Consider the following 144179-nt stretch of genomic DNA (forward strand, 5'->3'; position numbering starts at 1 on the left):
TTGTAATTGGCTAGCGAGGATTGAATACCTCTCTCTGATTGGCTGGTGCTGATCTCGTGACACGCTCAATTTGATCCGATTGGTGGGTGACAGAAGGAGGACTATTGACATCCTCAATATTGTGGTAACGAGCTGTATTATTGTGCCCTCTGTCTAGTCGCTGCAATTGTTAGATCATCACAAAAACTATCCCTGTGTGGCTGGATACATTAATAAGTAATACTGTCAAGTTATTCTTCAGACTCAGCAAGTTGGTGGTCAGTTCAATAATCTAAAAAAGTGAGTTTTTTCATGGGCTCGATTTAATTCCCGTCTAGATCAAACAGCAAAATAAACTAATAAGATTCAGATCTCCTTACGGGTAGAGTAATTAAGAGCAGTAACCAATTAAAGGGAGCAGCAGGAAGTAATGATTATTTGCATTACTACCCATGTTCTTACTGGGCACCAAACCCTATCGAGGCTGTTCTGTTGAGAGTACATGTCGACGGGCGTTACACGTAGCACGAGCCACCCGTTTACCTTAATTACTAATGGTTATTGCTTAGTTCAACCACAAGCTGACAAACCTTCCTACGGTAACGCGTCGGCAGGCGGTACCTCTAATGTCATTCTTTTAGTCCTCGTAACATAAGGATCAGACAGCAATTATATTTAAACAAAATTCCTATTAAAACCTTACTTGACAAGTTAAGGTTGATGTTGCCAGGACAACAAGGTTGATGTTTCCAGGACAACAATGTTGATGTTGCCAGGACAACAAGGATGTTGTTACCAGGACAACAAGGTTGATATTACCAGGGCAACAAGATTGATCTTGCCAGGACAACAAGGTTGATGTTGCCAGGACAACAAGGTTGTTGTTACCATGACAACAAGGTTGATATTGCTAGGGCAACAAAGTTGATGTTGCCAGGAAAACAAGGTTGAAGTTGCCAGGACAACAAGGTTGATGTTACCAGGACAACAAGGTTGTTGTTACGGCCAGCAAACAAAGCTGACAGCGTAAAACACAAGGGACTGATACCACTGTGCGATACATGAGTGACTTCAAATATATGCCGTCGACCTTACAAGCTTGTTGTACTTCAAATCAAGATGATTAATCCAGCACATCAGTCCTTGCATTGGGTATCGCATTATCAATATGCGATGTGAACGCTTGTTCAATTGTCCGGTCTATGACAAGCAATATCGTGATTAAATGTCCTCTCTGGAGTTTAACGACCATTTCATTTTGTCACGTGACTAGTTGTCAATCTGCAGAGTTCTAGAAACTTCCTACGGTCGAAGCTTACTTATACCTTTATCCGGTGTTATCTGCTACAAAATGTTATTCTCGCGAGTTATTTATCAATCGTTATTGTAGCGTAACTTAAAAAGACAGAAACCATCAGAAACGACCCAATCACGCAATTAATCACGAGCATCTCACACTATTCCCAATCTCCGAAAGTTACTACGTTATCAATGTCACGACTCACAAACTCTCGTGAAGCTTACAACTTTACTAATTACTACAGTGACTGTTTTATGTATATTGTATAAGTGTATGACGGTGCATATTGTGGGGGTGGTATAATTACAAGGGATATTATCACAGATTGTGGGGGTGGTATAATTAGAAGGGATATTATCACAGATTGTGGGGGTGGTATAATTACAAGGGATATTATCACAGATTGTGGAGGTGGTATAATTACAAGGGATATTATCACAGATTATGGGGTGGTATAATTACAAGGGATATTATCACAGATTGTGGGGGTGGTATAATTACAAGGGATATTATCACAGATTGTGGAGGTGGTATAAATATAATTACAAGGGATGTTATCACAGATTGTGGAGGTGGTATAATTACAAGGGATATTATCACAGATTGTGGGGGTGGTATAATTACAAGGGATATTATCACAGATTGTGGAGGTGGTATAATTACAAGGGATATTATCACAGATTATGGGGTGGTATAATTACAAGGGATATTATCACAGATTGTGGGGGTGGTATAATTACAAGGGATGTTATCACAGAATGTGGAGGTGGTATAATTACAAGGGATGTTATCACAGATTGTGGAGGTGGTATAATTACAAGGGATATTATCACAGATTGTGGGGGTGGTATAATTACAAGGGATATTATCACAGATTGTGGGGGTGGTATAAATTATAATTACAAGGGATATTATCACAGATTGTGGAACCTGATTATGACAAAACCTTAAACGTTACAAAGTTACAAGACGTTAAACCAGCAAAACCATTCTCAAAAGAATGATATCGAATGTAAGAGATAGCGAGTCCTGCAGTGGAACAAATCAGTTTATAACGATATCAAGGAGGACCCTGACCAAACCAAGATGTTGGAACTAGAAACCCTTACTATTGTTCACTCTCTTACCCCTTCTTAACATTATAGTGACTGAACCACGTGCAGGACCACGTGTGTTAATGCCACGTGTTAATGCCACGTGTTAATGCCACGTGCTTAGCCTAATAATCCACATGCTCTCCAAACCGTGTCTTCAGGGTATCTGTGTACCTTTTTGAAAAGAAATTGAGGAGTAATCCCGGCACTTTAGCTGCGGTTCTGGAGCGCTGGTGCTCTGTCATTGGTGGATTGGTTGGTGAGGAAGTCCGTTGATTGGCTACTGTGGTTAAAACGTTCAGCTAGTCTGCTGTTTCAGAATGAGCCCATCGCAATGTAATATCATTAGAGCCAGTCCACCTTATACGCTAGCTTTTTTAGTATTATTACATTGCTAAAACCATGATGCTATGAAAACGATAGTTACAACATACGAGTAAAACATGAACATTTTACAATTGGTGTAGAACGTTTTACAACAATTCTAATAAAATATTAATCACTTTATTAACATGAAAACCGCTATAAGCTTGAAGCTTCTTGATCAGCAAACTAACTGACAACTACAGAGTACAGGGAGGGGGGCCTGTATAATGTCGCAATAACATTAATTGTAAACATATTATGGCGGAGTTAAGTTTGTTCAAATGGCACACAGTAAACGTTAACTGAGCACACAAACCGTTACCATAAATGTCAAAATGTCGCGGGTTAGCTATCAAATCAGGTCTTTGTTTATTTTGAAACATCCGTCCTTGTACAATGTGCAATGTGCATGAAGTATGAACAGTATACAAAATAATGTTATTGCAAACAAGAAGTGTACCCGACGTAATGGTTTTAGTAAATCATGGTGGTTCTATTACCAGAAGCTCCCTCCGTGATCCCTCTGTGAACCCTCCCTGATCCCTCATCCCTCCGTGATCCCTCCCTGCTAGCTACACTCCAGGACTCCCTAAGTATTTAGTATATACATAATCATATATATTATATATACATAATCATAAAATAATAAATATCACCACAACAGACCTCGGTAGTCTTGAAGCTGTCACTGCGTGACTCAGAGCAAACCCACTTCGGTTGTAGTACTTCCGCGGGCAAACAAGGGACTTCCGAACCAGGTCCAAGCCTGGCCGGATAGTTGTCTCTGTACACTTGCACAGAGACGGGCCTAGGTTGAGTTCCTAGTGTGGGGTAATCCTAGGAGGTTACCCAAAAAGGGTTTCCCTATCCGGTCTTGTCGACTGTTCCACAAATTTGAAGATCCTCCAGAGGGGTTTACCAAATATCTTTATTCTAAGCTTCATGAGCTGGATGCACTTGAAAAGGATGGGATGTCACTGCTTCTCTTAAACAGTCTTCATAATCTTGCGTCTCGATGTTGACGTTGTTCGCCACGTCCATAGCTGGGCAGAGGCCATGATAGCCATCTGAAGGGCCAATGGGTATTTTTTGTGAAACTTGAATTCGAGATAGTAGTTGACCAACAAACTAGGACCAGTGACCAAACTTTTGAGGGGGTCCCGGACCCCGACCGCCAAACGGTGCGCGCAGGGCAGCACCGCCCATATTTGGTCCAAATTAGGCCCAATTTAGCCAAATACCCTGAACATACCCAAAACCCAGGTTTATGGTGCTCTTCTTGTAGCTAGTGGTCTTTTGAACTCGTATATCAAATTTTATCAAGATTGGACAAAAAATGACTGAGTTATGAGCCAAAAACCATATGCCAATTGTTGGGCATACGCACCAAATTTGGTAAATTTCGTCCCAAAAATTGGCCAAATATCAATATTTTTGGATGAGACTAACTTTATATGAAAGGTAGGCTTAAACTACATATTCTCTGTAAGTTATAGCTTTATATCTGTTTAAATGTGGATACTAAGGCGAAAATACCCCAAAAAATGAACAAAATTGGCCGTATCTTCGTTCGCGATATTCGCGGAATTGATTTCATCAATTTGGAAATAACTCAATCAGTTTTCAAAATTTTTACGTGAAATTTTCGGAATCGACTCTAAATCGCATTTCAACCTTATTCTAGGAAGCCGATTTTTAATTTAGGCCTCCAAAATAATATGGCGGCCAATTTCTGAATTTTGCCATGCAAATTGTTGTCATACCACCACTGGCAGGCCAGTACCACTACACCGTGTCATACCACCTGCAGCTAATAATTTTTCAAATCTCTGGATTTCGTTTTTTCTTTTGAACTAATTTGTGACTCAATAGTCAATATGCATGTGGTTACTTTTTGATTGTATAAAATCAGGTCCGTGATTTATATTTTATATGAACTATTATTACACATTACTGCCCTTTATTATACTTAAAACGTTATTGGAATGATTTAGGAAGGTGCTCCTGGTTACGGTTTAAAGTATCAAAATGAAGAAACGAAATTTAGGAGAAATATTTCCAACTGATATTAATCGATTCATTCATATTCTAAAACAAAAATTATTTAATTTAACGTCGTAACTCAAGTGAATCAAAAAGATAACCCCAAATTAATTGTAATTTATAAATTAGTTCATTACAAAAATCATAAACCGTTAATACTAAAATATTGTTTAGAGAAAGTTCACATTATGTCACAAGTGAAGTTTCACTAGCTAAATAAGTTTTATCTTATTTTTTAAATTGTTAACTCTTATAACACTATACGAAGCATGTGTATTATTATAGTCGACCGCATCAATAAGAGTTCATCGAACCGTAATGATTAAGTTAAAGTAATTAAAACCAGAAATTAATCTAATAGATTTTTGACGCTGTTTCGTTGAGTTCATTATAAAAATGTATATCGTTCATAGAATGTTCGCATGATGTCAGCAGTGAAGTCAGAAATGTCACTATCTTAATAAATTCTCATCCTGAGCTCCGTATCATTGTGTCTTTTCCTGGTTTCGTAAATCTGCAGGGACAGAATAATATGTTAAGGTGACCAACATATCACTTTCAGAAGTGGTGAATATTTGGGTTTTATCAGGTGGCAAATAAAAAGATAGCGTTTTTTATTTTTCTAGTATTAGGGTTTACCATGCCATTAAAAACTTGATCGTTTTATTTTAATGCCCAAAACCTAAAAATGACAAGGTACCGCGAGAGTTATTGTTGTTCGTTGGTACAGTGATGTTCCTTCAGGTGGGATATTAAGCTATTATCTATGACATGCCCTTCAAACTCAGCTAGAAGTTCCCATCTTTCCCTCAAATCTTGCATCATGGTGGCTGTCACTTCCTGAAAAAAATCATTAAAGATAATATGTAATTTCCTACAATCTTCAGCACAAACCATACCTCATATACTCATTTTGTTGGTATAACAAGATGAAATAAATAAACCCGCGATTAATTATTTAATAATTTACTACAGCTCATAATATTATCTTCACCTTATTATAGAACTCAGACAGTCGGAGGATTGCCCAGCGGTTGTCGCAGCCCCCCTCAGATTCTTCAGTTGGTACAGCATTGGTTGGTACAGCAGTGGTTGGTACAGCAGTGGTTGGTACAGCAGTGGTTGGTGCAGCCGTGGTAAGAATCCCAGTGGTTGGCTCGTGTGTGTGATCAGGACAGGTCAAGTTTAACTTCACAATGTTTCCATGTTTTTCGGTATCATCGGAAAGTAGCGTCTCCCACGAAAGATGGGTGTCAGTTTTAAGTGTTTCTTCAAAGCTGGAACAGATCCCTGACTTGTACATTTTGGCTACCTCTTGTTCGGTCAGTTCTCTTTTCAGGATGTTCAACTTTGTTATTTCACCTCCGAATGAGCGGCTACTAACAAACGAAGCCTCCATCTTGTAGGTGTAATGATATTGTCCGATAACGAGAGAGCCGGTTGTGACAGAGAACTTCCGTCCAGAGCACGACGAGGCAGTCCCACTCTGCACGCCATTGTAGAAGAGGGTCTTCTTCCCGCTGCTGTAAGACTGTAAGACCATGTAATGCAAATATGGTACCACTCTGAATGTACCGGAGTCTGACTCTTTGGAGTGTTGCCTAACAAGAGATAAGCCCAGCCAAGGTTATCAGAGAAAAGTATCTCATTGGCACTATCCATAGTCCAGTAATGAAGCCACGTTCCATATTGAGAAGTAGGACTCAATTGCTTTATCCATGTACAGATGGACAATTGTTCCTCCAGTGGGGACATGTCCGGGGCAATCATTATATAACTTGAGGTATCATAAAAAGAAAGATCATCACCAAACTTAAGAGCAACGTGGGGTTTGTCCGAGATCACAGCTGTCAGAAAGAGGAGTATTAGAAGCGAGGTTCTGTACGCAGTCATGTTTTAGGTGCAGGTTGTTCGTACTAGTGGTCAGGATTCAGGAAGATGTATGACTTGTTTCCTTAAAACTTTATTATCGTTAATTATTTAAAAATATATCATTATGTCTGGTAATGATGTCTAAGTTACTTATTGATCAGTGATTTGAGATCGTTGTTAAACTGCAGGTCCTTATCAAAAATCAAATCGTCAATTAGCATGCTGTTCAACAAACGTGATGAAATAATCACTGATCCTTAGTCAATGGCAGATCTTCTACAAGAGCAATTTAGCTCTGTTTTCAGTGATCCAGATGTTCAAATTCCCCAGTTCATGGCAGCAGATATAACGCAGCCACTAACTGACGAAGATTTTGTTATTTCTGATGAAGACATCATATCGGCTATTTCTGCAATCTCGCCCGAGTCGGGTTGTGGACCAGATGGAGTGCCAGTAGTTTGTCTCTCAAGACATGAGCTCAAGAACTGTGGCAACCCATTAAACTTATCTGGACGGAATCATACACTCTGGGACTTGTACCCAAATTCTATAAGGAGACACACATTTATCCTCTCTACCAAAAGGGAAACCGGGCACATGCAGTGAACTACCGTCCCGTTGCCCTCACCTCACACATCATCAAGATCTATGAGCGCATTCTACGGAGCACCATGGTCAAGTACTTAGATGAAAATGAAATCTTGTGTGATAATCAACATGGATTTCGTTCGAGAAGGAGCTGTTTGACTCAGCTTCTTAGCCACTTCGACCACATCGAATGAGAGGCCTTTTGAGTGGGTCAGATACTGATGCAACATATTTAGACTTTGCGAAGGCCTTCGACAAGGTGGATCTCATTGATAAATTGCAAAAGTATGGATTTAACGGAAGGATTCTTTGTATAACGTTGCGACCCCCACGGTCGTTTCACTATGGTGATGATACCCTGACGATACAGGGGGAGCCGCGCACTTCTTGCGCGGCGGGTCATACAACGTATGACAAAGGATTCTTAAGTGGCTGGAGTCATTTCTGTCGGACCGTCATCAACATGTTGTTCCGAACGGGGTGTCTTCCTTCGCGGCCTTGGTTATCAGTGGAGTCCCCCAAGGAACCGTTCTTGGACCCCTCCTTTTTATACTCTTCATAAATGACATGAAGCTTTGTGTGACTGGTTCAATTATAAGATTCTTTGCTGATGACACCCGTATACTGAAGCACATATATACAGAACAGGATGTTATCGTTCTTCAGCAAGATCTTGACCATGTCAATGTCATTGCATGGGCCAAACGTAATAATATGGTTTTACATGAGGATAAGTTTGAGCTCCTAGTTCACCGGGGGAATCCTAACAAGAGTCTGTATGAGCTGCCTTTTGTATGTCAAACACAAACATACTTAATGTGTCAGGCGGTAATATGCTCTATCCTACAGACCAAGTTAAGGATATTGGAGTTATAGTGTCTTCTGATAGTGATATGTTGTAGGTTTACAACCTACCAGGACGCGCGCCGAGTTCAATATATGGAACAGATATTTTACGAGTATCACCCGTTAACTGATATGTCGTGGTCACATCATGTCAGTTCTATGGCATCTCGAGCTAGAAAAGTTGCAGCCTGGGTGCTCAGTGCGTTATCAAGTGCAGAAATAGAATAACAATGTTGACACTTTACAAATCACTTATCCGAAGTCATTTAGAGTACTGCTGCCCTCTGTGGAATACCAGTAAAATCTCAGACATCCAACAGATTGATTAAGGAGTACAGCGTACTTTCACCTCAAGAATTTGGGGTGTTCAACAATATTTTGACTATTGGCAGCGGCTCAAAGCACTAAATCTAATGTCGATGCAAAGGAGGTGAGAGCGTTATATTATCATCCACATGTGTAAAATCTTACATCAACGCTGCCCAAATGACCTTGGGATTCTTTTTTCTACTCCATCAAGACACGGAATCAAGGCCACCATTCCAAGTCTCAGCAAGAGCAGTACTCAACGTCAACAGTCATTGTATGATGGTTCATTTGCAGTAATGGGGCCACGTTTATGGAACACCATTCCATCAGATCTTCACCTCATTGAAGACCCACTGCTGTTCAAAGCAAAACTATCAGCATTTCTTAAACCGTTTCCAGATAACCCACCTGTGAGCAATTACAGCTGTCCTAATGGAAATTCTTTGCTGGACTGGAGTATGAATAAGGCAGCAGCGATGCTGCAAGGGCGGTCGATTTATTTGATGACCCAGTAGAGGAATCTACGAATCTCTCCAAAGTCCAAAGTCCAGGGCATCTGTTCAATTTTTATAGCGGCCTGTCTTGACTGCTTTCCAATGGTCTTGTATCACGTTGCAACCCCGACGGTCGTTTCACTATGTGAAACTGTATCGTCCTGACGATACAGGGGGAGCCGCGCACTCGTGCGCGGCGGGTCATACAACGTATGACAACAATGGTCATCAGTCATACTTCTTATAATTATATCGATTCTTTAAAGCAACGTAATATGTCATTCGTCACCTTATAATTATATCAACGTGAACATTGCGCACATCCTATTTAAACAAATTGTGTCTTTGGCTCCATTAATAAAGTCTGCCATAAAACTACCATTATACTCAAATTATGATGTCATAAAATGGCAATTAAGTTATTCAGTTTAACTTTAACTGAGATTAAGAAATGTTGATGTACAAGCTAGCAGCGCGTCATGAATTGGTCAAAAAATTAAACTTTAAAAATAATGATTCTGAGGATGAAATAAACAACAGTATTCAGTCCATATCATATATTAATAATAATATATTATATTGGAGAACTGAGAAATAAAATTAACGTAGAGCTTTTAAAAGAACTGCATAAGCAGTGGGTACTCCTGCTTAATTGATACGAACATTGGCGATTATTGGACACTGACGTTGAGGGCCTAACAATGAACACACGTATTATGAGACGATATAGAAATATCTATACACCTGGCAACGGGAAAAAACATTGAAAACCGACCAAAAACCAACCCTCACAAATGGAATTGAAACCTCGCCAATTTCAGCAGGGTTTTAAAAACAAGGATAGGAATAGAATATAGCATCCTTAAAATTGTGATTAATGCATTATATTTTCAATAATTAACGTCGGAAGTGAGCTAAAATAAACGTTAGAATAACTAGCAGGAAGTGGGGATGGCGCAAGAATGGCTAGCAGGGCTGTTACTGTTAGCAGTTGCAAAAACATTATCATGGTTTAAGGTTACTGAATAGTGAATACTGATAATTTTTAAGTATGATTTTTATTTTAACTTAAACCCTAATTGTTTAATTATTACTTGTCAGTTTAAATTAACAAGAAGAGGACCCAATCATTGGTAGTCAAACGGTAGCTATTAGCTAATTTTCTTGACCGAATACAGTTAAACCCTAATTAAAATTGAACAAAATGCCGAACGTTACAGAAAAATCTATAATACATTAAATTGGGGTTATAACAACTGTAAGGTAACAAACCAAGCAATTATAAAATGACCCTGCCCTTCAATCACGATGCTGATTGTTGTTGCAAGGGAACTTGCCGGTAGACAGTGGACACGTCATAACGATACAGTCCAATAAAACTAAGGGTGCCTTCTGATATCTGGACCTCAGACCGCTGCTTATATAATATTCGTAACTCTCCTCAATCCCGCCTCCACAGGGCTCTCTGACTACAGCAGTCTTACCGGCGCAGCTTGTTTCACAAGGCCTCCCCACACCATGTCAACTTATTAGCCTATTTCAAACCACCGCGGTGCGTTTATTAGTAGAGGCTCTTACGGGCATTGTCTGCTCGATACGTTAGGGACCCCAGATACACCTTACTAGACGTATTTTTGACCGTAGAATCGATTGAAAGTGGTTTCAAGATGATTGGACTGATTGTTCTGGGGTAAAATCGCAAAAAACCGATTTTTGGGCCAAAAATAGGCCAAAAAACCATGTTTTTTGATATTTTGAGCAAGTTAATTTTGTTGGCATGTCGGCAAAACTTGCATAAAGATAGCTAAAAGACAGCCGCACAAGATTGTATAAAAATAAAACAAATCCCTCTATTTGTTCTGAGGTAAAAATCCAAAAAAGTGGTAAAAATTTTGACTTTTTTGCTTGAAGTTTGAATAATTTTTTGCAGTTGTATTAAATCAACCCAAAAATAGTCACATCGTGTTTGCCTAAATTTTTCATTTCCGAGAAGTACCCACTTCATATACTTTATCGAAGTTTGAATATTTTCACTCCGCAAGCGTTTTTGCCAAATTTTCGACGCGCACTACGCGCAAAATCATTTAGTTGTTATCAATTGGCACCCGCGCGTTCATCATAAATTTCAAACAGCTATAACTCAGCGAGATTATGTCCGTTCTAGCTCATATTTTCACACTAAATAGAAAATAATGTGATCTTATTGCTGACAAAATATGAATATAATTAATCTATTTGCCTTAGAGTAATAGACTGTCAAAGTTTAAAACGCGCATTGGTAAAGGACGTGACTAATAAGGCCAAATTTATACTTCTTAACATATTATCGATCCTTAGACATCATACTATTGTGTCCAATTAGCGGTTAGGTCTCTAAACTCGTAGCAGAAAACACGTCTTTTTGCCCGTAAGAGCCTCTACTATATTGATAAAAGCTCTTTGTTTCTTGAATAATGCTTCAACACGTGCAAATTCTTAGAGCGCATGTTCACTAATGAAAACGCTAACAATTTTTGTTCGGATTCTAGGGCCGAAGGGCAGAATTCGGTTCCGAGAAAGTTAGTTTAACAAAAGGTACAGTGGAGCTGCACGTGCCTGCTTCACTTCTTTACCTTAGATGGCAAGTACGTACGGTACAGGGCTTTAAGTACGTACGGTACAGCTACTTTTAAAGGTACGTACCGTACAGGCACTGTAAGGTACAATTTTTTTTCAAATTTTTAGAATCAACTTCAGTGAATTACTTGCAATTTCTGATTAGTATTATCATCATAATTTTTGAGATAGAAGTCGAAAATTAACACAGTGGTTAAAACAATAAAAGATTTTTTTCACAGGGTGAGAATCCTTGTCAGGTTTTACTGGTTCTTCCAGGGCTCATGTCTGTCCGCATTGCACTTTGTGGCGAGGCAGCATTAGTGTCTATAAAAGAATCTTGTGCCTAGCGAGGGGACTCGCAATGCCATGGTGGGCTATGAATACACCAGTTTAACTCACGAGGCAACTCGCAAAAGCCATGGTGGGCCTTGAATACGCCAGCTTCTCTGGTTACTATAGAGCCGACAGCGCTAGTGGGCCCCCTTATGTACCAGGACTCTACCGGCAACGATCGACTAACGCTCTAGATATAAGCAAAGATTGGCGCGCAGTCATAAACAAATAAACAGCGGGTGCGCGCACAGAACTGCTTCCCGCTAGCACCAATAACACTCACCTGACTCCCATGTGACACTAACCTCACGCCGCGGTGCGGTAATTCGATCATGACAAGCCAAACCGGATTAAGTTAGTTAGTTAATATAGCCGTTCTGCTTGCCAGTCTCTACATTAATTAGCCCGCTGGGTTTTGCTGCCCCCCTGTTTGCAAATTTGCCGCCCCCTCGGAGAGTGTAATGGGAGTATCGCTACAATGTGGGAGTGTAATGGGAGTATCGCTACAATGTGGGAGTGTAATGGGAGTATCGCTACAATGTGGGAGTGTAATGGGAGTATCGCTACAATATGGGAGTGTAATGGGAGTATCGCTACAATGTGGGAGTGTAATGGGAGTATCGCTACAATATGGGAGTGTAATGGGAGTATCGCTACATTGTGGGAGTGTAATGGGAGTATCGCTACATTGTGGGAGTGTTATGGGAGTAATGTATAGTATAAGTTACCACACCAAACGTGTGTAATGTGTGTAATGGCATAAATGGACCCTGGATCAGAACCTGTATTTCCTTTGTCGTACATTATGATCCCTGCTCCTGTTATTTCTGGACTGAGTGAGAGTCCACCTCACGTGACGTCACAAACCCTCACGTTTTAGCTCAGCCACCAAAAGGCAGATAGTATCAATACAGTTCCACCTAACACACTATCCAAACGTTAGCACACCCGCAACCGCCATTAGCAACCTACGTCTCACCAAGTCTCAAGAGCCAGCATTACTCAGCACGGGCGTCATCCTTTCATGGTATGGTGTTGAGCGGCCAGGGTAACCACCCAGAACTTCCCTAGGGACCAAGTTAGTAAATCTTCGGAGGTGCAACCCCGATTCGGCTGATACCTTAGCAGGTATTATCATCCAGTGGCCCTCAGGGAAGGGGCTTAATGCAGATGGATGGACTCCAGTAGGACGCTCCCCAAGTGGAGGGTCGCCACCTCTATATGACGGTGGTCAGTGGGTGTCGCGACAAAAAAAAAAAAAAAAAAAAAAAAAAAAAAAAAAAAATAAAAGATTTAAGAGGAAAATTTGTGTACTGGATCGCTCTTAACCGGTACTACACTAAGTCTACTACTTGTAATTATCGTTAAACTCAAAGCTTCATCCTTTTGTTGCAGTATACGAACACCAGCTTTTCAGCTAGCTCAGGTCGCAACCTTAATCTACGCTTGTCCATAATATACTCGTAATCTCTAAAATTGGTCTCACAAATTGACGAAAACACTGAATACTATTTGGGCCAACTGTTTAAGCAGAAAAAGTTCTCCTCAAAAATATTTCCAGTATATTGACGGATTAATAAGCTTCATAGGTTCTGATTCCGCATCAGTGTAGGGTTTTACCCTTTCTCTGTCGCACGTACCGTCTAGTTTTGTTTCCATTGCTATCAACTGGATTCAACCTTTCAGCCTACTTTATTAAGTACGTACCGTACAGCTTATTTAAAGGTACGTACCGTACGAACTTACCATCTTAGTTCTTTACTCACCAGTTGGTGTTATGAGGTCTAGGAACAAACACAGGCTCATGAACTAATAAATCCGTAAATGTTTTCACCATTTATTTAGTCTGACTACCTCTTCAAGGGAAATTTAAGATTTATTCCAAACAATAACAGTGCAGGTGGTAAAGTTAACGTGTTTCTTTATCAGCCATCTGACCGCGGTTTACTCTCCAGTTCAATGGAGTTAATTTCATCCTGCTGGATGAAATTTCTATTCAAGTAATGCTTTTCAACTCCAGGACTGTTAATGTGTTGTTCCACTAAATTAACACGACCATCTTGAGAATGACCTGATCAATCTTCGCCGTCTGGATATGAAGAAAATCATTGTGTTAAAAATCTTACTACTATCCGATAGATCCTTGCTAGGATTGGCTCTAACTTATCTGCAAGACATGTTCAGATACTTACAAAATAGTCACTCATTGAAACTTATTATCCTATCTTTCAAATTCTAAGTTTAGTGGCCTGAGTGTTGTCTGTGAGAGCGAGGTAGCACTAGCAGTGGCAGGGAAATTTAAGAGATTTGCTCTTCCGGAAACGCCAAGCAGAGGAGAGGACGGTGTCGTCAGATTTTTTCTGCTGTAGATATATCCGTCAGAATCAAGCACCTGTTGACATCATCTGAAACCATTGAGGAACTTGGAGAAGGAATGCATGACTGTTGATAGAATGTGATACTACTACCTTCTATCTTCTAGTATATACAGCAGGGTGTCATAATTATTGGCGGGTAGAAGATTTTGCGGAAAATTTTAGCTTACCCAAGCTTTCAGAAATGATCAATCTGAGGGTCAGTTTCTGACACCCTGCTGTATACCTAAGACCACTTGATCGGCTCATTCCCCTTGCATGCCTTTGGCACTTACATCCCCTTTAGCAAGAGCTACTGTCTCTTATGTGATCTACGAGTCGAGCTGTCAGATCATGTTTACTTCTTAATCATAATGTACAGTTTCCTAATCCAAAGTCTCCTGCAGTGATCAACCGAGGGGGAGGGGCTTTTCCAAATGGGGAAATTTTGCTAAATTGTAGCTTTTGTACCTTATATAAGCTTATATGGTTCGGTTTTAAAGGTACGTACCGTACAGTCATTTTTAAAGGTACGTACCGTAAGTACTTCTTTTCTTAGTTTTTACTTTATGCTAACAACAGTGAAAAAGAGGAATGAAATTTTACAAAACTTTCAGGAAATTTAAATTTGACCCATATCTATAATTAGTATATTCTCTAAAATTCTGACACGAATTACGTAAGTTATTAACTAGGGTTGCTTGTGGGCAGTTACTTGTGGGCAACCCTGTATAACAATTTATGATAGTATACTGAGTTACACGATAACAGTAAAAGAGAATGTTAATTCATTGATTCTTGGTTCTAATTGTCCGCATGTATTATCTTATTATAAATATTCTTCACTTAAAATTACAAATAATAAAAGTGCTAAAAGTCACTCCAGCAATTATCAACACGACGTGCTGACACGAAACTAAACACGTGGTAAACACGTGGTAAATACTCCTCGCATTAGAACATTGTCCAGTAAAACATGATGTTCAACTCTTTTTAATTAACTGATTAACTAATTAACTAATTAACCACAACATCTATGCTATGATTAAACACCCGCCCACATAACTGTCGATTATTCCGAATTAAACTAGTTCGGTTATGGAATAATTGTGTGTAGCTGGATCAACTCAGTTCTTCTCACTTAACTGTAGGGATATATATTACATGTTTTAAACAATCCATCTCCAGGTCTAGGGATAGTGGACCTTTACTGATCGTTGAAATTCGACATCTAGCGTCATCCAGCGTCATCTAGCGTCATCTAGCGTCATCTAGCGTCATCCAGCGTGTCATCCAGCGTCATCTAGCGTCATCCAGCGTCATCTAGCGTCACCATAACCCTCTAACTCTCTAATGTGCTGAAACCCTAACCCTAACGAGAAATTAGACCAACTTCCTAAGTCCTGACGCGGCGACATCTATCGCTTAATAGGATTGGGCGACATCTGTCCGACAGCGACATTTGTCCGACTCAGAAAATAGGTTATTTGGACAATAGTTTATGTCGGATCCTACCGTACGATTTTCTCAAAACTTTCCACAAAGTATGGTGGTTATAGGACGAATAATTTGTGTAAGTTTGAGCGAGTTTCTATGTGCCAAGTTTAAGATATTACCTTAAACACAAAACATATAACCAATTCGGTGGTTTTCAGTGGTTCCAAAGCATATATCTGGAGATCTAACGATACGATTTTCTTGAAACTTTCTAGTTAGTAAGATAGCTTTAAGACAAATAATTTGTGCAAGTTTGGATAAATTTTCTATGTGCCAAATTTGAGATATCACTTCAAAAACACGAAAATAGTGCTGTCGGACAGATGTCGCTGTCGGACAGATGTCGTGTTACCCTTAATAGCGCTAGACAGCACTAGACAGCGCTAGATGTCGCCCACAAAAAGGCCAGTAATTCTGTGCAAATAGCGCTAGCTGTCGCCTGGCGACAGTGTCGTGTAACTAGCGTCATCTAGCGTCACCTAGCGTCATCTAACGTTAGATGACGCTAGATGACGCTAAATGACGCTAGATGACGCTAAATGAAACTAGATGACGCTAAATGAAACTAGATGACGCTAAATGACGCTAAATGAAACTAGATGACGCTAGATGACGCTAAATGAAACTAGATGACGCTAGATTACGCTAGATTACGCTAGATTACGCTAAATGTCGAATTTCAACAATAAGTTAAGGTCCGGGATAGTAAGTGTATCAGTGTGTTTAATTGCTTTGATTGTCAGCTGATTTTATAATTTTCCTTTATAGGAAATCTTTCTCGTGTTTCATGATGGTTTCGCGATACAGGTGCTAAAATCTGATTCTTTAAACTCGTTCCTTTTCTTTCGTTAGATTGGGTTCACCTTTCCAGAACCTTTTCCTGAAATTATAAGTTGATAATTAAGTTAATATACTTACATTGATATCATAACTCAACTGAAACTTATTTCAAATATATAACTACTAACTAACATAATTTAATATACATTTAATAAAAAATGTTGGAAAAGCAATTTAAAGCTAATTAGTTAGAACAAGAGTGATTGGTTTGATTTTTGAAGCTCATTAATTAAATTACAGTCAATTACAGTTAATTTAGTTATTGATTATCAAGTGATGTAATAATGTTCAGGATAGTAATTTGATCTGTTTTTGATGGTTATAGTAATTATAGTTGGCATTGTTCCCGTGTCGCTAGAAATACTTCTAACTTTGAGTATTGAACCATCTCAGTGAGTAGATGCATATTTGTATGTCAATGTATTGTTTTTGTATATTAGAGCTTTAGCAGACCGTTGGTCTGCACGGAGCCCCACAGTTTCAATTCCTTGTTTAACTAGCCGTACAGCAAGGATATCCACTGTGTTCATCAGGTTAGGCACATAACCAACACTACCCTGCCAAAGTCAGCTATATACTATGGTTTTCTCGAAAGTATTTCCTTGTATTTGACTTACGTCAAGAAAGTACTGTTACTTTCGGTTCAGATGTTATACAAGTGTTATTGCACTGCTTTTGTTTTCAGTCAATCAATGACAATACTTTTAAACCCCCCCCCCCCCCCCCCCCCGATTGCAATTTTAATTAATTTTAATTGCTCACTTGATCGCATGGATCCCTTCTTTTTCTTGCCGCTAGTCTCGGCAACTATTGGTATTTCTTCTGTCTTACTCTCCTCTCCGAACCCAAATAATCCTCCGATCGCCGAGAAAATACCTGCAAAATTCATTGTGATGGTCCTCAGTAAGTCAGTATACTTATATACGCTTATTAATTATCAGAACAAGCTGAAAGGTGTGAAGGCACCTAGTGAGCCAATTTTATTTGAATGTTCACGTCGAATACATAAAAAGTGTAACTAAAAGGTGAAGTAGTAGCCGGCAGTATAGTGTTGAAACTCATTTATATATGTACTTATGTAGTACTAAAGTATTATTAGTATATTAAAACTCATTAGTTGTGGTATACTCACCCCCAGTAGTTTCAGTAACTGTGTCCCCCGCTTTCTCCATCAAAGTCTTTTCTCTTCTCATTTGCTTTCTCTGGAAGGTGACTTGTTGAACACGGTGGTGTTTACAAAATGTTAAATAGTTAAATGTACAGTTGTGTATGATTCATTAGATCTAACGGGCACAATTCTGTCCGAATCTTGAGATCAAGAATCAATCTAAAATTTGGTCAGGATCATGATCAATTCTTCAATAGCTGTTTTTGTTTATTTGCATGTTTTTGGGACACCCACTCTACCTCAATACCTAAGTAAAAAAGCTGCTGACGTTTAATGGGCTGACGTTCAAGGTCCCTTTGGTGCAGGGATAGAGCGTGTACCTCAACTGTGTTCTGGGCCAAGTTCAGGTACACACTCCAAAAGGATTTAGTCTGACCGTTATCAGGAGAATAGACAAGGTCAAAACATTCTCCCGGAACGTTGGTTAACAAGACCATCACCCCCCCCCCTCCAATGTCCAATCTGTTGAATATATCATGGCTGGAATGGGAACTTATAGTGCGAGTGGTGGTATCCTATTTGCGAATAATGCCTTTATTGGTCGTTTGTATAACATAGGTAGGTAAAAATAATAATTGTATGATTACCTGTTATTTTGCGATTGATATTTTGTCCACTATGATTGTTACAATTGAACTTAAGAAGCATAAGATAATGTGATTGTGATGTGATAGAAATTCACAGCAGATATCTGGCGTATGATATATTCTTTTCTATTTCACAGTACGTGCTTTGCGCTTGGGATAATAGATTTAAGGCGGGATATTATGTTATTGGTATTGAATTAATCCTATTGATTGATTGCACGCACCGTATAACACGTGTCATTGAATTTGACATTGCACTAACTGATTTAGTAATTAGTGATCTCGTTCTGACGCTATGTATGTCAGAAAACTCTTTTTAGCTAAATGTCATTCAGAGTTTGTTAAATGAACTTATAAGAGTTTATCACGACTTTGTTTTTGTCGGCAGGATATGCTTTATAGTTCCGATATGGTGAGTTTTATTGGTAATGGTGGTTAGTGCCGATTTTAGCTTCTCCTCGGCTGGAGTTATAATTATAAAGTCCGGATAGCAACCGGAAGCAAAGGTAGTTGACCGTGCTACAAGATCAACAGAAAGGCTACGAGATCCCCCCTAGGGAGAAAGTGACTACCATGATCAGGCGTAAAGTTTCTGCTCGATACGTTAGGCCAGGGACCCCAGATACTACGTATTTTTTCCCGTATGATTTATTGAAAGTGGTTATGATTAGACTGAGTTTACCCGGTTAAAACCCAATTTTCGGTCGAAAAATAGGCCACAAACCCATGTTTTTTTTTATTTTGAGCAAGTTAATTTCGTTGGCATTTCAGCAAAATTTACATAAAAGTGTATTAGAACTAGCTTCACAAAATAGTATCAATATTGTGCTAATATTTCAGGATTTTCCCGGTCAAAAATCCAATCAAATGGTCGATATACAGTGTGGTTATAACCGGAGTGAAATATAAGCTCATACTCCCTCCGTAATTAATAGCTGTTTGCTAGTGGAACACAAGGAAACGTTTGCGGAGGTTACAATTTTCAGAAAGACCTTTGTACTGCTCCTACTGTTCAAGTTTGTAATCTTAACGAGCCCTTTGTTACATATGAAAGATGCAGAGCGTTTCGTATTACGAACGTGTGATAATGTGAAGTGTACACCGGGTCATGCGGTTATATTATAGTAACTTAGTTATAAGTTTAGTCGTCCTCACCCACCTATGTTATTATCAGTTTGTTATGATTGAACAATATTACTTTGGTAAGAATTACAGTTGTATTTTGTTTGCCGTATTTAAGCTTTAATTTTTTCCGTTCACCCTTTTGTAAAAAGGCAATAGTGAAAGGTTACGAATGGACGTTTTTGCAGAAAAACGTGGATTTTAGAGAACGAGATAGGTGGGTTTAAATATGTCGTGTGTCCTTCCGTTAGTTACCATGTCAATTAACTAGTGCGCAGTGCAGCGCGCGAGTATTGCTTGCGGAGATGTGATGTAGGTATATAGATAGCCTAGCTGTCAATGAATGCGAGGCGCGAGTGTATTTTAATGTATACTATTTAATGTATAGTATTAGGTAATAAGCCCAATTTGTACGTGGCATGCGTAGTATAGTGTATAACTGATGTGCATCAATATTATTTTTATGAAGTGAGCTGATTGGAGCCTATATTTATAGTTATAGTGAATGGAAATCTAGCGTCCGCCAAAACAAAACAACGGGCGCAATTCTTGTTGACTGATCAGATTCAAGGAATTGGGTTCATCAAGTTAAAATAAACTGTGAATCGCTGACACGCGAATAGAGATATTCAAAAACCATTACTTTGTTATATCTTTAGTTACCATGGAAACTACTATGCAGTTACCTTGTTCATAGCAGCTATGACTTGTTTCAGTCTCCTTCTCTTTGTTGTCTCCAGGACACAATATACCACCAGCAAAATTATCAGTATAATTAGAAATGTACCGCCTCCAGCGCCGGCGTATATAAATATCATTGGTAACTGCTCTGACGTCACTGTAACATAAAATAGGTGTGACGTCACTGTAACATAAACACATGTTGTAGCGGAGCAAGGCGACCCTATGACTCGTGTTTAGCTACTGTTGTTAGACAAAGAAAAATAAGTCTTGATAGATTTAATTGATTAAATAAAATTGATTAAGTAAATATGGCAGAAATTTGTAAAAAATATGCCAGAAATATGTTGGAAATATGTCAGAAATGTGTTAGAAATACCGTTGAAAGTGACATTTGTTTTGTTCACCTCCTCTTCTGTGGATACTGAGATCGACTGCGGCCACTCTGAGATATGTGGGATCATTAAAATATCTACGGTGTTTTAATGGTCGAATTTCCAGTTATTCAGGTATTGCTTCATCTTTTCTATATCATATAAGTATTATCATCAAACTAAAATAACCGAAAGTTGGAACGGAGATTTGTTTTCATTTTTGTATAAATATAAATACCTTTTCTATTATTTTTTAATCAACACTTGTTCATCATTTATAATTATATAAATTTATATAAATTAACACAAAATAGTTTCTAAAACTCTCATTTTCTAAAACACTAACTAATGTCTCTAAATCACTAACTGACTTGTGACTCTCTCCGAGTTGCAATTATCAATCTGACAGCAATATAAACACTGAGTTTCGTTACTTCCAGCAGGGGTTTCACATCTTTTCCACGTTTCGTTTATCAGGCCAAAACAAAACTCCCTCCCTAGACATCCTCTGGGGGGTTAATTACTAGGCAACCGTTACTAGCATTACATACTTAGCCTTGCATAGCCTCGAATTAAGATAGACTGTTGGTTGCTAAGCAATCTTACCTAGCGTCAAATTTAGATAGACTGTTGGTTGCTAGGTAACCTTACCTTGCCTCGAATTTAGATAGACTGTTGGTTGCTAGGTAACCTTACCTTGCCTCAAATTTAGATAGACTGTTGGTTTCTAGGTAACCTTACCTTGCCTCGAATTTAGATAGACTGTTGGTTGCTAGGTAACCTTACCTTGCCTCAAATTTAGATAGACTGTTAGTTGCTAGGTAACCTTACCTTGCCTCGAATTTAGATAGACTGTTGGTTGCTAGGTAACCTTACCTTGCCTCAAATTTAGATAGACTGTTGGTTGCTAGGTAACCTTACCTTGCCTCAAATTTAGATAGACTGTTGGTTGCTAGGTAACCTTACCTTGCCTCAAATTTAGATAGACTGTTGGTTGCTAGGTAACCTTACCTTGCCTCAAATTTAGACAGACTGTTGGTTTCTAGGTAACCTTACCTTGCCTCGAATTTAGATAGACTGTTGGTTTCTAGGTAACCTTACCTTGCCTCGAATTTAGATAGACTGTTGGTTGCTAGGTAACCTTACCTTGCCTCAAATTTAGATAGACTGTTGGTTGCTAGGTAACCTTACCTTGCCTCAAATTTAGATAGACTGTTGGTTGCTAGGTAACCTTACCTTGCCTCAAATTTAGATAGACTGTTGGTTGCTAGGTAACCTTACCTTGCCTCAAATTTAGACAGACTGTTGGTTTCTAGGTAACCTTACCTTGCCTCAAATTTAGATAGACTGTTGGTTGCTAGGTAACAGACATCATCCAGCCCTGTGCATGTCTGAACTTGGCACTCTGCCAATGAACTTGTACAGTTAATTTTGTCGGGAGAAGGAGCTTGTTTCCAGCACGTGCTCACTGTTTCAATCACTGTGTAAGAGAGGTGTTACTCAGGTTTAATAGAAATCATGATTATGAAATTTAATTGTAATGTGATGATGTAAAACTAAACGTGTCTATTATTTATTTGATTTTCTGATTTTCTGGATTGTTGTACTTGTCTAATGTCTTGTGATTGTGAGAGCTGGTTAGTTTTTAGGGTTGTGAATCATCTTCACTGTGCCGATACGGTATTATCGTTATTATTGTGGTATGATTACCGTACTTATAATGGTGAATCACTTGTGCAGCCGTTAACAGTAACTGTGTAATGGCTAAAAAGTAGGCGTGGCAGGTACAACTGTCTAGTAATCTGTGAGCTTGTGCTGTTTATACTTAGTTACAATAGTATAGCGCGTAGTGGGGTTTTACGAATTTGCATTTGTTTATATCATAGTTGACGCGCTTAAAAATATTGTTTAAGTACTATAACCAATTGAGGGTTGTATAACGCACACATGGGCGAGAAAGCGGTAAGAACAAGGAAAGAAACCAAGTAGTCAAATATCCCCTCCCTCATGACAGACAACTGTTGCTATAGTGGTATAGCAACGATTTTTATAGCAACAAGGCCGACTGATAACTAAAGCAATTAATGAAAACCATGTATACAGCAATATGTAGAATGTATTACCAGGGTAAGGTGGTGTAGGACTAGACACATGTACCGGGACAGACTTTGTGTCAGTACATCACGGTAATATTATCACGGTAATATTATCTCGGTAATACCGCTTATCAGCATTTATCAGCACTTCAGTAACTACAATGAGTAATGTGCAGACTGCAGAGAAAGGTATACTTCATTTATGTTAAAACAATTTGTACAAACAATTTTGATGTGTAACAGCACTCAGCAGCTATAATAGTATAATGGTGTGCACAGTGGACAATTACAGGGTTCATAAACATACCTTAATTCCCAAAAATTTAGGCGACAAAAAATTTGAGCGGGCCTCTCGCCCAAATTTTTTGCAGACCAAATTAATTGCATAAATCTTTTCCGTCTGCTAAATTTTTTGCTTACCAAACTTTTGGCATTTGGCCTGTGGCCCTGAAATCTATAGAAAGATGGCTTTTTCTTCATATCCAATTGAAATAATATTTGAAATTTTAGTTTTCTAAGCAACAAGCATTCCACGTAACTGTAGTTCAAAGAATGTGATGGTGCATATGTCTGGTTAATTAAAATTAGACTTGACCTTTGGTCCGGGTTTACAGTAGTTCGCTACACAATTATGTACACCTTTGTTTCCCCCAAAGCTAAGCGTATGTGCCGCTTAGTTTGATAGATCATCATCTATCAAAATGATAGATATACAATAGTGATATTTAGTCTCTCAATCAGACACTTTAGTCTACTTACACTCAGCCTATCTTATCATACCCCTTTCACATACAATTATCATTATGACGCCTCACCAGATGGTCGAAAGGTTTGGAAGAAAATTAGAAAAATAGAACCTTCTAATATCACTATTGTATATTTATCATTTTGTACTGTGCCATCATCACTGTATTTTTTAGTAGTTAATGGGCAGATCGTAAATTTCATAATGAGAAACAACTCAGACTACCACCTACATGCTTAAAATTGAAAGCAAAATGACTGGAATAATAAGGAATAATAATGAACTAAGGCAAATATCTAACTGAAATTTTAGTGGAAAATCGTTCATTTTTCGAAGAATTTGTGCCCAAATTTTCGGTCGCCCAAATGAGTTCAAATTTTCTGCCCAAATTTTTTGGGCTCAAATAAATTGTGCTCAATATAATGGCACACAAATTTTTGGGAACTAAGGTAAATAAATAGTGATAAATAGTGATAAATAGTGATAAATAGTGATAAATAGTGATAAATAGTGATAAATAGTGATAAATAGTGATAAATAGTGATAAATAGTGATAAATAGTAATATATAGTAATATATAGTGATACATAATGATAAATAGTGATAAATAGTGATAAATAGTGATAAATAGTGATAAATAGTGATAGATAGTAATAAATAGTGATAAATAATGATAAATAGTGATAAATAGTGATAAATAGTGATAAATAGTGATAAATAGTGTCCTGTTTTTGATTTATTTTTATTGTTTTTTAAAATCAGGACATTATTTTTGAAACACCCTGTATAGTGTATACCTACTTCGAACCTTAACTTAAAGTCTTATATTAATCTTTACCGACTGTTTGTGATTTACACAGAAATACAGTTTCCTTGTGCTTTAAGGATGTCAAAAGGTAATTTTTTACTGTTTGAAACTTTCATATAGCTTAGATTATGATAACAGAGCAACAAGGGGTGCACATCCAAGCCGTGAGCAATCATTTAATTTGTATCTGGTAGAGGTGTAGCAAGATAGTAATAATATGGTTTACCGATTTATAATTGGCGGATTATACTATTAGGTATAGCAATTCTCAGAAAGGTCAGTGCAATCGTTACAGGAAGCAGAATCAAACAAGCAAATACCTACCATACAATTAACATTCCACGAATCCTGCAAATCTACTTTAAACCTCTTGTTTGCTGCTTTGTAGCTTTATTATACACTGGTGTTACCTTACTATTATTATACATAATATAGTTATGATTATACACACAGTGTTATAGTTATAGTTACTTAGTTATACACATAGCGTTATAGTTCTTGCGTTAATGCTTTATACACAGCGATAGGTTTGATGTTTGTTATTAGAATCACCTCATAATGCTCACTTCTCGTGTGATCACTGATCAAGTCCTTAGTATAATCTTTAGATTAAGGACCAGTTTTAACTTCAATTTAAGCTACTGTTTTTCTGCTCGTTTTGTGTTCAAATATTTGAGTTACGGAAACAACATAATTTAGGTGCATGTCGCTTTCTACCAGTCCACAACACAAAATTAATTTTAGAGTTTGGAAATCCACTGAAATCGTTAAAGTTCAACCTCGATTTTATCAATGTTCTTATTTCTTGCTTTTACTTGAGTGACCGTAACTATATCTGTTTAGAAGTTATTATAATAAATTAATATCGTAGACCAGTTATACCACCTGCAAGTAAAATGAACTAATGAAGAAATACATGTATACCATTCTAACTCAACTTGCTTGACCATGGTATATCGAGCTTTACAGAGGTAGTATTAGCTTATTAGTACAGGCGAATCAACAAAAGATCACACTAATGTCGCTAATTAAGCGTGAAATTACCGCAGCTTGCTATCGGACCTAATGAAAATTGAAAAGGTTGTAAGTCTTTGGAAAATAGGGTTCGAGCAATCTAATCTCCAGATGTTCGCCTGAACGCTAGGACGGCTAGGTGGATTTAACATGGAGTTTAATTAACTCATTATGTATTATACTGCAGAGGCTGTTGGCGTTGCAACACATTGGATGATTAATTTTATAATATTAAAGGTTCCCCACAATGATCAGTTTTAGATTAAAATATATATTTGTCCTGGAAGTCTTAATCATTAATGCTCATGTTCATGATAATTCATTTTATTTGCCCTCTCAAAAGCTGCACAACCTCGTCTATACCACGTCTACATTAATGTCATAAACTGATCTGAATGCCATAATTACAACACTAATTCAAACACCTGCACACCTGTCATGCCTATAAATTAGCCATAAGTTTTACACAAAACATCGCCTCATCTTTTGCTGCCAAGGTACACTCCACTCCCCCATGTGACCCGCTCAATACGTAGCACGTGCCTCTTTGAACCTCTATAAGTACAATAATGTTACCATGGTCACGTGTCATGTTGCCATGGTCACGTGGCGTGTCACGTGTCTCATACTACACAACAGGTGCATTATAGCTCTAGAGTGGGGCGTAGTCCCGGTTGGCCTGTGTTATTATACTATTCATCAGCCGCCATGAACCACAACGTTTTACTTTTTATTTAGCTCCTCTTCTTATTTTGTTAATGTTCTCCTTTAGCTCCTTTTTTCCTTTTCACCCTTTTGAAAAAAGGCAATAGTGAAAGGTTACGAATGGAGGTTTTTGCAGAAAAACGTGGATTTTGGAGAACGAGATAGGTGGGTTTAAATATGTCGTGTGTTCGTTCGTTACCATGCAACGAAAAAGTTGGGCGCGCGCGAGGATTGCTTGCGGAGATGTGATGTATAGATAGCCTGTGATCTATGAATGCGCGGCGCGACTGTGTATATGATGCATGTAATGTATAATATTACTATTAGGTAATACACCCAATTTGTACGGGGCACGCGTAGTGTATTGATGTGTACACAAGTATATACAATAGTTTACCTTTGCTGATAATTTCTTGAATTACAGATACAAGTTAAGTTGTACGGCAATTGAACTGAATTTCAAGTGTTTCCCGTATTTGATGCATAATTGATCAATATTATTATCAATTATCATGAAGATTGAAGTGAGCTGATTGGAGCTTATAGTTATACTTAAATTTATAGTAAATGTGAAATGGAAATCTAGCGTCCGCCAAAACGAAACAACGGGCGCAATTCTTGTTTATTCAGTTACTGTTTTTGTTTACAATCACTATTGTTTCACGTTTCTATCCTTAACGCCTTTTATTGTTCAGGCTTTCGCATGATTAAATAGTAAAATTTTCAAGCTGTGGAGCCTACCGCCAGAGCCATGAATAACATATTGATTAATGGGCTTGAACCCTACGAAAGTGTGTTCATGATCGCAGTGCTGGCAAGCACGACTAAGGCTTTTACTGGTTTTTATTAGATATTACTCTTACACACGATGCTTCAGCTAATTATGGACGATAATCAATCAATTAATGTGATTAAACCATTGATTAACAGCTTGTTAAGCTGAGTTAATTATGCAGCGCTGCAATTAATTCTTTGTGATTTGGCAAGCTGTACAAAGAGAAAACATTCCCTGTCAGCACTAGTAATAGCACTTAGCATGCATAGAAAGGGACTATAACTGATTGTCAAAGATTACCTTATCATCCTGCTTATCATTCCTTATCCAACGTGCTTGATTTTATCGTAGCCTTATACGTGTAACTTAGTGATTACTTTCCTTAGCTTAGTACTTTTGTAGGCACACTGCGTGACAGCCGACAGGGCTTTGACAGTCACAGAGTCAAATACTTGAGTCAAGTAATTGAGTGGGGTTCTACGTGTAAAGAGACTTCTATACTCACTTCTAGAAGTATTCCGTCCTGTACGTGTAGTACAGATCAGACTTCTAGAAGTATTTCGTCCTGTACGTGCAGTACAGATCAGACTTCTAGAAGTATTCCGTCCTGTACGTGCAGTACAGATCAGACTTCTAGAAGTATTCCGTCCTGTACGTGCAGTACAGATCAGACTTCTAGAAGTATTTCGTCCTGTACGTGTAGTACAGAGACTTCTAGAAGTATTCCGTCCTGTACGTGCAGTACAGATCAGACTTCTAGAAGTATTTCGTCCTGTACGTGTAGTACAGAGACTTCTAGAAGTATTCCGTCCTGTACGTGCAGTACAGATCAGACTTCTAGAAGTATTTCGTCCTGTACGTGTAGTACAGAGACTTCTAGAAGTATTCCGTCCTGTACGTGCAGTACAGAGACTTCTAAAGGTATTCCGTCCTGTACGTGCAGTACAGAGACTTCTAGAAGTATTTCGTCCTGTACGTGTAGTACAGAGACTTCTAGAAGTATTCTGTCCTGTACGTGCAGTACAGAGACTTCTAGAAGTATTCCGTCCTGTACGTGCAGTACAGAGACTTCTAGAAGTATTCCGTCCTGTACGTGCAGTACAGAGACTTCTAGAAGTATTCCGTCCTGTACGTGCAGTACAGAGACTTCTAGAAGTATTTCGTCCTGTACGTGTAGTACAGAGACTTCTAGAAGTATTCCGTCCTGTACGTGCAGTACAGATCAGACTTCTAGAAGTATTTCGTCCTGTACGTGTAGTACAGAGACTTCTAGAAGTATTCCGTCCTGTACGTGCAGTACAGAGACTTCTAAAGGTATTCCGTCCTGTACGTGCAGTACAGAGACTTCTAGAAGTATTTCGTCCTGTACGTGTAGTACAGAGACTTCTAGAAGTATTCTGTCCTGTACGTGCAGTACAGAGACTTCTAGAAGTATTCCGTCCTGTACGTGCAGTACAGAGACTTCTAGAAGTATTCCGTCCTGTACGTGCAGTACAGAGACTTCTAGAAGTATTCCGTCCTGTACGTGCAGTACAGAGACTTCTAGAAGTATTCCGTCCTGTACGTGCAGTACGTGCAGACTTCCAATGTCACGTGATGAACAATGTCGTTTGTTTTGTGACAAGCAGATATTTTAACTCGTTCATTCAATGCTGCTGCCAATGCAGTTGTGACGATGTATATAAGCTGCTCTTTTACTCTTATAAATAAAGTTTCGTACAAATTGAAAGAATATCCAAAGTTTAAGGTGTTAAGGTTATAAATTTCAATTCACGGCATGTTATACGTATTAATCCTCGGTTGCAATTATTCAGAACGTTTGGTATCATACTAATCATTGATTCATTCATTGATTCATTGATTCTTTTAGAACTTCCCAAAGGACTGATCATTCATTGTTTAGAACTTCCCAAAGGTTATAACATCCTTAATCATTTTAACATCCTTGATCATTTTACAGTTAAACTATCAGCTTCTATGAGAGGTAAGTGTACTACATAGTTTCATCCATACTTCATTGTGAATGATAATATTTTGTACAATTTTGAAGTATCGTTAAAATTTCGAACTTTTGGGTCGTGACACCAAACCAAATCTGGAAACTCGACTTTCTGTGTCGCAAATACAAGGCCAATATTGCGCTTTCTGAGTGAAGTTTATTGAGACTAATTATACTAATAGAGTGAGCCAAATTTCGAGGAGCAGCGAAAATCAAAACACACGAAAAAAATTTGCAAATTGGAACCAGAGCACGTTATTAGTTAACTAGTTATACTTCTTTACTTCGAGATAAAACACGTGCTAATTGATTATCAGGTAGTCACGCTGAGCAGTTCACATTTAAACACAGACATGATCAAAATAATTATAATTAACCAGCACCCAGACAACGCACTAGTACGTCACTGTAACGGAGTAAGTATAAATCAGAGAAAGGTAGGAATGTTGTCAACACGTCTGCACTCTACAGATGATCATTTATTTCAGTAAAATACTTGATATATTTGTTGTTATTAAGTATTGATACTGATAATCCGCACCAAATATACGTTTCTTCTTTGCACGGTCAACATCTAGGTCTCTGTTATAGTACGATACGTCTGTTTTATGTGCAGATAATCATTGTGGGCCGTTATTACAGTGTGAGAATTGCAGTACCTGTCACAGAGCTGAGTAGCTTGACACGTGTACTGTGTACCGATATTGAATACTAGTGACATCTAAGATTGAAGTACGGACTAGTCGTACTTTTCAATTCGAAGGTGTCATAATACGTACTTATTACTTTTAAATTTAAATGATTGTTGAAAAGCACTGTCCCAAAAAAACCACGTGCAGGAGAAAAATTTTCGATGCACAGATTCGTTCCAGAAGGCGATAGGAAGTATTCTAGAAGGCCATAAAAGAGTTTTAAGCTCTTATTTCTATTTTTAAACAGTCGGCTTACTTAGCCGACTGTTGAAAATAGAAATACGACTGTTTGAAAATAGAAATACGACTGTTTGAAAATAGAAATACGACTGTTTGAAAATAGAAATACGAGCTAAGTTGACTTTGCTTTTATCCTGATTGTTAAGCACCTGAATATTTAAACAAAACAGACCTCTTTTTCGTCAAAAGACGGGTGGAAATTATTATGAGAATTCCTAATTCTATCCAAATGTATCTACACCCAGCTAGAAATCTAAAACGTTCTAAAAACATCATATAGCTGCTTATAGTTGCAGGTAGCGGAGATCAGGCACAATTCCATGCATTCTTGTATAGTAACGCAGTAACGGCAAACATTCCTAGTGTCTCGTCTAGCTCGAACATTGTTGGCAGGTTAATATACGCAATGGCTTTGACTGCAGTACACGTGGATTGTCTTACTTTGTACTTTTGTAGAGATTCATCTCACTGCACTGTATTTTTCACTTGTATATCTCATACGCAGCTAGGTACTGTTTGTATCTCATACGCAGGTACTGTTTACTTATTCCAAGTTGTAGTGATCTCACTTTACCTGACATAAAACCTATCGTTAAATCGTATGTTTTTACCGTTTCCAACAAGTACAACCAAACATCATGAGTGCTTTATTTTCCTTTAAGTATCGATTGTTATAGATTTAGGAATTTAAAGTTCGTAGAGTTGATTATCCGTTGTAACCCGATGCTTCTTATATTGTTAAATACATACATGTTACATGTTACATGGCGAGATCTCCATCCAAAAGGATTAGTCTGCGTCATCTGCGTCATTACTTTGTATTATACAACTTCGGCGGGTAACATTTCTCCATCCCTTTCGGTCTGCAGCTAATCTTCTCATACAATCAATCGTGAGTCCATTACGATCCAATCTCTGCTCAGCATCCTCAATGAATACATCATTTAAGCTCTTCCTAGGCCTGCCTCTTGATCTCTTCCCATGCTTGGGTTTCCATTCAAGTAAATAGTTGGGCAACCGATCTTCAGGCATTCTACTGACATGTCCAAACCAACGCAGCCGTTTTGTTGTTATTATGTCAGCAAGGGCAGTTATTGATGCCCTTCTTAAAACATCCTCATTACTTACTCGATGGAACCACCTCACTCTCAGGATTCTTCTTAAGCAGTACTGATGGAAAGACTCCAATCTTCTTGTCTGCACTTGAGTCGTGTTCCATATCTCACATCCATAGGTCAGAATGGTAAGAACAGCTGCGATGTAGATTCGCACTTTGTTGTTAATGCTTATGTTCTTATTCTTCCAAATGTTGTTGAGTTGGTTAAAAGCTCCGGTTGCTTTTCCAATCCTGACACTTATTTCTTTATCAATCTTGCCATCTGATGTAATTTTGGCACCCAAATAAGTGAATTGAGTGACCTGCTTTGCAGAGTTTCCATCGACAGTTATATCTATGGTCCTATTCTCTGGGAGTGGGTGCTGCGATGTATCTTTCCCAATGACCATGATCTCTGTTTTCTTTGCGTTCATCTTTAAACCCCCAAGTCCACAGTATTTCGCAATATTGTCCGTAGTTTCTTGCAGTCCTTCAACAGTGTCATCCATTCCTGCGATGTCATCAGCATAGTCAAGATCAATGACACATTTTTCCGGTTGTCTGGAACTTTGTCTGTACTGAAGTGTAAAACCACGGGATATATTCTTAAACTTCTCTGCAAGTTCTAATCCCCAGTTAAGTACAAGATTAAAAATAGGGGGCCCTTGCACATCACCTTGTCCAGTCCCCGAATCGACATCACACCATCTTGTCAATTTTCCATTGACACGAACTGCACTTTCAGTTGCTCTAAAGAACGCTTTGAAAACAATGATATATTTTGTCGGAAGACCATAATGTTCTAAAGCTTTCCAAATAAAGTCACGATTGATTGAATCAAAAGCAGCTTTAAAATCAATAAAGTTTATGTACAAAGGGACGTTGAATTCTATACAATTGTGTATTATACAATGAAGTGAGTACAGCTGATCTATACAAGAACGGTTTCTCCTGAAACCACACTGATTCTCTCTGAGTAATTTTTCAAGCCCATTACTCAGTCTTTTTAACAACACAATTTGGAATAACTTTGATATAGTTGAGCGTAAAGTTATACCTCTGTTATTGTTGCAATATGTGAGGTCCCCTTTCTTTGGGATGATGGTGATTATTCCTTTTCTCCAATCATTAGGAATATCCTCACTTTTCCACACAGTTTCAAAAAGATCCTTTAACCAAGGCAGAAGTCCAGGAGAACCGTACTTTAACTGCTCATTTGAAATTTCATCAATTCCAGCACTCTTGTAGTTCTTCAACTTCTTGATAGCTTCCTCAATTTCAAACAAGGACGGTGGTTCATCATCATTACTAAGGTATTCAAAAGAAAGTAACTTTTCATCCTGATCCAATATAGAGAAATCCACCGCATTTGCTGCTGGCGTCAAGAGTTCTTCAAAATATTCGGCCCAGCGATGTGATTGAGCTTCGGGATCTGATATAAGCGTCCCATTCTTATCCCGCTCTGCCGCAGATCTGTTTACTCTCTTGTTTGTTAGGGATTTTATTTTCTGCCAAACATCTCTTTGTTGACCCTGCTTGGCAGCATCTTCTAATTCCTCAGCTATTCTAACAGCCCAAGCATTATCATCTCTTTTACAGTTCTGCCTAACAAGACCGTTAATCCGCGAGTACTTAGCACGGTTCTCAGCAGTACTGGGTTTCTTTTTAATCTCCCCTCGTTCTTTTAGGAGATTCTTAGTATCCCTTGAGAGATGTTCTGTTCTCTTTTTCCGGCCCCTTTCACCCAGAACTTCAAATGAAACATCAGTTATTATATCTCTTAAATTTTGCCACTGTTCTTCTAAAGGAGAGTTTTCATGCTCCTGATCGTTGTTATAGTACTCTTCAGCTATTCTGTTAATATATTCCTGGCTCTTAGATCTATCACGCAGGTGCTCTAAAGCAGGCTGTCTTACACGCTTCTTTCTTTTCTGAGGACACTTAAGTTTAATAGATACATATCCTCTAACCAGATAGTGAGTAGTATTTATATCTGCTCCTCTCATGCTCCTGACATCAAGCAAAGAATGGCTCCATCTCGTCGAAATACACATATGGTCAATTTGAGTGACGGTGTTACCATTTGGGGATATCCATGTTGTCTTGTGGATATCCTTGTGTTCAAAGAGTGTGCCTCCAATCGTCAGCTGGTGCATAGTACAGAAATCTAGCATCCGTTTTCCGTTATCATTTGATTCTGTGTGATATGAGTGTTTTCCTATAACACCAGGGTGAGCATCAGTATCCCTTCCAACACGAGCATTAAAATCTCCTAAAACTATTTTTATATCATGAGCAGGTAGTCCCGATTGAACATCATTCAATTCCTTGTAGAATGAGTCTTTTAAACTGATTTCTGCATCCTCAGTTGGAGCATACACAACTGTAACACTAATGTTGATGTGTTTGCTATGTAAACGGGCAGTCATAACCCGTCCTGATACAGGGGTGTATGATATGAGAGTATTCTTCATCTTTTTGGAAAGAACAACACCAACTCCTTCTCTCCGTACTCCATCGCTCCTGCCAGAATAAACCAAAACAGCCCCATTGCTCAAAGTCTGAGTTCCTGATCCAGCCATATGTGTTTCAGTTACCCCAAGGAGCTCTAGTCCATAATCATCAACACCTTTTCCTAATTGATACATCTTACTGGAATTACTGACAAGAGAAGTAACATTCCATGTACTGATACAGAGAGGATTCTTTACAATATTTACAGGATTAGACATACTTGACTGTCTGTTTACAAATGACAAATCTGATGAAGGAATTCTGTATTTACAGTGTTTACGTCGGCTCTTACGGGAGTTGCAAACAGACATCAAGCTACTAGGGTCCTTTCGGCTTTGACTAGTCGCCGTCATCACTCCACCTGCGCCTCCACGTATAATACTATTGAATGACACTGTAGACGTTTCTGTAGCGGTTTGATTTAAGGTTGATGGTTTGCCGGACCTTCGCACCCGATCCAGAGGCAGCACCGACATCAAGAAGTTAGCGCTCCGTCCAGACACCAGCAAGCTGGTGGTTAGGTTCGATACGTTAAATTAAAGCATGAAGAGCTTCTGAAGCCCATAGGGAATCAAAATTAAACCGTAAGTGATCATGTCAGAGACAAGATCACCAAGCAAATGCTCGATTACACAGGGCAACCAAGACTTGGACAAAATGGTGAACCGTGAGTGACACACAGATGACCCTGCCACAAGACAGCATCACCGAGCACCACCCAGCAATTGCATCCTCTCGCCACCACAGCAACCGACCCCCCAGTGATATAGCACTGACAGGCAATTAACGGTTTTATGGTGTTACCACTCCCAGGTGATCTGTGCTAACAGACTCGGACCAGATGCAAGGGGAGCTAAATACTGTTAAATACTGAAAGCAATATTGTAAGGTATAAAAGGTAAGTACCAAATTAAGAAATTTGTAAAGCCCTTCAATAGCCCGGCTACCCTTCAACGAGGCCTAGTGCCTACAGATTCCCAAACGGGTAATACTGCACAACTGTGTACAATATTTCAGATTGCTTTATCACAAGATGTTTACTTGTGTTTCACAATACAGCACCACAATGCGTTCAATCAGTGATGTTCCAAATTCCAACTCAATAGAGCATACTGCAATGGGAAAATAGTTTTTATAATTAATCTATTAGCAGATAACGCCTTCATATCATGCCACCTTCTATCTTCACGTCACTGGTATAGTATAATTAATAGCATTCAATACACACATATACTCCTATATTCACTCTTTTGTTGGCTGTATTCGATATATTACTTTACAAAGCCACTATATAGTAACACTATATAATAACACCAAACATCTGTATATTGTTTTGTACACGTTTATTTGTCGATTAAGACTCATCTCTCTATTATTTATTTTGCCTCTTTTATTGTAACCATGTGATGCCCATGTACTCATGTAATACCGCTCAAATAACATTATCAGCTAATGTTTTAGAGTTGTTAGAGAAGCCAGGTTCTTTACTCAACTTTAAGTTTTATAAATTAATTCTTCTGACATAAGGTTTCGCTTTATAGCTTTATTACTTTTTGTTTGTTTGGGGAGTTCACCAGAAGTAAACTTGGCACTAACTGAATTTTGTTTAGATCAATCATAGAAAAATATAGAAACGTACAAAACTACAAAAGAAACAAATATGACGTACGAAAATGGTGAGTCAGCCCTGGCATCCTTTTGTTCGGTAGGAACTAGGAAGTAGGAAGGCTTTTATTGGAGTATGATGATAGTAAGTATTTTATTAATTTTACTTACTTACTTACTTACATACTTACGGTCTCTCGCACATATTCTAAATGTTTTATCTTCCAACTTACAGTTAAGTTATAAATCTAAAAGATAATATTGATTTTTTCTAGAAAATAGATATGAAGATTCGTTACATACCGTATCACAATCAATGTTTCTTAACCCTTTCAGTAGCTGATTGAGATTCAGTGATAGTTTTGCAATTTCACAGTTTAGCTGCAATCCCACGAATATTATAGGAGTTGTTTGAGATGATAATTATAAACCTTCAGTAGCAATATGGTGGTGCGAATATCTGGAGTAAAGTTTCACAGGAGAACACACTCTATTACATTGTTGCAAAAGCCTATTTGTAACCCAACAGATTACAGCAAAAGTTACGGTACTTTCATGTCACTGGCTGTCATAGACGAAACAGGTAGATTAATTAAATAATCAATGAATAAATAAAGTTATATTAATGATACGAGTTCATGGTTGGGCATGATGAATACAAGCACTCAAACAGAAGCTTTTATAATACATACGTTAATACTCACCACACATGAATTAACACAGTTACAGTACTATAGTTACCATAGTGCCACTACTAGTTACCCCTATTAAGCTTTAATAACCCATATTCAGGCCAAGTACGGGCGATGACGGAGAACGAGGTGAAAGCACAAGCAGAGAAACTGAAAGAGTTAACACACAAAATACAAACATATTTGGAGTCAGCCAGGAGGGCGGTGATGTCTCAATGGCCCAGGATAGATAGGAATGTCACGGAGATAAAGTGAACACGGGTACTAGAAGTTAACTCCATCGGATTGCAAACTCAGAGCTGTTTCTACACTTTCAGTACTATAAGTTATGGGACCTGAAACTGAACTGATTGTGATGGTAAAGAAGAACTGAGAAGTATTTTAGTACCTACAGTACGGCGTACGCGTTGTGCAATACAAATATAAATGCTCCTTCACTTTCTAACGTACAACGGGTTACCAGTAACCACTGAAAAGATCTTTCGTCGTTTAGAGGAACTAACCAGAGAAAAGAAATATAATCAAAAATAAAATCAGTTTAACATCTTGGATTAATAACATTCCTCACCTCATGGTTGATAAAATTTCGTGTTTTTACAAAGGTTCTGGTTTTCAGAGTAAATGCTATTTCCATATTGCGATTTTTATAGAAATCTGATACAAATTACGGAACAGAACCACAAAATGCTACTTCTGTGCATCCCTAGATTATTTATGAATCTAGATTTCAGATTTGAAGGAGGACTAAAGATTTTCTCGGGACGTTTTAGAGATCTAAACGTTTACAGTAAGTGTATCAAAATTCATACATTTTGACATTCGTAGTTGAGTTTGACACGCTGAACGTTATGACAATATTGATCTCTCAATAACATCAACTTTTTTTACGATAACGGTAATCAGTAATATTATTAAGTTTTGCCGCACTCAAGGGAAAGGCACTTTTGCTGCACTTTTGTTTATCAAAGGGACCAGAAAAGTTTGCGGATTAAGAATTTGTTTAAGCAAATTTAAAAGTTTTTTTATTGATTTTCAATTTTGATACGAGTAATGAAATGGTATCAATTTAAACAATTTAGAAATAAAACATTTATTTTGTCTCAATTTGTTAACATTTAGTTTCCACAAAACCTTATGTAGTTGAATTTACCCAACATAAAAAATCAAAAAGACAGCGACTCTAACTGACCCTCAATATTATCCACATAATGTATTAGCCCAATGTTGGATTAAGTTATTGATGAAGAATTGAAGAATTCAGTTATGTGACCATGCAACAAATTTTGGCTCAGTCTCGTAAAATACAAAAAGTGGCTTAGTGGCTTAGTTGGTTAATCTGCTTGTCTAGTGTCTACTGGCCCTGACGATGCGAGTTCGAATCCCAGTTGGGCCAAGATTTCAAAATAGATGGGCAGCCGTCGCTCACCAAACCATGGTGTAGCTACCATAGTAGCTCTCATTAGAGCTGCGAAAATAACACGAGTGCATATGCCTGGGGTTGCGTCTCGACTATGCTGCAGGGAAATCTGTACCGAAATAACACGAGTGCATATGCCTGGGGTTGCGTCTCGACTATGCTGCAGGGAAATCTGTACCGAAATGACCGTGGCCGCACCGCAAAAGAAAAGGAGATCGGCCCCTCGATCCTAGCTTGCTAGGTTCGCCATTGTTGTTGTTGTTGTTGTGTATAGTCTCTCTGAAAATGTGTCCTAATCGGTGTTTACCTCGCACCTAGCAGCAGCTATGGGGAACTTTGCAAGGTAGCCCCATCCAATCCCATTCTCCCAACGGCAATAGCAAGGACCGCCTTGTCTAATTTGGTGATTTAGTTGGCACCCATGGGCATATGTCGTGTCGTCGAGTAGGATTTTGATATTCTGATAGTCTTATGAGTATGACACTCCTGCTGCTAACTGCTGCTCACTGCCGTCATGGTTTAGGAGATCGAGGGTGGCGTTGATTAAAATAACACCGACAGCGGCGGCGTGGAATCAATGTCAACTAAATTTTGGTTTATCGTGCAGCTTTATAAATATAATTTTATCGACAGTGCTAGTGTAATAATAATTAATATGAAACACTTTAAATTTGCTATTCAGTAATGAGTAAGCTGTGTTAAAAAACAAAATTGATTTAGTACAATTATTTTCAAAGTTTAAAATTTTGCCAGACCCTGAGACCCATTTATATTTTTGTCGGACATTATGTGGACAAAATTGATTTTGAACGGACAATATTTGAATGAACGCTTTAATTTCGAAGTCATTGAAAACCATCATAATCCAAATTTTTTCATTTATTTGGCGTTTTTAAATTTAAGCAGATAATTTTAAAATCAATTTTCATACAGTTAGCAAGAAAAGCAATAAACATTGTAATAGATTAAAAAGAACTACCCGGAGACAGCTGTTATACTCGTTGACGGATGTTACTCGTCTAAATTTCTTTGAAGTATATAGTATAGCGCGCGCCGCTTTCTTCTCGAAATGGCCCGATGGCACGAGCTACGAAGTAGCGCGCGCCGGGCAAAATCATTAACAATGGTCAATTGACAGTTATATATACTTGGTCAATTGACAGTTATATATACTCGGCAATAACGATTCAATAAACATCGTCAATCGTCATCAGCTAATTCATGGACACTAACTACCGCCCTTATCCCGATTCCCGAAATACTAAGTATACTTATAGTCATAGAAACGTCTTCTGCCCCAAGGTTTGGTAGGCTTGCTGACTATAAATTGGGCAGTTTTGCGAAATTGTAGTGCAGACCACGTCATTTCTTGGCGCTTTCACGATATCTAAACCCACATATCTCCACAGTCTTGACCATTGTTAATGGTCTGACCCGGCGCGCGCTACTTCGTAGCACTTGCCATCGGGCATTTCGAGAAGAAATAAGCGGGCATTTCGAGAAGAAAGCGGCGCGTGCTACTTCGAAGAAATTTAGACGAGTAACATCCGTCAATCCACAGTCCACCTTTGATTGGAGAAAGGAGATCAACTTGGGTATCAAAATGGTTAGAATCATCACATTTAGGGGAGTAGAACATGGTTTCAAAGTCCTCACACTTAAGGTTGATAAGTTATGTGACCACGCGCCGCCCTCTTTCGCGAATTCGGTCTCGCGCGCGAGTACAATAACAATTATAATCACACTTATTTCAGTATATCTCAGCTTCTGATTGGAGCTAAGCGCTCATCTTGGGCATTAAAATGAGTTATTATATTATGCCAGCTGACCCCAATTTTACGCTGTCGCGAGTTGCAATTATTGACACTAGCTTAATACTTTAATTAAGCGCTCATGATCCTGGGAATTAAAATGGTCAGAATCATCATATTGAGTGGGGTAAAACATGGTTTTAAAGTCTACAGACTTGGTGTATCAACATTTTTCCCAAACTGGCTGAACTAATTGCCGAGCTGAACATTCTTGATAAAAGGTATGTTACTCTCATTATTGTGATTGACGCTTACGTTCGGCAACTTAAGTTGAACCATAATTAGAGAGTTATACTTATAGCATTTATATTGATTGATCACGTTAAATTTAATGTTTTTTATGGCATATTTAATCTTTCTTAAATCAAGCCCTAATCTTTCCCTTTCAGTATGATCCTATTAAAATTAAACTGGAGTATATAGATTCTCCACAATCAAAAATGTCAACGAGTTTTGTGTTTGTTAAGGCGTGACGTGTTTGTTGTTAGATGTGACGTGTTAGTTTCTCTATAACAATCTTTGATTTTCTGCATGTGCAGCTCAGCAGTGCAGTGCAATTATATTTGCACGCATGATTAAAAGATTGAACAGTGTTTAACTTTAATAACTGTAATTAATTCAACAACAGGACTTCTTATAGGCGTGTTGCCATGGCAACAGGAAAACAGTAGTTTGCGCTGTGCACTAATTCTGAACATAATAAGACGTTTAATAAAATTCTAACTGGCTGTCTTGTTTTAATTTTAATTTAGCCCGGTTTAAATTTTTTAAATGACATGGTTTTATGATACCATCTGATGGGGCAATGCCAATTAATTCTTGTTGCTGAATTTGGTTTTTTTTTAATGTCTGTTCTTCTACAATTTGTTTTAAATAGTTATAACTGCCATCAATTATCATTAAATCATCCTGAAAAATAATCAAATCCATTCCAAAATTAAAGTATTGCAGAGAAAGTTTGTACATTATTGATTTGTGTCATGCTGAATATCAGCACGTTATGCAATTGTCTTATTGTCTAGAATAAGTGCAGTAAATCCTTTGTTTCCATATAAACCAGTAAAGGCATATTAAAACGCATTATTCGTGTAATATAGTGACAAATCCTGAGCTTCTGTTAGATTTCACAGAACAATGACTCACTCCGTACAACAGTTTATTTTTTCTGTAAAGCAATTGATTGAGAAGAGTGAGTTGCTCAAGTTGCATGCAGCGCGCGGCTCACGTGGTAAGCACGTGGGCTCACCTGACGTGCATGTGCACTATAAGAACTAGTTGCTAACGAACTATGTACACTTTGACTTACTATTTAAAATCCCGCAGACTTGCAAAGACGTGATTTTGTGGACATTCCTGGTTCTTGCAGCGTTGGACATTTTAATTTTAGATTTTTATAATTAACTAGACTTTAGTTATATATCTTGATTTAATGATTTAATGATTTACATGACTTCGTGTCATTGAAAAACTCTAATTTTAGATTTTACTCAAAATGATCTTATTTCTCGCAGTTCATTAAGAATTATTTGACGCATTTATTATTATCAATTAATTAATGAACTTAAAAATACAAACATGATGCCGAGGATACATAAAGACAACACTTTCCGTTAAAACTTGATCAGTTTTTTGTCACTTCGACGTCTGCAGACAAAGTGAGAACGTAAGAACTGAAACATTAATAGAAATCGTTACTTCTATAATAATAACCTGAGTCAAACGCCGTACATATAGAGTTAAAAGTGAAGGATAAATTAGAATAATCATACTATTACTAAATTGACACGTACGACACATCAAAAATTTAATTGGGATTATATTTTAGTTAACGTTTAAGAACTTTATTCAATTGTTTTAGGTGAATTATGTTTCATAAATAATATTTCCTCCTTAAAATTTAAGGACCATGACGTGAATTGATAGAATTGCCCATTTACCTCCTTAAATTATCCGATTCCTTTAAACATGACCTTCACACAGTTTTACTGGACAGACAGTCCTATAAACCGAATACACTCGGACAATATAAATTATACCGGTTTAAATCCTAATGATCACGATGCTTTATACACTCCGCAAAGTTATGCTGTCCCAGATTTCAAGCTATTCGTGGCCTTATTATATTATCCATTTAAATCCAGTAAAGTCAAAACTGTTGCTGCCTCACCGAACCTAATCAACAACCATTTGTCCTAGGGTTTGGAACATATATTATCGGCGATAATTTGTGTAAAAATTCAACCGATAAACCGATAAACCAATCCTATTGAGGCACCCCATCGCGGGTTTACTAGTACTACTACTAATAATATCAAACATTTTTCTTCAAAAATTATTTCCAAAAGGTTTGAAATTCCGTAAAATCATCGGTCAAATTTAGACTTTAGCGTTATTGGGCCTCTACAGCTAACTAGCTAATTCTCACCACCCACTTTCACTCTTGATATAGTAAACTGTTAGCATGGATATTTATCAACCGAATTTGCTACCTAAATCAATGTCATCCTCTCATTGTAAAATTAAAATATGTAAAGTTATTCACATTTCATTGATGATCAATCTTTTAACAGCATATGTTTCCCAATGACCCATTCCAATAGAGTAAAATTGTATTTCGCCAATAAGACATCTATAAAGTAAAGTTACTTGTTTTACTTGAACATCTGTAAATTGTAATTTTCACGCAATTGAAGTGATATTATCTGATTGCTTTCTAAATAAATATACAATGCCGTTGTGGAATTGCAAATTAATACATGTTTAGAATTCTTGTAACAGTAACTCAGGACTTCGGTAATCCTCATTCACAAAGGTGACAAATGTGTAATTGATTATGTCAGTCATAAAAATCAACAGAAACTTAGCTCATTGTTATGACAAAATTTTATCGCCGAAAATTATCGGTATCGCCGATAAAAATTATTGGACCGATAATGCAAACCCTAATTTTTCCTAAGTTAGCCAAATTCGGTGTGGCCATTACATGCCAAAAAAATTAGGACCGATTTGGTATGTTTATAACTTGCTTATTTGACGCTGACCAAAATGAATGGTGTATACCAGAACCAATGATATTTACACTTTGCACTTTTATACTTGAGGTTCACATGTATTCTCTTGACAGTACGTAAGTACGTTTTGCGTAGGATTAGGAAGTTGAAGTGCTAACCGCATCCATGAAATATTGCGAATGAGTAGACCGGTATAAACCTCGTGAGTTTGGAGTTATAGTTCTCATGTTTCAGTAAAGGTGTGTAACACGTCAGTGTTCCGCATCTTGATCAATCTATGAGAGTTATATGAGCACGTGTATGCTATGCAACTCTAAACTTATCATTATTTAGTATCACTATTTCTAAACATATCATAATGTCTAAACATATCATTACTGCTCACTAGTACGGTGAAATGAAAGGTCAACTTCTCGTTAACTCGTTAAGAACTAATCAGGTACTTTCATGTAAAAGCGTGATACATTCGTTTCGCTGGCCGATATCCCAACTGATCTTCGCTGTTCCCATATAACTCTAATTAATATATGATTGGTACACTTTGTTCGTTAGACCCGCGATATGTTCATTTGTACAGCGGGATCAACCACAGTGCTCCTTTATTTATAAATACCCCAGCCAAACTAGTTGGTATAGTGTGACCGTTAGCTGTGTGACCTATCAGCTATCTGCTTATAGTTGTGGTATCTTTTTAGTTTTGTATTTTTTTAGTTGATCCTTTAGTTATATCGAAGATGTGATTTGAAATAATGACGGAAGTATCTCGTGACAAATTCTCCACTTCGTCAATCAATTGTAACAGTGGTTACTCTGTTCTTCTGTTGTTACGACTTATTATAACATCAACAAAGGTCAATGGCACCCTCTTTCTTGAATGGTGATTTTATCGAACCTGTTCTTTTTAAAAACCTGATGAATGTCCATATCGAATGAATTGTGAATTTTTCTAATGAAGCAGATTTTGTTTTTTTAATTATGTCTTCAGAGGTAACACAACATCTGTCCGACAGCACTATTTAATTGTGTTTGAAGTGATATCTCAAATTTGGCACATAGAAACTCGCTCAAACTTACACAGATATCCGTCCTATACAAACGAACCACCATACTTTATGGAAAGTTTCAAGAAAATTTTACGGTAGGATCCTACATAAACTATTGTCCGAATAACCTTTTTGTCTGAGTCGGACAGATGTCGCTGTCGGACAAATGTCGCCCAATCGTCTTCAGATCCTGAAGGAACTGAAATATTTGAGAGACTTGCGTTTAAGGTTTCGGAGAAAAAAGTAAATACTCACGCATGTAGGCATTGTGTCCTATTAGTATTACCTTATTACATTATATGGCCTGACTCAGCCTGACATTTCCGATTTTACCAGTACCACATAAGATTGTGGTTGTTCCGTCCTTCAGTAATTGATCCTAATGTGATTTTTCAGGCCTCCAAAAACCCTATGCATTTCACTTGAACGTGGTTTCATTTTGGGAGAAGAATTATAAAAGTATGGGGGGAGGGGGTTTGTAATTTGGAAATGGTAACACTAGTGTCATTTGCACACCATATATATGTGTACACTGTACTGTGTAGAAGTCATTACGGACGAAGTCTAAAAACCAAATTTCAGTTTCTAGATTACGTAATATTTAAACAATCCCATATAATCATTTGCTTGCTCAGATTTCAGATATTTAAGCAAGTTAGCAAGCTTGTTCACATGGTTGCTAACTTGTTTAATATAGTTAGCAAACAAGCTAACAATTGTCCGCATAACAACGCGGGGACTGTTCAAATTTGCGTGATTACAGTTTGATGGTGCATTGAACATGCAAAGCCGCGCACCACGGTTTAGCTCACACAGTTTGGGGTTTTTGAGCAGTAATATCTGAAAATGATGTAGTTCTAGTTCTAGAGCATACGTAATTGCACAAAATAAATTATGAGTAATGTGATTGCACTCCGCAAAGTTATATTGATCCGGGATAACAAGAATGGGTATTTATTTGTGAAACTTGATTTCGAGATAGCAGTTGACCAACAAACTATAAAACCAGTGACCGAACTTTCGGGGGGGTCCCGGACCCCAACCGCCAAACGGTGTCTGCGGGGCAGCCACGCCCATATTTGGTCCAAATTAGGCCGAGTTTAGCCAAATACCCTGAACATGCCCCATACCCATATTTTATGTGCTCTTCTTGAAGCTAGTGGTCACTTAACGGGTGATACTCGTAAAATATCTGTTCCATATATTGGACCGTCGACGAGTCCAACTCGGCGCGCGTCCTGGTAGGTTGTAAACCTACAAGTGGTCACCTGAACTCGTATATGAAATTTCATCTAGATTGGACAAAAATTACAGAGTTGAAAAATACGTGAGATAATTTTTTAAATACGCCGTATTTTGCGTATTTTTGCTTAGAAATAAAATACGTCAAAAATACGTTAAAATACGTTTTTCTTGAAATTTCATTCAAAGACTAAAGTTATGTCATTCGTTTGCATTTTTTTCAGACACATTTCTATTTAACTTCAACGCTTTAATGCTTTGGTAGGTATAGCACGTGCCCAGTACTCTGAAGTCATATGCGAGGTGAAAAACGACAGAGCTACGCGAGTTTTGATAAAATCGTAAATTTATATAAAGCAATAGTACTTATTACTTTATTGGAGCTATCAATGGTACAATAACACTTATTACGTATTTTATTCAACGAAAATAAAATACGCCGTATTTAACGTATTTTTGATATTTTATAAAATTCGTAAAATACGTATTTTTCAACTCTGACAAAAATGACTGGCCGCCAAAAAAATTTGGCGGCCAAATTCCAAAATTTTCTCACAAAAATTCAAAATTTTGCCGCCAATTTTTTTGAGGCCTAAATCAAAAATCCGTATTTAAAATAAGGTGAAAATGCGATTTCGAGTCGATTCAACTGATTGAGTTGTTACAATTTTAATGAGATCAATTCCGCGAATATCGCGAACCAAGATACGGGCAATTTAGTTCATTTTTTATGGTTTTTTCGCCTTATAGTATCCACATTTAAACAGATATAAAGCTATAACTTACAGAGAATACGTAGTTTAGTAAGTTTCATTCAAAAATATTGATATTTGCCTAATTCATGGGACGAAATCTACCAAATTTGGTGCGTATGACCAAATATGGGCATATGGTTTTTTGCTCATAACTCAATCATTTTTTGTCCAATCTTGATGAAATTTCATATACGAGTTCAGGTGACCACTAGCTACAAGAAGAGCACATAAAATATGGGTATGGGGCATGTTCAGGGTATTTGGCTAAATTCGGCCTAATTTGGACCAAATATGGGTGTGGCTGCCCCGCGGGCACCGTTTGGCGGTTGGGGTCCGGGACCTCAAAAGGTTGGTCACTGGTCTTAGTTTGTTGGTCAACTGCTATCCCCCCCCCTTAAATGGCATAACGCTCAATTGCACTCACGTCTAAAGCCGACCAATTTTACTCACAATATTAATTTTAGCCAATAAATATGACACGTACAATAAAGCAGCCCTGAAAACACGTACTACGTTTTATTTTTGTTGTGAGAATATATTTTCCCAATTCGTGTGAGAACACAGCTTATTTCTAAAATGTCATTTCGGTGCCAGCTTATATATCTGCCTGAGAATCGGTTCTGAATTTTTAATCGTTTCTCAATTTTGCTACGCAACTGCAATGACATGTGCCTTATGTTTTAATGTATGGAGAAATTAAATATCCCTGTGATATTTATCCGTGCATGTTTATTATTTTTGTTTTATGTTCACAATATATAACAGTAGTGACTTTGTTTGGTTCAATTTCCCTCGTGAGTTTATTATTATACGTATTAATACGCATAAACGTCTTTGGTTCTCAATGAAAACACCATGTACTGCTATTACATTGTAAATGGTACTATCATCAATACTTCTATCATGTATACTTTAAAATTCAAGAAAATACCATATTTATGATAATTCCGGATCGAGATGCAAAATGTAATTTATGGCTAACAGTAACATTAACAACCGAAATGTTAAATGAATTATTAAATGGGCTTCTACAAGAACTAAGCTGAAAATTCCAAATATTAATACAGTTGTTTTACATAGTGTGCATCACAAATATATATTCCTGCGTCTTCGTTTACATACGCTGCAGATTTTATTTAAAAAGTTAGTTGCACTTTCACAAGATGAATATATTCGGCTGCAATTGGAGCTCAACAATTGTGTTCCTCTGTTTGGAGCAACTCGTTCTATGGTAACAAGTTACTCTGCATGACTATCTACTTGTCTCTCTTCTTGACAATGCGCACGTGACGAGTCACGTGGTTGCTTGGCGACACATTTTGACTCTATTCAGTTAGCACGTGGTTACTGAGCAGCTCGTTAATAAAGGTCACGTGCGAGTCACGTGCACGAGTTACTTGGTTTTAGCTCGACAAGTTGCAATCATTTCTTGATAAATCGCTCGTTGACGTTGCGTTTAGATCATCTGTTTACACCCCGATATCATCTGTTATCAGTATTTTACTTTCAAGTGTCAGTTCTTTCTAACCTGAACAACTTTGTTAAGTTCACTCCACGCCTACTTAATCTATTATTGCTCAATTGAGGTCCGTTTACATCACATTTATGTCACATGGGTCATTTCAGTTTCTCTTTCTAAACCATTACTCGAAACTGATTCTAGCAGCAGATAAATACCAATTAAACTTCTTTAATGATTAATCTTCAACCAGCTTTGTGTTTATCGTCCAGTTCTTCTTTCATTTCCAAATTATGTTTTTCTTGAATTATCTGATTCAATTTTCAACTTATTTTTAGTTTGATTTAAGTATTGGCTTTGCAGTCATTTGAATATTGCCACATATTGTACAATTTTCATTTCTCTCTTTCAATGATTCAATTCAAACACGAGAAAGTATTTTAGCTCTTCGTAACAATTCAACTCAAACACAAGGAAATATTTCAGCTCGTCTTAATAATTCAACTGAAACTCAAGGAAATATTCCAGCTCCTCTAATAATCAACCCAAACACAAGGAAATATTTTAGCTCCTCGTAACTCGATGTCGGGGCCAGTGGTGATAGTCGCTCTTCTGAGCTGTATGCAGATAGCAAGTGCATTGACGCGGTGTAACTACCAAGTAGACCTGATTGAGCCCTACCTGGGTGCACAAGAGAACCTTTACTGTTTTGACGATGACGGAATCGATCATGTTGTGTGAGTATTTTTTATTTTCTTTATGACTTCCTGTTACATTGGATTTGAATTCAAATTTAAAGTGGTAGAAGCCTTTACACCGTACACAAAAACGTGTTGAAGTTATATTTGCTCATATGATATGGACTAGCAGGAACCCGTGTTTCTCTAAAGTGGTATCAAGAGACATTAAGACATTAGACAATGTTGTTTATTTAATTTGTGATTTTGACACCACCTGGGCCCTGGAGGTCCATTTTTCGAAACCTAAATTGTTTATTCCTTGGCCAATTTTTATTTATACTGACCAAAAGGCTATAAAAGCATTCGACCCAGCCAACAAAATTTCAAAAGTATATTTTTCACGGTTTTCGCGGAAAGTCTTGAAGTCGTGCTGTTAGTAAAATGGTAACAGATATATATATATATAATATATATCGTCTAGCTTTATATATAGTAAAATAAAGAAAATCGTTAAATAATTTGTAAAAATCAATCCTCATCTTCTCTTCAGTGACGAAAGTTCTCGACTGTGCTCAGAGGACTTCTCTTCAAGAACCGACGGAATGGGTAAGAACTTATTTAGAAATATCCCGGTGGCATCAAGAGTTCAACTTGGAACAATGAAATAGGATAGTCAACAGAAGTCATGAAAATATACGGATTAACCGAGTGATTCCTAACATTTTATATACACTCCGCTGATGTATCACTCTTCAAAATTTAAGATGTGATGTTGGTAACTAACAGTTACCTTGGTAACTGACAGTTAACTATTTCAGATGTACGATGTGGAGCTGAATTCACTTTGGTAGGATACTCATTCTATCCCTGTGACACAGAAACAGGTGTCCTAGCAACCATTCTGGTAGAGGACGCTACCCTGACCCAACACTCTGCATGTGTTGCCAATGTTAACATTACCCGCGATGTCTGCACTGGAGTTGATGTGAGCAGCTGTTCTTCTTTTCTTTTCGACAATAAAACAATAATTTTGAGACATTCTCTTTTCATAACTTTGCAGAATTTCTTTACAATGAGTGAATATGTTGATATTTGTAGGTTGCGTCAGAAGTGAGCAAGCTGAAGGTAAACCAGGAGTTCGGAGATGTCGCAAATATTGACTTGGTCCTTGAGGACGATACTGAATTTGGTAAGATTTTATTTTCTCTAATCTTAATGCTATTTCTTAATAATAATATAATCATCGTGGCGCCAGTTTCATGGTTATTGGGTATTTCATAACTTATTGGTAACTAAATAAATGGTTATTCATGTGCTCACTATTTGCTCACTATTTGCTCACTATTTGCTCACTATTTGCTCAATATTTGCTCACTATTTGCTCACTATTTGCTCACTATTTGCTCGCTATTTGCTCACTATTTGCTCACTATTTGCTCGCTATTTGCTCACTCTTTGCTATTTGCTCAATATTAATCACTCACTGTTTCAGTGCAATACGCTTTTGCCTGCGACGAAGGATTTGGCTTCCAGGCTGATGTTGATACCCCAGTTTACGGTTACTGCAGTGGAAACGTCGACGGAAATTCTTACAACCTTACTTCTTCAGATGGATGTTACGGTAATTAACTGTTTATCTAACTTGAAAGGATGGGAAACATGTTAACTACCCTTTAAGCCTTTAGTTGCATGTCCAGTACGTAACGGTATAAAGAACGAATATCATCACAGCTTAAATGAAACCATTCTACTAAAAGTAGATATTCATATACAACAAATATAAAAGTACATGTGGTGCTCGAGCGTTTCTCACGTAGAATTAATTCAGACGTGTTAATCTGAGAAATTGTGCAGGAATTATAATCTTGTTTTCCCAAAATTAATGACTGGCAGGGAAAAAATAAGTACCTCCTATAAATCTAATATAATCCGACCAAAATTATCGAAAATTCAAATTTTTCCTATACGCGAGACCCTCAAAATGGGCGTGGCAAAAACGAGTATGGCAATTGGCAGTTAGATAAAAATGTGCAACAAGTCTAATTATGTTTGTAGGGATATTAACTACCAGTACTATATTCCGTTGAGAAATCCTTGTGAACATTCCGATCCAACGGAACCCTCAAATCGACCACTTTTCACCTGACTATACGGCCAGTTCCCAAAGATTTAGAGACGAATATTTAAAACAAACATTGCATTATTGGTCGGATGATTTCTTTATCTTTCAGAGTTGTGCTCACCCGACAACACAAACCAAGAAGGAGTCACTCTGAATTTGGATGAGGGATCCCGACATGGAGCTAGCGTTTCCGCTGAGGTATATTACATAACCGGATACAATTATATATAGCAAAGCATGAAAACTGGTTTAGATTATTATGACATCTCGGTGTATCCAAGCGTTAAGCGTATCAAAGCAATATGATGAAATCCTCAACAAACGTCGAAACTATTGGGAGAGATTATTAGATTTTACCATGAAATTAACCTAGGTTGTCTGCCCAAGTGGATTTGAAATCGCTTTCGACGCTGAGGCAGAGTACTCGTATACTTGTGCCGGAGTCAAAGAGGGAACAGCCAACGCTGGAGTGTACGATTGTGGAGAAGGATGCCCTGAGTGCCTTGGTACTAGATTGTATATATTGTATTTAATAATAGATGTATGGTGAATGCTTATATATATTACTAATATTTATATTCAAATCAGTGCTAAAAATACCTAGAAAATGCCTTCAATATGAATAAACCACCTCAGCCCAATGCCCGGCCAACCCCACCGCGGAGCAGATCAGCAACTTCGCAGATGTAGAAAACCTTGCAAGTGTTTCCATTGCCGTCCCTGCTTCTTCAGGACAGACTGTCTTGGCTGAGGTCACTTGTGCTGAAGGGTAAGCAACAAAATTGTAGCGATGCCAACAAATAATTAGGCAATTATTTATCTACTGATTCAAACTGTTGAAATAAAAGTGTTCAGAAACGAATCAGTGACTCAGTGAATTAAATTAGAAAAGATCACATACTACTTCGAATATACTGATCTGAATCTCAATTCACTTTTACTCTTAGAACTTCTCTGGCCTTTGACGCCGAAACCCAGTACGATCTCCAGTGCAACAGCAATGAAAATAGCACCGAAAACAACGGAGTTTGGACCATAGTTAACGATCTTCCTGTCTGTCACCGTAAGAAATATTTGATATTCCTTGTCATCGATATTTGTGGACATTATCTCCCGATTTAACGTCCATGTTTAACTTTATACATGCTCAATTATATATATTTTCTGTCATTAGAAATACGCGATATATTTTCAAGCATAAGTCATAAGTTATTTTTAAGTGCTTGTCTGGGATGTTTAGATTAAATACTGCTGAGTATAAATTTTATCTTGAAAGTAGTGTCATTAAACTTAAATTCATTATTGTTATTACAAATCGACGTTATTCAAGTTCAACTCACCAAATTTTTAACTCGCGACTTCAAGTGCTTCAATTATTCACTGTCGACAAATTATTTTAGTGAGAGTATTATACTTATTACAGGAAATATCAAAGATCAGGATAAAATAAACTAACAATTATTCGATTTCAGCTGGATGTGGAAGTGACAATGTTGAAGAAATTGAAAATGTTGATACCGTTATCATCGGCGCAAATGGAATTCAGGGCGAGGCAAAAACTGGTAAGCTAAATTTTGGTTTTTTTAAAGAAAGAAAATGTTATACAAGTACAGTAAATTTTAGATACGTTGTTACAAGAAGATAGTTATGAAAAGTATCACGAAATTTCAAAACATAATAAAAACTACGTAATTAGTTGATAATTTTATGTTATTCCTAATTTAGTTTGATTTAATTCAATCTAATTACAAACTAACTTCAGGTGTTGTAAGTTGTGCTGCTGGTTATGCTTTAGCTGAAAATGTTAATATGGTATTCGAGTTTACTTGCAGCGAAGGAACTTTCTACGCTTCTGCTGGAGTGCCCGAGTGCCTGAGTAAGTTACATTTACAATCTATTTAACCTCTATTTTTATATAGCTTCCAGAATCTAAATCTTTTACTTCCTCCGATTACCAACTTTTCTAAATTCAAACTCCTCCCTTTTCAGAGGAATGCTCTGTCCCCGAGAGTGAGGAGTTTACTTTCTACAATGGAGATATGGAGGTTATGGAGGCTGGAAATGCTGTGTCACCTGGAAGGAATCACGTCGAGGTAAGCATGGAATAAACTACACCCTGACCCTGCTATGGTCACCATGGTGGTAGTTGGTACTGTATAAAAATCGAAAACAATCGTTTTCGAATAAAAAATGTTCTTAGCTAGATTACTTTTATCCAGTTCACTAAATCCATATTCAGGTAAGATGTGCTAATGACACACTCAACCTGGTCGGACCCCCCACTATGAGTTGCACCCCTGAGGGTGATCTGGTTCATGATGATGCCAATCCCCCATTCTGCGCCGGTAAGTTTTTGCTTAATTTTCCTACGCTCGATTAGCAGTCATCGGTGCTCGGATGATCCTCGAAAATTCTTCGGCAGTTCAATCTTCTTATGTTTAATCTGTATTGAACTTGTACCCTTTACGTTAATAATGGGGCAGCTACTAGCTTTAATAGCCACGCAATATTAAAAAGATTTCTTACTTCTTAATGTAGCACGATACTTGGTTCAAGTTTGTGGTTTAACTCGAGTTTAACCATTTCAATCTCAGATACTATCATCTGCAACGCACCCAACGTACAGAAGGGATCAACACACACTGGAAACAACCTCGAGATTGGAGGAGTCTACACAATTAGCTGTGACCCCAGCCATTGGTTTGACACTCAAACAGTGAAAGATTTTAACCCCGGAGATTTGACCGCAAATGGATATTCTGAAACATCCGTCGAATGCGCAGGAGAGGATCTCCCAGAGTTCATTTGCTACTGTAAGTATTTTGAACTAGCTAAGCCAGATAAACTCCCTATAACCCCGCATAAACCCGTTATAAACCACCTTATATTTATAAACCACCTTATGAACCCAACCATTGTTTCTCTGCATAATTCCTCAGCTGCTCTTACTAAACCAATAATCCACAGTCGGATGTCTTGCTCCCGATTTCGCTGGAGGTGCTACATATCCAGACATGGCCGAGTCGGGTTCAGCACCATATGAGATGGGAGCTGTTGTTAACTTTGAGTGTCTCGCGGGAGCCGGAATAGTTCGTTACTTTAGAATTATTTTACTTTTACTTTATATTTACTTTTCAGTGATTCTTTAGTTCATTATCTTCGAATTAATGTTTTAATATGTCATAATATTTCTGTGTTGTGATAATATTTCTGCTGGATATAACGATCTAACGTTTCAGGAGGAGGGAAGTGCTGAAGCAACTTGTGAAGTAGGGGGAATTGGTGCCCCAGTTTGTGGCGCTTGCTCTTTCGCTCTCTCCTTAATCCTCTCCTTCGCTCTGCTCCTGACTCTTTTGTAAAGAGTAAGTGATCCCCAACATCATATTACCGCCCTAACGTCACTAGGCAACGCTTCCCGCGTGCTCACACGTGCAACTAGGGATTCTGTTCTGAGATATTTGAACTGATGTAAATTGAGAAGTACTGATACCATGGTAACGGTGAACTCTCACTATCTCAGAGGAACAAGAATATAGAATCTGAGATTAAAGATTTTGCAAATGACACCATTACCTTGTCACGTGATTACCATGGTGATCAGAGGATTGGAGACTTTTAGGGGGAATTATTGGATCACCCGCGATCCTGGGATTTTTATCACAAAATCAAAATTATTTTGTTATTCATTTTTCAGTGTTGAGACTCAAGGTATTAAAACATTTAAAAAACATGCCACCATTAAAAGTTATTATTTTACGATTTGTGGGTTAAATTGGGACACTTAAAGTTTAAGTTTGCGATCGTTATTTATTTAAAATTTGGATGAATTTTTAATCATGTTTTTATAGTGTACCAGTTCAGTGGTGCACACCCTGCTGGCGTGTTTCCAGTTACAGATGGAGTTTCGTATATTTTGCTAAACCTGTGCCTCGTTATTGTGTTTTGTAATCATAGTCATGATAAGGCTGCCCGACTTTGGATAACCAAGTGATCCGACCACGATATATACGTCATCAGGATTAAACAGGACAAAATTAATTAAGCTTAAAGCACCGTGGGGACTTAGAGAAGCTGACATCACAGTGCTGGCAAGCACGACCGTCGCCATTACACTCACCATACTATTTACCACCATATACTATTATATCCTCTTTATTGTTTTTAAGGCATTAAAACTCATCGAAAATGTTCAAGGCCGGGGTGTTCAAGGCCGGGGCCTAAAAACAAAATTAGTCAAGTTTTTGTTTAACTTTATGGAGTGAATATCGTACAACGCTCTGGCCATACATAGCAAAGTTAAATGAATTAGAAAGCTTATCCTGAATACTGTAACTTAAGTATGAAGGGAAGGTTTTTTGTTTATTCTGTTACATTACAATCGTGGTCCTATTATCGGTTATTTTTAATCTGTTAAACTTATTAATTCAAAATAGGGGGGGGGGGGGGGGGGGGATGTTGATCGAAGGTGCTACGCCCATGTAAAGTGTAAACATTGTGCATCAAATTTATGGGCTATATCACTGTATTTGGAAGGTTGCCTACGTAAAAAATGAACAATATCGGACCAACAATAGTCAATTTCGCTCACTTTTGATAGGAACATATTGAAGACTTTCAGATATTATGTACAAAATGATCGCAACTGGCACATTTGGCCAGAACATCATATTAAATTCTGCCATGAAGCAAATTTACATGCGCTTGTATTTCAGAATATGAAGCTACTATTTACTTTTGAATTTGTCATAATATCTATAAGTATAACATACATATACCGTTTCAGGCAGCTAAAGCTGTCAAACATTTACTTAGAGGGTTTTTGAGGACAAAATTGGGCATCTAAATACATATTTTAAAATTTGTCTATAGATATGAATATGATCATTGCAATCATCCTGCACTAATAGTTTATAAGTCTCCAGGTCCCAAACAATAAACACCATGACTGTTCACTTGCTTAGTTTGCTTCTGTATAAATTAGTTTCTTGGGTAATGAGTTGAGTCAGGGATATAATGTTTTGGAGGCGTCTTGGTAGATTCCAAACACAAGGAAATTTTCCTTTTGGTTGGTAATATACTCAATGATGGGAGTACAGTGTATTGGCTATGCCCCGCTTACTAGTTTAGCTCTTTCTAGTCCCCTGCTACACGGCATGTAAACAGGGATTGGCTAGTTAGAGGCGGTCCGTGTAGGCCTTACACTGTGCTTTCAGCAATACTCATAATACTGTTGAACTCTCGTCGCCAATGTTGAACTCTTTGGTTCTTTGAACAAAGTGAAACAAGAGTTGTTAGAAAACAATCGATGGTAAGAATAGAAGTGATTCATCTTGAAGAATGAACAGCTTTTTATATTGATTTTGGGAATCACTAGAAGCGGCCCAAGGTCACGTGATTTACTAGATGACTGCCTTGATCGCGTCAAGTAGGTGAGGCAGAGAAAGTTAGCAGTGCTAAATCATTTATGTGCGGGCAGCCAATAGGTTCTTAGAAATGAGTGATCACGTGAGCAGGGTCAATAATAAAACAAATATTTATTTTTACGGCGCAATCAAACAATATCAATAATAAATAAATCAGGGGAGGTTTGAAGAGGTTTCAACCAATACACAGCAGAGGCGTGGTGATCGAGCTGAGGCAGTAGTAATATAGGCCTGAGTTACGGTTATATGTGACTTTAGCTTCTAATTCTAGGATAATGGGGCCGGCATTATATTAGGATTATTCTAGAACTTTCTGGAACAATCCATGAATAATGAACTGGATCGTTATATACTTAAGGGGGGGGGGGGGGGGGTTCACCCTGATTTTTTTGTGAAACTTGGTTTCGAGATAGCAGTTGACCAACAAACTAGGACCAGTGACCGAACTTTTGAGGGGGTCCCGGACCCCAACCGCCAAACGGTGCCCGCGGGGCAGCCACGCCCATATTTTGTCCAAATTAGCCCCAATTTAGCCAAATACCCTGAACATGCCCAAAATCCAGATTCTAGGTGCTCTACTTGTAGCTAGTGGTCCCCTAAACTCGTATATGAATTTCCATCAAGATTGGACAAAAAATGACTGAGTTATGAGCAAAAAACCATATGACCATATTTGGGCATACGCACCAAATTTGATCGATTTTGGCCCATATATTGGTCAAACATCAATATTTTTGAATGAAATTCGCAATGCGAAATTCAGAATTTGGCCGCCAAATTTTTTAAAAGGCCTAACTCAAAATTCTGTCCCAAAACTTAAGGTCGAAATGCAATTCTACGTTGATTCTGAAAATTTCATGTAAAAATATAGAAACCCTATTGAGTTCTATTGTTTTGAGCGAAATCAGTTTTGCAAATATCGCGAACTGAGATATGGGCAATTTTGTTCATTTTTTGCGATTATTTGAACACAGAATCCACAGTTAGGTAGATACTGAGCTGATAATCATAGAGAATGTGTAGTATTATTATATAGGCTTACCTTTCATATAAAGTTGGTTTCATTCAAAAATATTGATATTTGACCAATATATGGGCCAAAATCGATCAAATTTGGTGCGTATGCCCAAATATGGTCATATGGTTTTTTGCTCATAACTCAGTCATTTTTTGTCCAATCTTGATAGAAATTCATATACGAGTTTAGGGGACCACTAGCTACAAGTAGAGCACCTAGAATCTGGATTTTGGGCATGTTCAGGGTATTTGGCTAAATTGGGGCTAATTTGGACAAAATATGGGCGTGGCTGCCCCGCGGGCACCGTTTGGCGGTTGGGGTCCGGAACCCCCTCAAAAGTTTGGTAACTGGTCCTAGTTTGTTGGTCAACTGCTATCTCGAAACCAAGTTTCACAAAAAAATCAGGGTGAACCCCAACCCCCCCCCCCCCCCATCTGTCACTATTATTATTTTCCTATTTTGAATTGTAAGTGATAATTGTAACCTCTACAGTCTACAATTGTGATGATTACGGCTACGCCGGTGTTAGACTTAGAACACTTCGACCCCTCGGAAGGGTATGCTCCACGATGGACTGACACTGAGGACTTCATTGAGGACATAACCTACCGGATATGGGAGAAAGGGGACGTTGACTTTATCAGGGACACCTACAGTGATACCTGTCCTATCTTCACCTTGTCAGGTAACTGTGAAGGGGGAGAGATTGTGGTGCAGAACACCTCAAAAACCCTGAAAAGCTTCCCAGACAGAAGCCTGTACCCTGCTGATGTGGTGTGGAACGGAAACAACACTACTGGCTACCATTCATCTCACCTCATCAGCACTAAGATGACGTATCACCACACGGAGGAGGAGAAAGGGGGGGAGTTCAGTGCTGCGTCCCATCTCAAGCAGGCCCGGATCTGGGTTATAGCGCACTGTGTTATGAAGGATGGGGTGATCGTGAGGGAGTGGCTGGTCAGGGATAACAAGAGTCTGTACGAACAGCTGGGGGTGTGTGGTGAGGAGGTGGCTAAGAGGTGGGCTGAGAAGTGGAGGCAGGAGAAACTCGACCCAGAGGAGAGTGGCTCTTGTCATCTCAGTTGGTTGACTGAAGAGTTCCAACGGGTACAGAAGGAGGGGACTTTGGAAGGGAATATCAGCATTAACCTGCACAATATCAGGCCAGCTGTAAGGCCTATCTACCAGTACATAGGACAGAGGGTTGCTGAACTGTACCGTAAAGTCTGGGGACCTGAAGGTATGGAATCACGTGATAGGTTTCAGGAGTTGATAGGACAAGTTTACCACCCTCACGCCCGGTTTGAGTCTCCCCAAACAATCAACGGCACTGATTTAACAGGGTGGAGAGAGCTGACCACCCTGTACGACACATTTATTCTAGGAAACGAGCAGGGTCAACAAGTTGCCATGTCCTTAGACTGGGTCATTGTCAAACCAGGGCATGACAAAAGGAAGATCTTATCAAACGGGGCTGTTCCAAACGCTTGGAGATACCCTGAACCCACGGATGTAAACCTTCAACTGGAGCTGGAGAGAGAGTTCAAAAACTCGGATCAAGTGTCAGAGAGCTTCACCATGGCCATAAGATGGACACTAGTAGGGAATCGGAAACAGGACCTATCTGATGTTTTTGTACCTGTGGTACTGTTGGCGGAGTCTCATTTGAACTGTGTGGGGTTCAGAGTTATACGGGACATTACTGTGTACGATAAAGTGGCTCTTGAGGCTCAGACTTAGATTGGTTATGTAATTATCAGAAATGCGACGTTGTTTATGATGATTTATTTTGACATGCGAAGTTAAAGCATTGAGCTGCGTTGTTTATTGTTTTTATCACAATTTGTAGAGGGGAATTCTGTTCAATATGTTAAGTGTTTGTGATTTTATTATTCTCGCAACGAGTTTGCAGAGTTCGCGTTCGTGATTTTTTGGTCTGAAAATCTGCGATTTTGGCGGACGTCCTAAGTAGATGGCCCCTTATCTCTTCACGAGATGTCAGAATCAATAGAGCATATTAAAATGTAGATTAGATAAGCGACAGACCAGGAGATTATTAATATTATAATTGAATTACATGTTTAGCAGTTTACCGTGGGTTCTATCTACTACTAGACCTATCAGTACCTTTCATATGAAGTTTGTATCATCCAAAATATATTGGTCAACTGCTCTCTTGAATCAAGTTTATCAATATCATGAACACCAAATAACCCAATTCTTTGCTTTTGCCAATTTATAACACCAAATAACACTTAAATTACTTTAAATTTCAAATTGAGTTATTTTGGTGTTGTGACTATAGAGTTTCCACAGCATTGTAAACTTAAAGTTGCATTGTACTCTGTAAATTATCACACTTCTTGTGCTTAATCCTATGTGTTACAGGTGTAAGTACGCAGTGAGTAAATGAGGCGCCAATTGTCATGGGAGCAGCTCTCTTCCTACATTATCTTCAATAGTGGTACGATATATAAAGAGAGTAAATAGCAGTTTGTCTTGAGCGTGTTGGGAGAGAAGTACACGTGAGCAGTGATATAGCAGCAGTCGCTCCAAAATAATGATGTAATAAATCTTACAATTGGAAGCAGTCTTCAAACTTTGGAAGCATAAAAACAATGTACCTCGGGCTCGAGTCACAAGCGGGTCACAAGCGGGTCGCCTCGAGGTAAGAGGTACATCGTTTGCATGCTTCTATGACTACTTCAAACACTTCAAAAGACCAGTATGCAGCGATGTGTGCTCATATCGTAAACACTTATTACATTTATAGGCCAAAACATAAGAATGGAACAGTGCCAAATTTTACCTAAACAATAATTCCGTTTTGTTATGGGGATTTTTGACGTTTTCAGGAGCATGTTCACAAATAATGACAATGAAAAACAAAGTAAATTCTATTTTATTAATAAGTATAGCTTTATTAAAATTTATCAAAAGTCACATATTATAGCGATATACAGATTTCTCACTCGGAAAAGGATCATGCTCTTCATCTTAACGTGGAATACCTTATCGGACGTTGTTTGACCGGACATTTCGTGAACCGACATAATTTTCAACGGACATAGGAACTCTCGAAAGAATTCATTTAATGTATTTAATTTAACCTTCAGCGTCCAACTCCAATTAATGTCCGTTCAAATTAGGTCCGATAAGGTATAGTTAATATTCCTTCAGACATCATTTACGATCACCTCCTGAATCCACGTGCGATATAACATAACTCATTTTGTTCTGGGATTGGTTGGTATTTACAGTCTTCTTGAACTTTCATTTCGTCATGGACTTGTCAGTGACTTTCTGAAAATGTGATCAGAATTTAAAAGATAAATTTGCAATCAGTAGACAGTGTGATGAAATATATCAATTATAGCGGTCCTATTTTTTGTATACAGCACCACGATGCTCCTGGAGAACAAAACCTTTAAAGTTTGTTCCCACTTCCCTCCACTTTTGAAATATATTCTTAGAATATGCCGAACTAAATCTTCATGAAAATAATCAAGAAATGGATCATTTAGAGAATCGTTATTAATACACTTGTTTAAATAGTTTACGTAACCATAAACTTTGTTACTTACGTAGATTAATATTATAATTATATATGTAATTCAGCTATATACAACCCAGTAAATTTGTAATTATGTTATTGTTTCGACGCATCGTTTGCCGACTACCGCGTAATACTAATATATTTTGTTCAATAGACCTCTAAATTCATTTCAATCTCTATCATTGTATTTGATTGTTAATCTTTCATAATCACGCCACCTCTGTATATTGGAGGTCCTGCGTCGTGTGGCTAGTATTTCATCACGTATGTTACTGATAAGGGGTGACGGACTGTCGTCTTCCCGGATCATCCTACTTGAATCTTCAACCTGCCAATAGGGATTGTCAAAGAATTAATCAACTTGTTAATTACTAATTACCTGTTTATTACTAATTGTACGTTAATTACTAATTACATGTTCGTTACTAATTACCTGTTCATTACTAATTGCATGTTAATTACTAATTACCTGTTCGTTACTAATTACCTGTTAATTACTAATTACCTGTTCATTACTAATTGCCTGTTAATTACTAATTACATGTTCATTATTAATTACCTGTTAATTACTAATACCTGTTAATTACTAATTATATCCTGTTAATTACTAATCATCCGCCGTGAAAGTAAACCTTATTTGTACAAAAAATCGTTAACAGTGCACAGTTCTATTTATAGTATTATTCCGAGTGGAGTTGTACCCCATCCATAATTGCAAAACGCAAATTATCGTCATGACGGTAAAGGTATATGTTTTATTTCCAATGTGCTGCGAAAATAGCGGTAGATATGCCATCTAAAAATTCCCAGCCACCCTAACATGCTACGAATTTTGACTAATTAAATTTTGCCTTTGTTACACTTTTGTACGCTTCAATGTAACATCATTGTATCCATGATCCATCATTTCAAATAATTTTGTATACAGCAGGTTGAAAATATTGATATATCCATGATCCTCCGGTTACCTGAGGATAAGGAATTATCGTCTCCTGAAGATCGTATTTCAGCTCCACCGCTGTTTCAAGTGTCAAAGGAGACACCCTCTTCACTGGACTGTTTGGTGCGGATTTCAGTGAGGAGTTTCCAGAATTATCGTCGTTGTTACCTAGTTTTATCTGCAATATAGTTGTAGTTAAGACATGGCCGAGGAGGACAAATTAGAGGACTGTGAGGATGCAGTGGGGGAACTTAAAGGACTGTAAGGATGTAGTGGGGGAACTTAGAGGAGTGAGGACTGTGAGGATGCAGTGGGGGAACTTAGAGGAGTGAGGACTGTGAGGATGCAGTGGGGGAACTTAGAGGACTGTGAGGATGCAGTGGGGGAACTTAGAGGACTGTGATGATGCAGTGGGGGAACTTAGAGGAGTGAGGACTGTGAGGATGCAGTGGGGGAACTTAGAGGACTGTGAGGATGCAGTGGGGGAACTTAGAGGACTGTGATGATGCAGTGGGGGAACTTAGAGGACTTTGATGATGCAGTGGGGGAACTTAGAGGACTGTGATGATGCAGTGGGGGAACTTAGAGGACTGTGAGGATGCAGTGGGGGAACTTAGAGGGCTGTGATGATGCAGTGGGGGAACTTAGAGGACTTTGAGGGTGCAGTGGGGGAACTTAGAGGACTGTGAGGATGCAGTGGGGGAACTTAGAGGACTGTGAGGATGCAGTGGGGGAACTTAGAGGACTGTGATGATGCAGTGGGGGAACTTAGAGGACTGTGAGGATGCAGTGGGGGAACTTAGAGGACTGTGATGATGCAGTGGGGGAACTTAGAGGACTTTGAGGGTGCAGTGGGGGAACTTAGAGGACTGTGAGGATGCAGTGGGGGAACTTAGAGGACTGTGAGGATGCAGTGGGGGAACTTAGAGGACTGTGAAGATGCAGTGGGGGAACTTAGAGGACTGTGATGATGCAGTGGGGGAACTTAGAGGACTGTGAGGATGCAGTGGGGGAACTTAGAGGACTGTGATGATGCAGTGGGGGAACTTAGAGGACTTTGAGGGTGCAGTGGGGGAACTTAGAGGACTGTGAGGATGCAGTGGGGGAACTTAGAGGACTGTGAGGATGCAGTGGGTAACTTAGAGGACTGTGAAGATGCAGTGGTGGAACTTAGAGGACTGTGAGGATGCAGTGGGGGAACTTAGAGGACTGTGAGGATGCAGTGGGGGAACTTAGAGGACTGTGAGGATGCAGTGGGGGAACTTAGAGGACTGTGAGGATGCAGTGGGGGAACTTAGAGGACTGTGAGGATGCAGTGGGGGAACTTAGAGGACTGTGATGATGCAGTGGGGGAACTTAGAGGACTGTGATGATGCAGTGGGGGAACTTAGAGGACTGTGAGGATGCAGTGGGGGAACTTAGAGGACTGTGATGATGCAGTGGGGGAACTTAGAGGACTTTGAGGGTGCAGTGGGGGAACTTAGAGGACTGTGAGGATGCAGTGGGGGAACTTAGAGGACTGTGAGGATGCAGTGGGTAACTTAGAGGACTGTGAAGATGCAGTGGTGGAACTTAGAGGACTGTGAGGATGCAGTGGGGGAACTTAGAGGACTGTGAGGATGTAGTGGGGAACTTAGAGGACTGTGAGAATGCAGTGGGGGAACTTAAAGGACTGTGAGGATGCAGTGGGGGAACTTAGAGGACTGTGAGGATGCAGTGGGGGAACTTAGAGGACTGTGAGGATGCAGTGGGGGAACTTAGAGGACTGTGAGGATGTAGTGGGGAACTTAGAGGACTGTGAGAATGCAGTGGGGGAACTTAGAGGACTGTGAGGATGCAGTGGGGGAACTTAGAGGAGTGAGGACTGTGAGGATGCAGTGGGGGAACTTAGAGGACTGTGAGGATGCAGTTACAATCTTTTATTCTAGCTTTTGCAACATTTTAATTGCTCTCTTATCGGTAGTGTTATCTCAACGTGCTGTTACACCGACACGTCGTGCTGTACGCCTTGGCTTTTGTAAAATGGATTTTTCCGTCGAACATCTGAACAGATTTGAAAAGGAGCTATCGTCAGCGATGAATGAGATTTTGAAGATGTCAAAAGCACAAAGCGTTACAGAACTGAATCATGCGAGATTAATGGCTGTAAATAAAGATCCCTTGGCTACTGCAGTTGAAAATCTTTCTAAGCTAATGACTAGTAATCTTGAACTTTGTAAATGTGCAGCCAGTACGATAGACAAACTTAAATCAGATCAGCTGAACTATCAGAAAGACCAGATTAAACAGCAACAGGAGCAACTCGACTCTTTTAAAACAACTGTTCATACCGAGATGAAGACAGCGTGGAGCGATATCGTGAAGAAGAACTGCGAGACAACTACAAGTACTCCGTCGATCAACAGTATAAAAACAGCTGTGAAAACCGTAGTTGAAGACGACATCCGTAGTAAGAATTTCATTATCTACGGTGTACCGGAGAATTATTCCCCTGATCCACACTTAGTGGCAGAAGAAGTGATCGAATTGATTTGGGAATCCTCAGGGTGTGATCCTAAAGTTGTGGCAGCAAATTCTATCGGGACTAAAACAACTTCAGGCAGTGGTAAACCGAGACCAATAAAAGTGACATTGGCTTGCGCGGAATCAGTAAAAATGGTTCTTGCTCGAGCAAGAAATCTGAAGAAATCTAAATGTACAGCGTACCACACATGGTACATCACACCTGACAGAAGCAAGGAGGAGAGAGCAGCTCATCAGAAACTTGTTGTCAAAGTAAAGGAAATGATCACTGATGAGCCAACAAAGTATCATTATATTAGAGACGGCAAGATTTTCAGTGTAGATAAGGTTAAGTTGTAACATTCGGTGTTTTTGATATCTACATAATTACTTTGATTTAAATGTGTGTATGGCTCTTATTTATGGCTGTTGCGTGTATTTGTTGATTACGGCTAATAACGAGAAACTTTTAATTGTGAGCTAAAAAACTGCAACCGTGATTGTAACTCAGGTATGTGATGACTTGTGGAGCACACATCGCTGAATAGCAATCGCGAAGCAGGTCTCACCAAGGCTAGGTATATTTAAGGTTTTTTATTTTTCTGAGGACACTTTGCCAGTAGTTTAACTTTTTGTGTTGTGTGCTACGGTACAGTGTTTCAATTTTTGATTATAGTGGTATGTTCTATCTTTCTATTTATTTATCTAATTCTAATGTAATATTTCAATATTATAGTAAACATTAACCAGTGTACCAAAAGCTGGTCCCCAAACAAACAAACAGTGGGGGAACTTAGAGGACTGTGAGGATGCCGTGGGGAAACTTAGAGGACTGTGAGGATGCAGTGGGGGAACTTAGAGGACTGTGAGGATGCAGTGGGGGAACTTAGAGGACTGTGAGGATGCAGTGGGGGAACTTAGAGGACTGTGAGGATGCAGTGGGAAAACTTAGAGGACTGTGAGGATGCAGTGGGGGAACTTAGAGGACTGTGAGGATGTAGTGGGGAACTTAGAGGACTGTGAGGATGCAGTGGGGGAACTTAGAGGACTGTGAGGATGCAGTGGGGGAACTTAGAGGACTATGAGGATGCAGTGGGGGAACTTAGAGGACTGCGAGGATGCAGTGGGGGAACTTAGAGGACTGTAAGGATGCAGTGGGGGAACTTAGAGGACTGTGAGGATGCAGTGGGGGAACTTAGAGGAGTGAGGACTGTGATGATGCAGTGGGGGAACTTAGAGGACTGTGAGGATGCAGTGGGGGAACTTAGAGGACTGTGATGATGCAGTGGGGGAACTTAGAGGACTGTGAGGATGCAGTGGGGGAACTTAGAGGACTGTGAGGATGCAGTGGGGGAACTTAGAGGACTGTGAGGATGCAGTGGGGGAACTTAGAGGACTGTGAGGATGCAGTGGGGGAACTTAGAGGACTGTGAAGATGCAGTGGGGGAACTTAGAGGACTGTGAGGATGCAGTGGGGGAACTTAGAGGACTGTGATGATGCAGTGGGGGAACTTAGAGGACTGTGAGGATGCAGTGGGGGAACTTAGAGGACTGTGAAGATGCAGTGGGGGAACTTAGAGGACTGTGAGGATGCAGTGGGGGAACTTAGAGGACTGTGAGGATGCAGTGGGGGAACTTAGAGGACTGTGAGGATGCAGTGGGGGAACTTAGAGGACTGTGATGATGCAGTGGGGGAACTTAGAGGACTGTGAGAATGCAGTGGGGAACTTAGAGGACTGTGAGGATGCAGTGGGGGAACTTAGAGGACTGTGATGATGCAGTGGGGGAACTTAGAGGACTGTGAGAATGCAGTGGGTAACTTAGAGGACTGTGAGGATGCAGTTGGGGAACTTAGAGGACTGTGAGGATGCAGTGGGGGAACTTAGAGGACTGTGAGGACTGTGAGGATGCAGTGGGGGAACTTAGAGGACTGTGAGGATGCAGTGGGTAACTTAGAGGACTGTGAGGATGCAGTGGGGGAACTTAGAGGACTGTGAGGATGCAGTGGGGGAACTTAGAGGACTGTGATGATGCAGTGGAGGAACTTAGAGGACTGTGAAGATGCAGTGGGGGAACTTAGAGGACTGCGAGGATGCAGTGGGGGAACTTAGAGGACTGCGAGGATGCAGTGGGGGAACTTAGAGGACTGCGAGGATGCAGTGGGGGAACTTAGAGGAGTGAGGACTGTGAGGATGCAGTGGGGGAACTTAGAGGACTGTGAAGATGCAGTGGGGGAACTTAGAGGACTGTGATGATGCAGTGGGGGAACTTAGAGGACTGTGAGAATGCAGTGGGGGAACTTATAGGACTGTGAGGATGCAGTGGGGGAACTTAGAGGACTGTGAGGATGCAGTGGGTAACTTAGAGGACTGTGAGGATGCAGTGGGGGAACTTAGAGGACTGCGAGGATGCAGTGGGGGAACTTAGAGGACTGTGATGATGCAGTGGGGGAACTTAGAGGACTGTGAAGATGCAGTGGGGGAACTTAGAGGACTGTGAGGATGCAGTGGGGGAACTTAGAGGACTGTGAGGATGCAGTGGGGGAACTTAGAGGACTGTGAGGATGCAGTGGGGGAACTTAGAGGACTGTGAGGATGTAGTGGGGAACTTAGAGGACTGTGAGGATGCAGTGGGGGAACTTAGAGGACTGTGAGGATGCAGTGGGGGAACTAAGAGGACTATGAGGATGCAGTGGGGGAACTAAGAGGACTGCGAGGATGCAGTGGGGGAACTTAGAGGACTGTGAGGATGCAGTGGGGGAACTTAGAGGACTGTGAGGATGCAGTGGGGGAACTTAGAGGAGTGAGGACTGTGAGGATGCAGTGGGGGAACTTAGAGGACTGTGAGGATGCAGTGGGGGAACTTAGAGGACTGTGATGATGCAGTGGGGGAACTTAGAGGACTGTGAGGATGCAGTGGGGGAACTTAGAGGACTGTGAGGATGCAGTGGGGGAACTTAGAGGACTGTGAGGATGCAGTGGGGGAACTTAGAGGACTGTGAGGATGCAGTGGGGGAACTTAGAGGACTGTGAAGATGCAGTGGGGGAACTTAGAGGACTGTGAGGATGCAGTGGGGGAACTTAGAGGACTGTGATGATGCAGTGGGGGAACTTAGAGGACTGTGAGGATGCAGTGGGGGAACTTAGAGGACTGTGAAGATGCAGTGGGGGAACTTAGAGGACTGTGAGGATGCAGTGGGGGAACTTAGAGGACTGTGAGGATGCAGTGGGGGAACTTAGAGGACTGTGAGGATGCAGTGGGGGAACTTAGAGGACTGTGATGATGCAGTGGGGGAACTTAGAGGACTGTGAGAATGCAGTGGGTAACTTAGAGGACTGTGAGGATGCAGTGGGGGAACTTAGAGGACTGTGAGGATGCAGTGGGGGAACTTAGAGGACTGTGATGATGCAGTGGGGGAACTTAGAGGACTGTGAGAATGCAGTGGGTAACTTAGAGGACTGTGAGGATGCAGTTGGGGAACTTAGAGGACTGTGAGGATGCAGTGGGGGAACTTAGAGGACTGTGAGGACTGTGAGGATGCAGTGGGGGAACTTAGAGGACTGTGAGGATGCAGTGGGTAACTTAGAGGACTGTGAGGATGCAGTGGGGGAACTTAGAGGACTGTGAGGATGCAGTGGGGGAACTTAGAGGACTTTGATGATGCAGTGGGGGAACTTAGAGGACTGTGAAGATGCAGTGGGGGAACTTAGAGGACTGCGAGGATGCAGTGGGGGAACTTAGAGGACTGCGAGGATGCAGTGGGGGAACTTAGAGGACTGCGAGGATGCAGTGGGGGAACTTAGAGGAGTGAGGACTGTGAGGATGCAGTGGGGGAACTTAGAGGACTGTGAAGATGCAGTGGGGGAACTTAGAGGACTGTGATGATGCAGTGGGGGAACTTAGAGGACTGTGAGAATGCAGTGGGGGAACTTAGAGGACTGTGAGGACTGTGAGGATGCAGTGGGGGAACTTAGAAGACTGTGAGGATGCAGTGGGTAACTTAGAGGACTGTGAGGATGCAGTGGGGGAACTTAGAGGACTGCGAGGATGCAGTGGGGGAACTTAGAGGACTGTGATGATGCAGTGGGGGAACTTAGAGGACTGTGAAGATGCAGTGGGGAACTTAGAGGACTGCGAGGATGCAGTGGGGGAACTTAGAGGACTGTGAGGATGCAGTGGGGGAACTTAGAGGACTGTGAGGATGCAGTGGGGGAACTTAGAGGACTGTGAGGATGCAGTGGGGAAACTTAGAGGACTGTGAGGATGCAGTGGGGGAACTTAGAGGACTGTGAGGATGCAGTGGGGGAACTTAGAGGACTGTGAGGATGCAGTGGGGGAACTTAGAGGACTGTGAGGATGTAGTGGGGAACTTAGAGGACTGTGAGGATGCAGTGGGGGAACGTAGAGGACTGTGAGGATGCAGTGGGGGAACTTAGAGGACTGCGAGGATGCAGTGGGGGAACTTAGAGGACTGCGAGGATGCAGTGGGGGAACTTAGAGGACTGTGAGGATGCAGTGGGGGAACTTAGAGGACTGTGAGGATGCAGTGGGGGAACTTAGAGGAGTGAGGACTGTGAGGATGCAGTGGGGGAACTTAGAGGACTGTGATGATGCAGTGGGGGAACTTAGAGGACTGTGAGGATGCAGTGGGGGAACTTAGAGGACTGTGAAGATGCAGTGGGGGAACTTAGAGGACTGTGAGGATGCAGTGGGGGAACTTAGAGGACTGTGGTGATGCAGTGGGGGAACTTAGAGGACTGTGAGAATGCAGTGGGTAACTTAGAGGACTGTGAGGATGCAGTGGGGGAACTTAGAGGACTGTGAGGAAGCAGTGGGGGAACTTAGAGGACTGTGAGGACTGTGAGGATGCAGTGGGGGAACTTAGAGGACTGTGAGGATGCAGTGGGTAACTTAGAGGACTGTGAGGATGCAGTGGGGGAACTTAGAGGACTGTGAGGATGCAGTGGGGGAACTTAGAGGACTGTGATGATGCAGTGGGGGAACTTAGAGGACTGCGAGGATGCAGTGGGGGAACTTAGAGGACTGTGAGGATGCAGTGGGGGAACTTAGAGGACTGCGAGGATGCAGTGGGGGAACTTAGAGGACTGTGAGGATGCAGTGGGGGAACTTAGAGGACTGTGATGATGCAGTGGGGGAACTTAGAGGACTGCGAGGATGCAGTGGGGGAACTTAGAGGACTGTGAGGATGCAGTGGGGAAACTTAGAGGACTGTGATGATGCAGTGGGGGAACTTAGAGGACTGTGAAGATGCAGTGGGGGAACTTAGAGGACTGTGAGGATGCAGTGGGGGAACTTAGAGGACTGCAAGGATGCAGTGGGGGAACTTAGAGGAGTGAGGACTGTGAGGATGCAGTGGGGGAACTTAGAGGACTGTGAGGATGCAGTGGGGGAACTTAGAGGACTGTGATGATGCAGTGGGGGAACTTAGAGGACTGTGAAGATGCAGTGGGGGAACTTAGAGGACTGTGAGGATGCAGCGGGGGAACTTAGAGGACTGTGAGGATGCAGTGGGGGAACTTAGAGGACTGTGAAGATGCAGTGGGGGAACTTAGAGGACTGTGAGGATGTAGTGGGGAACTTAGAGGACTGTGAGGATGCAGTGGGGGAACTTAGAGGACTGTGAGGATGCAGTGGGGGAACTTAGAGGACTGTGAGGATGCAGTGGGGGAACTTAGAGGACTGCGAGGATGCAGTGGGGGAACTTAGAGGAGTGAGGACTGTGAGGATGCAGTGGGGGAACTTAGAGGACTGTGAGGATGCAGTGGGTAACTTAGAGGACTGTGAGGATGCAGTGGGGGAACTTAGAGGACTGTGAGGATGCAGTGGGGGAACTTAGAGGACTATGAGGATGCAGTGGGGGAACTTAGAGGACTGTGAGGATGCAGTGGGGGAACTTAGAGGACTGTGAGGATGCAGTGGGGGAACTTAGAGGACTGTGAGGATGCAGTGGGGGAACTTAGAGGACTGTAAGGATGCAGTGGGGGAACTTAGAGGACTGTGAGGATGCAGTGGGGAACTTAGAGGACTGTGAGGATGCAGTGGGGGAACTTAGAGGACTGTAAGGATGTAGTGGGGGAACTTAGAGGACTGTGAGGATGCAGTGGGGGAACTTAGAGGACTTTGAGGATGCAGTGGGGGAACTTAGAGGACTGCGAGGATGCAGTGGGGGGACTTAGATCGAGTACTGTAAGAATGTAGTGGGGGAACTTAGAGGACTGTGAGGATGCAGTGTGGGAACTTAGAGGACTGTGAGGATGCAGTGGGGGAACTTAAAGGACTGTGAGGATGCAGTGGGGGAACTTAGAGGACTGTGAGGATGCAGTGGGGGAACTTAGAGGACTGTGAGGATGCAGTGGGGGAACTTAGAGGACTGTGAGAATGCAGTGGGTAACTTAGAGGACTGTGAGGATGCAGTGGGGGAACTTAGAGGACTGTGAGGATGCAGTGGGGGAACTTAGAGGACTGTGAGGGCTGTGAGGATGCAGTGGGGGAACTTAGAGGACTGTGAGGATGCAGTGGGTAACTTAGAGGACTGTGAGGATGCAGTGGGGGAACTTAGAGGACTGTGAGGATGCAGTGGGGGAACTTAGAGGACTGTGATGATGCAGTGGGGGAACTTAGAGGACTGCGAGGATGCAGTGGGGGAACTTAGAGGACTGTGAGGATGCAGTGGGGGAACTTAGAGGACTGCGAGGATGCAGTGGGGGAACTTAGAGGACTGTGAGGATGCAGTGGGGGAACTTAGAGGACTGCGAGGATGCAGTGGGGGAACTTAGAGGAGTGAGGACTGTGAGGATGCAGTGGGGGAACTTAGAGGACTGTGAGGATGCAGTGGGGGAACTTAGAGGACTGTGATGATGCAGTGGGGGAACTTAGAGGACTGTGAAGATGCAGTGGGGGAACTTAGAGGACTGTGAGGATGCAGCGGGGGAACTTAGAGGACTGTGAGGATGCAGTGGGGGAACTTAGAGGACTGTGAAGATGCAGTGGGGGAACTTAGAGGACTGTGAGGATGTAGTGGGGAACTTAGAGGACTGTGAGGATGCAGTGGGGGAACTTAGAGGACTGTGAGGATGCAGTGGGGGAACTTAGAGGACTGTGAGGATGCAGTGGGGGAACTTAGAGGACTGCGAGGATGCAGTGGGGGAACTTAGAGGAGTGAGGACTGTGAGGATGCAGTGGGGGAACTTAGAGGACTGTGAGGATGCAGTGGGTAACTTAGAGGACTGTGAGGATGCAGTGGGGGAACTTAGAGGACTGTGAGGATGCAGTGGGGGAACTTAGAGGACTATGAGGATGCAGTGGGGGAACTTAGAGGACTGTGAGGATGCAGTGGGGGAACTTAGAGGACTGTGAGGATGCAGTGGGGGAACTTAGAGGACTGTGAGGATGCAGTGGGGGAACTTAGAGGACTGTAAGGATGCAGTGGGGGAACTTAGAGGACTGTGAGGATGCAGTGGGGAACTTAGAGGACTGTGAGGATGCAGTGGGGGAACTTAGAGGACTGTAAGGATGTAGTGGGGGAACTTAGAGGACTGTGAGGATGCAGTGGGGGAACTTAGAGGACTGCGAGGATGCAGTGGGGGAACTTAGAGGACTGCGAGGATGCAGTGGGGGGACTTAGATCGAGGACTGTAAGAATGTAGTGGGGGAACTTAGAGGACTGTGAGGATGCAGTGTGGGAACTTAGAGGACTGTGAGGATGCAGTGGGAGAACTTAAAGGACTGTGAGGATGCAGTGGGGGAACTTAGAGGACTGTGAGGATGCAGTGGGGGAACTTAGAGGACTGTGAGGATGCAGTGGGGGAACTTAGAGGACTTTGAGGGTGCAGTGGGGGAACTTAGATGTATAGGTGTATATTGTGCATTAGGCTAGTTTAAAAGTTGAAAATCTAAAAGTTGCACACGTGGGGACACGCCCAAATTGATATAAAATTGCTAAAATCACGGAAAATTGCATATATTGCCCGATTTTACTTTCTGAATTAGTGAATTAGTCGCGCCACGCTCAAATACTTTCTGAAAGTCTTAAAACTTTTTCACCAAAAACATTCTAATTCACAATGAAATATAATTGATCAGTTTCAAATTTAGAAAGAATGTTAAGAGTTTCGGCAGTTTAACCTCATATAGACCTTTACTTATTAAATTGATGTGACTGCACTGACGGTGGACCATTGCATCATGTGGTGCCTAAAGTTTCGCATATTCAAATTATTGTGTAGGCGTGCAGATGAGGCTTCTTAAGGTGTGATGTAGAGTTTAAGAGGTTTTTTCAACAACGAACATTTAGGGGTGTTTCTAATAATCTAACCATGAGGGTCTAACTCTAATCATCATCATTATATAAGGCCGATTATAACACTGGTAACAGGTAAAGAGGTAATTAGCATCATTTTGAACTTTGAGCTGAAGTGACTGTCTTTTTAAGTATTGCATATTAATGTTAGGATGTTAGGAGATGATATGATTTGCAGGCTGATAATAGTAAATACTTTTATTGAACGCTTATAGGGCTTCCAGCGTCCAATCAATGTCCGTTCAAATAATGTCCGTTAAGTTAGACATCTATAATAATACAAAATAAAGTTACCTGAAGTTCTATCTTAGTGTGTATAGGGGCTGTAGTCAGGATCGACATTGGCCTCACCAGTTGTATTCTCCTAGAACGTTTGTAACTGGCTGCTGACGATGCACGATTATGGCTGTGTCTACTCATGGTTACAACAAATTTAACTGTATATCATAAACTATTTCGATCCCTCACAAGAGTCAATCGAGTGCATTCGAGCAATGCACAATATATTAAATCCGATAAACAGTGCTTGTGGTGAATTTAATTCAATAATCCAAGCAGCTGAGCCTGCGAAACCGACGGAAGATAAAACGAGTGCATTTAAACCTCACAGTGGTTAAAGTTAAGATGTGCAATCAACTGCAACCGTACGTGTGATCATGCAGGATCATGTGAATTTGTGACACGATTACATAGGACATTGTTTTAGGGGCACCTTCATTAGTTTAACGTATAAATATATATTCGATACGAAGAAATACGAAGTTTTAGAAGTTTTAAATCTATCGATATCATCACTATTATTGTCAAAGCTGAACGTTTATAATGCATCACAAATAACAAACACCATCTCTTCTTGTGAATACAGCAAATATACTATGCGAGTTTTGCATTGTACAGTATTCTGCTTACTAATCCACATATACAGTTCCTTGTCCAATCAATAAGCAGATGAGAAGAACAGCCAATCAACGACCACGATTTCCCGCACGTGGGTTGTCAGGATGTCACATGGAAACCACGTGGGCCGTCAAGACGTCACGTGGTCCGACCACGTGACGTCGTGGTCGTTACGTTTCATTACTAAATTCGTCATAACAATGAAATAGCTCTCCCGCATGTCTGGAACTTTCAGTAGTGAAGAAACAGTAAAACGAAACGTTCTTTAAATCTCTCGCCACCTTGCTTGACGACACGTACAGCTATGAAGCAACAATGATAACGGAACACCATTTGAGACTGCTTGAATTATTTGTGTCTGCATTTAAAACTTTTAAATTTCGTGAGATGCATGGTGTGATCAAATCTGATACAATTGTAGTTTATAGTGTGATGATATTTCATTGCATGTATTTGTAAAATATCGTGGGACCTTTTACCATTGCTATTCATACAGTGGCCATAATGGGCAGCGTTAGTTTGATAATCTCAACATTGGGTGTGGTCGAATAAATGAAACAAGTGGGTTGACCAACGTTTTTTAACACCTGGTGGTGGTCTTGAAATCTCATTATCTTTGAACAATAACAATTAAAAAATATTTGGAGATCAAAACCAGTGCTTATAAGTAAGCTTACATTGATATCAAAGGCAACTACGAAAATTTTAACGCCACTAAAACCAAGTAGTTCAATTAACAAAAGTAACAAAAATTGAGTCACTCAATCACAATTTATCTGCTCTCATTTTCTGATAAAAAATTACGATCATCAAACTGGAGTGTCCAGATGGATTTGACCAACTCCAAGCTAGAAAGTTTCTATAGCAGGTATGCATCAGCTGCTTGCTCTGACTTCAGAAATAATCAAACCACCGGGACCACTGAGCGATTGCAGCGCTACCTCCACCCGTGCCCTGGGACAGGTCTTATAATGTCACTATTCAAGGAAGAAACCAAACATGAAAACTATTAAGATATTAAAACAGGAGCACTTATTGTCGTATCACTTTTATATAATTCCAATTTAAATTATTGTACTTGTAGTTAAGTGCTGTCAATTTGTTGCACGCTATAGTATATAAAGCATATAGTATAATATAGCATGTCCGTTTATATAGCATGTCCGGTTTTGTATATATATATATACAAAACCGGACATGCTCAAAGACCTGTTTACTCATTGCTTCGCGTCTGTTTTATTTAAAGGCAGCGTTTAGTACATATTTTGATAAAAATCTATAAAATGATGCGACCCCATACTCTGTTCTGCATTGTTTATTTATACAGATTTTATAAAATCTCAAAATGATTATATCTTACCGGAGGTGTTGGTATGAATCTTCCGTCCACCGCCCGAACTGACACTGCACTCTTACCACTGAAATGAAAAAGAATTTATAATAAAGATCTTGTCGACAAAATGTTGGGTGGGAAGCTGTATCCACGCTCCTTACAAGCTTACAGTTATATGTAATTTATTTAAGTCTCGATCTAAATGTGCTGAATCAGCTGTCAAGCTCACACTTTGGAGTCACGGAAGTATCTGCCCACGGTGAAACTCTCTAGGGGGGTGTTCTCTTCTAGAGGTGCAGAGTTCCTCCACATCTCGTTGTAATGTTTTTTACGTTGGGACACTGTCTTTGGTTTTTGGGGGCTGATGCATGGGGAATTTTTTCATTAATTTCAAGATAATAATAATAATAATAATTCGTAATAATTAAATGTCATAATATTCATTTATAAAAAATTATAGAACCGATTTCTACATTCTAAAATATTCCAACATATGGAAAAAATAAAAACGCCATGCCAAGCTACAATTAAAAGTCCATGGTGAATCAAATCATCCACTAAACTTTTACTAAATCGAAGTGTATTTACCAAGTGTATTTACAAAGTGTATTTACCAAGTGTATTTAAAGACGGGACGAGATGTATAAACCACGTTAGGATTGTAAGGAACGTTTTTGCTAGCGTCCGGTCTCACAACTGCAGTACCACGCTCGTGAAAGGGAGCCTGTGTAGACCTGTACCACAGTTTTGTTTATAGTTTTGTTTATAGTTTTGTTTATATTTTTGTTTATAGTTTTGTTTATAGTTTTGTTTATAGTTTTGTTTATAGTTTTGTGCAATTCGATAAGTCAGCTGGGTAGACATATTGATAATTGTGTATTACCGTCCAATAAATGTCTGTTCAAATAAATTCCGGTGACGTATAGTATTAGTAATGATAACTGCATAATATATATTACAGTATTATAATTACACAGTTTTCTCTGGACAATTCAATGCAGCCTCTTTTGACCTGTTAAACAATATTTGCTGGCCAACAGAATAGGGAAACTGGAAAACTTGGAAAGGAAATAAAATATTTACGTTAGATTGTAGAAATCTCGCGCTGTTTCCATCATTTTCTTGTCATCATCCCCCTCCTCGACCAATCTGTTGGATCAAAAGCTTTTAAAGAAACATCAAACATACCTTATCCTCCCTTATTATACTTATCTAGGTCAGAGTACATTTTTTATAATCATTAAATTGTCCACTTTGTGTGTGATTGCAATAAACTTCATTTCATATTCACACATCTCACACAATGCTTAGCGATGATAAACTCACTAAAACTTCAGAACACATAAAAAACTTGAAAAAAAAGAACCAAAAAGCACAAAAAAAAACATACGAAAAAAAAAAACACATGTGAAAGAGCAGCTCCCAATTACCTCGACTGCTCCGGCATCCACATGTTACTGTGACTGTACATAGCAAAGCGCATGCCCGCTAGTCGACTCCGTTCCATTCCGCAGTATATATATAAGAACAAAGGTTAGCACATGAGTTATAACCGCAAGGAGATCTAATAACAAGTACGGTGGATAATGCTGCTCTCAATATCGTATAGTCTATCTTAACGTCTTATCACGGATATGTCTAGTTTAACACATTCTGTAAAGCACATGGTCACCTCTCTGGATATAAGTTTATAATGTAAAGTGTGTGAGCTGTGATTAGACAATGGTGTTAAAGTTTAAGGTTATAAGGATTTAAACTTCAGATGTGATGCACTGATGCGTGTACGTGTAGCTGTAGCTGTAATGGTTTCAGGAACGAAGTAAGCATACTATAGGATCACGATCATGGTGTTATAACGCTAGATTCACGTGATAATACCAGAAAGCAATTCGACGAACTTAAGTTATTGCCAAGTGTTTGCAGCAGTAGAGCAGATAAATCGAGCTGCAAACACGTGGTTTAGCTATGTAACCTCTAAAATAAAACGTAACCTAGTGTTACAATGTGAAACCTCCCGGTCTAATTCACAAATACGCACACCAGCTGGTGTTGTCCATTATTCTTGTCCCAGTTTCAAAGATTGAAGATGAACTTTCCTGGACCAAATTTCACAGAGTTGACTACATTTTTTTCCACTGAAAAGTTTTAAGTCAGTAAACTTAAACTGAATGCATGCAATGTATGTTTGATCTTATTTGTCTGACCAGACGAAGAATGTTTAAAAATTTTTAAATTAATGTTTTAACCTTTATCCAGCTTTTCATACTTTTTGACCTTATTCTTGTTTTATAGCCTTATAAACTATGAGTATACCATTCCACCTTATAGCTTTGTTCATTGGCCATTTTTCTTCCTTTAGCTATCACTTATAATAAACATTAAACATCTTTTCGTCACAGTTGAAAATTAATCAAAGCGTCAATCAAAGCACAACTTTTTAAATTCAGCATGCTGTCTTATGTGAAAGTAAAAATAATCCTCAGCTGATCAATTAACGTTTACTTATCAATTTATGACATAATATAATACAGTTACATCATTCCTACTTCACATCACTATAAAACAATCAAACAGATTATGAAATCATTGATCTAAATTGATCTAAATTTAAATGAAACAAATATCAAAGTTACATAATATCAGCTAGGTTAAAATAGTGAGTTTGTAAATTAATAAATCAGTAAATTGGTCACTCCTCACTGCTGATGATTTTCTTTTATAAAAAAGTTCTTTAACTCACGATCATTCAGTCCTCCAATCAGCAGTGCATTAGGCAACTTGGTCGTTTAGCTCCGGACAGTCTATGCAACGTCCATGCAACGTCCATGCAACAACAAAAGAACCGTCTATGCAACGTCTATGCAACGTCCCTGCACAATGAACACTCTATGCACACTCCCTGCACGGTCAGTCTATGCAACGTCTATGCAACGTCTATGCAACGTCTATGCAACGTCCCTGCACAGTACCATATGAACACCGGCTACTAGCCGGCTAGTAGCCACTTTTGTAATAACAGCTCCTCAACTTCACATTACCAACCGGCTACTAACCGGCACTTGAAAAGTGGTCACTAGCCGGCTACTAACCGGCTACTAGCCGGCTAGTGACCACAAAGTGGCTACTAACCGGCTACTAAGCGGTCACTAGCCGGCTATTAGCCGAGCTCTAAAGCAGACCTACTAGTAGCCGGTTCCAAACCGGCTACTAGCCGGCACTTAGAAAGCGGTCACTAGCCGGCTACTAACCGGCTACTAACCGGCTAGTAACCACCAAGTGGCTACTAACCGGCTACTAACCGGTCACTAGCCGGCTCTTAAGCGGACCTACTAGCCGGCACTCGAAAAGCGGTCGCTAGCCGGCTACTAACCGGCTACTAACCGGCTACTAACCGGTCACTAGCCGGCTATTAGCCGAGCTCTAAAGCAGACCTACTAGTAGCCGGTTCCAAACCGGCTACTAGCCGGCTACTAACCGGCTAGTAACCACCAAGTGGCTACTAACCGGTTGAGGAGCTGGAGGTTGAGGAGCTGGAAGTTGAGGAGCTGGAGGTTGAGGAGCTGGAGGTTGAGGAGCTGGAGGTTGAGGAGCTGGAGGTTGAGGAGCTGGAGGTTGAGGCGGTTGAGGAGCAGCAGCGGTACGAGGAGCTAGTCCTGGAACAGTGGGAGGAGGAGGGGGTGGGGTAGGTCTTGAAGTAGAAGAGGTTCTAAGTCGGTGATTGGTGGTGGGGATAGGTCTGTTTGGTCGAATTGTGGGTGTAGAGTGCAGGGAGCACGGATCGATGTGTACTATAGTAGCCGGTTTGGAACCGGCTACTAGTAGGTCCGCTTAAGAGCCGGCTAGTGACCGGTTAGTAGCCGGTTAGTAGCCACTTGGTGGTTACTAGCCGGTTAGTAGCCGGTTAGTAGCCGGCTAGTGACCGCTTTCTAAGTGCCGGCTAGTAGCCGGTTTGGAACCGGCTACTAGTAGGTCTGCTTTAGAGCTCGGCTAATAGCCGGCTAGTGACCGGTTAGTAGCCGGTTAGTAGCCACTTGGTGGTTACTAGCCGGTTAGTAGCCGGTTAGTAGCCGGCGAGTGACCGCTTTTCAAGTGCCGGCTAGTAGCCGGTTTAGAACCGGCTACTAATAGGTCTGCTTTAGAGCCGGCTAGTGACCGGTTAGTAGCCGGTTAGTAGCCACTTGGTGGTTACTAGCCGGTTAGTAGCCGGTTAGTAGCCGGCTAGTGACCGCTTTTCAAGTGCCGGCTAGTAGCCGGTTTAGAACCGGCTACTAATAGGTCTGCTTTAGAGCTCGGCTAATAGCCGGCTAGTGACCGCTTAGTAGCCGGTTAGTAGCCACTTTGTGGTCACTAGCCGGCTAGTAGCCGGTTAGTAGCCGGCTAGTGACCACTTTTCAAGTGCCGGTTAGTAGCCGGTTGTTAATGTGAAGTTGAGGAGCTGTTATTACAAAAGTGGCTACTAGCCGGCTAGTAGCCGGCTAGTAGCCGGTGTTCATATGGTACTGTGCAGGGACGTTGCATAGACGTTGCATAGACGTTGCATAGACTGACCGTGCAGGGAGTGTGCATAGAGTGTTCATTGTGCAGGGACGTTGCATAGACGTTGCATAGACGGTTCTTTTGTTGTTGCACGGACGTTGCATAGACGTTGCATAGACTGTCCGGAGCTAAACGACCAACTTCCCCGTGCATTAATTAAATACATATCTATTAAATAAATTAAACTTGGTAATTGTTGATAAAGATTTGTAAATAAATTGAGTTTTCCTTTATATCGCGGCTAGCCCAATTAACAAATGAACCTTCAGCCCTCAGTTTCATTATCTATTTCACTCCTTTTAAAAATACATATTTCTCACAATTAAAAAAACTATCAGTTTTGATTATAGTGCTGACTCTCGTCTACATATTTAAACTCAACAAATCATATAACAGATTCAGTGCTGTACTCCAGTCATGGACAGAACAACACACACCAACAGTGAACTGGAAACAACACACAGCAAGGTAGTTGTGTAAGGGTTCAGGAAGGACGCCAGAGCCACCCCACCGATACCACCAACATACGCAACTGTAAACATTAGGGTGCTGCTTGCTGCTAGGCCATCCGAGCCAAAATACTCAGCGTCCAACAGGAGGATAAGGGATTCTGTGGATTGCATTCCGTAAACCATTTTAGCAATGCCCATGCAGGTATATTGAACCCACAAGCCTGGTTTGAACAACACGACCGCACAGCTTATAGCAGTGAGTGCTCCTATAACTGACTGAAGGACTCTGAACTTAAAGCACTTCCGGAGAAGAAACCCGAAGTAACGTCCAAAGAACTGTGAGCCTCCGGAAATAGCTGCTATTACGAGATACTCTGCTCCGTGAACCACACCCTGGCAGGGGTCATATTCTAATATAGTGGAATTTAGCGGGCTCTCAGAATTCTCGAAATTGTTGGATTTCATAAGTTCTGGTACTAAAAGAATACTGCCGTACCCAAACACCATTAGCAGACCAATAAACAGACTCCCTTTACATAAACGTAGGTTAAAGTCTGTAGGCTCCTTAAAATGCTCCTTTTTCCGAGAATCAGTGTCTAATTGTTCTTCGTGGCTGTCCGATTTTTCTAGATTACAGTGCAGTATGATTATAGGCGGTATGAACCAAGGGATTGAGGTACACAGAATAAACTCACGCCAATTTATCAGATCCAGCAGACACCACCCTAGAAAACCTATCCAGGTACTTCCCAGGGCAATGGCAAATCCTTGTAGAAAAGCTCCAGTAGGAACGATTTCAATAGAGGACACATTCTGGGTGAAATACACCCCTGATGTTGCGGCAGTTAAACCAACACAGATGCCAGTGAGTGCCCGGGAAATTAACAGTGTCCAATAGTTAGGAACAATCGCACATACCACAGCGAAAATAATTGAGGAGTAAAGTGAGAGATAGAGCACGAACTTATTACCGAGCTTCTTAGCTAGGGGCATGGAGATTAACGTGGATAGAGCCATGAAAACGTAAAGAATTACCCCCAGGACAGACTCGCCAAGAGGGGAAATGTCCATCTCACAAGAAACTTGCTGGGTTATGATACCGGGCAGGTAGATCTCAATCCCATGACCGAACTTAATTAGCATCCACTGGACCAGGAATATGTAATCTTTACCAGTCCATTTCACGATGTGGCGCTTTAGCAGGGTGTTCCTCTCTGAGCCTTGTCTTTCTTCTTCGGTGTCAGGGGTAGAGTTTGAAGTGATCATTGGAGACATGCGGTGTCCTCTGAAAGGGATTATTTTTATTCTAAAAACTTAAATATTTTTAAACATGATTTAAGAAATTAACAAATGTATCAGCAATTGGCCCAAGACGCATTACTTTTTGCATAAGCTTCGAGTATCGAGTGAATCGACAAAAAATGACAGAAAGTCATCGCGTTTATAGATACACGATTAATACAAATTACTGAAACAACTGTTATTGATATGATAAAAATGGCCGGGTGCAAATTTTGACCAAGAAATATTATGAAATCGGCCGTGAGTATATGGTGTACACAATAGACATTAGACATTTTGTAAGTCTAAGTATACGCATAAATGATAATGTGCCGTAATGTCAAGAGGAGAGTGGACACGCGTCAAATAAAAACTAAAATAATCGTACAATAGTGAAAAAGAAGAAGTGACGCGCCACACCCTCTGTAATATATGACATTTAACAGAACTTCCAGGAAATCTGAATTTGACCCATATTTATATTTTCTGAAATTTTGGTGCAATTCTGACACGAATTACGTGAATTATTAATATATATATAGGCAATAGATGTGGATACTGGCGGGGAGGTGATAATTGTTTGTTTACATTAATAGTGAGCACATGTTAAGCAGGCTGAGGAGGTGATAATTGTTTGTTTACATTTTAGGTCGAGCACATGTTAAGCAGGCTGAGGAGGTGATACATATTTTGTATTATAGAAGGTTTGTAACACTTGTAACGCCTTCTTGTTACCCCCCTTTGAGGACCCCGATTTATTTTCTGAACGAAAGCTCAAAAATAACCGAGAAATCGACCTTCTTATTAACTCATTTTGATGACTGTTTCTGACCTAAAATTGCACGAAAAATCGATTTAGCTAAGTTTCAGAACCTATAAACACTTCCTTATCCCTCAAAATTGATGTTTTATAGTTAATACGACCAACAAGCAACATATATTTTGATCCTTCGGTTCTACTCATGACCTAGACAGTTAAGCTGAACCCGACAGATTGAGGCAATCCTCACCTTAACTGACCAAACTGGTACTAACACAATTTTCAGATATAAATGTTCTTTGCGATACGTTTATTGCAGCTTTGCAACTTGAGTGAAGACCAGAGTACGAAAACACACAGCAGGTAAGCAACTCACTTTTGGTGACTGTTCCTCACGAACATTCTGATCCTGTAACAATCCTCACCTTAACTCAAAGGGGGGTAACAAGAAGGCGTTACAAGTGTTACAAACCTTCTATAATACAAAATATGTATCACCTCCTCAGCCTGCTTAACATGTGCTCGACCTAAAATGTAAACAAACAATTATCACCTCCTCAGCCTGCTTAACATGTGCTCACTATTAATGTAAACAAACAATTATCACCTCCCCGCCAGTATCCACATCTATAGGGTTACACGTACGTGCAGTGTGGGCAGTTACTTTCGGGCCACCATGATGTACTATATTCTTATATTAAATTAAAAGGTATTGCAACAGACGAATAATACAAAGAACCTTGACAAGAGTGTGAGAGTTTATAAATAAACCGTATTTATTATTTAACATCAGTTAATTATTTGATGAGGATGACAATAGAAATCAGAAGGCGTATCCTTATAATCTTATAGAATCTATGAAAGTGCAATGAAGTAAAATGAAGTCTAAACATCGTGCATTTCTTAAGTTTTTATCACGACAAATACAATGAAGTGATCAAACAATAAAAGCTAAGGCTTTTATAAACTTTTCGTAAGATTGCGGGACTTTCATTACGTCCCCAGCAATCTATCAAATACAATAAAGTGCTAAAATTAAGACATAAAGTTAAACAGTGTCGGAACTCCTTTTCATGAGAACATTTTCTTTCGTATGGAACATTTCTTTTATAAAAAATGTTCAATCTTCACTGAAATTAGAACAGCAAATATAAAGTAAAAAAGTAATTCGAAAAATTGCCATCGCGATAGCGATTGTTCGATGCGAGCCACATGTAATGCGCGCGCGCAGAGCCTATCAAATAAAGCCGGTAACCAAAATTAACGCATATAGTCGTAAAAAATTGCCTCTCAGCTAGCAATAAACAAGAAAACATCAAAGATTTGAATTGTGATAATGATAAGATATTCATTAGTTTCAGGTTTTGTCATAGAAGATCCTCTCAATAAGCATAATTTGTGGCGTAAAATTTCCTTTCCAGAATGATCAAACTCAAAGTTGGCACCAAAATGATGTGCCTGGTATGTTCGGTTTATTAGATTAGTATCTTCATCTGATTATAGTAATTAGGTTGATTTCTGAATGATATATAACGCTGCTTAATTTTTAACAAAAAGACAATTTTCTGGATTGCATAGCCGATAAGACGTTTTTAAGTAAATATATTTATAACGGAACTTCGATATTATTACATGGCATTTTTTATGATCGAATTAATATCGTTATTAATATTAAAATGCTCATAGTTGCCAAATATTTTAAACTTTCATCAGCACAGTATAATTAGATCAATTTAGCAATAACAGTTCCATAAATGTTTGTAAATTGGTGCTCGCTTATCAGTTGCTGGGTTTATTTAATTAGCGATCATATCTCAACGACCAGAATCCAATCCACTTCACACAATTAGATCCAGTTTCAGAACCTATAACAGGGTGGGACTGTACAAATAAAAAGCTGAGTTTGTTTGTAATACCGTGGGTTTACAAAGTAGCTTCTGCTCTACAGGAGCATATAACATTTATTAAACGTATTGATTTCCAAAAATCTGCGTATTATAAAACCAATCATGGCAATATAAAGCCCAATGATAGAATCAATTTTCATGGTCGTGGAGTCTCATGGATGATGATAATCGGATTATCATCATCCAGTCATGTTTCATTTCTTTCGACATGATATTTTTTAAAGGTTTTAAGGGTTTTTTAACGTACCTTATCGGACGTTATTTGACCGGACACTGCGTGAACGGACATAATTTTGAATGCACATTAAAATGAACGGCATGTACTATACCTTGTCTGACTTTATTTGAACGATTTTGAAGTCCGATAAAATATTTAACATCTTAGAACAGCACGGCCCCTCCCTCCCCCCACAATGATTCATTATGCGGTACTCAAATTTATTATATATTTTATCACATACTAACAAAGCGGGATGGTACAAGCTAGCAAAAGAGAAATAGAAAGAGAAAATATATACACTATACAGCATATTAATTATACAGCATATTAGGCAATTCAGTAGTGTGGCATAACACGGTTAAGGCACGGTTAAGGCACGGTTAAGGCACGGTTAAGGCACAAGGGTTACATAATAACAGTAGTGTGGCATAACACGGTTAAGGCACGGTTAAGGCACGGTTAACGCTCGGTTAACGCACGGTTAAGGCACGGTTAAGGCACAAACTGCCCAAAAGCAACCATTATGGTCGCTTAAGGCACGGTTAACGCACGGTTAACGCACGGTTGGGGAAATATAACATATAAACATACAAGTGGTTAACTAAGGCACGGCTAGGGAACAAGGGTTACATAAGGCACGGTTGAGACACGGTCACTTAAGGCACGGTTAACGATCTGTAAATTTTACAGTGCGATTCCCGCTATGAATAAATTTTCTAATTGTAAAGCAACAGCCCTGCTTCGTTTGACCGTCCTATATTTGAAATCCTTATCTCGATTAACGATCTCTTCAGGTAACAAAGCTCTTCAAATTAAGTTAACATCTCCTAGAGGGTCATCAGATGATTGTTGTAGTCGATCCCTGTCAGACACACGCTACTCCTGTAGTCAGACCGACAAGATCCAACCCTGCACCTACAAATTCTCGTACCACCGCTGTACGTCCTACCAGACCTCCTCCTCCTCCCACACCTATTGTTCCTGCTTCCAATCCCAACACCGCTCCTACCGCTCCTACCGCTCCTACCGCTCCTACTTTACCTCCATCTGGATCCCCGCCTACCTCTTCCAATGATGCTGGTTCGGATCTTGTTGCTCAAAATCCGATACTTCCTCTCAACGCTGGCAATCCCGCTCCTGGTCCAGTACGATCCAATACTCGCAAGAGAACATTCTCCCTGCCTGGAATACAAACAGAGTACAAATCAATCTTGGACCGTGTCAACGATGGAGAATCTCTAGCAGCAGCTCTAAACGCTGCTGCGTTCCCCAACCGTGCGTTAACCGTGCGTTAACCGTGCCTTAAGCGACCATAATGGTTGCTTTTGGGCAGTTTGTGCCTGAACCGTGCCTTAACCGTGCGTTAACCGTGCGTTAACCGTGCCTTAAGAACCGTGCCTTATGTAACCCTTGTGCCTTAACCGTGCCTTAACCGTGCCTTAACCGTGCCTTAACTGTGCCTTAACCGTGCCTTAACCGTGCCTTAACCGTGTTATGCCACACTACTGAATTGCCGCATATTAATTATATATAATTGCAGTAGTTGGTGTCCTACTGCAAAGTCACTAGAAAAACTAGACATTTGCCATAGAAAACACCTTAGATCATTACTGAACATTTATTGGCCTCATGGAACAATATCCAATGCAAACTTATACCTAAGATGTAACTCAGTAAAGCTATCAGATTTTGTCCCTAAAGCAAGGTGGAAGTTCTTAGGTCATATCTTGCGTAGTGCTGGATGACTCCCCCGCTGCATTAGCGTTAAAGTTTGCTGTCACAACAAACTGTAAAGGGCGCGTCGGTGCGCATCGTAAGAATTTGTTCAAGATTATTATGAATGATTTGACCCGTAGAGGTTTAAAACTTAACTCTTTGAATGATCTTGATAAGCTTAAGATATTAGCCGATGATAGAGTTGCTTGGAGAAACAAATTTTAACTCTAGCTGTTTTGACCACCATTTTAGGATGACTTGATTTCTTTTAGGGGTTTTGAATATTTTATTTTTAATGGTGTAAACAGTTTCTTAATAATACAGCATATTATGACCTACACTATAAATATAACCATGTGCTGTGGTGGATTACGAAAAGAGTGTTAGTTTATCAAATTAAGACACCATTCAACACGTCAGACTCAGACACGGTGCAATTTAAATAAAACCTAAAATAAACAGCCGACAACTTTACACAAACACTGTGTTTGCATAGCATTAGCAAGCACCACTCACCATGCGAGGAGCGTGGAGGGAGGGGTGAATATATGTATGACGTCACAGCGCAATATCTAGTTATGGCTCTAACTTATGATAGGAACATAATAGTGTTTCGAAGGTGGTTAGTGTGAAGTTTGCACCCTTTAAGGGTTTTTACCGTACCTTATCGGACGTTATTTTACCGGACATTGCGTAAACGGACATAATTTTGAATGCACATTAAAATGAGCGGCAATATGTACTTTTAAATACATCGTCTGACTTTATTTGAACGATTTTGAAGTCTGATAAAGTATTTAACATCTTTGAACAGTACGACCCCTCCCTCCCCCCACAATGATTCATTATGCGGTACTCAAATTTATTATATATTTTATCACATACCAACAAAGCGGGATGGTACAAGCTAGCAAAAGAGAAATAGAAAGGGATGAAGCTAATTAGCTTATTTCATGGACTCCAACTCAGCTGATACCCAAAGTCAAATACTAAGTTACCTGATTAATAATGTTATCCGATGAGAGGAAACGATTTTACAATATACAAACAAACTTTAATCACTTCAAGGACACAGCCATGGGAGTAACGTGCACCAGACAGTTCGTTTGAAAGTTTGTTCTGACTTCTGCAATTTAATTACAACTTTAGAATTATTGAGTTAGAGCCAAATTGTTCCTAGTATATAGTAGGTAGTATAGTGTATTATGATTTATGAACAAACATAGAATAGCGGTGGCTTTATGTTGTTAACATTGTAATTGGGTGTTCAATGTTCATGGGCAGAAAACACAAAGTAGAATCGCTGAATCGTGCTAAAAAATATGACATAGGTACATATTTTGATTTCGATTCAATAATAACACGATTCATGAAAATAATTCTTAGCACTGTGAGATTGTGGGTTTCAATTATTGCGGTCTTCTTTGTAAAGTTTTAAAGTTTATAAATTACAATTTACTACACACCATTACTCGACAAAACTTATTTACACATGAACTGTGTCCACTATCCAATTATCCAAGACAGTAAATAGAATGAGGTCTCATGGTAGGTGAATTGAATAAAAATATTGAAGTAAATAAAAGCAAACAAATTACATGTAATGCTGGAATTAGCAGAAAATAAAAAAATTTAAAAACAAACAAACAAAATACTGACAGGTAATTCACTTCCTTTGTGTAGCGGGTGTCGTACATACATAAAACTATAAAATCAATTGGAATAGTTCATTCGAAGAAAGACTGCTTTAGTATCTAATATCAGTATGTTTCCTGGAAATTGGAAACCAGAGAAGGAACTAAATTTATGCAGTTGTGACGTTAACGTTGGTCCAGAACGCGAACGTTTGTAGTTGTTATGTAATGCCAGTAAAATCACGAAAAGTGCTACATTTCACAGAAAATAGCTCTTTAAGGACAGTTCACAATAACTTTACCTTCCTAGTTGTGAATTTGATCAAATAATCTCACAGATCTAAACGACAGAATAAGCTTAGTTTCACTTTAATTATTTTGATTCTTAATCCAAATTGCACATGCGACAGCATAAGATTAAATGATTCATTTTAGCTTGTGGTAATAGTAGAGGCTCTTACGGGCATTGTCTGCTCGATACGCTAGGGACCCCAGATACACCTTTCTAGACGTATTTTTGACCGTAGAATCGATTAAAAGTGGTTTCGAGATGATTGGACTGAGTTTACGCGGGTAAAATCGCAAAAAACTGATTTTTGGGCAAAAAATAGGCCAAAAAACCATGTTTTTTGATATTTTGAACAAGTTAATTTTGTTGGCATGTCGGCAAAACTTGCATGGAAATAGTTAAAACACAGCCGCACAAGACGGTACAAAAATTTTAAAAATCCCTCTGTTTTTACGCGGGTAAAAATCCAAAAAAGTGGTAAAAATTTTGACTTTTTTTGCTTGAAGTTTGAATAATTTTTTGCAGTTGTATTAAATCAACCCAAAAATAGTCACATCGTGTTTGCCTAAATTTTTCCTTTCCGAGAAGTACCCACTCCATATACTTTATCGAAGTTTGAATATTGTCACTCCGCAAGCGTTTTTGCCAAATTTTCGACGCGCACTACGCGCAAAAGCATTTAGTTGTTATCAATTGGCACCCGCGCGTTCATCATAAATTTCAAACAGCTGTAACTCAGCGAGATTATGGCCGTTTTAGCTCATATTTTCACACTAAATAGAAAATAATGTGATCTTATTGCTGACAAAATATGAATATAATTACTCTATTTGCCTTAGAGTAATAGACTGTCAAAGTTTAAAACGCGCATTGGTATAGCACGTGACTAATAATGCCAAATTTATACTTCTTAACATATTATCGATCCTTAGACATCATACTATTGTGTCAAATTAGCGGTTAGGTCTCTAAACTCGTAGCAGAAAACACGTCTTTTTGCCCGTAAGAGCCTCTACTATAATACTGATACTGTACTGATACTGTCATATCTAACAGCCTTAAAATCAGCCTTTGTAACTGCAAGCACCTGTTCAAGCATAACAAAAATCTTCTCTGGATTGTCGAGTGCAATGATAACAGTAAGCAGTTTGTTGGGATGTATTCTTTTATGTAACTTAGTAACAACGAGATATCTGGACCGGGTATAAAAAGCAGTGTGGTGCAAACTAGCAAATAATTATAGGTTCGATTATAGGTTCTATTCCGATTTGCTTCAATCTCAAAAATGGTGAGCTGGAGGCCAGATTCTCAGGTTCTTATCCGAAGTATCACTCCGATAGATTCTAATATCAACCATTATTTGAAAAACCCACGGGTGTTTATTTTGAGCATCTCACCTTGGTGACAAAATTATTACTTATAATTTACTTAGCAAACGAAATAGAAAACACCTTAGATCATTACTGAACATTTATTGGCCTCATTTAAACAAAACTTCAAACGAAATTTTGTTTAAATCTTCTTTAACAGTTTACGATTTAACACCTCGTAACTTGGCACCAATGTTCGTCAAGGTCTAAACTTAAAGTTGTTTCAAAATTTGAGATGGAACGGATAAAAGCTTTAGGAGAAGATAAGTTTTAAAGGTGGGAAATAAATTTTCAGGAAAGCCAAAAATACTGATTATTGAGAAAATGTGTTAATCTCAATTTATGAGCATATAGTAGATTGAAAGCTAAACATTTCAAATGAACTGATCGATAAATATAATATTAACGCTCTAACAGCCTTTAAGTAGTGTAGAAAAAACATTGGACTAAACAGATCTATAACTCTTTCAAAAATTGTCACTCCAGATGAATAGTCCTCCGTTTCAGCTCTTTAATCTTTGAAAGAATATTAAGTAACGTATATGAACAGATATTAATAATGGATTATTAATCGGAGGTTTCAATGAGAAAGAATTCGGTCTAAGGTCATCGGTTGAGTTTGAGTAAACTATCGTCCAGGCTTGTAAAGGTGTGAGGAGGTAATAACTTGTTTAAAGCCGCTAATAGTGGCTGAAGCAATCTAATCTATCTAAATTTACCAATCGTAGTATCATTAATATAAGTATACTATACGTTCATTGATATTCTTTCCAAGATTAAAGAGCTGACATCAAGGACTATCCCTATCTGGAGTGACACTCTTAGCAAAAGAGCTGTAAGCTTAGAAAGGGCGTGGCATAATATTAATAACTATGCATACTAGGTCATTGAAGCGGCATCACTGCTCCAGTCCAGCAAATATTTTTTATTGGGGCAGCTAAAGTTTCTCACATGTAAATTATCTAGAAACGCGCGCGACGATTAAAGAAATCTTGTTAGCTTTGCCCTTGTAGTTCCCGTACATACCTTAACGGACCTTATTTAGACGCATGAGGCCCTAGCGTTCATTTTAATGTCCGTTCAAATAAAGTATGTTCGTTTACAGTCCGTCCAAGTCAAAATTCGTTGAAATTTTTCCCCAAACGTATTCCACTACAAACTTTTTGTCCAGGATATATAATTACTATTAATTGTAGATATTTCACGTTAAACAACAGATTTATTTTAACAATTGTGCGTTGCAGTTATGTAAAAGTTATTGCAACTTTTCATCCATGACAAAGGTATTTAGCAGAATTAACGTTTGTTTAATACACTGAGTGGAGACTCTCACTTCCTCCCCAAGTAGTTTCTCAACTATTGGTAATATGTTTACTGTTTAGTAGGTGAAATGAGAGGGTGAAATGAGCCATGAGGCTATCAAGTATACTTTTGTGTATATTTTCGAGTAGGTTCGGTATTATGATTATCTAATATGTCAACAATAAAAATTGATTCATCCTCTTCAAGCTCAATATTTCAAAATGAGGCTAATAAATAATTCGACCGCATTTTAATTTCAACGCACGGAAACATGTTATAGACCCACTACAAAACTTGTAATTGTAGCCCGAAGGTTATTGAGACTTTATCGAAACTTATGTAAGGTTGGATTGAGGCTACCTTCCCTCCTTGAGGCAAAATTGAGGCTAACAGATACACTACGCAGACAAACGTCACTGTGTTACTGATAGGGAGACAAGTACCCAACACCGTGATAAATCTGCCCTTGCATCATAGTCATACTGTGTTGTATTAATGTAAGGATTGACTTATCTCAAACACAAGGAAATATTTTGTCGTAAACTATGAATGTAAATTTGTCGCCGCCCAAGAATATCTTGCGCCCATTGCGCTAATTGTCGTAAGACTACCTCAGGTAATTAATTTAAGTCTTTGTTAGTAGTAGAACTGTTGGCTAGAGTAGGCTCCTTACTTCTATGGAGCTCTCTGGCCAATTGCTCTGGCAATGCTATCCATGGGGCCATGTAATATCACATGATCTGATATCATGCCAAATTAGGCTCCAAACTATAAAGTGTAATACAAATGAAACTGTTTGAGAAATTTTTACAAGGAAAGTTTTTATTTCGCTTGACACATCTCATTATTATTATATTTTAAATGTTTCAAAATGTTCTCAAACGCAAGGAAATATTTTTTGTATACATTTTTCCTAATAATCGAAAGTCAATCTGAATATTGCACTATTAAACATAAACTACCCCAGGTTACTGATTTAAATCAATATTTAAATCAGTACCTCATAGTAGTAGAACAGCTGTTGAGAGGGCTCTAAAAAAGCAGTGCAATTAGTTTTGTAATCACACCGAATATGCTTTCGGATGCTCAAAAAACAGTGCAATTAATCGCACTCCCTGGAAAAAAGCCGCGGTGCGATTATGATAATAATAAGTGGCCGTCAAATAGGTCAAAAGTGGAGTTATACAGTAAATTAAAGCATTCGACATTAAAACTATCACTTATTAAATATTATAATAAGCGTGACAGGAGTTAGCCTCGATCTCACCTCTCAAAACTCATGTCAGGTTAGTATAACTATATGATCATCGACTATTCATGAATTATACAGGTTAGACAGGAACAATTTGAAGGGCTAGTCCGAAGAAGCAGTAGAACAAGAAATGAACAAAACCTTGATAGTTAGCCTTATTTTATCCTCTATCAAAAGAAAGAAAGGGTAGGTGGAGTCTACTGCATCGACCTAAAGTGCCTATCCATATTATGTATACCAGGGCAAAGGATAATTTGAAGGACGTTATTGTCAAACATAATTTAAAAATTAGAAAAGATTTGTTAGCCTCACTTTACCCTCCATTAGAAGGAAAAAAGGGGTCGGCTGGGCCCAGGGACAAAAGGATTTCGCGGCGATTTTGGCCAAAAATCGCGATACCGCGAAATACATTTCGCGGTATATTAAACTATACATAAAATTTGTCGCGGAGAATGGGAAATTTCGCGGTTTCGTACATGCCGCGAAATCCTTTTGTCCCTGGCTGGGCCGGCCTTCGACCAAGAGCATCCATCTTATGTATTTTAGGTTAGAGGATACTTTGATAGACGTTATTGTTCAAAATAATTCAAAAATTAGAAATGATCTGTTAGCCTCACTTTACCCTCCATTAGAAGTAAAAAAGGAGTCGGCTGGGCCATCCTTCGACCTAGAGCATCCATGACCATATTATGTATTTTAGGTCAGAGGATACTTTGATAGACGTTATTATTCAAATATAATTCATAACTTAGTGATGACTTGTTAACCTCATTTCCCCCTCAATTAGAAGGAAAAAAGGGGTCGGCTGGGCCAGCCTTTGACCTAGAGCATCCAACTCATGTATTTTAAGTCAGAGGATACCTTGATAGACGTTATTATTCAAATACAATTCATAACTTAGTAATGACTTGTCCTCATTTTCCACTCAATTAGCGAAAAAATTCTGAAAGAGTTCGATCTGATGAATCGATTGAACACGTTTAAACTTTTATTACATAATTGGAAGCTGTCATTAGAATACAAAATGTAAAATGACTCGTTACCCTCAATTAGCCCTCGACTAAATGCATCGCAAATTTTATTAACCGAAACTCAATTAGTTGAACTATAGACATGTGAAATATCATATGCCTATATTAAAAGTTCTTGCTGTGACAATCATCTAAAGTTAAATTGGGAAATACGTGGTCCATCTCGTGCGAAGTTTCATAATGACCAACGTCAGTAGAGACTATGAACGACAAGTGAAACTACTGTTTTACTCCTAAACAGTAGTTTCACTTGTCCTACCTACTACCTAGTCTTTACTACCGGATATTTATATCCCTGTAATCATTATCTTATCATGAGACTAATGAACAGCGAACCTCTCCAGGATCTTATATTGGTAATGTGTTTACTGTTTAGTAGTTTCTACTTTCTCAATTATTGATAATGTGTTTACTGTTTAGTTATTAGTAGTTTCTCGATTATCACCTGTGTTATCGAATTATACTGTCCAATTCTAAAGGATTATTAATATCACTAGATAATTGTGTTACCTGGTCAGCTGTACCATTTGAACTGGGGAGAATATAATTTCCACCACTGAAAACTTATGTGAGGAAGGCATTTGAAATTACTAATATGTTAATATTATCGCATATTCTCCCCTCCTGTGGTAAGAGCACTCATTTGATAACTTTTGGTGTCTTATTAGTGTAGGCTGAAATGCTCTGTTATAGTCGTAAAATCAAAAGATAAGTGCACCTTACAGTTCAACGCAAAAAGAGCTTTTTTGGGTTCGATAAATGTTGCAAATTTTACTAATCGGTAAATTGAATGCCAACAACAAAATGAAAAAGTAACAAAATGAATGAGACATTTAAGATCTTTGTTATAATTGAATTTAAAATAAGTACAATGAAGCCCTTTATCAGTGCGTTGTGTTACCAGATCGGATGGAAATACAATCACCAACGCTCTGGTATCGGATATTAATACACTCGCACCTTCGACAATCGTGTAATAGTTTCCACCTTCATTCTTTGAATGATGGTACAATATACATATTTTGAGTGCTACCACATTTTGATATGATTCAGCGTCGTAAAACCGGAAATTATGTACAAATAAAGGGGCGTACAATAGTTCATCTGCCACAGCTGTACTGCCACACTGCCACAGCACTGATTCTAAGAAATTACCCATTCATGGTGACTGGTGAGATAACGTACTATCCCAGTCAATCGAGTTATTTAGCGTACAATACCAGGTCGAATTACATTGAGCAACTTTACCGATGTGTGGATCAGGATGTCAGAGGGATTGTTACCTGGTAAACCTGAAATTTTTGTGAAACTTGATTCTGACATAACAGCTATAGCATATAGAAGTTTATAAATATTTGAGGCAACAAATTCCGTCCGCACAGCCCTACAAAAGATGATACCACCAAAGGTATTACCGAGTGTGACTGATGTGAAGAAAACTTGACTTTTCTCCGATTGTTGTTGAAGAATAAAGTGTTCAAGTTTGCTCAAAGTAAAGTCGGTGCTGATAAATTCGTCGAAGCAAAATCGAGCCCAAACCTCCTTCTAGTTTTCTATAATTTATCCGCCTATATGAAGGGATTTATCAGTATAAAGTTACTCTATTACAATCATTGTTATCATTGTTATCAATGTTATCAACAGAGGAATTTAATTATCCCTTTGAATCAATCAAGCTAGATGATTTGTTGTAAATACTGAGATCAAACTATCAATTTACAGGCTATCGTCAAACATGTTGCAAGGCGTCATCTACAGTGACATAAGCCTAAAAATTGTAAAAAGTTAGTAAAACCCAAAATTCCTTTAAAAATCTGAACACTCTTAAAACGGTTATATAATTAAAATTAAGATGTTAGGAGTAAGAGAAGGCCAAAAGGATTTATAGTGTTTATTCCCAAAGGTTTTAAAGTCTTGAGTTGTTGAATGTATGTATGTTCGCGAACTTCTAAAGTTTTAGGACTAGAATTATCAATAATTGACACATTAAAAATGTTGTTAAAATCTTCCCTTTGTCTAAAACCATGATCCAACAAATGTAAGCCCAAACTATATTCATTACTTGTTTCAACTACTTTATCACCATTTAAAAGTTTATAATATTTGACCCTATGTTTTCCAGTTCTAACCCGTAGAGAGCGAGTAGCGCGACCGACGTAAGCCTTTCCACAGAAACTACGTTGGAACAGATAAATGATGTTGTAACTCGGGCAGTTTCCAGCTTCTTGCCGTTCACTTTGAATTCATGGCTGCCTTTGACAAGTTCGCAGCATTTACGTCTTGGCATATGGCATTTGCTGGTTGGACCCTGTTTAGCTCAATGTTATCAATGTATATCTAGGACGATAAGTTGCAATTCCCATCAGCATATAACATAGTCTGACTATATAGGCTTGTGGTAGCTAAAGCTTTGCCTCGAGATCCAACTTAGTTAGTCTCGTTATATTCAGTAATCTTAAAGCTCTAAGTGTTCTAAATTTATGTGAATAACCTGACAATTATATTACAACGCATTACGACGTGTATTTTTTGGTTAAGTTTCTCAGCGATTTGATACGACTTTCATACTGGTCGAGGTTATTAAATTTCGGGGTAATTTTATGAACAGATCCAGTTGTAATTGGTAAGTGTAACTAGCATCCTGCACTGCACTGCGTTTTGTAGACTCCGATGAACATGACCGGTTAATGAAGATAGGTCAGGGATATATGAATGATAAGGTTGATACATCTCATCATTCATCATAAAGTCATAAGTATAGGCATGCAGTTGTCGGTATCCCAGTTTGAGAAGAGCAGCTTATATCTGATGGAATTGGTTTTGGTATACAATTCTTTCTGATGTACATTTTAAACTAGTTACAACACTACAAGTAAAAATCTATTACACCTATTGAGTCCGAGGAGTCTTCACTCTCCTCGTGTCCTAAGATGACGTTTCTCTTGTTGTATATACATGGGTTAGTTAATTTTCAAATACTTTATCTTGTTTGATACTCTAATAATTGTTTTATTGTATGTACTTTTTTGTTTGGATACGTTTTTTGTATAAGCTTATTCTTCTAAGATTTATTCTAATTGAACTTCAGAGGAATTTATTTTCTTCCTTTGAATCAATCAAGGTAGATGATTTTTTGTGAATACTGAGATAAAATTATCAATTTACAGGCTATCGTCAAACATGTTGCAAGGCGTTATCTTCAGTGACTTAAGCCTACAAATTGTAAAATTTTAATAAAACCCATAATTCCCCCCCCCCCCCCCCCCCTCTTAATTGTACTTCATCTTATTTAAGCGTCCCAACGTTAGACGTTTGATTATTCACTAAGACAAACGTTTGGAACGTGCTTATAAAGTTATAAAACGCAGCAAATTAAGTCGGAAAGTGACAATTCAACAAGTCACAGACAGATGAAATGATATGATGAATTTAAAAAGGGATACGCACGAAACACTTCGGATACCGATTTAATGATAAGTAGTCGGTAATTTACATAAGTTTGGAATTGAGTCTGGTTGGTTCTCATTTAAGCATTTATATCGAGTAAGGTTGTTGATAATGGCCTGGAATTCAGTTAGTGAACGATTATATTCTTTATTTATCTGTTGTTGAATTGAACGTTAGGCTAAAATGCTTCTAATCGACATGAGTTGTAATTGTTGCGACAATTCGTTCTTTCGTTTCCCCCGGTATATGCTATACATAATATATATACTTAGGTTTTGGAACGTGAAAAATTGTATCGATTACCATTACCTACCTGCAATTGGGAGTTGTTTCTAACTTTCTAAGTTTCTGTGATCAAGAATAGCGATGTTTTCATAGACGTAAAAATATTGACGGATTGGGCAGTTGACTGAAAAACGAACATTTCATTTTTGATTCCATATTCACTGTGATTTGATAGTTAAATCTTTAAATGATTATACGTAATGAACAATGGGGATGGAAAATGTCAAATATACTCTTTTAACAGTAAGTTTATTGATTTTGAAATTGTCTGTATAGCTCATATAATAGTGCCTTTACTAACTATAAATTTTAAGGGTTTGCTATAGCAGACCTCTTTGACTGGTAAATTTACTTTGAGAAATATAACAAATATTTATGATTTTATGGTTTGGGCGTATCAATATGTAGTCCAAAATCTTTCAAAATTTGATTTCATCCTAATACATCAATTAGTGTAACCATTCAGGTCTTTGATTTAATTCCGAGCCATATTTATGCATTGTTTCGCCGTTTGTTCTTTCATTTTGATAACGCCAAGCTTGATGTTACAGAAATATTATTTTCAGACGATTATTTTAATGCAAATTTCTAACTTAGGATTCTTTTAAAGACTGAAATTTACCAATTATATGTTAAATGCTTTGTTTTGTTCTACTGCATCTTGATCCCAATTAAACGTTAATTATTCAAGACAATTAGAAGGCATGGTATAATAACTGACGCGTATTCCGAAAATGTTTAAGCAGAACTTGTAAGCCCGTCAATTCTCTACTTCTTTTAGCTTTCTTAAGGGGAAATCATCAATATTTATTGCTATGAATCTTACTAGTGGATGGTTAACTTTGTACACAATAATAACTTAATAACGTTAAGGAAGCAATATTTAACTAAAAAAACAAGTTATTCTAAACAATTTTAAAGTTGTTGATTTCATATTCTCTCGTACAAAAATAGCCTATAGGCTTTTTTTGTTACTTTGTTATTGTTTTATTTGTCATTAGTGCCTTTAGTCGCAGTGTCGTTGGTGTACAGAGAATCCGAGAAAATATGAAATCAACAACGTCAAAACGTTCATCGAGAGTGTGCTTTCACACCATATTCAAACAATTTTAAATAATTTCAACTTTACTTACTACGATTTACGTTTACGATTGAATGATCATCCAAAGAATATACACATGCCTTAAAAGCTTAAAGATGGACTTTAACCCGAGTACGTTGACGAAGGAGGAGGAGACGGAGATGAAGAATATGTTCATAACTTATGATATTGATGCTAACGGTTCCCTGGAGCTGGATGAGCTGCAGAAAATGTTTGCTAGTTTCAATGTTATTGCTCTGAAAGAGGATCTCAAGGCTTTTTTCGAAAAGGTTATATTATAGTTTTACTTATAATTTTACAACCTCACCAATTTACCGACATTTGTTTGTTTGACTATTTCTTTGGAGGTGAATGATCTATTAAAGTGGACATTTACTTTTATTTTTCGACTATTTTCAAAACATCAGTTCGCCATGTATTTTGTATGGAGTGATAGTAGGGCATGGGCTATGTAACGAGAAAATTAGCATTTGAGAAAATGCTGGAAAGCTCTAGAGCATGACCAATGTTCAGTCTATATTAACGATATTAAGTCTAGGTTCAGCACCCAGTTAATTGCATAATTGCACAATTATGTATAATAATGCAATGAGCTTCTTTAAAGGTTGACACAGACCAGGACGGCACGGTAGATTTTGATGAGCTGATGCTGTACATAGAGGAAATAATGGCAGAACAACCAAACTCAGATGACATTATGGACGCTTTCAATCTGATTGATGCGGACGGAAATGGAGAGGTATCTCATGAGGAGGTGAGCATAGTGTTATGGTGTGTTGTGGAGTGTTATGGAGTGTTGTGGAGTGTTATGGAGTGTTATGGAGTGTTATGGAGTGTTATGGAGTGTTATGGAGTGTTATAGTGTGTTGTGGAGTGTTATGGAGTGTTGTGGAGTGTTATGGAGTGTTATGGTGTGTTGTGGAGTGTTATGGTGTGTTGTGGAGTGTTATGTTATTTAACGGCCAGGTAGTGCAGTTGGTTAGAACGCCATCTTTCCAAATCGTGAGGTTGCGAGTTCGAATCCCACTGTCTGCCTGGTCGTGGGGTGAGCGTCGTTGACGTTCAGCTAAGGATCGTGAGTGGTCTATGCAGCCCCCGGTCTACTCAGCCGAATACTCGAGAAATCGGGTGTAAGGGTTAACTGAAGAGCTGCACATTGCAGCAAAATCTCGGGCGAAGAAAGTATGGTACACACTTCCTTAACCGTCACTGGCCAAAAAAATCCTTCGGCTTCCTGTACTTTGCTGGTTGCACCTGTGTAACAATGTGGCTGTTGGAATACGCCGAAGTAAAATAAGTGTCTGGAGTGTTATGGAGTGTTATGGAGTGTTATGGAGTGTTATGGAGTGTTATGGAGTGTTATTGAGTGTTATGGAGTTTTATGGAGTTTTATGGAGTGTTGTGGAATGTTATGTAGTGTTATGTAGTGTTATGGAGTGTTATATAGTGTTATGTAGTGTTATGGAGTGTTATGGAGTATTATGGAGTGTTATGGTGTGTTATGTAGTGTTATGTAGTGTTGTGGAATGTTATGTAGTGTTATGTAGTGTTATGGAGTGTTATGTAGTGTTATGTAGTGTTATGTAGTGTTATGGAGTGTTATGGAGTATTATGGAGTGTTATGGTGTGTTATGTAGTGTTATGGAGTATTATGGAGTGTTATGGAGTGTTATGTAGTGTTATGGAGTGTTATGGAGTGTTATGTAGTGTTATGTAGTGTTATGGAGTGTTATGTAGTGTTATGTAGTATTATGTAGTGTTATGGAGTGTTATGGAGTGTTATGTAGTGTTATGGAGTGTTATGGAGTGTTATGGAGTATTATGTAGTGTTATGTAGGGTTATGGAGTGTTATGGAGTGTTATGGAGTGTTATGGTGTGTTATGGAGTATTATGGAGTGTTATGGAGTGTTATGTAGTGGTATGTAGTGTTATGGAGTGTTATGTTGTGTTATGGAGTCATGTAATCTGCCATTGCTTATCTTTAGTCTTCAGACATCAATTCTCTGATCTTTATCATCGTATTTACTTATTTAAAGTGTTATGGAGTGTTATGGAGTGTTATGGAGTGTTATGGAGTGTTATGGAGTGTTATGGAGTGTTATGGAGTGTTATGTAGTGTTATGTAGTGTTATGGAGTGTTATGGAGTGTTATGGAGTGTTATGAAGTATTATGGAGTGTTATGGAGTGTTATGGAGTGTTATTGCGTGTTATGGAGTTTTATGGAGTTTTATGGAGTGTTGTGGAATGTTATGTAGTGTTATGTAGTGTTATGGAGTGTTATGTAGGGTTATGGAGTGTTATGGAGTGTTATGGAGTGTTATGGAGTATTATGGAGTGTTATGTAGTGGTATGTAGTGTTATGGAGTGTTATGGCGTATTATGGAGTGTTATGGAGTGTTATGGAGTGTTATGGAGTGTTATGGAGTGTTATGGAGTGTTATGGAGTATTATGGAGTGTTATATAGCGGTATGTAGTGTTATGTAGTGTAATGGAGTGTTATGTAGGGTTATGGAGTGTTATGGAGTGTTATGGAGTGTTATGGAGTATTATGTAGTGGTATGTAGTGTTATGGAGTGTTATGTTGTGTTATGGAGTCATGTAATCTGCCATTGCTTATCTTTAGTCTTCAGACATCAATTCTCTGAGCTTTATCATCGTATTTACTTATTTACACTTTCATAACAATGGCTATGTCTCCACCACGCGCGCTTCAATTGTATCAAATTGTTATTTTTATGATAATCTGACCGATCCTAATTACTCTTTTGAAGGTAGCGGTTGCGATGCAGAAAGCAGACGTTGGAATTCTAACAAAAGACATTATTTATCTGTTGGAGGAAGCAGACCTCAATACTGACGGAAAAATCAGCTTTTCGGAGTTTCGGAGCCTCATATACGGACTATGAACAGTCAAAGTGGCTTTTAAGTCTTTGCAAATGGTGTCGTTTAATCAACAGCACTATAGGTGATACATGTTTTACAGCCATAAATCATGGACAAAGATTAAAGAGTTCGGGGTGAGGTTACGGCTATAAAATTTTTAAAAGTTGATAAATTTAAACGGTTTCCATATCGTTGATTCAAAATGATTCCATATAACCTTAATTGAACCACAATTCCACAAATTCTAAAATATTTGTACATAATACGCAAAGTTAATTTATTGAAAAGTGAAGGTTCTTTGTCTAAGAACATTATAACTTTATAATTGATATTATGACATTTTGTATGTGTAAACTAAATTGATACTTATTTTTTAGAACATCTTGAGGTGATGTGTACGAGATATTAATCCTGTGTTTAATATCTCGTACACATCACCTCAAGATGTTCTGGATAATTTGATGGTCATGGAGATTATATTCACCAGTATGCACAAATACGAGGTCAATGAAGTCATTAAATACGACCTTGGGAACCTCTTCGGTGAGATATCAAACTCAGGATTGGAGAATTCATATGCAGAATGTAACATGTCGATGGCTCCAACACTTCTATGAACTGTCCTGGCGAAGGCAGGGGAGAGAGAAGTTATGACGACTTCGTACTTTGGCTCCTGGCAGGGAGTGTCACAATGACACATAGCTTTTTCTAGCTTTGTATTGGAATAGTTAGCATACCACTCTCGGTAATGAGGAAGCCCACAACGAACCCAAGTCTCCAGAGTACACGACTTGTACTTACCATTATATTCTCGGGGGGTACCACTTGTACACACCCACACGTCTTCTCAAACATGGACTTATCCTTGCACTCGGCTACACGCCCCCTCAATGAAAATACCGTATGTAGTTTCAGTGAGAGATGATTGCTCAGTAAGCACTAAGCAAGAGAATATAAATGGCTTAATCAAGTTAATACGTTAAAGTCTAGTACGATAGTATGACGGTACAAATTTATGCAATTAGACTTTTTGAGGAATTCAAAGGTGAGGAAGAACAAAAAATCGCATCACAGATCAAAATCATTGCACTGCAAACACATGTTCATGAAGAAGAAACTAGACAAGCGACATTGGTGATTCATCCGCGCCATTGATGGTTAATACTGGCTAAAAATACGGAATACAGGGCCGGCATGCCGGAAGAAAGAAAAATGCATGGTTTCACGTTTTCGGAGGCGGAGTTATTTCATTGTATCCAGCTGTAAATTCAGAGAATATGCCTCTGTGACTACTCGTATGCAGGTGAAACATAATTTATCTATCGTTTTCAAATTTCATTATTCACAATAATCTTCTGCAGTATAATAACTGTATTATTAAATTCACAAATTTCTAATAATTGCCTTCATAATGTTTGATAAGAAGGCGCCATTGGTCCTATACTGCTTTGATCACAGATTGCTCCCACAAAAGGTCCATTCCGCTTCGTTGATATGTTGTGGATCAGCCTATCACATCATAATATAAACCAATCGATCAGTAAAATTACTGGCCTCCCACCTCCTTTCACATTAGAAATCTAAGAATTACAGTCGTAATGGATTTTCTGAAGTTGGTTCGTGCGTCAATTTTGTCAGGAAAGTGTTAAGTGCGTAAAGCGTGCGTTATGATTTTTGTTCGTACGTTAAAGTGCGCTATGTTTTAGAAGTGCACACGAACCAACTGTGATGCAGTTTGATAGTTAAACATTCCTGTCCTCTTGATAAGCTGTTAGGTTTCTGCCTTTGATATCCTAACTATTATCATGAGTTAGAATTTAAGTTAAATAAAATACCACTCCTTTATATAATACCTCACACGACGCATTTGACAATGACACCAATAAATGATGAATTTAGTCATTTTAACCCAGACATCAAGCTTGAAATACCAGTTAAATCATTCATGTAATACTATGAGTATGATAGTTGACATACGTTGCATACCACTTATCGGCCGCAAAGCCGCCGATATTTGGGATACGCAACATGAATAAATATATGATGGTTAAACTGATCTTTAAAACTAATATCTCAATATGTAAACTTGCATTTAAATCGTCACAACGGAACACCACCCATCATTATAACTGTTGCAATTTTTGAATAATTGGCTTCTTGACCAAAGAATTTCAGTTTAAGATCAAAAAGTTTATAGAAAAAATGAAATTCTTTTTTTGCCAAGCACAAAAAATGATTACCAATTAAGATTAACAACACGAAAAACTTACAGCATTAAGAATTAATAAGAAAATCTAAGTATTAGCGACATTGAGCAACAATAAAAATATTTCTAATGAAAGAAGAGAACTATCCTTGGTTTATAAGTTAAGGGTTCATGAAATAATATACTGTAAAATATAATTTCATATATATTGCTCCCTCAAAAAAGTTATCCTGGACAAAACTATGGAATTTGTAAAATGACATTTTTTAGAATACTTTGCCTTCAAACTCCTATTCATTGCCAACTTCCTATTAATACTCCGATTATACAAAATATATAAAAAGGGGTTAACTGCAGAGTTGAGATTCAAAAGAATCTGCTCCGAAAAACATTTGAAATATTTGTAATTGAAGAAGATAAATTTGGAGACGGTTATATTGCGAATGTTAACGAATCGGAAGCCTATGTAAATGGAGTAACAGAAGATAGAGGTCACCATAATGGAGATAGCACACGTCAACATTTCATCCTGCTCTGACTCTGAAAATATGACCGGTATTCTAAAATTATTCTGGGTATTTTTCACTATAATTTTACAATTACAAAGCATGAAAAACTTACAGCACCAAGAATAAATAAAATAATCTAAGTATTATCGTAACCAGGTTTAAATACGATTAATACGCTTGGTTTTAAGGCCTCTAACAGATAAAATACCGTAAACCTTGCTTTCAGAATAATTAATTTTAATCAGCAATTGAAAGAGCATTGAGTTGGGGGTGGTGTGGGTAGATAAATTGCTTCAAAAAGAGCTGAAGTTGTCCCGTGTCCACATAGGAAGGCCTCTAATCACTAATGTACGGAGAAAAAAATGTTCAAATTCATAAACAGATAAACGTTACAAATTTCATTCTTGCTTCTCATTCAATTCTCCCTCATAATTTGGTTAATTTTTGGAAAATTTCCAAAACTTACTTTGGCGTTCTAGTTGTATTCCAGCGCTGACACTGCTTCTTTTTATTGTCCGAGCACTGACAACTATCAGCACTGTTGCCAGGATCAGTAGGATTAGGATCAGCTCGTAGTTCAGGAAAAATGATATGTAGATCTGAGATATTGGGGGTATCCAAATGTTAATACAGTTATATTATACTTATGATACTTATATATATACTTATAAGTCTTATATATAATACAATGTTTGAGCATGACATTTTTCCACCCCCGATAAGTCGATAATAAGTTAAAAATAAAGTTATATTATCCATGAGGGATGACATTAGATACCTGCAGCTACTCAAAATTCATGTATGGAAACAATGATAAAGTGACGCAGGCGCTATTCAGCGGTATAAAATTTGCAAAATTCTCGATTAAACATGTCAGGATGGCCGAGTGGTTAAGGCGCCAGATTCAAACTCTGGTCCACGAATGTGGGCGTGGGTTCAAATCCCACTTCTGACAACTTTTACTTTTTAACTGATCATGATTTAAATCGATCTACAGTAAAGCGCCGCGCCCCTGATTAACCGCAAATTCCGATTTACCGCAGTCATTTCCTTAATATACAGGGGGGGGGGGGGGGGGGGGGCCCGGGGGGGGGGGGGGGGGGGGGCAAAAGTCAGTACCCATACGTTGGGTCTTATACCACCGCCGTGTTTTATATTTGAGAGTTGTTGCTTTGCAGATGGCATTCTGTACCTTACTTGTTCAAGGATTCCGTCACCAAAATTTGAAAATTAGATTTTTGGGGGCCACACCCAATCAACATTGAATTGCTTATACTGGTGTTTGTAAACCTGTTAGAGACTCCATTGTAACACTAACATATTGCAATAGTTCACTCAATCTGGAATATAATCTGAAAAGATGGTGCGAAACGGATTTAAAAAATAAAATGACGAAGCTATTAAGCAATTTGTTTATCTCGTTAGCAAAATTGATTGGGTACTCAATGATTACCCAATTACGACACCATAATTGGACTCTCTGCACGATTCCCGTAATGCGGATCTATAGCCTCAACCCAATCACCTGATCGCACGTATAATGAACAAACTCGTTGTGCTTCATATCTCGGTTGCATCTGAGTAGCATCAGATGCATCTGAGTAGCTATAATAACTCTCTTTTTTTTTGAAAAGAATTATTTCAATTGGGCACTCAGTGATTGAGCTAACGTATGGGTACTGACTTTTGCCCCCCCCCCCCCCCCCCCCCCCCCCGGCCCTGTACATAATGTGAACAATAAAAACCCCGATTTGCCGCGGATTTGCTTTCTCCTAAGTATTTAGTCGGCACTTACGTTTTTATTAATATCTATTTAATGGCTTTATTTTGTGATTTATAAACGTAAAACTCAAAATTTCAGTCGATCACATATTAACATGTAAATTGTTTGAATATGGTTCTTTGGCCCGAAAAGGACCAAATTAGACCCCCCATAACTAAGGTATTACGATTAATTGTCTATTCTGAAATCGGTAAAGGCTCAATTATTGGTCCTTGATTGAAAGTAAGTAGGAGTAGAAGTCTATAATTTCGCAGCACCAAAAATAAGACAGTCCGTCAATAAAGTTAATTCAGTTCGAAACAGGGCCGTAGGCAACAAAAAAATGAAATCAGAACTCTGTCCACTAGCCCGTCCGGTGGTGGAGACGCAAGATGTCTTGGCCTGGGCGTGCTAGCCCGAATCGGACCCAAGGTATAATGGTCGTCCCTTTCATTTATATATGATCTCACCAGTACCTTATCAGACGTTATTTGACCGGACTTTGCGTGAACGGACACATGAAGTTTGAAGGAACGTTAAAATGAACGCTCAAGGGACAATCTACTTAAGTATTATATAACTATGCTTGGTGTAGCTTGTTGGGATAGTATAGGAATTCTAGTTCCTATAGTTGAGAATGAGGTAGTTGTCTGTTCACAGATCGCCCTCTTAAACTTACAAGGAAATATTTCCTGTAGATCCTTGGTATATAAGCAACATTTGACAGAGCATTGTGTGGAGTGAGCTATGTGCCCATCCTTGGAGAACCCGGCGAATGTCCTTGCTGTACGGCAGTGTTAAACAAGGAACTGAAACCGAGGGGTTCCGTTCAGGCCCTTCACACTTTGTTTCTGTCTAGTTCTAATGTACCGTCACAATAGTGACTTTAAATATATCAGACATTTAAACTGCCGCGATCTGAGTAGCTCTTCTAACAAAATGTTTAATATGTTTCAAATAATACAATAATTTAATGGCTAACTAATAATCTAAATTTAAGCCGATTGATCTGCATATCATCGATATCTCGGGAATTACGACCAGCTGGCCCTGTTTTATAATAGTATGTTACCATTAGCGCCAAATTTAATTGGATATCATATTCAAATGTATATTCATTGATTGATTGTGTGATAACATTGGCAATAACATTGGTGATAAATGATAAAATTGTGTTTTCTAACCTGGTAAGGATCATAATGATCGTTTATCATGCACTCTACTGTGAAGTGGTTCAACTTTACTCCACATTTCATAACTCTTAGTCCCGTGTATAGCACCTGAAAAACAGCGTTATTATAACTAATTACAACACTACAAATCTATTACATTTATTAAGGACAACGTGATCGAAAAAAAGCCAGTCCAAACCCTGGCTCCATAACATGAAGGCTTCGTTTTAATTTGTATTGAAAAGCACTCATATAAGTTTTAATACTTTCAAACTACTATATATTAAATACATCCTGTATAATGTATAATTAGATAATATTAAAGTTACTATTTATAACGTTTTGCTGTTATCTTCAGATTTGCTGTCACGACAGTATCGAAAGTATGCATTTTAAGGAAAATATTCCTTTAAAATCATAAAGCTCTAACTTTCTAGATGGATATAAAGTAAATCAAACTGGTTTACATAGTCAACCAGACCGTCGACAAGTCCAACTCGAAGCGCGCGTCTTGGTATGTTACACCGTTATAAAGTTATAAATCTCGTACAACCTAGTAGTCATGGTTATACTGTTATAGTCAGGGGTGTAGGGAGCGGTGGGGGGGGAGGGGGGGGGGCAGGGGGGCCATCGCCACCCCCCCCCCCATAAAATCTGGGCAAGGGGTCAAAAAGGGCCAACTTTTTAAGTCAACATTTTTCAAAGTTTTTCTGGAAACTACTTTTGTTCATGTTTCATGCTAGCCTGATTATTATATGAGCCGAAAATATTTTTTTCGGTTTTCGAAGTCCGCACCTACAACCTACCCCTTCGATATACGATTTTGGACCCTAGGGTTCCCCTTTGTAATGTGATCTCTGAAGGCAGGCCTCCCCTTCGCAATACGAGCTTGGAAGCGAGAGCTCTGCCTTCAGAGGTACGTATCGAGAATGACTCAGACCGAAAATTTTCTAAGTCAATTTACGCCCATGGTTATTGTCAACCTAATAGTAATAAAGTAATAACCTATTCTGGCGAACAAACAATAACCTACTCTATCGAATAAAAAGCTCACCTTTGTAAAGACGATGAGAAAGAGAGCAATGATGATGTTCCTGTTGTTAACATAACGTTTAACAACAAAAGTAGCCCTTAAGACGATAGCTTTAGTGAAGGCGAGAAGCAGGGCTATGGACAGGGTTATTGCTGGTAACGATTCCATTAGGGAGAAGAACGAACACCACGTCTGTTGGGAGGGTTTTGTGTTACATTCATGATTAATTTTTTAGTTTTTGCTCATGTTTAAATGTTTAAAAAGCTTCATTTCTCTATTTCAAATCTTCAATCATGACTCTTAGTCTTATGAGACTTTACTTATCAGAAGCTGAAATATCAACAAAACTTTGCACCCCCGGCCGTGGGATCCGTCAGGCTAGTTTAAAGGGGGTAAAAATTCTGATGGTCGTGCTTGTCAGCATGACTGTCATTAACTGACTAATGAATAAATTACCGATTAACTATGAATTGATTAATCAATTAAACAACAATATGTACACAACAAGTTAGGGTTAATTACCTCTAAACCAGCGCTTTCTTCATAGTAAAAGTAGACAAAGTAGAACTCAAATCCAGTACAACCTCTTATCAGATCAAAACCGGTGAGACAAAAGAACAGGTAGTTTGTTGCTTTGAAGGAGCCACCTTGTCGTTTCAAGTTGTACAGGAAGTGGAGGGCAACACAGTTTGCTGAGGATTGAGAAATTTTAATGGATGAAGGGGAAAGCACCCTAGCTTTTTCGGCAGAAAACTATCTTAAACTCTTATATTTGTAATAAATTGAAGATTACGGGCTATAATCGTAAAAACATATGTTGAGTCTGTCATGGGAACAATCTTACCGAGAATGGCAACAATGCATATTCCACAATTTATCCAAGCTAGAATCTTGAGAATAACATCTTCTGTTGTTTCCATCATGTGGAGCAGCGGGATGTTACTTGCGTTCATTTTGCAGCTAGGTATCTAGGTTTCAGAAATTTCAATACTTAAAAGCTCAAAGAAATGTGATGCTTGATTTTTTTCAACGCCATAACATAAGTTGAAAAACCATTTCTAAAACTGAAAACAAAAATATGCAATCATTTTTTGGTCCTTGAGAAACTTTTAATGTACAGGCAACATAATATTTTGTGCAGTTAGGATTAACTTCATAGCGAAATATTCATGGTGTTAACCATGCCTGTCAAAAAGATGTAAATTTTATGGCAGGAGCCATGAAAGCTGCATCCCGTCCAAATTCTGTTGGCAGAAGGATAGCATTAGCAATGGTGTTCAGTTTGCCGTAGCCGAAAATCTTGTGGCGATTTTTTCGTGCAAATGCCAATGGTGATGGCCTGAAGGCAATTCGGTAACAAATGAGATTTTTTTGCCTGATCCAGAGGATGTCACCATTTTACCTTCACACAGACATCGAACGCTGTAATAAGATGGCCATTGACCATCAGACCTCGTTTTTAAATGAGACTTTAAATGCAAATTTAAAACACAAAACAACAGGATCCTAAAAATATAATAGTATAAAGCTCACAATTAAGTGGTCCTTTCTAAAAAAGCTATAGTTAACGGCCATTTACCGTTCCGACGGCATAACACAGATACCAGAGAAATATCTTCGAAAGTTTAAAAATATGAATAATTGGTTAAGAAATTTGAATGTGCAGGTAGAATTGCTTTGTGCAGGCAACAAGGTTACCAGGTTAACTTTTGTATACACATGTAATTGTATCATTGTCAACATTTGCCCATCAATAAAACAGTCAATTAACTGATAACGTACTAATTATTAATTAATTTGAAATAAAACCAGTTTTTTTGCCTCTGTTGACAATTTTGATTTACAATGTCGACAAGTGAATAACGACAAATAATGAATGCAGCATATATTATAGCTCCACAACTGAATTTAATTTTTTCTGCGTAGCTCCAATTAATCTCCAAGTTGAAGTCCATCATGATGTGAAAATAATTTTAATTCTTAATACCACCATATTAACAACTGTACGCGGTGGCCTGGGAATTAAATTAACTTCTGAAAATCAAAAAGTTTCAGAACCTATACATATTGAATCATTTAACTTTCTTACATGGCTCTATAGTTTACACTTTTATACATGCAGTCACTAGTCAGTGGCGAAACGACCGCCCGACACGCCGGCTATACCCCTGCTAATGCTATGCGGAAGTGGGATGGGGGGTGCAGCTGCGGCCTCTTAGGTACGTTTCGCCACTGCATATTATCCACTGTTACCAACACGGGGTCTATGATAAGTTTGAGTATAAAAGTATAAAAACCGATTATTGGAAAATAACTGTTTGCTTAACTTCAGTTCTTAGGTTGCCATTTTTAGATACATTCCTTGACTATGCCATAGGTCAAAGAAATAATAGGCTTATCATGTTGCAAAATCATTCGGGGACAGAATTTTCCTGTCCCAAACAGTACAGGAAGCGCTACTTGGAAACTCCATCGGAAGGTTCACTGCCGTCAGAGGAAGTTGACAGCAACTTGCCGTTACCTTAGCTGATGGGCCAAAGACCAAAGTACGTTGTTATTTCTAGCAAGACAAGCAAAAGCAACACAGACCTCACAAAACTGTTGTCAGCGGTAAATATCGCAAAAGCCCAGCCTAGGCGCACCACTAGGACAAAATACAAGGAAGAAGCTGGCTATCGACCTGTCATGAACACGCAGGTTATCCAAGACCCTAAAGATATAATTATATTTTTCGAAAATGACTTGTTCATGTTTAAAAATGCTGACGGCACAAACAGTGTCCTGATAATCGTGGAAAATATTTCACAGAACGATTTTATTCTCCATAAGGCTGTCGTTGGCAAACTCGTCCAAGAGTGCCACGACCATGCTGACTGCTTTCAGTTAATAGATTTAGAAGAAAAGTGTGTCAGTGTTGAAGAAGATGCGCTTATATCTTATAACTGATCGAACAAGCTTGGCCAGGTAATGGGTTGTCTACGTTATTCTGTTAATAGATGTTACAGGGTATCAGGCTCATTTATGCATGATTTTTACAACCTTGTCAATGTGTAATGGTATAACACTGGTATAATACTGGTATAATACTGGTATAATACTGGTACAATGTTTAAGTTATATTATTAATTAGGTTTTTTTTGCAGTTTGCAGGTAAATCTTCGTAATATTTTAAATTCAGTTCTCAAAATCCTAAAATACAATTGTTTTACTTTTTCTAACTTAAAGTTAAGAGGTGTATTGATTTGAAATGAAATTAAAAGATTGCCATAGTTGTCGGAACTTTGTGCATCATTACGCCACAGGAGGTTCAATATTATTGCATGGCCAGTCAATTGGTGGGACTTTTCAATACTTTTCAATACAAATGTAGATTTAGAAGTACGTATGACACCGTAGAATTGAAAAGTAGGAGTACTAGCGGTTAGGCGACAATTGTTATTGACATCCCGACAATTGACCCCCCGAGTATTGACCCCCCGACAATCGACCCCCTGGCAATTGACCCTCCGACAATTAAACCCCCGACAATTGACCCAAAAAATATATTTATTATAGTTATACTAACCCTAACAGTAACCCTAACCCTAACCCTAACCCTAACCCTGACCCTAACCCTGAATTGACCCCAGTGTAATTACATGGGGGGTCAATTGTCGGGGTCAATTGCATCGGGGGCCGGGGGTCATTTGTCGGGGGGGGGGGGGGTCAATTGTCGCGGTACCATACTATATACCGTACTATACCTCTAATTTGGAGATTCAGTACCAATCAGTGCAGTGGTTGTCAGCTTTTTATTAACTCCGGCCAATTTCTTGACTGTGCTAATCAACTCGGTTTTATTGACTTTTAGTTTTGGTGCCAAATAGGCAAAATTCCAAATAACTTAAGAACTTAAAAGAAAGATAAAAGAAAACCTGCCGATTTATAACTTTAACACTGCCATAATAGTATAATCTATTTGGCATGGATTGATAATTTTATAACAAATCTTGCCAAGTTAATGGAAAACCTGCCGATTTAACTTTATAACTGCCGTAATCTATCCGGCAAGGATTGATAATTTTATAACAAATTCTGCCAAGTTAATGGAAAACCTGCCGATTTAACTTTATCACTGCCGTAATCTATCCGGCGAGGATTGATAATTTTATAACAGATCCTGCCAAGTTAATAGAAAACCTGCCAAATAACAAATACCTGCGCTGTTGATGCAGGATCACTAGTTAATGAGGCAGGTTTTGCAATAAAAAATTAAGAGAAAACCTGCGCCTGCGGATTTTAATTAGTGTAATATACTGCTGATCTGCACTGAGTAAATTAGATTACTAGGCAGGAGTGGTAATTTGGCAGTCTTCGCTATTAAGCTATTAACTGGGCAGGTTTTAGGTTAAATTCGCAGTGGCAATGGCTGGAAGGGGCCTAACTTTAAAAAAATCAGAGATATGACGCGGACGTGATCGAGATTACAATGGCCGTTAAATTTAATTTAGATCCCACGTCCACCCGGCAGCCCGCGCCCCCGACCCACTCCTCTGAGTCTGACCGCTAGCTACTAAAAGTAAATATTATAGTACGCTTTTCCGAATATCCTCTACATATAATACCCCTTAAATGAACAATTCAAATGCAACATTAAATCGTGGCTACGATCTTTAAAATTCTATGAAAGTGAAACTTGAATTAAAAGTTGTAAACATTTGTCTACAAACTAAACGGTACGCGACCTTAAAATTAAACGGTGCGACCCATATATGTTGCATGTGGACAACGGACACGCGTTTTGTAGCGTGATGTGTTACTGGGCCGCGCCGCGCACGTGATTATGCTTATGCTTCTCGCAACCACAGTAGTTAAATCGGCGAGATGCGCTATATACTGGGCCTCGCCGAGCTGCGAAGAATCATGACATCGATTCGTCAATTAAACACGCGTTGTGGGACTGTAAATAACTCACTAGGTAACCTCTGGCTGGTAAATATGCGTTTAAACTTGCAGTTGTGTCATGTTTGTACTTGTAGTACTATAAGTAAAATAACGTAAAAGATGGTTATATTGAGAGAGAGTACGTGTAATATTATTATTATATTGAAAATTAATTGCTAAAAAAGTCACGGGATGTTAAAAATAATCCGTGTGTATTATCATTGAAACCTCTCAGCAGAATACAGTCATACACCGTATTAAATCTGTGATTGGTCGCACAACGACCGCTCAACAATATTGTGTTCAAATTAAAGTGGTGAATTTTGTGTATTTCTTGACCGTATATTCTGCACTCCATCATTACAAGAGATTGATTTCAGTGAATACTTTCACGTGAGTCGTGACTTAGCAGCAAGATTAAAAATGTACGAGCATATCAAAATGCACCATCTCCACGTACAAAAACAGAACTGTGCTCATGTTTCAGAACCCTCATTTCCAGGCAGAGTTCGCTATAAATTTATATCACGTAATATTTGAACTGCATTTCGTTTAGTTTTACAAATGATCTGCTCGCTCTAATCCACAGATCAGACAGTTTCGTTTCGGGAATATAAACATTGAAATGTTGATTAAATTACAAAATACAATACGTTTCATGCTGTCGAAAATTATTTGCTCTTTCCAAAATGTTATAAATTTCCAACTATATAATATGCAAAAACGTACTGATTGAACAGTAAATTTGACAAGAAAACAGAAAAATACCCCATGCAGTAATACTAATACCCCGATTTACCGCGGAGTTTGGAAGAAAGGATAAAGCCGCAGCGCGGTATTCCATATTCGGTAAATCGGGGTTTGCGGTAAATCAGGGTTTTGAATTTAATTGTTTACATTATGTATGTTAATTGTTAAGCCCTATTTGGAGGAAGGAAATGGCCGCGGTAAATCGGGGTTTGCGGTAAATCGGGGTTTTATTGTACAACGATTCCCTTTCAAGAGGATATTGATCTAAATGATTCACAAAGTACTACCTTACTGCCTTATGATTTAGTAGGCTGCACATATGAACAAGATCCCCCAATATGAATCATTCTGATTCACTTAATAAATTTTGTTGACAGATGACATGGCGAGATTTTGCTGGTCGCTGCATATTCCTGACTTATTATCCATGTACTGGCCTGTCAAAAAAGGTAATCCATCGTACGCGTAATATAGTAATTCTGGTTGGATTTGGATCCTTTTAAGGCGACACTTCAAAAGTATAAATACTTAAAATCTATCAAATATGAATGGCTTGATTTTTCCTTCAAGTATGACGAAGTGTAAAATATTCCTTCTGATTTCTTTCATCAAATAATGAAATCATCAAACGGTTGTGTTGGTGTGTGAAACCCCTGTCAATAATGATAACCTGGTTGGTTTTAACCGACAAAAATGCATTAAATGAAAAAATACTGTTTCATTTCGAAACCGTTAAAATTTAAGCTACAAATCTTGAAATATTTTGCCAGATATTTGAACAGCGAACAGGTTGAACAGCCCTACTCAGCGATTCAATACAATTTAACATGCAGAGCAATTTACCTGGGGACCTCAGGCTATCATGTTCATAAACATATAGAATAGAGATTCGGCGGAATGACAGGCTGAGCGCGGCCCAGTAAGGAACAATACGAATTTCCTTGGACTTAAGCCGTTGACAACATAGCCCCAGAAGTCTTCGATGCGACCTTGATCAAATTGTCTTAGACTTCTGTAACAATGCTCTATTGAAAGGCGAGAAACCAGACCAATGGTCAATTGCGAACTTCATACCAATTCCAAAAAAGGGCGACCTTAGCGAACCAATGAACTATCGGGGAATAATTGCTTGTCATCCTAGATCTAAGTTGCCAAACAACAAATGGCCCTGAACCGGTTGAAACCATAGATCGAGACAATTCTGTACAGAAACCAGAACGGATTCAGACCAGGAAATTCAACAGCCCAGCAGATATTGGTAGTGAGGCGTCTAATAGTAATAAAGTGTGTCAAGAGTCGGAAACTGCCAGCTGTGTGTAACTATATTACAAACTGATACAGCTGAATTTCTTGCAGTCCCCCATAGCACGATCCCCTAGCCATGAAACAAATCCTCACTATAATGAACAACGTCCAACAAATAAAAACAGTACTGTTCTTCCAGGACGATGATTTAAACGATCATATAATATGACGGGTGTAGGAAGAGGGGGGGGGGGGGATAATATTAACTAACTGACCCGTGGGTGCTACTCCAAGACACAGATGTGGATTTAGCTGTCCTTCTGCTAACTTGAAAACACTCAGTCTTCTGATCGGATCTTTCCATTTTATGGCGAGGTCAACAAACAATAGCAAAATGAACAGCAGTGTGTTCTCTGAGTTCTCCAGATGTGGTTATAGTGAGAAGTTATGACATATTGATGATTTCCAGATATTTTCTGCTGATTAGATTGATCATTTTCAATTTTCATGACCAGATTGAATTAGCTTGGTTTGATTTGTCACAATAGCCGTTTCTCTTATCCAATCAATTTTAGTGTTATCATAGCAGCCCTCTTAGAACCATATACATTATATAACGCTGGTTCTTTGATTGCTGATATTATAATATTACTAGAAAACCCGTGGTCATAGCGAGAAAGCTAATAGTATTTTTTTTAGTAAGTTTAAATCGCGTCAAAAAATATCCATATCAACCAAAGATACAGCCGATTAAAATGTTGCTTGTACTAAACACAGCGTAATATCAACAAAACCGACCAAAATGACGTTAAAACAATCATTGCACGTGCAATGAATTATAGCGGAGATGGCGAATGGTGAAAATGAGTATGAATCGTATACTGATGCAACAATTTGTAATATATGCCATAAAGATAATGAGATTGAATATGCTCATGAGAAGTATTCTTCCACGGTACTTTTAAAAGTACGGTTCATAAGGCTTTCGACAGTGTACATCGTGGGAAAATGCTCAAGATTCTAGAAGCTTGAGGCATTCCAGTCAAGATCGTATAGCTTATAAGCCTCATGTACGAGAAGACAATGGCCAAGGTCATAACTCCAGACGGAGAAACGGAATTGTTTGAGATACTAGCAGGTCTGTTACATGGTGATACCTTAGCACCTTACCTTTTTGCAATAGTCATCGACTACTCATGTATGAGGCAAGCCATAGGTGCAATGATACGGCGCGACTTGGACTCACTCTCGAACGTAGAAATAAGCAGAAGAGTAGGGCCCAAGATCATCACCGATGTGGACTTTGCAGATGATATAGCACTTATATCTGAGTGTAAGAACCCCCGGATCTGACGTTATCCAAGACCGGACCTTACCCAGATAGTTCGCCCCTGGACCAGCGTACATCGGTTGTCATGGTAACATCGGTTGCCATGGTTACAGAAACCCGACCCTACGGCCGCACCAGCCGAGAGCTGAAGTGTCGATAATTACCATTCAATTGGGTGATAAGATACCACGATGGTAATTGGTCTGATAACGAACCAAGCGCGGCCAGCCTCGGTAGGTTACACAGAAGTGCCGCCGAGACTGTCGGTCTCAAGCCACCGCTAGCGACCTGTGAACCACGTGTCACGTCGCATCACTTCTCTTGGATCGATCCAGAGTACGTTACGTTTTTCCACTCGTGACTTAAGATGGAAGTATCCGGAAGGACTTCACCACCTTGATGAACTCTGCCGATTTCTCTGGACCTCACCCTCGAGCGGCTGATGATGATACGCCACTGTCGCAGTACTCCCCGGAGTAGCCACCACGTCGAACCTTGTCGGATTCTACGCCTCTAAGCTTCACCAGAGATCTAACGACCACCGGAGTGAGTACTCCTAGAAGGCTTTAGGATTAGAACTTAAGTTAAATTATTATGACGATATTACGATTATATATATCCATTGCTTGGTATAATTACCTTGATGTCAGAAGCTATATTCTGGCCCCCTAAATAGGCGTACCTTACTGGTGTTATTATATAAATCAGTGACAACAAGGGTCACCAGCCAGGAGCAATCCTGTGCTGCAAATTGTCATTGAAATTACGTTAAAATAACAACACTACTAATACGGAATGATGCCGTGTCTCTCGGAGGCTTTCGAGTGCCACTAAATTAGTGGAACGTTACGAACCCGAGACCCTGGTGGGACCTGAAGGAGGACATGATGCAGGTAAGTATTGACCCGCTTGCCCGGGCTATCCAGGTTTGATCATGTTTGGGAGCTATAGGAAAGCTTCTATGGAGCCTTAAAATAAACTCTCCGCCCTAGGTTGATTGACATATTATTCCAGGCCACCTTTTGTAGTTCACAGCCAGTTTAACGACGGCTGGGCTCTTACAAATTGGAGCCTGATACGGGACTCGAATAGCTTATGATTGACAGGCATTAATTGATCCGTATACAATATTCATGCTAAAGGCAACGTTACGCACTGTGGGGATATTATCAGTCGACAGTAGTTACCAGTCGAGCCATCGTAGGCATTTTAGTAAGACACAGAAGTTGTAGGATTAGCCGACTCTAACATTATTTCCCCCTCATATATTGGATTGACGTGGACGGAACCAACCAAAGAAGTACCATGCCGAGGAGGATACAAGAAGCACGAATCGAATCAGTACACTCCAAACGCCGACAGTAGATGTCTCTTTAAAGAACACGACCGACGCCAAGGATACCCCTGTCTGATGAACCAGTGAAGAAACAGGTCAGGGTGCTTGAAATATTCGGCTGAGGAAAAATAACGATCCCAGTTTATGGATTATTAATGAGTAAATGGTTTGACCGACCAAAACTAGGATAATGGTTACTTTTCGTTAAATTATTAAATATGTACATGAGACACTTTTGAAAGAAGTTCATTTCACCGAATAATCACGAATGGTGATTTCGAGCCACAGTTTTGAAGTTAAATTAAATTATTAAAAACGTCGAGGTTAGTTGCCAGCCACAGCAACTGGACGTCAGTGAGATAATGAAAGTAATATTTGACCGTTCTTCGGTGAAGGATGGAGATGCGTCCCCTATATTTTGCTAACTAAGATCATGTACACTCACTATAACGTTACTTTGGTTACCTACACGCTCACGTCTCACGAACTCAAAAACCCCACGACATTCGCTGTAACCAGAGTAACGAGAATTGGGTTAGGTTACTTAAAGAGCGTCTAGAGATTATCTGGTTGTCATGCCAACTCTGGCTGAAGTGTTGTATGCGTGCAGCACTCCAGCTTCGAGAGGCGATACAAATTCCACGCTCCACCATCACTTTAGATATGGAGATTACCAAAAACTGGCCTCAAATGACACCAGCTAGTTGATGGAAGCTAATAATTTTGCCACTCACAGAAGGGGGGAATGACCCTAATGGTCACCATATCATCATCAACGCAACTAATTATTTTTATTAACGCGTAAAAACAACTCTGCGTCGTATACGTCGTTCAGTATATTACTAGTAGATACGTTCTAAGGAGTCGATGAAGCACTGGGTGGATTAGAATAACCACCATCTCCTAGTATTAAGTTTGAAATCACTCGTAGCTTATGATACCGTAAAATTGTACGGTACCCAGACCATTAAGACTAGTATAAGTGTAAGCCACAATTGAAGTGTATTACCAGTAATAAGTATTTACCATAAACGGGCTCCCAATCACAGTAGATGTGTTGCATCGACATGGTAAATTATAGTGTAGAAAAGGTGGGTGGTTGTTGTCGTTGTTGTAATTACGTATATCTAGTAGTAAATTCGCCACCTCCGTTTAGAAACCGGGGCCACCGGGGCCAATGTATCGCGGTTTTTGTGGTATAAAATTCAATTTCTGTAACTTGACTTTCGCCCCCCCAATTTCCACATAAATCAATTTATTCCTGCACTCCCCCTGGGTTCTACTTTCAGGGTTCCTACTTTCAGATCCCTAAACTATCCCCACGACAGGTAAGAGCATGACTGTTGTCGTAATTATTTAATATCCACGATTCAAATAACGGAGTAGTCCGCTACGTATTAGCTTAATTTTTAATACTTTCAACAGTACTATATAAGTATAACAAATAACTTGGGCCTGAAGATGTCGTTGGCGCCGTAAATGTGCCTGCATTCCTGGCTCCCTGTTTTGTGGTCCTTGTCCCTTCCGGCCGGATGTTGTCCAGCTATCGGCATATCCACCATTGTACCAGTAATAAGTAGTAGTAGTAAACTGCCCTATGCCTCATTTAATACTTGTAAATAAATCGAGTAAAATGCTCCTAACTAAAAGATGGTACTGCAAACACCGGTGAGCCGTACCAACCATGACGTAATGATTAAAACCACACGACGTACGTAACCACATACCCACGAGACCACGAAGTAGGTCAACCCTTCGAACCGTCAGTTGTTAACGAGCATCCCCTAATCGTATGTCATTGTTAATTGCAAAGAGAATACCCGAAATGACCTACCGAGGCTTGATAGTCAATCAAGTTGATTAAGCAATTAACACGCTTAGCGAAACCACCTTAAGATTATCATGTGATTTTAGACCACCTCCTATACGAAAGATACCATTTAGTCGCCCTATTTAATAAAACATGTGCAATTGAACGCATATTAACTTAGTGCTTCCAGTGCAGTTGTGCAATTGTTTAGCGTCTGGTTTTGATCTTTTTGATGGTAAAAAGGAATTAACACCCCAGCACCGTAAGTATTTTAAGAATTGTTGGTCTCGAACACACATCCCAGACTATTGACGGGGCCTTCGGAATGTCGTTTAATTAGGTCGTTCTTGTAACAGTTAAGTTTCATACTTGCGATATTAATCACTCAGTTAGCGATCGTCACGTGTCTTTCGGGAGCTGGGTTCCAATGAAATTCACACATTTATGAAATCTCACACAGTCTGACAGTTACTCCTGTTACCACAGTTACCGGCATTTTACCGGTTCCACCCGACTAACTTTCCACGATCATCATACTAATTCCGCAGGTCGTTCTCACTCTAAACATACCGCACAAACGACCCTCGTACCACACACGAGATCGAACACCACCCCACACTATCGTGGCAGCTGCCGCGACGCCCCTAACCATTTTGGCAATATAAGACAGGACTGTTAATTGCGCAACATAAGTTTAGTTGACGTATTACGATAAGTATCATGACGTAATACTGTACCTGATAAATGCTACGACGTACTCAATTGTAGTTTAACATCTTTAATTCTTGATGTAAGGGTTGTATTTTATTATTTTTAAAGTGTACATGTAAGGGGATACAGTTTTAATCCCGAATTGCTGAGATAGTACTTGTTTTATACCACTTTAAATTTCTTAATTCGAACTTATAACTGATGTTTGATAGGCCACCTCACGTGTATTATTATATAACGTTAAAAAAAAAAAAAAAATTGTTGATGTTACTCCACTGGGAGAGCGGTACTGTGAGAGAAAGTTAATCATGTCGTCAAGTTGAAGAGAAGAATGATGAAGAGTTGAGACGCATGAAGCGTAAGTATGCTGGCAGGGGCCCCGTGATTAAAAGGAAGTTGATGTGTAAGTGTGTAAGTGTGTGAGTGTAGAGAAAGTGAGTAAGTAGAACCGTGCTGGATGGTAACCGTATGAGTAAGCTGCTGTTCTGTGCGAAATAAGGTATACCCGCTGGATTTTATATTTAGTGTTATTGACCAGAGAATAGTGCCTGAAAGTAAGAGAATCGACACAGCACGTGACTCGCGAGTCTGAATGGTGAATGTGTGATATGTAAGTATTAAGTAATGATAGCAGAAGATATGACGATAATGTTATAAAGTTATAAGAAGTTTATGCCAGCTGGGCCCCAGATTATATGAGAATGAAAATGATAGTGTAAAGTGATGGTGTAGAGATCTCACGCGAAGTAGAAGTTATATATTCCTGCAGATGCCGACAATGATCGATGCCGCAAAAAGGGCGAAGGTGAGTCAGTTTCGTATAATAAATAAATAGGATTAAAATAAGTGTACTAATTAGGTATCGACTGGCTCACGTGAGTATGTCGTGTGATGAATGTGTGAAATGTGAGAATTGATAAGCGCTATATAAGTATAAATTTGTATTCCTGCAGATGTTACGGCCGAGTATTGCCGATTCCGCCAATTTATAAATCAGTACAAATGTGAGTTACTGGGCGAAGAAGGACCAGGTTAAGTAAGCATACGTTAAAGAACTGATAGTAGGATAGCCACCTATGTACACTAGGTGATGACTGGTGCCTTGTTAAGGATATAGTGTGACGGCATTTTCAATGAAGGCAAGTGTGAGTAGTATGGTTAGATAAGAAGCATAACACCGCTCTCCCTCAAATTTTAATGTAAACTTTTGTCACTATAAGTGCTATTATATTATATTGTGGCTAAAGGAAAAGAAATTTTTAACACTCAAATTAACCCTCTTCCTATCAAATCATGTCAACCCAAAGTTCCACCTCGACGATGAGCTTAGACGCGAAGCACGCCGTCCTACTTAAAAATGAACCATTTCTGATGGCTGCCGCCCAATACAGACGACGCACTTCTGGCGCCGTCCCGAGGCACGGCCTCCCAGAGGCTAGTATGGCTGCCGAGCTGCACTTCAGCTTGGTAAGGAACATTTCAATGCTGGAGACAATAGACAATGTTAGCTACTGGAGACAATAGATAGTGTTAGCTGCTGGAGACAAAAGACAGTGTTAGCTGCTGGAGACAATAGACAGTGTTAGCTGCTGGAGACAATAGACAGTGTTAGCTGCTGGATGCACTATGATATGTTATAGTTATATATCTGCCAATAGGTAAAAAGATAAACCTGATTTTATGGTAGTTTGAATGAAGAACAATAAAGCTATTAATTACTGGAGGTAACATAAGACTACTCATAACTTACCTCTTTACTGGAGCGAATACCTGCAGGGAGTCGCCGCTCGCGCAGCGCGAGCGGCGCTGTATCAGCCAGGCCGAAAACGACAGACTATGACGGCGCTACTTAACGTAATCACAAAGATTCTGATCCCCGACATCGAGGAGAAAACAGTAGCGACGCAAACCGACGAAACAGCTGGCGAGACAGCCGCCAGAACGCCCACGCCCCCACCACAAGGGAACGACGAACCTTGGTGGTAAATAGAAGCCCCTCCTAACGGCGCATGTCGCCGAACGACGAACTTTGCTGGGAATTTAAATAGTCCTTTTACGTGTTTTAATGTGGGCCCTCGGGTACTCGTATTTTTATTTTTCGATGTAATGTTTAATTATTAAATTTATTGTTAGTAAGTTATTCTTTTATGCTGTTACCCCCAAAACCTATATCACTGCCAACATTAAGCCTTTTAGACGCCCTTAACATCCCAAAAGTAGGAGCCGCAAAACTTCTGGTAATGAGACAGACATTTCAAGCTGAAACAGAACGCCTCAGCGAAAGAGGGAGTCAATTCGAGGAGGAATGGGGATCTCACCAACCAATAATGGACACTATAGACAGGATACGCTCAATCCCACGCTACATAACCATCGCTGCATGGATAGCAGCAGCTGCAATTGCCTTCTACCTAATCAGCATGGTAAAAAGGTTTGTGGCTCCAAACGCCAACTTGATACCCAAAGGCTGCTGCACCTGCCGAGAAGAACCACGACTCACGCAAGAGACCCCGCCTACTGTAACCTACGTGCCCCAGCAACCAGGACCATTGGCACGCTCAGCAAGCCACGTATCACTGGTGGTAGCTGCGGAACCGACAATCGTGGCACCAAGCCGGTCCGACGAAGGGACCTTCAAGCTATCAACACTACCACGAACCCTCGTCGCACCCTACCTACGTCAACCCTACCGGAATATTTACCCGGAAACTCCGACGGGTCTCTAAACAAACAGGACTAAGTATCAACGGTAAACAGGTGACGTATCGTGTAAACAACTACATTATTTTTAATCAATTATATCGATTTAACCCACTTTACAAATTTACCAAATTAAATTGGAAGTTTTTTTAACATTTTTAAATAAGTATTTTAACTCTGGCGTATTCTGATTGCTCTGCCCTACAATCCACTTTTCATACAGTATACTTTCTTTTAGATCGCTACGCTAGCATAAATAACCATATACTAACACTCAATTCCCTTCAGAACGCTGACACGCCACCTAACATGGACTCAACACAACCAGACGTACAACGCCGGGGAGTGAATTTCGTTCAAGGACGCTGGTTCACAGAAGACACCTGATAAACTATTAAACCCTTTTCTCGACGAACAATGACTAACGTATTTTGCCGTGAGAATAAGAAAAGAACAGATTTTAAATTTTGTTTTGGAGTTTAAACCTATTCTTAACTATAAGCACCACTATTCATTGTTGCATAACAAAGACACTAGAAGTGTATTGCCTACGATAACTATGTACGTTGATTTAACTAAACCAGACTACTAAGTTCAATTATTGTGAAATATTAGCATGCCCCAATTTATATCGCCGCCGCTCCTTATAGAGGGCCACTTTTAATTTATATCACTGCCGCTCCTTATAGAGGGCCACTTTTAATTGACTTTTATTTAACTATGGGTAATTTACAGCATGCCGTAAATTAACTTACACAGCCTTCTAGTCCGCGTAGGAAAAACCGGAACTACGAACCCTTACAGCCGACGGTGATGAAAGTTCGACAACGACAGCAGAACAACCGATGCTCAACGGAGATGTACCCCCAAATGATTGACGTGGGCGTCAACTTAAAGAAAGAAAGCTGTAAGAACCCCCGGATCTGACGTTATCCAAGACCGGACCTTACCCAGATAGTTCGCCCCTGGACCAGCGTACATCGGTTGTCATGGTAACATCGGTTGCCATGGTTACAGAAACCCGACCCTACGGCCGCACCAGCCGAGAGCTGAAGTGTCGATAATTACCATTCAATTGGGTGATAAGATACCACGATGGTAATTGGTCTGATAACGAACCAAGCGCGGCCAGCCTCGGTAGGTTACACAGAAGTGCCGCCGAGACTGTCGGTCTCAAGCCACCGCTAGCGACCTGTGAACCACGTGTCACGTCGCATCACTTCTCTTGGACCGATCCAGAGTACGTTACGTTTTTCCACTCGTGACTTAAGATGGAAGTATCCGGAAGGACTTCACCACCTTGATGAACTCTGCCGATTTCTCTGGACCTCACCCTCGAGCGGCTGATGATGATACGCCACTGTCGCAGTACTCCCCGGAGTAGCCACCACGTCGAACCTTGTCGGATTCTACGCCTCTAAGCTTCACCAGAGATCTAACGACCACCGGAGTGAGTACTCCTAGAAGGCTTTAGGATTAGAACTTAAGTTAAATTATTATGACGATATTACGATTATATATATCCATTGCTTGGTATAATTACCTTGATGTCAGAAGCTATATTCTGGCCCCCTAAATAGGCGTACCTTACTGGTGTTATTATATAAATCAGTGACAACAAGGGTCACCAGCCAGGAGCAATCCTGTGCTGCAAATTGTCATTGAAATTACGTTAAAATAACAACACTACTAATACGGAATGATGCCGTGTCTCTCGGAGGCTTTCGAGTGCCACTAAATTAGTGGAACGTTACGAACCCGAGACCCTGGTGGGACCTGAAGGAGGACATGATGCAGGTAAGTATTGACCCGCTTGCCCGGGCTATCCAGGTTTGATCATGTTTGGGAGCTATAGGAAAGCTTCTATGGAGCCTTAAAATAAACTCTCCGCCCTAGGTTGTTTGACATATTATTCCAGGCCACCTTTTGTAGTTCACAGCCAGTTTAACGACGGCTGGGCTCTTACACTGAGGACATGGACAAGGCTAACGAGTTCCTGCTCCGAGTAGAATCGGTGGCAGCGAGCGTGGGGCTTCACGTAAACAAAGGCAAGACCAAGGTTATGACATTGAATATGGAGGATCGATCTAGCGACCTCCAAAGTCGATCTGGGAAAGCCATAGAAAATGTGGATGATTTCATCTACTTATATAATAGGCTCCTGGATTGAGAGCACAGATAGGGAGATAAGGGTTAGAAAGGGAAAAGCATGGGGTGCCCTACATAGACTGAAGGATATCTGGAAATCCAATCTCTCAAAGAGCCTAAAGATTAAATTGTTCATAGCGGCTTTTGAGTCAGTACTGCTCTGAGGATCAGAAACCTGGACACTGACAAAGGCTCAAGAAAAAAGTTTGGACATACACAAAGATGCTGCGTATGGTGCTGGGTATCTCATGGAAGGACAAGGTCAGCAATATAACTTTGTATGGTAGTCTACCAAGGCTGTCAAACAAGTTTCGAAGCTTACTTACTTACTACTTGTACTTGTTACGAAGCAGGAGACTAAAAATGGCGGGACACTGCATCCGACATCCTGAGCTACTTGCCAGTGATTTAGTCTTATGGGAACCTACGCACGGTAGAGCACAGCAAGGCCGACCAAGACAAAGCTACTTGTCTAATGTCTATGTTACTGAAGGAAGTTGGGACAAACTCTAAAGAGGAACTGCGAACCCTGATGCGGGACAGGGATATATGGAGGGGGTTATCTGGCGTAGATCGGACTTAGTTCCGACATAGTAGTAGTAGTAGTAGTAGTAGTTATAGTAGTTAAGCCGGTCTGGGTTTATCAATTTTACTGTACCGAATATCAAAAATTATTCGGAATTTGCAATGCACATGCCTTGGTCCCCAAACTATTATCATACTGTTCAAATCAAGATGCAGAAATTTTCCTGTTGCGATATGAATATGCGGTCATTTTTGCATCTTAATAGCATGACATGTCGCGTGATCATGATAAGATTAAACCCTAAGAGACAATACGTTTCAATTGAGCTCACGCAATTTTAATGATTGCACTATATAGTTGATATCTGAAATTTGCTTTTTTTTTGTGTCACAAATGTCAAGCAGACCATCTCGTAATCGTTGAATTAATAACAAAATGTTGATTAAATCCAGCTTGCAGAGATAATATTTTTGCAGTCGCTAACGCAGTTTTGATAATCGAACCAAGGTATTATAAAAACAGTCCAATCATCTCAGGACCACTGTTAAGCAATGCAACGGTCAAAAATACATAGTGTATTTGAGGTCTTATCAGCGTATCAAGCAGAAAATCGCCGTAATGCCCTATTTTATACCAAAACTCTAGCAGGCAATCAAATAAAAAGCACCCAGATGAGAAATCTGAAATTGCCTGGTATCTATAATATAGCTCATGTTCTCAATCTCACAAAATGTTATTAGCCTTCTATTCTGACAAATAAAAGCAACTTATAAAATGTATAAAGCTAGTACGTGTGATTTTGGTAGGTGTGATTTTGGTTAATGAAATTTTGTTCTTGGGAATTCTCAGAGCACCCACTATGGCAACATTTAAATTAATTTCTTTCTAATATCATCAAGTTATTAAACTTCGCAGTTGCCCAGGTACCAAGCTCAATCTTTAATAGTCAAGCTTCATCAGACTCATATCATTGGTAATCACTAATTATAAATTTATACTTTTATATAATGGCATTGTTTGCAGATATTTCAGAACACTGAGGTTGGGTCCACTAATATTTGTTAATGGTCAAGGTCAAAGAAATAGGTGGACTTCTGTCCATACTCCATGCCCAGATTTTGATTCAACACATTCCTTTTAAGTATAGTGCATGTGAGCAAAGTATGGTGGATTACAAGGATTACAAGGATTACAAGGATTACAAGGATAACAAGTATTACAAGTATTACAAGTATTACAAGTATTACAAGTATTACAAGTATTACAAGTATTACAAGTATTACAAGTATTGCAAGTATTTCAAGTATTGCAAGTATTACAAGTATTACAAGTATTACAAGTATTACAAGTATTACAAGTATTACAAGTATTACAAGTATTACAAGGATTATAAGGATTACAAGTATTACAAGGATTACGTAGGTCGTAGTCAACAAGAATTGTTATATAAAACTCCATCACGGAACAACAGCTATAAAGAGTAAAAAGGACACCTTTCTCAGAGCTTCAGAGGGAGCTCCATTTGAACTATCTCCCCTTAAGACAACAATAAGACAAACATTAAGACAACAAACACCGATAAGACAACAAAATATGATAAAATATTAAGACAACATTAAGACAACAAATTCATTTAAAACAACATTAAGACAAGTACAACAAACTCGTTTACGACTACATTATTAATGCGACAAAATGTTTAAAATATGTAATATACTTTAACCCGTTAATTGAAAGTCGGTTTAACTTTTTATCCCTTCGACCGGGATTTCACTGCCGCAGTTAAAAAGGGTAGGATTATTAACCCGCTGAGTCAGTAACACATAATCGCATAATCATAAGGTACACTCTGTACCACGACTATTATTTTTTCATATAGCCGCTCGGAAATTTCCCACACACACACAGATTTATTGAAATTATCATTTATCAATGATTATAAATTGATACTGAAATAACTGGTTTAAAATATAGAATAAAACAAATATTGGTCTTATTGGTGTTTGTTGCGTTAATGTTGTCTTAATGTTGTCTTATTGTTGTCTTAATGTTGTCTTAATGTTGTCTTATTGTTGTCTTAATGTTGTCTTATTGTTGCATCGGAGTTCGTTCAAGTGGCCCGTTAAACTTTTTGATCGGTTATTTGGTGATCTGTCTGACGTCGGTTGAAGCCATGAGTTGGTGTGTGTTTAGGGCAGGCTTAGTTGGGGTACGAACTTAGTCTCAGTGTGAATAGTCCGAGCACAGTAAGGGAAATATTGTGAAATATTGTGAAATATTGTGAAATATTGTGAAATATTGTGAAATATTGCATAGATGCGGAGTTCGTTGATTTTTGGCGTAGAGTTCGTGGAGTTCGTTCAAAATTTGGAGTTCGTTAGAGTTCGTTGGAGTTCGTTAGTCAATTTTTCAAAAAAAAACATGGAAAATGTTTTTTTTTTTAAAGTAATCAGCTCAGGATTTCTCGCATGATCTCAGATATTTATCACGTACCAAACTATGCATACAGATAACTATAAACTGTACATTATTATATCAACTTTACTGTAGTACTGTACACTGTCTACTTTACTGCTGAAAGTTGTACCTACAATGACATTTGAATCATCAACTATACCTATAAGTCTATACACAGTGCACTTCAATTTCAAATAGTTCAGTCTGCTGTACATGGCAAAATAAAATGTATACATCATACATGAACACTGAATGTACAATGTACATTCGGTGTGATCACAGCTGTTTACAGCAGAAGAAAACGAAACGCAACGCCAGAAGTACAAGTTGAAGTTTTCTGCAACGTGTCCAGGGAACGTGCGCGCGCAAACTATTGGCGCCAGAATGTTCCAGTCGATCGACCAGTCCTTGTACTGTGAAATGTACAGTGTACACGCGACGCGTGGTAGAAGTTTCGAGTACCAATATATTTAGTTGTTTTACAATCGTAATATGTTATGTGTTGAATTGGCTGAATTGTAAATACAATTTCTGTTTAATTTCATTTTACGTAAGTTGTACAAAACGAACTCCTCAAGAGTTCGTAATTTTGGGTTGATGAGTTCGTAGAGTTCGTTGTCACTGAGGAGTTCGTAGAGTTCGTACGTATCATCTATGAAATATTGTGCAATATTGTGATATATTGAGAAATATTGTGAAATATTGTGAAACATTGTGAAATATTGAGAAATATTGTAAAATATTGTGAAATAAGTTACAAAAAGTGCATTCAAAATAAAGCTTTTAGCTGCATATCACGACCCGATATACACTCAACTAATTTAGCTCACATATCTTCATTGTGTAAATGGTTTCCTGGATGCTCCCAATGCACACATGAAGTTGTTGAGTCCGGACTCTACGGCCTGATACTCTACGTGGTGAGACTCTATTAGATTTCATAACGTATCACGCGGCACGCCGTAGAGTTGCGGACCCGAAGTGGTCGTTGATCATTCCTCGGATGTTACCCCTTTATAGTTTATTAATCATCAGCCACAGCACCGTCAAACACTTAAACGGGCTAATGGGCTCCCCTAAAATTAAATGGACAGCTACTTTGAAGTCACATGGACCAATCAGAGGGCTGACCAGTTATTTCAGGGGGTGTTTACCACTTTGGCGATTTTAGGAACGGTCCACTAAATGAAGCGTATTTGATGTTTTCTGAGCAGCATGATTCTATAGAACAGTTTTCGCTAAATGTTGACAAAATTATGATCCTCATTGGCTCATTTAAACAAAGTATCAACAGGCTTAATGTTAAGTCTCTATGTTTTCTGTTACAAATATCTCCCGCCGCTGGGTATACGGTTTGGAGCGTCACTTTACGTAGCTGCAGGAACGAGCTCTCGAGGGATTGTCTGTCCACGAGTGCTGCCCATGTAATGCACCTTTTTCTGTAGAAGTGCGATCGAAAAATGCCTCTTTCTTCAAGGAGCACGTTCTACCGGGTACAACTATTCTCACCAAAAAGTGGAAAATTTATAACGCCCTGCAACACCACGGGTTTTCTCATCAAGTTGTCAACCATAGTCGAGGATTTGTGGACCCGGTGATCACTGGAGTTCACACCAACAGCTCATGTGGTTCCACGCAAAGAACCACATGAGAAGAGGAACCGGTCGTACCCGAACAGATTCAGCAGCCATGACTGTAGCCCTATCAAAATTTATGTGGTGTATTAAGCGATACGGACTGAAAAGAGACGACCCCTAGGTCTTATCAGCGTATCAAACAGAAAATCGCCGTAAGGCCCTATTTTATACCAAAATTAAAACTCTAGCAGGCAATCAAATAAAAAGCACCCAGATGAAGAATATGAAATTGCCTGGTATCTATAATAAAGCTCATGTTCTCAATTTCACAAAATGTTATTAGCCGGAGCCTTCTATTCTGACAAATAAACAGGGTTGTGAAAAACGTAAATGGTAAACTCAAAAAACGTTAAAAACGAGCTTTTTTCTATTTTTTTCAAAAAACGAGAAAAAACGTTCGCATTTTTACATCCAGCAATAACTCATAAGTAACACCCAAAACTTAAAAATGCTCCAATTCAAAAAAAACGTAAAACACGTATTTCACAACCCTGCAAATAAAAGCAACTAATAAAGATACAATGCTAGTACGTGTGATTTTGGTACGTGTGATTTTGGTACGTGTGATTTTGGTTAATGAAATTTTATAATTTTTTCTTGGGAATTCTCAGAGCACCCACTATGGCAACATTTAAATTAATTTCTTTCTAATATCATCAAGATATTAAACTTTGCAGTTGCCCAGGTGCCAAGCTCAATTTTTAATAGTCACAAACTTTATCAGACTCATATCATTGGTAATCACTATTTATATCTTTATATAATGGCATTGTTTGCAGATATTTCAGAACACTGAGGTTGGGTCCACTAATATTTGTTAATGGTCATGGTCAAAGAAATAGGTGGACTTCTTTCCCTGCCCAAACTTTGATCCACCACAGTCCTTTAAAGTATAGTGCATGTGAGCAAAGTATGTTGTTTTCGTTAAGGTTAAGTTATCCTCCTCCTCCTCCTCCTCCTCCTCCTCCTCCTCCTCCTCCTCCTCCTCCTCCTCCTCCTCCTCCTCCTCCTCCTCCTCCTCCTCCTCCTCCTCCTCCTCCTCCTCCTCCTCCTCCTCCTCCTCCTCCTCCTCCTCCTCCTCCTCCTCCTCCTCCTCCTCCTCCTCCTCCTCCTCCTCCTCCTCCTCCTCCTCCTCCTCCTCCTCCTCCTCCTCCTCCTCCTCCTCCTCCTCCTCCTCCTCCTCCTCCTCCTCCTCCTCCTCCTCCTCCTCCTCCTCCTCCTCCTCCTCCTCCTCCTCCTCCTCCTCCTCCTCCTCCTCCTCCTCCTCCTCCTCCTCCTCCTCCTCCTCCTCCTCCTCCTCCTCCTCCTCCTCCTCCTCCTCCTCCTCCTCCTCCTCCTCCTCCTCCTCCTCCTCCTCCTCCTCCTCCTCCTCCTCCTCCTCCTCCTCCTCCTCCTCCTCCTCCTCCTCCTCCTCCTCCTCCTCCTCCTCCTCCTCCTCCTCCTCCTCCTCCTCCTCCTCCTCCTCCTCCTCCTCCTCCTCCTCCTCCTCCTCCTCCTCCTCCTCCTCCTCCTCCTCCTCCTCCTCCTCCTCCTCCTCCTCCTCCTCCTCCTCCTCCTCCTCCTCCTCCTCCTCCTCCTCTTCCTTTACAAGTATTACAAGTATTACAAGTACCTACCTATTGAACCTATTGATAGGTTTAGAAGTAGGCATCTTCACGGCCATCACGCAATCTGCGGACCACCTCCTTGACTGCACCAGTCTATTATCGAGTTAGAGTTTTCTGCACTGTATCCAGGAGTAGGGGGCTTGTCTGGAAGGGTGTCTAGGAAGTTTCCAAGAGATGTCTTGAAGCTTGTCAAAGTCCTTTGAGTATTGACAATTTTGGGGAGAACATTCCAGAGTCTTCCAGCTCTCACTGCGAATGAGTGGTCGTAGGTGGAGCGTGCAGCAGCTGATGCTTTTTTTGTGAGAGAAGGGAGTATAACTTTAACTCCCAGTCTAGCATTCTCTCTGAACTGTACATCTAGGTCATTTGGACATATACCCTGGAGAACTTTCCACAGATGTATGATGGTGTAGCGTTCTCGGCGTCTTTGCAGTGATGCAAGTTTCAGTTCCTTCAGTCTATTCCAATAATCGGTGTCTCTGAGCCCTAGAATTCGTCTAGTGAACTGGTTTATGTCTCGATAATGTTCATAGATCTTGTTTGGTTCAAAATCGGAGTCGTTCCCAAATGGCCGTTCCAAAGCGGGCAGCAGTCCTCCACTCTGGATTTGTAGAGCTGGAGCATAACAAGTGTTGTCCTGTCTTTGAATACTCCAAGAGTGTTGTCCAGTGTTGAGTCTTGATATTCTTTTTTTTTCCTTCGAACGTTTAATTTCCTGACGATAAGAAACAATAGTCAATTGGAATCATGAATTATTGAACCTATATAGACTTAAGATACAATTGGAACATTAATTTAAAAACTGAATAATGATTTGTAGGCAAGAATTGAACCATAAACTAACTTGCAAAATGACCCACCGGTTTAATACGGAGTGGCATGTCTCACTGTCTCAGACCCCTTCACTATCCACGGGCTCCGCAACAGCGAGATCATTAGTGATTATAGAGATAAAACATTCCTTAGCTTCATCTGGAACAGACAAGGTTTCACTAATGACAGTAGCGGACAAACTAAATCATTTTCAAATCGTAAAATACACATAAAATTATTGAACGGTATTAAATTCGACACTCGCTCTGCGCGCGTTTATTGCGCCGCCAATAAATTAATTAAAAATTACAATCCGAAAGTGCTGCGATGTAAACTTCTTATGAGGATCTAACCAAAAATTAATATAATTTGAAGATACAAAGAGTTGAATATCTGTGGTTCTGAAAATATCCTATGTTTTGGTCGAAAGGTTAACTTACTCGAGTACGACAAATAATATACTTGGTAGGGCCAGAGTTCCACGACGCAAGAGCTTTACGGACTCGCGTTAGAACCGACAAAAATGCAACACAGCCACTCTCAATACCACAGAGAGCTGGGAAAAAGCATCAAGTCTGCCATTAGCCTGTCTCATTGCCCATGGTTTTTGAGTCACTCAAAAACACTGAATAACGATCTTCACCTTTGATCAGTGAGAAGATCCCACATGGCATTAGAAAAAGGTGCATCAAGCTGGCTGACCGGACAACCTTATGAAGTACGGATATGTCTTGAACAAGCAAGGGTCCAAAGACCTATAGCACTGAGATACGCTCTAACCCATTGCCAACATAGCGCAAGAAATGCAATTTGTGGCACAAGATACACCTACAACCACATTCCTATTTGCAAGAAAAGGAGCTTTTTCAACACAGGCTTTGTCAAAGCAGACGTGACCACAGACGCTCCCGAAATTTCACAAAAAGGTATCCAACTTCACAAGATCTTAGACAACGGCTACAACCATGTCGGGGAAAACTCCCCTAAAACAAAGATAGCTTGGATGAATAGTGAATAAGATCTAAAGGCAAAAGATTCTTAACCTCCTTACTCGAGAAGTGGTGCAGAAAGTACTGAGGACCAGGTTATCGCATAGCTCAAGGTATAAGCGACGGATTCCAGAAAATACCTCTCGCGGACAGTACAGCGATGTGGAAAACTATTCTAAGGCTATTGACAGGGTAAGTGGCAGCAGGAACTTTTTTCCACACCCGGCTTGATACAGGTGTTCCTGCCCAATCATACGCTGGTTCAGAGCATCCCTCAAAGAAGAACAGCCCAAGTCCTCTACAACGAGCCATGTCAGCAAGCGATCTTTAAGAGACAGGGTCTCCCCAGGGTGCAGTGTCAGCCCTCTGCTTTTTCCTCTTCTAATACACTCAGTGAAGTGACCCAGAGCAAAGGAGTTAGAGGCTAGCTCTGTTTGCAGATATGCCTCCCTGTGGGCATCAGACATCGATCTCCAACAAGCCAACAGATAATTTCACTAGCTCTGATTAAGTACAGGAATGGAGCAACAGGAAAAAAATGCTCAATGTAATAAAAGGAAATGCTATAACGTTCTCACTCCAGCTACTAATGACGCAAAGTGGAGACCCTGCCTTAGAACCTTGGAAGTAACACCTATTACTTGTAGACAGAGGACACCTCGCCCTGCCAAAAACACTTCAATACTTCAATGTTAGTACGATCCATACTTCAATAGTCCAAGCAAGATTGGATACAGCCAGTTTGTAGAATATTTTAAAAAATGTTTAAAATGTACTGAAATACAACCGCCGCGCTGATTGATGAAGACAATATGATGTTATGAGGAAATCGTTTTCCGTTTTCCTGCCATACATTTTATCTCGAGTAATAACATAATATGTTATGTGATATTTCAGTACATGTATGTAAGGATTTAAGGAACAATGTTTATAAAGGAGCAGTATGTATGTAAGGAACAGGCAAACCATTTCAACGTTAATCTCTAATATTTAGTCCACCATAATCCTGTATCTGACTGAAAAGCCGCACAATGATTTGAGTATACGAGGTTTGTGATGTTATTTGGGTTTATTGGGGTCTATAGATCAAAAAAAATTTGGGTAGACAAAAAGTTATGTGTCCACCAGGTCTGTGGCCACGCCCTTTTATATGATCGTGGGAAAATCTTACCTTTTCCTAATATAAATTCATATTTGCTCAATCAAAGCAAGTAGGGTATCAAACCTAATGTTTTTTGACCCAAGAAATCGATTGGTGACATCTATTTGACTTTCAGACCATTCCCAGATAAGATAACCACGCCCATATTTACAATTGAGCGTCAAAATTCCCAAAAATGTAAGCAATTTTTTTGGGCAAGTTGGGTGTTGAGACCTATGTTTTTTGACCCAAGAAATCGATTGGTGACATCTATTTGACTTTCAGACCACTCCCAGATAAGATAACCACGCCCATATTTACAATCGAGCGCCAAGAATTCCCAAATACTCATGGATCTGAAGACATTCCCGTCTATATAACTTCCGCCCCGGGGTTTGAGACTTAAAATAACTCAAGTGACCCATCAGAAACAATTTTGACCTGGGAAGAAATTGTAGCTATGGTGCAGTTTTGCGCAATTGACCACGCCCTTTTTTTGGCACTTTTGCGACTTTATAATCAAAATAGCTCCGCTTCTAATTGGAATTAAAAGCTAAACTTGGCTTTAGAGTTTTTCAGAATCACAGGGGGGTAGAGCATAATTTTAAAATCACTAGACATCAGGTTGTTGAGTTATATGACCACACCTTTTTTTCTCTCGCGAGTCATAATTTGCCCACTAAATACCAGATATCTCGGCTTGTGATTGAGCTAGGTGCTTGTCCGGGGCATTAACCTGTTCAAAATCATCAGTTTAAGTAGAGCATAATTTCAAAGTCCTCAAAGATCAGGTTGTAGATTTTTTTGGCCAAAACCTATTTTTATGGGTACCCCGCCAATTGACCCCCCTGACAATTGACCTACCGACAGTTGACCCCCTATGTAATTACATTGGAGTCAATTGTCGCGAAATCTAGGGTTTAGTAAGACAATTGACCCCCCGACAATTGACCCCTATGTAATTACACTGGGGTCAATTGTCACGAAATCTACGACAATTGACCCCCGATAATTGACCCCCATGTAATTACACTGGGGTCAATTGATCGGGTTACGGTCAGGGTCAGGGTCAGGGTCAGAGTCCTGGGTTAGGGTTAGGGTTATATTAGGGTTAGGGTCCTGGGTCAGGGTCAGGGTCAGGGTCAGGGTCAGGGTCAGGGTCAGGGTCAGGGTCAGGGTCAGGGTCAGGGTCAGGGTCAGGGTCAGGGTCAGGGTCAGGGTCAGGGTCAGGGTCAGGGTCAGGGTCAGGGTCAGGGTCAGGGTCAGGGTCCGGGTCAGGGTCAGGGTTAATTGTATTAAATTATTGTCGGGGGTCAATTGTCGGGGGGTCAATTGTCGCCCACCCTTTTTACGTTCTTGCGAGTAGCAATTGCGGCGCTTAAAATTAAAATTAATCAGCTTCTGATTGAAGTTAGGAACTAAACTCGGGCAGCAAAATGGTCAGAATTATCATATGGAGTGGGGTAGAACTTGGTTTCAAAGTCCTCAGACATCAGGTTGTTGAGGTATTAGGCCACACCCTATTCTTACGCTATCGCGAGTAGCAATTGACACATTGAGTAAAGAGCTAAACTCGAGCAGAAAAATGGTCAGAATTATCATATTAAGTGGGGCAAAGCATAATTTAAAAGTCCTCAAACATCAGGTTGCTGAGTTTTTTTTTGGCCAAACCCTATTTTTACGCTCTTGCGAGTAGCAATTGCAGCGCTTAAAATTAAAATTACTTAGCTTCTGATTGGAGTTAGGAGCTAAACTCGGGCAGCAAAATGGTCAGAATTATCACATTAAGTTGGGTTTCAAAGCAATTACTTGCAACAATTACAACACTCATTGAAAGGTATCTCGGCTTCTAATTGGAGTTCGGTGCTTAGCCTGGGCATGAAGATATTTAGAATTATAGCAGCAAGGGGATTAGAGGCTAGATCATGGTTCTACGTGATGTCTGAGTACTCTATTCAATGCGAAGCTTTGATCTTTTTGATGTCCAAGATTAACACTCAACTCCCACCAGAAGCGGAGATATCTTACTAGTATTTCACTATGAAATGCAGTTATCACGAATACGTAAACTACTTATACTACTACTACTATGTCGGAACTAAGTCCGATCTACGCCAGATAACCCCCTTCATATATCCCTGTCCCGCATCAGGGTTGGCAGTTCCTCTTTGGAGTTTGTCCCAACTTCCTTCAGTAATATAGACTAGAAGCTTTGTCTTGGTCGCGTAAAGGTTATGGTCTATTGACTCAGCAACCTGAATACCAGAGGAAATCACTACTCAATGTGATAGTTTTGAACATAATAGGCAAATTCAGCTTCGAACAAGGGTAGACCGAGGGCAGGATTTGCGACCGAGGCCGGGAACGAGAAAAAACCGAGTAATTGTCCTGCTGACCGAGGCCGAGAAAAATCGCTATTCCTCGGTAAAACCGAAGCCGAGGACTCGGTCGACCCTTGGCTTCGAACTCCAATCAAAAGCAGAGTTATATTGATTTTAAGTGCTATAATTGCTATTGGCGAGAGCGTAAAAATAGGTTGTGGCCTAATACCTCAACAACCTGATCTTTGAGGATTTTGAAATTATGCTCTACCCTACTGAAACTGATGATTTTGAACATGTTAAGGCCCCGGATAAGCACCTAGCTCAATCAGAAGCCGAGATATCTGGTATTTAGTGTGCAAATTATGTCTCGCGAGAGAAAAAAAGGTGTGGTCATATAACTCAACAACCTGATGTCTAGTGACTTTAAAATTATGCTCTACCCCCCTAAATGTGATGATTCTGAAAAACTCTAAAGCCAAGTTTAGCTTTTAATTCCAATTAGAAGCGGAGCTATTTTGATTATAAAGTCGCAAAAGTGCCAAAAAAAGGGCGTGGTCAATTGCGCAAAACTGCACCATAGCTACAATTTCTTCCCAGGTCAAAATTGTTTCTGATGGGTCACTTGAGTTATTCTAAGTCTCAAACCCCGGGGCGGAAGTTATATAGACGGGAATGTCTTCAGATCCATGAGTATTTGGGAATTCTTGGCGCTCGATTGTAAATATGGGCGTGGTTATCTTATCTGGGAGTGGTCTGAAAGTCAAATAGATGTCACCAATCGATTTCTTGGGTCAAAAAACATAGGTCTCAACACCCAACTTGCCCAAAAAAATTGCTTACATTTTTGGGAATTTTGACGCTCAATTGTAAATATGGGCGTGGTTATCTTATCTGGGAATGGTCTGAAAGTCAAATAGATGTCACCAATCGATTTCTTGGGTCAAAAAACATTAGGTTTGATACCCTACTTGCTTTGATTGAGCAAATATGAATTTATATTAGGAAAAGGTAAGATTTTCCCACGATCATATAAAAGGGCGTGGCCACAGACCTGGTGGACACATAACTTTTTGTCTACCCAAATTTTTTTTGATCTATAGACCCCAATAAACCCAAATAACATCACAAACCTCGTATACTCAAAACATTGTGCGGCTTTTCAGTCAGATACTTGATTACCACGTACAATAGAGAAATAGACCGGATAATAGAGAGGAGATTGATCTGTAGTCTGAGATAATCTCATTTCTCAATTTTATGTTCGCTCATCGTAATCTAACTTTAATGTAATTCTATCGAGGCAAAACGTTGTCCCACCTAATCTGTTATATTCAATATTCATTGAGCACATTATTGTGCAGTGTTCTGTGCAGTGTGCACTGTGCAGACTGCAGTTCAAACTTCTATTACAACCCGTCCTGCGACTTACATCGTGCACAATCCCGGTTAGGTAGAAACCGTTTAGATTTCCCATCTTCTATTTTTATCTGACACTCAGTCGCGGAAATAAATATCTGATTTAAAGAAAATAACCGTGGTTTCAGAATATTTATTACTTTACTAGATATTACATAATATTCACTAACATATAATATGAGTGAAGCAGTGACAATGGTGACATGTTCAGAATTCTGGCAGCAACGCTAGAAAATTATCATCTTGTTTACATTTTCTAAATTTAATGCATGTCTAAATTTAGTATTTATAAGCAACTTTTAAAATTATCACGTCTGGTAGAAAGACGAAGATATAACTGTAACCTTACTTCATGGTTACTTTAATAATGTTATAATTTGTTAAACATACACAGTGAGCCAGTGAACCGTTACATAATAATATCTCAAACCATACTGAGCAGTATCATCAGGACTGGATACGTAGATATGACCTCACCAGAGCAGTGACGTCACCAGAGCAGTGACGTCACCAGAGCAGTTGTGAGTGGGAAGAAGATTACCGTGGATTCGTGCACTGAATTTACAGGTTTAGGATATCTGGTATATAAGAGGAGAGATATTGCTGGCATCTTATTGAGTGTTTTAGCTATCCAGTCAAGTTTTAGAGGAAAAACGAGGATCCTTACACGTTTTACACTGACTTTACAACACAGATACAGTTTACAACCCACAGTTACTGTTACCTCCTAACAACACACAGTTACTGTCCCTCAAGTTCTAATTTTTAGAAACTGCATGTTTTATAAAAAAACAGTCTCTAATTGTAGCACACGTGCAACTTATAGCACACGTGCAACTTACACAGGCTTTAGAACTGACCTGGAACTAGATATGCACAGTTAGTTACCACACTGTAAAACACTAGGTACAGTGACTAACTGTTACCTTCCAACTGCTTCTCTCCAATACCCAGCCTCACCCCAATTACTCAACAATTAAGTATCAACTACTACCCGTCACGTGACTATTATTGTAACCTCTGATTGACTGGTGTTATGTCACGTGACATGCGTTCTTGCTTCTCATTGGCTGGCCAACTTCGTGCTGGCCAACTTTCGTTTTTTATTGGGTGTTTGTACACATAATTGGTTTTGACTTCTGGTTGGATAATTGCTTACACCATGGATTATAATTTCCACTTCAGTGAATCGTTACGTCATATTCCTATATTATGTTTGACATAATATTTTATGGAATTTGAAATTTCAGTCCATGTTTCTGCGGCATTATTTTTAGTGTTCTCGTTTATTGCGAAAAGGAAAAGGCAATCATCTTTTCTTTGTCGCAAGAAATGGGAACACAACAAATTTTGCCCCAGAAATATTACAACAATAGTTTGTAACATGAACATTTGCTAACAATGCGACTAGTAAACACTGTCCTGATCCGGATATTGCACAAATTTTAGTCCGTCACGTTATCAAAAATAAAGGCGTATAATGTGCAAATTTCGACCGTACTATATAACATACTGTGTACAATAAACGTGTAAATTGCGTTAAGTCGTCTATCCAGTTTCTAGGCTGGTGTTTTTGCACAGTAATGCAGAAAACACTAATAAATACTGCATCTGCTGTTCAGATAGATTTAAAGTGTTGTACAATTAATATTTGACTTACTAAACTATTTTCACAGCTACAATTAAATACATTAATGAGTCTTATGTAACGTGATGGAAACGTTTTAAGCGGGTAAAAGCCATTCCAAACCCTGGCTCTATAGCATGGAGGCCTCGTTTTATATTGAAATGACATTGTACATCAGGTAAAGTCTAGTCATTTAAGGACATCTACCTGAAAATCTTCAGATACTCACGAAACTTTGCACAGACCCAAAGTTTCTGAAAATTTGCAGGTTCATTTCCATAAATGTACATAAATGACTGGACTAATGTAGAGTCTAGTCAGGTCTCGTTTGGCAATGATAGCGTTTTATCCAGTTAGAAATTAGGCTGGATTTACTGTATGATCCTATACATTGGTATGTAACAAATTCGGAAGTTTTATTAATTATAAACCCGTTATGAAGCCGATAAATGCGATAATTAGATTCGATTACACTGTTAATAAGCTGGTGATATGTCACATCCAATACCACTTGCTTAAACGTAAGATTATATATTATAATCTATTTTAATTATTCAATGTGGGAACACGTGATAAGATTCCGGAGCCATTACTTCCTACCCTTTTACAATTCAGAGAACATTATCCATAACTTTATCTAGATGAAAACTTCCTCTCCCTGTCCTGGCCAGTAATCTCTTCTTATAAGAGATAATAACTTATTATAAGAGATAACTTTAAACTATGTGTTGTTAAGTAGTTAAGTGATGTGTTGTAACTGTAAATACTGATATACTGGATAATATCCAGTTATTATCTTCTCTTCCTCTCAGAACACAAATCTGGTCATTTCTACCTCTAGAAATGAAAAAATGATTTACTAGACCACGTTTAGGTACTCAACAATCACACATTCTCCTCGATACAACACGCACTGCCTCCAGTTATCCAGTGATGATAGCTTGTTATTGACAGCAAATAGTGTCCTTCTTCAGAAAGACTCGTCAGGATCAGAACTATACTGGGGGAGGCAATGTGTTATAGGAAGCGTTATAGTGCTGACGGTCGGTCCTAAAGTGTAACCTCCACAAAATGACAAAATGGTGATGACAACTTTTATTAAGTGACAACAAACTATCACGTCCTACTTTAATGAGAATGGAAATGATCTTCCCCTTTCTCGTTGTAATGCCTAGTAATTAGTACTTACTTTAAAATAAGGCGACATCCGGCTGTCGATATGGCAGTGCTTCGTAAGTTAGTAGTAAATACCAACAACGTGTTAACCAATGAAGGAACGCTGATAGTAGTCAATACCAACAACGTGTTAACCAATGAATGAACACTCATAAGTAAACCCTCTCTCTCTCTCTAAAATAAAGGAACCCTGACCTCCTCTAAAATAAAGGAACCCTGACCTCCTCTAAAATAAAGGAACCCTGACCTCCTCTAAAATAAAGGAACCCTGACCTCCTCTAAAATAAAGGAACCCTCTCTCTCTCTAAAATAAAGGAACCCTGACCTCCTCTAAAATAAAGGAACCCTCTCTCTCTCTAAAATAAAGGAACCCTGACCTCCTCTAAAATAAAGGAACCCTGACCTCCTCTAAAATAAAGGAACCCTAACCTCCTCTAAAATAAAGGAACCCTGACCTCCTCTAAAATAAAGGAACCCTGACCTCCTCTAAATATCTCACAGTACTTATCCTCACCGGTATCTTAAGTATCTGTTATCTCTGGACAGGCACGTGTGATAGTTTGTTGTCACTGAGAGGTTGTCATCACTGGAGGACACTATTTGTTGTGAATGGAAAGGTTAAGTTCTCAATAAACGTGGTCTTGCAAATTATTTTGTATTTTCTGGAGGTGTATTCACGTTAGACAGTGTGATATAGATTTTTAAAAGGGAAACTTTATTTGATTTTTAACATGTTAAAGATCACGTTACCGTGCAGCTGTGTCCTGTATTACTGATATGTCTAGCGTCGCCACAAATACAACTTATATTTGTTACATATAACTCATAACTCAGCTATTAGATTATGCTTGAAGCAGTGGTCTCCATATTATAATAATATTTAACTCTTAAACACTCCGCTTGTAGATTTTTTTTATTGAAATCTTTCAAATCAGTCAATTACATACAAGTTTACACAATGAATTAGTTAAATATAATATTGTCCTCTAAGCATGGATTGTCAAAGTTGAAATTGTCTCGGACAAAATGTATGTAACCAAAGGACCTGAGGGTCACCAAAACACAGATATTGAGTGCAAATGCAGCTCCTGCACAAGCATGGGCCCTTAAAAGATGTTAGTAGAGGTTGTAGGCTTTGTTATAATATAGCACTTTATCAGTATGTACCGCACGATGTCAATATGAACCCAAAACCCTTACCTGGGCTTCACTGACATGAGCTGAAAGAAGAGAAGTTTTAAAAGAATAAACACCGTTCGGGAGATATGAGCCTGTCTTCTCGAATGTAAAGACTCTGTTAAGTTTCTTCAATATTCATTGTGCGACGTTTTAAATCTACCCGGATAGCAGTATAGTAGTAGTATAATATGTTGCAAAGAAACAAACCTAGAAAGTGGACAGACGACTTAAGGGGGGGGGGGGGGGGGGGGGGGGGGGTTCACCCTGATTTTTTTGTGAAACTTGTTTTCGAGATAGCAGTTGACCAACAAACTAGGACCGGTGACCGAACTTTTGAGCGGGTCCCAGACCCCATCCGCCAAACGGTGCCCGCGGGGCAGCCACGCCCATATTTTGTCCAAATTAGGCCCAATTTAGCCAAATACCCTTAACATGCCCAAAGCCCAGATTTTAGGTGCTCTACTTGTAGCTAGTGGTCCCTTGAACCCGTATATACATTTTCATCAAGATTGGACAAAAATTAGCTGAGTTATGAGCCAAAAACCATATGACCATATTTGGGCATACGCACCAATTTTGATCGATTTTGGCCCATAAATTGATCAAATATCAATATTTTTGAATGAAACTAACTTTATATGGAAGGTAAGCCTATACTACACATTCTCTATGATTATCAGCTCAATATCTACCTAACTGTGGATTTTGTGTTCAAATAATCGCAAAAAATGAACAAAATTGCCCATATCTCAGTTCGCGATATTTGCAAAACTGACTTCGCTCAAAACTATAGAACTCAATAGGGTTTCAATATTTTTACATGAAATTTTCAGAATTTGCCGGGCATTTTTCAGAATTTGGCCGCCAAATTTTTTTAAAGGTCTAACTCAAAATTCTGTCCCAAAACTTAAGGTCGAAATGCGATTCTACGTTGAACCCCCCACCCCCCCTCCCCCCCCCCCCCCCCCCCCCCCCCCCCTTAACACAATTTACACGTTACAGAATTAAAATATGTGATGGTTAATTAACTGAATTCGGAGGTAAACTAGCAATGGAGTTAATTTATAGATATACAATTGAACGTTCAATTACCAGGTGCTAAAAACTTATATCATCGATCTTTAGTCTGCTGACTCTTGATCCCTGCAGTAGTAGTGTTGGTTGATGTTATGGGTTTGAAAGAGAATCAGAGATAGCCTTATCTTTGATCAGGATCCTTTTCTCCTATTGAAAAAAAGAGAGGCTGGACCTGGTGGCCCACGAGAAGATAACATAAAGAATGAAGATGCTTTGCCTGACTCTGAGTATATCATCCCTGTTCGATGCCGGGATAGATGCCGGGATAGATGCCTGCTAGATGCCGGGATTAAATGTACTGTGGAGATGATACTATGAAGGATCCATATTCAGTAACAAATACCCTTGCCTTGCACACAGGGGTCTAGCAGGCGGGATACTCTAAATAATGAAATCAATAAATTGGGGTCTAGCAGGCGGGATACTCTAAATAATGAAATCAATAAATTGGGGTCTAGCAGGCGGGATACTCTAAATAATGAAATCAATAAATTGGGGTCTAGCAGGCGGGATACTCTAAATAATGAAATCAATAAATTGGGGTCTAGCAGGCGGGATACTCTAAATAATCAATAAATTGGGGTCTAGCAGGCGGGATACTCTAAATAATGAAATCAATAAATTGGGGTCTAACAGGCGGGATACTCTAAATAATGAAATCAATAAATTGGGGTCTAGCAGGCGGGATACTCTAAATAATGAAATCAATAAATTGGGGTCTAGCAGGCGGGATACTCTAAATAATCAATAAATTGGGGTCTAGCAGGCGGGATACTCTAAATAATCAATAAATTGGGGTCTAGCAGGCGGGATACTCTAAATAATCAATAAATTGGGGTCTAGCAGGCGGGATACTCTAAATAATCAATAAATTGGGGTCTAGCAGGCGGGATACTCTAAATAATCAATAAATTGGGGTCTAGCAGGCGGGATACTCTAAATAATCAATAAATTGGGGTCTAGCAGGCGGGATACTCTAAATAATCAATAAATTGGGGTCTAGCAGGCGGGATACTCTAAATAATCAATAAATTGGGGTCTAGCAGGCGGGATACTCTAAATAATCAATAAATTGGGGTCTAGCAGGCGGGATACTCTAAATAATCAATAAATTGGGGTCTAGCAGGCGGGATACTCTAAATAATCAATAAATTGGGGTCTAGCAGGCGGGATACTCTAAATAATCAATAAATTGGGGTCTAGCAGGCGGGATACTCTAAATAATGAAATCAATAAATTGGGGTCTAGCAGGCGGGATACTCTAAATAATCAATAAATTGGGGTCTAGCAGGCGGGATACTCTAAATAATCAATAAATTGGGGTCTAGCAGGCGGGATACTCTAAATAATCAATAAATTGGGGTCTAGCAGGCGGGATACTCTAAATAATCAATAAATTGGGGTCTAGCAGGCGGGATACTCTAAATAATCAATAAATTGGGGTCTAGCAGGCGGGATACTCTAAATAATCAATAAATTGGGGTCTAGCAGGCGGGATACTCTAAATAATCAATAAATTGGGTGTTGAATTTAGCTGGTCGGTGGTTGCACTTCATTCTTTAGCAATTGTTCAGCATCAGACTCCATTTCATTACCATATATGGGCAAATATGTAGAATTTGAAGTGATACCACGAAAATTTGGTTGAATTTTAAGTGGCGTCGCATATTCGATTACATAGAAATGTTGAGAAAATACTGAATTATATCTTTATATAATTTTCTAAATAATACCAAATTCCAAATAAAGTGTGACCATGAACTTATATTACCGGAGTTATATTTCTGCAAAGTTCGATGCAATAATTCCATTTTTTTAAGACACTGAAAAATGTAAAGCAGATATGACTAACCGCTCGTAAACTGTGTCTTAATAGGATAATATTTCTTTAGAAAACTTCCAAAGAATACAAATAAAGAATACAATGCTTTTAAATATTAGCTTGGTCAGCTGGGTTTAACGACACAACACTCGTCCCTAAACGATGACAACATCCCCCCAGAGGCTGCAACAATGACGACATTGCTACAGGAGTACAGGGTGTAACAATGACCTGCAATCCTTTATCTTACTCTCATTGTATTACCCTTACATTCAGAGGGGTGTTGGTTATGCAACCTTGAATCATCGTCATAATGTAACGTCGTACCTTGAATCATCGTCATAATGTAACGTCGTACCTTGAATCATCGTCATAATGTAACGTCGTACCTTGAATCATCGTCATAATGTAACGTCGTACCTTGAATCATCGTCATAATGTAACGTCGTACCTTGAATCATCGTCATAATGTAACGTCGTACCTTGAATCATCGTCATAATGTAACGTCGTACCTTGAATCATCGTCATAATGTAACGTCGTACCTTGAATCATCATCATAATGTAACGTCGTACCTTGAATCATCGTCATAATGTAACGTCGTACCTTGAATCATCGTCATAATGTAACGTCGTACCTTGAATCATCGTCATAATGTAACGTCGTACCTTGAATCATCGTCATGATGGAACGTCGTACCTTGAATCATCGTCATAATGGAACGTCGTACCTTGAATCATCGTCATAATGGAACGTCGTACCTTGAATCATCGTCATAATGTTACGTCGTACCTTGAATCATCGTCATAATGTAACGTCGTACCTTAAATCAATATGTATTATGTAACGTCGTACCTTGAATCATCGTCATAATGTAACGTCGTACCTTGAATCATCGTCATAATGTAACGTCGTACCTTGAATCATCGTCATAATGACGTAACGTCGTACCTTAAATCAATATGTTTTATGTAACGTCGTACCTTAAATCAATATGTATTATGTAACGTCGTACCTTATATCATAATCATAATGTAACGTCATTACTCATTATGTAATGAATAATTAGGTGTAGCTAAGCCCAAGCCTAATTGTAACGACAAGGATGTGTTCAAAATGTAAGATGTCAGAGTTTTGTCTAAGTTGGAAAAAGTTTAAATTTGTTTCTTGAGGGTTATATTAGATTATAACCCTCTTTAAGAAACAATTTTAGGAAGATGGAACTTCTTTCCAGGATATATTACATCACGTGATCCCTCATAAACCCCCTGTCACGTGATCCCTCCTAAACCCCCTGTCACGTGATCCCTCCTAAACCCCCTGTCACGTGATCCCTCCTAAACCCCCTGTCACGTGATCCCTCCTAAACCCCCTATCACGTGATCCCTCCTAAACCCCCTGTCACGTGATCCCTCCTAAACCCCCTGTCACGTGATCCCTCCTAAACCCCTGTCACGTGATCCCTCCTAAACCCCCTGTCACGTGATCCCTCCTAAACCCCCTGTCACGTGATCCTCCTAAACCCACTGTCACGTGATCCCTCCTAAACCCCCTGTCACGTGATCCCTCCTAAACCCCCTGTCACGTGATCCCTCCTAAACCCCCTGTCACGTGATCCCTCCTAAACCCCCTATCACGTGACCCCTCCTAAACCCCCTGTCACGTGATCCCTCCTAAACCCCCTGTCACGTGATCCCTCCTAAACCCCCTGTCACGTGATCCCTCCTAAACCCCCTGTCACGTGATCCCTCCTAAACCCACTGTCACGTGATCCCTCCTAAACCCACTGTTATGTTAGGGCGGCTGTATACTCTTATAATTGAACCGTTCTAACAGTCCTTAACCTCTCATAGTGTACGTATTGTTACAATATCCAGGAAATATTATCACAATTAAACCCACATAACGCCATTGCCCACACCATATCATCTGCAAAACACTGGGTCTCATTGTACTGAAAACATTAACTGTAGTGTCGTAGTGAGTAAACACCGCATGGTACACCAGGTAAATGGTAATGTGTGGTACGGAAAGTACCAGTTAATGGGTGAAACAGTATTATATGGGCAATTTCACGTAAAGTAAATTACACTTTGCACAAAAATTTGGCCTTATTCTGACTCTCAAGCATTACACAAACATAACAGAATCATGATAAATTGCATGAAACATCTCCCTCATAAAAATAAACCTTACTTTAAGTAAGGTTAGTGGGGTTTAAAGTAACCTTTATACCTTACTTAAAGTAAGGTATTAACCTTCCTTTCTTACAAAAAAGTAATGTTAATAAGTTACTTTTTGCGCCGCGCAAAGTAACCTTTATAC

The 144179-nt window shown here is 39.3% G+C and overlaps 4 protein-coding genes and 1 non-coding gene across 7 annotated transcripts; 3 read left to right on the top strand and 2 right to left on the bottom strand.

Moving 5' to 3' along the window:
• Positions 1 to 15908: 15908 nt before the first annotated feature.
• LOC134822315 (uncharacterized) lies at positions 15909 to 52887 on the top strand. 2 transcript variants are annotated; one of them, XM_063833298.1, is made up of 17 exons: positions 15909 to 15919; positions 46731 to 46901; positions 47395 to 47450; positions 47663 to 47829; positions 47943 to 48033; positions 48337 to 48465; positions 49076 to 49164; positions 49340 to 49472; positions 49603 to 49735; positions 49914 to 50029; positions 50439 to 50528; positions 50729 to 50842; positions 50956 to 51059; positions 51206 to 51311; positions 51561 to 51779; positions 51934 to 52055; positions 52206 to 52887. In XM_063833298.1, the coding sequence occupies exons 2-17, from the start codon at positions 46747 to 46749 to the stop codon at positions 52323 to 52325; spliced, it is 1944 nt and encodes a 647-aa protein (XP_063689368.1). In that variant the 5' UTR covers positions 15909 to 15919; positions 46731 to 46746; the 3' UTR covers positions 52326 to 52887. The 2 variants fall into 2 exon arrangements, with proteins under 2 accessions (XP_063689368.1, XP_063689367.1); XM_063833297.1 differs by lacking the exon at positions 15909 to 15919 and having other exon boundaries at positions 46137 to 46901.
• A 5072-nt stretch (positions 52888 to 57959) lies between these two features.
• LOC134821831 (uncharacterized) lies at positions 57960 to 74569 on the bottom strand. Of its 2 annotated transcripts, XM_063832633.1 has the most exons (8): positions 74389 to 74569; positions 74042 to 74107; positions 73573 to 73692; positions 73188 to 73319; positions 72986 to 73043; positions 59935 to 60084; positions 59185 to 59294; positions 57960 to 58713 (listed from the first exon to the last, which is right to left on the bottom strand). In XM_063832633.1, the coding sequence occupies exons 1-8, from the start codon at positions 74463 to 74465 to the stop codon at positions 58692 to 58694; spliced, it is 735 nt and encodes a 244-aa protein (XP_063688703.1). In that variant the 5' UTR covers positions 74466 to 74569; the 3' UTR covers positions 57960 to 58691. The 2 variants fall into 2 exon arrangements, with proteins under 2 accessions (XP_063688703.1, XP_063688704.1); XM_063832634.1 differs by lacking the exon at positions 59185 to 59294.
• A 3081-nt stretch (positions 74570 to 77650) lies between these two features.
• Positions 77651 to 79259, bottom strand: LOC134822158 (gentisate transporter-like). Its single transcript, XM_063833065.1, has one exon. The coding sequence runs from the start codon at positions 79219 to 79221 to the stop codon at positions 77893 to 77895; it is 1329 nt and encodes a 442-aa protein (XP_063689135.1). The 5' UTR covers positions 79222 to 79259; the 3' UTR covers positions 77651 to 77892.
• A 16378-nt stretch (positions 79260 to 95637) lies between these two features.
• LOC134822266 (calmodulin-alpha-like) lies at positions 95638 to 98451 on the top strand. The gene is made up of 3 exons (XM_063833174.1): positions 95638 to 95811; positions 96147 to 96296; positions 98317 to 98451. Exons 1-3 carry the CDS (start codon positions 95638 to 95640, stop codon positions 98449 to 98451), a joined length of 459 nt encoding a protein of 152 aa, XP_063689244.1.
• A 3564-nt stretch (positions 98452 to 102015) lies between these two features.
• Trnal-caa (transfer RNA leucine (anticodon CAA)) lies at positions 102016 to 102098 on the top strand. The gene has a single exon. It is a non-coding gene; the product is annotated as a tRNA-Leu (tRNA).
• The last annotated feature ends 42081 nt before the right edge of the window (positions 102099 to 144179 follow it).

Source organism: Bolinopsis microptera, chromosome 10 (assembly GCF_026151205.1).
Source record: "Bolinopsis microptera isolate Bmic1 chromosome 10, MBARI_Bmic_1.0, whole genome shotgun sequence".
NCBI classification, from domain to species: Eukaryota; Metazoa; Ctenophora; class Tentaculata; order Lobata; family Bolinopsidae; genus Bolinopsis; species Bolinopsis microptera.

Bases quoted from the DNA above. Each gene is read 5' to 3' on its own strand.
- LOC134822315 (XM_063833298.1), top strand. From the start codon at position 46,747: ATGTCGGGGCCAGTGGTGATAGTCGCTCTTCTGAGCTGTATGCAGATA. The intron at 49,736-49,913 runs GTAAGCAACAAA...TTTTACTCTTAG, and splicing joins GAGGTCACTTGTGCTGAAGG to AACTTCTCTGGCCTTTGACG. The intron at 51,060-51,205 runs GTAAGCATGGAA...ATCCATATTCAG, and splicing joins CTGGAAGGAATCACGTCGAG to GTAAGATGTGCTAATGACAC.
- LOC134821831 (XM_063832633.1), bottom strand. From the start codon at position 74,465: ATGGAACGGAGTCGACTAGCGGGCATGCGCTTTGCTATGTACAGTCAC. The intron at 74,108-74,388 runs GTAATTGGGAGC...TTGATCCAACAG, and splicing joins TGGATGCCGGAGCAGTCGAG to ATTGGTCGAGGAGGGGGATG. The intron at 59,295-59,934 runs GTAACCGGAGGA...CCCTATTGGCAG, and splicing joins CGATAATTCCTTATCCTCAG to GTTGAAGATTCAAGTAGGAT.
- LOC134822158 (XM_063833065.1), bottom strand. From the start codon at position 79,221: ATGTCTCCAATGATCACTTCAAACTCTACCCCTGACACCGAAGAAGAA.
- LOC134822266 (XM_063833174.1), top strand. From the start codon at position 95,638: ATGGACTTTAACCCGAGTACGTTGACGAAGGAGGAGGAGACGGAGATG. The intron at 95,812-96,146 runs GTTATATTATAG...GCTTCTTTAAAG, and splicing joins TCAAGGCTTTTTTCGAAAAG to GTTGACACAGACCAGGACGG. The intron at 96,297-98,316 runs GTGAGCATAGTG...ACTCTTTTGAAG, and splicing joins GAGAGGTATCTCATGAGGAG to GTAGCGGTTGCGATGCAGAA.